This window comes from Lampris incognitus, chromosome 5 (assembly GCF_029633865.1).
Source record: "Lampris incognitus isolate fLamInc1 chromosome 5, fLamInc1.hap2, whole genome shotgun sequence".
Classification (NCBI taxonomy): Eukaryota; Metazoa; Chordata; class Actinopteri; order Lampriformes; family Lampridae; genus Lampris; species Lampris incognitus.
Window position 1 is genome coordinate 33,179,072 of NC_079215.1, and position 121,815 is coordinate 33,300,886.

Genomic DNA, 121,815 nt, shown 5'->3' on the forward strand with positions numbered 1-121,815 from the left:
TAGCAACGTTGTTAGCTAGCTTTGTGGTCTAACTACAACCATAACAGTTAACATGTTGCTGACAGTAACGTCAGATATCATTTGTCATTATAGATCACAGACAACGCCAGGGTCATAGGCGGAGTTTGACATTCCAGCCGGGGGGGGGGGGCAAAAAAACAACAACATTGTAACAGCTGAGACCTGGCCTACCACCCTGGGACCACAGCACGAGCAGATATGGACAAAACAAACATGTTAAATAAACATATATGTTTATTTTTAAAGCAGATTTGAAATTACATCGTAACAATTTAACAATTCGCCTTTATGAAATCCAATCACGGCACGGCTGTCTTGGAACGCAATAGACACAAGGTGGCAGAATGCCCCGACACTTCAAAATTAAACTAAACGCAACAGCCCCAACGTAAATAAAGTCCTAAATCAAAGGGGCATCTCCAGGAATTAAGGAAACATTTTGAGGGGAATTGGGGCAGAGTAGGTTGCTTAGGACAGCCGTGTTTTTCTCCAAGATCATCTGTGTTACCTAGTTCGGCTTGTGCATCTGTGGGGCGACTGTCAGGACTGCTAGCAGTTGCTGCTAATCCAGAGCTGCTCGAAGTTTCCTCCAAGTTCACAACAGTATCGTCTTGCCTATCGTCATCATCGGTTATTGATGTTTGTGTTGTATCCTTGTTAGATCCCGATGGCTGACCATTTGTGTCATCTGGAGCTCGACGTTTTAAAAATCTCCTTATGTCCATATTTTCGTGCCGACTAGATAACTACAACGTTATTACCCATGTATGCTAGCTGAGAATCGCTGGTTCGATTTACGTTAGCGTACGTGTCACTCGTCACATGACCCAGAGCCCTGAACATTTTTTTTTACTAAAGCAGTATATGAACTCAGATGTATTACCTTACCATGAGGATATGTCATACATGTGGGAAGCAATATAAATCCACACATTTTCCTGTTATCAAGATGTGTCAGAACAGAGCTATCCACTATTGAAAGATTAGTGAATATATATATATAGTATAGTCGGATCTGACGGGACCGCTACACCACCGCGGACCATAGAAATTGTATTCTAATATTAGTTTATTATAGTCAGATAACATAATTATCCACTGTCTTCACTATAGGGAATATAATGAGTGAATTTGGTCCCATTTTTAACTTAAACAATATGTGGTGTAATGTGTCTTGGGGCCATGAAATGAAATTACAACAGGATTGTATGGTTATTATATGGTTATGGTTATTATGAATGCTTAATAAGTTAGTTATGATGTAGTAAAAACAATATTGGATGATAGTCATGGTTTTTGAGTGTTTTGGGTTGAGGGTTCAAAATTTACCCATGAACACACGGGACAGAAACAGCTTTCGGACACAACACAAGGGCTAAGAGCTTTCGGAGCTAAATGTGAGGAACATATTAGGGACCTTTTTAGTGGGTTTTTTTCGGTTCTAAGTTCTCTTTTGTTTCACTTAATGCTTGGGGGCTAAGAGATTCTATTAAAAGAAAATCAACCTTCCTATTTTGCAAAAATTAAAAAGCACAATGCTTCCTCCTGCAAGAAACATTCGAATGACATGGATGAAAAATTTTGGTCAATTCAATGGGGCGATAAAATTCTTTTCAGTCACGGCACAAATCGATCTGCAGGTGTTGCAGTACTCTTAAACAACTTCCCTGGAGAATTTTTGACCGCAAATAGGGATCCTTCGGGTCACTGGATAATATGTGTCTTTGAAGCAAATGATGACTTTCTGATCCTAGGAAATATTTATGGATACAATAACTCTAACCAAACCAAAAATATGTTTTACGAAATCACAACGACAGTTAGTGTCACAGCCCCTCTCCCTTGACACCTGCTGACCCCCCCCCCTTCACCCCGGCACACCAGCTGGCCATCAAAGCAATCGCCCTCTCTCCCTTGACACCTGCTGACCCATCCTTCGCCCCGGCACAACAGCTGACACCTGCTGACCCCCCCCTTCACCCCGGCACACCAGCTGGCCATCAAAGCAATCGCCCTTGACACCTGCTGACCCCCCCCCTTCACCCCGGCACACCAGCTGGCCATCAAAGCAATCGCCCTCACCCTTAAAAAGCCTCCACTGTGGACCAGTCTTCGCTGGAACGTAGCCATTCATGGACTTCTGCCTGCCAGTCTACCTGCCACTGAGCCAACTCCTGCTCTACCCCTGGGATCGGCCACTTCAATAAAGACTTGATTTCTTCCTTTACCTGGTTGTCCCGTCTGCTTTTGGGTTCTTTCCAGATACGTGACAGTTAGGGATCTATATGTCAAAGGATCCCACTGAAAGCTTTATATTTGGAGGTGATTATGATATGGTGATGGATGAATGGCTTGATAGATCTCCTTCAAAATACCAGACACTTTTACAATCCTATATTGCTTGACTTTTGTAGTGTGTTTAATCTGGAAGATACATGACGAATTGATACTCCAGATACCCGAATCTACACGTGGTTCAAACCTGATGGCTCAATCAAATCCAGAATTGACTTTGGTTAGCGTCAGATAATAGGCCTGGGCTGGAGTCAACTTCTACAATGTCTGCTGCACCTCTAACTGATCACCGTATGGTTGGTTAAACTTAATTTTATGTCCACAAATGCATGCTTTAAAAAAGTTTATAGGAAATTTAATTCAAACCTCCTGAAAAGTGAACTCTTTTGCCAAGAAATTATTTCAACGATCAACAAAATAACTGCAGATTCAAACTTTACAACTTATGGAGATAAATGGGAGTATCTGAAATATAAAGTACGCCAGATTTCTATTTCAAATAGCAAAATTTTAAGCAGGGATAATAAGAAGAAAGAGCTGGAAATCATTAAAGAGATAGACTGTATATATGTAATAAACCCTCTCTAAGTGAGAATAGCCAACAAAAACATATACTCTTGCAATCTTCGTTAGATAACATTTACATTTCTAAAGTTAAAGGAGCATATATTAGCTCAAGGGCAAAGTGGATAGAAGAAGAGAGGAGCTCAGCATAATTTTGTGGAATGGAAAAAAAGAGACAAGAGCGGAATGCTATAAGAGCACTACTGACCCAGATGCAATTCCTAACGAAATCTTCAGATTTTACAGCGAACTGTACTCTACCTCTTATTCATCCTCAGATGCTGATGCTTTCCTTGAGCATGTTAAGGAATTGATCCCCCAAGCAGATAATGTTTTAAAAACATATGCGAGGCAGAAATCAGTATGGATGAAGTGGAAAAATCCATGAAATCCTTAGCGTTGTGGAGGATTCAAAGCCTCTTTAACATGGATTTTAGAGCAATGTGTCGTTAATGGAAAAGTCAAAACACAAACTAATTCTTTTCAAAGTATTTACTGAACATTGTACAATTACAAACTAAACGGTTACCAGCTGGAAGGACCGTCTTACAGAGATTCAACGATGCCTTCTAAAACCTCTTCAGGGTTCAGACGGTCTAAATAGCAATTTCTAGACATTTATGGAAATATCTTAAAGACTTCATTTTCCATATGTTAAAGGAAATATCCGAATTCCACACTCTTCCACTACTATGAAGCAGGGGATAATAACACTCATCCCTAAGCCTGGTAAAGATCTCAAATTAAATGACAATCTTAGACTTATAAGCTTGCTCAATAACGACTATGAAATTTTAACTCATATTTATGCAAACAGACTGAAATCGGGTATCACACAAATTATCTCAGGTACACAATCTGGTTTTATTAAAGGATGATCAATTCATAACAATATACGGCTTGTGCTTGACTTACTGGAATATAACCATTTAATTGAAGGAGAAGGTTTTATTTATTTATTTATTTTTAGTGTTCGACACAATTGAACACAATTTTATTTTTAGTACCTTAGAACTATTTGCTTTTGGAGAAAACTTCATTAATGTGGTTAAACTACTTTATAAGGATACTAATGTGGCGACCCCTAACGGGAGCAGCCAAACGTAGTAGTAGTAGATAAGGATACAAATAGTACAGTCTTATTACCACAAGGTACATGTCCAACATTCTCAATTAATAAAGGAATTAAATAGGGGTGCTGTTATGTCTGCACACATCGACAGCGCTGCATTTGATTTGGTGCTGTTCTATTGTGCTGGGATCGATTGGTGATGCCTGCGGGCTCTGGGTTGTTTTATCGGGTCTGCCTGTGATGCTGTGTCAGTCTAAATGAATAATGCAACGTAGCGGTTGTGTCGAGCGACAGCGCTGTGTCCTGACGTGATTTCTAAATACAATATTGGCGACAAGGATGGCTGATATTTATCTCCAACCACCTGCCCCCTTCCTGGCATTACCTGGCGAGCCTCCGGTACCATGGACTCGCTGGCTACATAGTTTTGAAAATTACATCATCGCCTCAGGGCTCGACGACGTGAGCCAGGCTAGGAAGAGGGCTCTGTTGCTATACTGCTTGGGAGCAGAGGGTCATCGTGTGCTCGGGACTCTGGGGAACTTCACAAACTTTGACGAAGCTGTGGGACTTAGAGCACCCATTTCGCTGCTCCACAGAGTGCCCTCCTTCGGCGATTTATATTCCGTCAGCGACACCAACTGCCTGGTGAGTCTGTGCAGCAGTATGTAGCTAATTTGCGAGGGCTAGCTAGCTCGTGCAAGTTTGGCGCGCTTCAGGACGAGATGGTTCGCGACCAGCTAATCGAACACACCACCAACGCAAAGGTGCGTGAGACTCTCCTGCTGGAAAAAGACGATCTGCTGCTGTCCAGAGCAATTACCATCGCACTACAGGTTGAGGGAGCAGCTGAGTGTGCTGCTATGCTAAATACACAGCAAGTGGCCACCTCCAGTCAAGCTGCCAACGACTCCTCCCTCTACTCACGGCTGCCCCTCGGGACGCAACCCAGCCAGAGAGAGGCGAGCGCCGACTCCACTGGGGACGTCTTGCAACTGCAACGACGGCGTTCTCGGCCCCGCCCTCAACAGTCCTGTGGTAACTGTGGATCTCGGTCTCATGTTTCAAGGGCTCAGAACTGCCCTGCCCGTGGCCAGACATGCCGTAGCTGCGGTAAGCAAAATCACTTTGCCAACGTCTGTCAATCTTCCCCGGCTGGGTCAGAGGGCCACACCCCCCAGTCTTCAACCGCCGTCATTCGCAAGGTGAGCTCTGGGCCAGTGTCATTCAAATCATGCACAGTCAACATTAATGATGTGTGCATCCCCCTGCTGTTGGACACCGGTGCAGGTGTGTCTCTCCTGAATGTTGATACCTACAGTCAATTTTTCAGTTCACTGCCACTGTCCGCACCCTCAGCTGTCCTCTGTGGGTATGGTGACTCCAAAATCGATCTGGTTGGCTCTCTCCAAGTGACTGTCCGCTATGGAACCAAGCTGGTGCCCAATGCAGTTTTTCATGTGGCACGCCGTGGGGCCAACCTGATGGGCCTGGACCTGTTCTCCGCTCTGGGGTTCTCCCTCTTAGACACAAGGGGGGCAGCAATCCTGACTTGCCACACCTTGGCAGCAGAAGTGGCCATCGCTGTTTATGGGGCTGGGCTGCCTCTCCGCCTTCGCCCATCAACCTCTCCTCAACCCTGCTGTGAAATCTGTCATCCAACCACTGCGCCGCATCCCGTTGGCTCTCCGTGATGGGGTCTCCGCCGAGCTGCAACAACTGCTGGAAGCTGGCATCATTGAACCGGTGGACGCGTCACCTTGGGTCTCAAACCTCGTGGTGGCTAAGAAGAAGTCGGGGGGCCTGCGTGTCTGCGTCGATCTACGTGCAGTAAATAAGGCAGTGGTCCCTGATAAGTATCCACTGCCCACCTCAGAAGAACTCACCACTTCCGGCACTGTAACCTCACAGATCATCATCGACTTCCTGGACTCTCTTTTCTCTCGCTGGGGCCTCCCAAAGACCATCACCACTGACAACGGCCCTCAGCTGGTCTCTGCTGAGTTCGCTGCTTATCTCGAAACCAAGGGCATCCGTCATATACGCACTGCGTACTACCACCCCCAGGCCAATGGCGGCGTTGAACGTTTTCACCAGTCACTGAAGAACGGCCTCAGAGCACACATGGCCCAAGGGTGCTCTTTCACGCAGGCCATCCGTCACACTCTGCTGCACTATCGGGCCACACAGCACTCGACCACAGGCGTCTCCCCAGCCTCTCTCATGCTAGGCCGGGAACTGTGCATGCCCCTTGACAGGCTCCGCCCCTCCACACCCTAGGCACCTCCCTCTGGGGTCAGAGCCTCAGTCACTCGTCAGCAGACGCGGATGAAGCAACGGATTGACCAGTCAAAACAAACCAGGGTGCCAGACATCAATGTGTCAGACTGGGTCAGGGTCCGCAGGCCCCACAGGGACAATAAAATAGCTTCATACTGGTCCTCTCCTCTCCAAGTCACCCGTCAGCTGGGCCCAGCCACTTACCTCCTCAGCGATGGCACTCGGTGGCACTCCAGTCGTCTACGGAAGGTGTCAGCTCCGCCACACACAGCTGGTGACACAACCTTAGCCATTCCCTCAGCATGGCGAGACGCCCCGGGGCTTCATGCAGCTCCTACACGGGCCCCAGACATTCCTGGGCCTCAGCTTCCCCTGCCTTCTCCCTCCCCACCTCGGCCTGCCCAGCCTCAGGCCGCCCCACTACCTGTTCACACACGTTTACGCCCTGGCCACCTAGAGGACTTTGTGTCAACCTTTCATGTTTGTAATCCTGCCGGGGGGGGGGGGGATGTTATGTCTGCACACATCGACAGCGCTGCATTTGATTTGGTGCTGTTCTATTGTGCTGGGATCGATTGGTGATGCCTGCGGGCTCTGGGTTGTTTTATCGGGTCTGCCTGTGATGCTGTGTCAGTCTAAATGAATAATGCAACGTAGCGGTTGTGTCGAGCGACAGCGCTGTGTCCTGACGTGATTTCTAAATACAATAGGTGCCCCATTTCTCCTTTGTTATTCATCATGGCAGTGGAAATGCTCTCTATTCTTATAAAAAAAAATACAGATTTTGGGAAGTTGACAGTGTTAGGCAAACAGGTGGCAATTAGCCAACTGGCAGACGACACGACCATATTCATGGAAAATAGTGACCAAATTCCAAAAGTCCTCAAAACAATTGATTTTTTTTCCCCTAAGGCATCTGGCTTAAAATTGAACCTTAAAAAATGTGAATTGTTGCCAATTCATTATTCACCGCTAGCTACATTTGATAATATCACCATTAAATCAACTGTTAAATACCAAGGCATGCACATTTCTAAGGATAATAACACTCTAGATAATCTCAACATTTGGAATACTTTAGATAAATCCATCCATCCAGTATCCGAACTGCTTATCCTGCTTTCAGGGTCACGGGGCTGCTGGAGCCTATTTCAGCAGTTATTGGGCAGCAGGCGGGGCGACACCTTGGACGGGCCGCCAGGCCATCACAAGGTGATAAATGTAAATCATATTTACATAAATCTCTAGTCTCAAAGGGACATCTCTACTATTGGCCGAATTTTCCTCGCAAAAATGGAATGCCTTTCAAGATTCATGTACCCAGCCTATTCATTGTCACTCTCCAAAAAAATGTCAATAAAGTCCATAAACCAGGCTAACTTTAATTATATTTGGAATAGGAAAATACACTACATCAGGAAAGGAATGCACCCTTAACTAAGGCCCGCCCCCCTTAGTTACTGTTGCTAAGTCTGTCAAGCTTTAACATTATTTTACGGTTAATAAAAGTAATTACTTACCTTGGAGCAGACAAAGCTGTGCTTATTGATCTTTGAGGGGCTCAGCTAGATTTGAGGACATCCACATAGCTTTAACCAAAGCCTACACTTTTCAAGGTTTGATTTTGGTTTTGGAAAGGGAAAAAAACGTACATCTCCTTCCAACCTCTCCGGGTAACAAGTGTCACTGTTACAAGTGCCTCAGGCAAAACGTTTAACCATAACTAGCTAAAAGTCCACAAAACCAGCTGGAAAATGAAGAGAATCTGAAACTTTTGCATCGGAGTCAACGAAGCGCCGCCATGAAAGTGTCGGACCTCTGTCGGAGCCTGTCCTATGCTGCGCTGTGACTGGCCAGTCTGCGTTTCGGGGGCGTGGCTTAGCAAAAAGTCAATACGCCCATTTCACGCCGCGGCCATCTTGGATTTTAAAAAACCAAGCGGTGGGAACTTAGCCACGCCCCCTTCTTCATTGAAAACACTGCTGGAAGCAACATGTCGTACTGCTGTGTACCATCCTAAATTCAACTGACACATTAAGATGCCATATGGCTAAATGTTTACTCCTCCTGCTATTATTGCAACAGACATTATGTAAATGTAGGCCTACTGTATGCATTGAGCTGCAGAGGTTGCATCTACATTTAACGTTACTGTATGCATTGAGCTGCAGAGGTTGCACCATGTACAGCCAGTTAAATAATATTGGGGTGACCAGTTTCACTGTGACTAAAACATTAGACGGGAGACAGAAGTTTGACGTTGAAAAATGTTTGCTCCTGTTTGTAGTCGCGTTGGTGACTTAATAGCGGAAGAAGATGAAGAGGAACATGAAGAGGAACATGAGGGAGATAGGTGAGTTGTTACTGTCAGTACAATACAGTTTTTCAAACATGTAGATTACTGCATTGTATAATATGTATATATATATATATATATATATATATATATATATAATTCACTAATCTTTCAATAGTGGATAGCTCTGTTCTGACACATCATCTTGATAACAGGAAAATGTGTGGCTTTATATTGCTTCCCACATGTATGACATGTCCTCATGTGTCCAGTGAGGTTTGGGCGACTCTACCTGATCATGACTACGACGTGAAGCCCCTTTCTGCGAAAGACCAGCTTGACGCAGTAAAGAAACGCATCACTTTCCTGGAGGACAAAAATAAAAAGCTGAAAAGTGAGCGTTTTGGTCTAGAACGCTTCCAGTGTGTGCCCAATCTGATCAGGTTTTACACTGGTTTTAAGGATTACCACACCCTCAAAGCACTCTTCCTAGCTTTACAGCCTACTGCAGAGTCTATGGTGTGATGGACTCAAATGCAAAGGAACAGCCATAACCTAGAACACATTTCTGTGTCTGGCTTCCATGCAGAGCATTTATCGCTGATTGATCAGTTTTTCCTGTTCTTGTGCCGTGTGAGGCAGGGCTTTTTTGCTCTGGATTTATCTGTACGAGTCAATGTGTCGCCGGCCACAGTCAGCAGGAACTGTACAACGTGGGCCAACTATTTGCTCTTTATGTTAGGGACCCTCCCAATATGGCCTAGTAGAGCAGCAGTAGATGAGCTAATGCCACCAGTATTCAGGGAATTCTACCCAAACACAAGAGTGATACTAGACTGCACAGAGATCCGCATCGAGACAGATAGTTCGAAGGTTTTGAACACCATAACATACTCCCATTATAAAAGTAACACTACACTGAAATCCCTAATTGGGATCACTCCCTCAGGGTCAGTTAGCCTGGTAAGTAATCTATACACAGGATGTATTTCTGATAAGGAGATAACTAAGAGGGCAGGTGTTCTGGACCTCTTAGAGTCAGGTGATGAGGTCATGGCTGATAAGGGCTTCCTTATCAAAGACCTGCTCGATGAAATAGATGTAAAACTTGTCATCCCTGCATTTTTAGGCCCAAGTGGACAGTTCAGTTGTGATGAGCTCACAGACACACAGAGTATTGCTGGCTTGAGAATACATGTCGAACGGTCAATAAGACGCATAAAGGAGTACCACATTTTTGATGGAGTCATACCCCTTTCACTAAGTGGAACAGTCAACCAACTGTGGACTGTGTGTGCTCTCCTAACAAATTTTTAGGGACCACTGTTTTAAACCTTTGTTAAATTCAGCTGACAAGAAAATAGTGCACACAAACCTTAGATAGATTGAAACATATTTAACTTCATTTCAGTACAGTCCCATTTTTTAGCCCACATCTTGAGATGAGCAATCACTATCTTAGTTTAGTAAACAATTGATGATTTGAGTTGGTAGCGAACTCCAGTTTATTGCTACAACAGAATGACAGTTGACCGAACATATTTTAGTTTAAAATGAACCAACAGTTTTGTTAAAGTTAAAGGACAAAGAATGAAAATATTGTAGATGGGACAATCTAATTTATAAATATTGAATGTACAGCATAAAAATGAAATCTATCTTATTTTTTACTTTATTGTGAATAGACAGCTTCTTTGAATACAGCTCTGTGTGTATGTCTCTCCTCACTGGCACAGGAGAGGCAGAAAGTACCCGAAAAAGAAAAGATCCAGCTTAGTTTTCATATTGTGGTAAATGACGGTAGGTGCTCGAGGTTGGTAGTCCAAACCATGTTTGCTGCTGGCCCCGGCTGCATTGATTTCCGATTGAGTAAGAAGGGGTCGTGGCTAAGTTCCCACCACTTGGTTTTTTTAAAATCCAAGATGGCCGCGGCGTGAAATGGGCGTATTATCGTTAAAGGATATGGGGAAGGAGGTCTTAAAGCCATTGATACAGATTGTATCAATTGAGAAATGAAAACACCCTGTGGTTCCACATGCCAAACCACATTTTTAGGAATTTAAGAGGCATTGATCTCCTCCTTAGATGTGACTATGACCTAAATAAGCTACCTGTGGGAGTGCAGGAATGAGGAGACGGAGAGATCGAGTCAAGTCAATTCTGTTTACTCGCCACACAAAACAACACCAATACAGCACAATCTCTCGTGGCAACCTGCTAACCGCTACGCTGCTGCAAAACATGGCTCCCCCCAGAAACCCTAAGCAGTGCCTACGTCAGCACTCCGAATGTCCGCTTTAAAGGAGCAGCAGCCCCTGGTGAATCTACCCTCATTGGTCTACCACCACATACCCGTCAAATTATCTGCCTTCCATCAGCAGGTATTACAGTATTAGGAACTAATCTACAAGCACAATTTTAGTCCCCATAACACCCCATTATGGAATTGCAGGTGTGTTTTACTTAAAAATAAATTCACATTTTTACAAAAATTAGCTACAGAAAGGAATGTGGTCTGTGATACATCTGTTGGATAATACCAGAAACATTCTGCCGTATTTTTTTGAGCCAGAGTATATGACAAAAGAAATGCTGCAGAGAGAGGCTGGGGCTGCTGCTGCATTAGCTGATCAAGAAGATATAGCCAGCGGGGACCATCCACATCCTGAGCTGCTGAGAGTTTAAACAATGCATGTCCTGTCTTGGCAATGTTTGGACAAGAAAATATGGAGAACTCAAATGCGGTATAAGTTAATACAAGCAGGGAGGCAATACACAAAAAGTGCTGTATTACAATGTGGATTCATGCAGCATGGATTGTATTTGAAAGAATCTGCTGGTGAAAGTCCTGCAGGAACATCATGCCATGAAATAGTGAGACACGTGGAAATGCATGGGATAACACAGGAAGAATGGATTAGTTCCTGATGCTAAAGCAGTAGAATCAGCAAAGGCCTTTGCATGCATTAAAGTAGCGCACAATGGGTAGAATGGGATGCCTTGTAAGATTAGTGGGGTAACTGTCACCTGACTGAAAGGCCCCAGAGATTGCTTTTGACGTTGGCTTTGGAGTCCAATAGGGGCTGTTCAAGTTGAATGACAAATCCCTTGCAAAGTTCTGTTGAGATGACAAGTAGTCTTTGTCTCATTATGAAAAAACGAAAACGTGTTTAACATCATTGGTCGGTCATGTGGTCTTATGAACTATGCCATCCCTTAAGAGGTGATTTGAAGGTAAATCATGTCCTTCTTCTAAGACATTTCTTTACCTGTGGTGATGGGCTCAACATGTGATGTTGATTTTCAGTCAAGCCCGTTTATGAGATGCTTGTGAAAGTGGATTCTTTTTTTTTTTTATGCTATTCAGATTTTCTTTAATGAATTGTTTTTGAATACTTTTGATTTTGGCCTGGAAGTTTATATCACATGTAATCTTTCTCAATGTCTTGAACACATTCATATCTAGAAGCTGTCCTGTGTAGCCGGATTTCAGCTGTTACCTACTGAGTAGCTTCACAGAGGTAACTTATAGGTTATTTGCTCAATACCACCTTGATGGTGAGTGTTCAGGAAAGGATTGTATGGATTGTTTTCAAAAACTGTTTTTTTCCCATGCTACCCATCAATAAGAAGTGACAAACTTTTATGTTGCTTTTTTTCTTACGTTAATATCACCACTTTTCGCTTGGCACTGCTATGTCTTAGTTGCAGTTATGTGGGAGCCATCAGGGATGAGAGTCTTACCACTTTCATGTGGTGTCATGATGCATGTGGCAGATATCAGCTGACATTTACCATATTATTCAAGTGAGTTTTGAATAAAAAAAAATTTCTAAGTGTTGCATTTATTACAGTCTGCTTTTTTCTGGTTGAATGAGCATGTGATGTCTTTTTAAGCGACACCTCATAAGGTATTCAAGCACATGTTTCCTGATAGGTAATTATTCGCTAGTATCCCTTTGGACTTTAAAAAGTTAGAGGCTCACTTTCAATCAAGCACGATATTAACATAAGTGTACAACATGTGTTAGATAAATTCTGCTGATTCTGAAAACTTGACACCAGGACCTTTTCTGAATGACATTTTCCCTTTTCGTCAAACATTTTCAAGATGAAGTTTGAGAATATACTAGCAGAGCTGAACGGCTTTGGGACATTCCAACTTAGAAATATTCTCCTTTTGGTGATCCCTCGTGTTACTTTGCCCTTTCATTTTCTACTTAATAATTTTATTGCAGCTGTACCTCTTCACCACTGCAGTCTGGGTCCTCTGGGTGATGAAGGCGTCTTTGGGAATTTAACTCTGGAGCAGAGACTCACTGTCAGTATCCCACTGGAGGAAGATGGCACACCGAGTTCTTGTCAAATGTTTGCAGAGCCTCAGTATCATCTGCTCATCAACTCATCCCATATCACCAACCCACCTACGGTGCCATGCCAAAATGGATGGGTGTATGCCAACACCACTTTCAAGTCTACTCTGGCTACACAGGTGAGTTATATTTATTTGTAAACCATTAAAACAGACAAAACCAGTAAACCAAACTGTTCCCCTTCCCTCGCTCAGGCAAAATCTTATGTCATCAGCATAACCATTGACTAGACATGTTTGAATAAGCTTTATTTTAAGCACAGGTGCATAAGTATACATTATATAAATATAACTCATAGGTGAGTTATATATATTTACAGCTTCAAAATCATTACAAGTGAAACAAATAGACCATACCAATCCCCTATTTTTCCTGTTTTCTACCATAGTGGGATCTGGTGTGTGACAAGAAGAGCATAAACAGAACCACAGTCACCATCTTCTTCATGGGCGTCATGTTCGGAGCAATCATATTTGGCAGTCTTAGTGACAGGTCTTCATACCATCCAGTGACTGTATCTTGGGACAAATCAGACCTCTACCCCCTCCCCAAACCCCAACATTTGATTACATTCGCTATCTTTTTACTTTTTGTTTCAAACTTAACACTAAACTGTTACTTAGAATAACATAACATAGTCTTGTGATCCAGTATAGGCTATCTCCTTTCATAACAGAAAAGTGTCCATGTTAGTTACAACACACATATTGCCTAAAGTGGTGTGACATTTATTAATTTTCTCATTCCCAGATCAGAAAAGGATGCACTCAAAAAATTATACATTAGGTTTAAGGATTATGATGTGAGGTATCATTTTTGTTCTTATAGCATTAGGAAAAAAAATGACAGAGCAGGAGGCTAACTTCTCATCCATATGTTTCACAGATTTGGCAGAAGAAAAATGATTCTGGTGTCCTATTTGTCAACCATCTTCTTTGGATTTGCAAGCGCTTTCTCATATTCCTTTGCCATGTTTGCTGTCATGAGGTTCTTTACGGGATTTGCAATTTCTGGAATCAGCATCATCTCCATCGTCCTCTGTGAGTTATATCCGAGACTGGTTTGTCAAATTATAAAGTGGTTTGGAAAACGATAAAGATTTGGAAATCTTTTGGAAATTATAAAATAGTTGGCATGAATGTAACATACTTTAAAGTGTCTTCTATTTTGCCTCCAGTCTAAAGAAAACACCACAGAGGAAAGGGGGGCAGGGTTCACAATGTGAAAGTCTTCATGCACATCTTAATTTGCTGATGTAGCCTTTGGTTGGCAATAATTACCATGAGCTGTAAAACCAAGGGGCATTGCCCAAAACAGGACTTCCGTTTTTCCCATTCATGCTTGAATTCACTTGGATGATGAGTATAGTTGAAATCAAAACTTGTTTCAAACCACTTCTTACTGTGTCTGTGGACAATTTACTTGTATTAGTGTACATGCAATCCTTTTCATTTTAGTCAAATAATGATGTTTTTTCTCTTCCGTTTTTAACAGTGGGTGTCACATTTTTAACACTTTTCAGTTGTTTTTATATCAATGACATATAATTCAAACCATGCTATACTGACACAGATAGATTAAATAATAAATTATATCTGGGAATGTTGATTTATTAAGGTTTTCCTCATTTTAGGTATAGAATGGGTGGATGTTAAGCATCGAACAGCTGTGGGTGTTTTGATGAGCATAGACTGGAGCATTTCTACTGCTCTGCTACCTGTTGTGGCCTACTTTGTGAATGACTGGAGGTACCTGACCGCTACAGTAACCACCCCACTGTTTTTGGCAGTGATCACTTGGCGGTAAGGAAAATTGCACATTTGGAACATGAATTGTTAAAACATTTAAAAAGATTCAAGAGGGTGTCCAGGTGGCGTGGCGATCTATTCCATTGCTTACCAACAGCGGGATTGGTGGTTCGAATCCCTGTGTTATCTCCGGCTTGGTCAGGCATCCCTACAGACACAATTGGCCGTGTTTGTGGGTGGGAAGCCGGATGTGGGTATATGTCCTGGTCGCTACACTAGCGCCTCTTCTGGTCGGTTGAGGCACCTGTTCAGGGGGGAAGGGGAACTGGGGGGAATAGCGTTATCCTCCCATGTGCTACGTCCCCCTGGTGAAACTCCTTACTGTCAGGTAAAAAGAAGCGGCTGGCGGCTCCACATGTACCAGTGGAGGCATGTAGTAGTCTGCAGCCCTCCCCAGATCTGCAGAGGGGTGGAGCAGCGACCGGGATGGCTCGGAGGAGTGGGGTAATTGGCCGGATACAATTGGAAGAAAAAAGGGGGGAAAATCCAACAAAAAAAAAGAAGATTCAAACATTTTTGTTTAAGCCATAGAAGTACTTGTCCTTATGAATGGTACTCTGTTAAGATCTATGAAAGCTGATTACACATGTGGTTGCACTAGATGTGTGACACCTCACTGTGTACTTAATCGGCTGTTTCCTTGTCATAGATGGATTCCTGAGTCTGCTAGATGGCTGATAAGCAATGGAAAGATGAACGATGCTCATTTTTACCTCAGTAGATGTGCCAAGGTCAACCACAGAGAAGAGTTCCTAGCTGACCTCAAGCCCGAGGTATAAAATTCTGCATAAACTCATACCTGGAGCTTGATCCCTTCTGTGACAATGTCTTCTGATCCATGTCTTTCTTTTTACCTTGCAGACCCTTTCCCAAGTTTTACTTGTAGAGGGGGGAAACAAAAAGTACTCCTATTTCGATCTTTTAAGGACCCCCAGACTGCGACGACTAGCTCTCCTTACCGGCTGTGTGTGGTAAAGACTTGTTTCTTTTTGTCATAAACAGGCAACTGAAGAATATATAGTCTTCTCCCACATTCTAACAAAATATCAAACAATCACATTCACGTTTCTCTCAAGAAAGATTTCTGTCTTGTTTACCCAAAAGCTTTAAGTTTATCTCAGACTTCAAAATCTGCCTCTGGTTTTTAGGATGGGGGTGGCCTGTACGTACTATGGAATCAGCTTGAACGTGACTGGATTTGGTGTCAACATCTATCTTACTCAGTTCATCTATGGTGCCATAGAAATTCCAGCAAAGGCATTTGTCTATATCTCTTTGAACAAAATTGGCCGCAGGATGACTCAAGCTGGAACGCTTGTTTTGACTGGACTCTGTATTTTCTCCAACATATTTATTCCTCATGGTAAGTTGACAATACACACTTATGTTGTATTTACATATAGCACTAACGGTGATACTAACAATTATACAAAGACTGACATTACTAATCTTAATTTAAATTTTCTTGGCAATAAAATTATACTATGAATGAGCAGGGGGGAAGAAGCGGAGGAAGATGATGATAATGAAGACGGTGGAGATGCTTAAAATGGGAATGAGAAATATACATTTGATAAAGAGTTTAACATTCAGTTCTTTAATATTCAGCAAACAGAATGAGAAACTATATCTGACGATAAATTTCACATTAAAATTATGATCTGATTTCTCACATTATCCTTAATTACTGTGGGAAGTATTCCAGACTACTAAATATTGGAGGAGTAACCATTTGTTATACGCTTTCAAATAAATAAGTAATCTCGTAAAAAAAATAATTCTAATATGATAATGTGTGAATTTGAGCCTTACTTTAGCAAATGTTGTGTAATTATTTCAGACCTGTGGCTTTTTCGAACAGCTGTGGGAACTTTGGGTAAAGGGTTCTCAGAGGCCTCTTTCACAACGGTTTATCTCTATACAGCAGAGCTGTACCCCACGGTACTGAGGTCAGTAAACTGTCAGATATATCAAGTATCAAGGTAGGTATGTCCTATTACCTCATAGTAGTAGGATGGGTCAAATGCCGCAAATGAATTTCCTCACATGGAATTTTTTTTTAATCTATTCTTCTTTTTTCTTTTTTTTGCATTCTTTCTATTCTATGTTACAATAACCATATCTATTGTTTTATTTTCTTCTCTGTTGAATTGTTTCAGACACTGGCCAAGCTAGAAATCCCAGTGTTCATTAGTGGACCATTGCCGACATTCAACAGAGGGATCAATAAGTTCAATAGATTAATGGCATTAAATTCATGGCTTTCAACAACATGCAGTTTAAAAAATCTGAACTTCATTGATAACTTCAATGTGTTCTGGGGACAGAAACATCTTTTCTGAGTGGGTGGTGTGCCAGGACTATTCAACCTTTACATGTTCCCATTAGGTCAAGTTAGGTGACACAACAAAGTCTCTTACTACAACTATGCACATGATACTCAAATATACATAGCTCTCTTAGCGAGTGATTATGGTCCATTAGACACTTTGTCGGTACTTGGAACAAATAATGACTGGATGTCATGGAATTTTTCCCAATACACAAAGATAAAATGGAGACTATTGTCTTAAGGAACGAGAGGTTGAAATATATTACTCACCTTGAGTCCATGTCAGTCAAGCCAGAAATCTGAGAGTGATTATAGACTCAGAACTAAGTTTTGATAGCCACGTAAAGACAGTAACAAAGTCAGCTTATTTCCATATTAAAAACATAGCAAGATTAAAACGATTCATGTCTACAGAAGACTTAGAGGAACTTATCTATGCCTTTATTTCCAGCAGATCAGACTATTGTAATGGTCTTTTTTTGTCTCCACAAAAAAAGCTACCAAATGGGTACAATTCATACAGAACGCTGCTGCCAGAGTTCTAACAAAGACTAAAAAGATTGAACATACAACTCCAGTTCTCAGATCCCTTCACCGGCTTCCAGTGAATCACAGAATCAGTTTTAAAACAGTGCTCCTTGTTTATAAGTCTCTAAAAGGTTGAAATCAGTTATGCACAATATTGGATTTTTGCTATTATTCGATATACTGATATTTTCAAACTCATTTTGGCCAATTACCGATGCCAATACCAATATATACACATGAAGTCCTCATCAATCCACTTGGCAGCGAGGCTCAACATACTTACAGGGCTTACACTCGATGTCCAGATATCCGTGGTAAAGCTAATATGAGTGGCATCAGTGAGGAGCTTCTCTATGTGATTGGAGACAACACTTTGCAGTTCAGGTAAGGCCCCATCTGAAAAGTAATGATGGCTCGGCTTAGCGTACCTTGGCTCTAAGTACATCATCAGCCTGCAGAAGCCCACGTCTTCCACCACACTGAAAGGCTGGTTATCAAGAGTAATGAATTCAGTGATTTTGTAGTTGAGGGCTTTCATCTTTGGGTGGTTGCTACTATATTTCTTAGCTTTGTCGAATGAAGTAGAGGCTGCTGACAGGTTTTTGCTGGCACTGTTTTTTCTTGCCTGGTGTTCAGGATGACTGACTTGCTTTTTTAATATAACTATTCCAGACCTCTCAGGTCATCTGAGGCAACTCTGCTAGTAGCTCCCAGGGTAAAAACCAAACTTGGTGAGGCAGCTTTCAGTCATTATGCAGTTTACAAATGGAAAAAAACTACCTGAAGAGATTAGATTTGTCCCAAGTGTGAGCTCATTTAAATCCACGTTAAAAACGTTCATGTTCACCACTGCATTTCACTAAATAATCACTTTTGATTATCGTATTTTTATTATCCTTTAATTTTTTTCTTAAATTCTTTATCTTATTTTTTTTAATCAGTATCTCTTTTATGCCCTTATGTAAATCAATTTTAAGTACCTTTGTAGTGAAATGTGCTGTATAAATAAACTTGCCTTGCCTTCTCTGCTCTGTAAAAGTACTTGTTTTTTGTTTTTGTTTTTGTTTTTGTTATACAGGCAAAATGGACTGGGTTACAGCTCTTTTCTTGCCCGTATGGGGGTGTCTATATCCCCACTAATCATCCTGCTTGAAGATGTGTGGTACCCTCTGTCGGGTGCTGTTTTCAGCACAATGGCAATAGCTGCAGGACTGTGTGCTTCTTTACTTCCAGAGACGCAAAATGCTCGCCTGCCAGAAACAATTGAAGACATTGAGCAAACAAGGTATAAGCGCTTATCCGGAAATGTACTGAAATGTTACAGTGAGAGTTATGTGTGATAAACTGAAAATGGTTCACCAATTGTATCATTTTTATGTTTCAGAAGACAATCAAGCAATGACTGATCTACCGCCCAGATGTTGAATCTCATGTTCACAGGGAAACCCATAAACTAAATTCCACAGATTGTGATTATTCCTAACTGCCTGAGCATTTCCTATAAAAGATTTAATCAGCCAACTTAATTACATTGATATACTGTATAAAAGGAGATACCTCATGACCTGATAAATTAGGAGTGTTTTGAGTTTTGCCAAATTTTGGTGTTGATAAAATATAGAAATAGAAATAAAAAATCCTTCTTTTGACAAACAAACGGTGATTCATTGTGACATGCTTTGATGGAGCCTGCTAATGAATCACTCATTTAAAGATGAGACATTCCTTCAAACAAAAGCTATTTCAGTGGCTTAAGACAGTTAAATATTGACCGATTTAAACATAAATCCAACAACCTCTGGACAAGTCAGATATTTATGTTTGATGTGTTTGGTCACAAAGTCATTCTGGAGCTTCTAAAAATCAGAAAGTGAGAGTGCTTTTCATGGGAGTTAGTGTTCTACCATTTTAACAGATTACATTGGTACAGATGAAGTACGCAATGAAATTTGAGAGCTTACTCTCAGATGTCAATGGGTTCGGAAGATTTCAGGTAATGATTATTGTAATCAATTTCATTGGCCGATTCACACTACCATGCCACTTCATGCTAAACAACTTCATAGCTGTTGTTCCTTCTCATCATTGTGCCTTGAACGATGAGGACATCTTTGGGAATTTAACTCTGGAGCAAAGACTTGCCGTCAGTATCCCGCTGGAGGAAGATGGGACTCTGAGCTCCTGCCAAATTTTTGCAGAGCCTCAGTATCATCTGCTCATCAACTCATCCAATATCACCAATCCACCTACGGTGTCATGCCAAAATGGATGGGTGTATGACTACACCACTTTCAAGTCTACTCTGGCCACGCAGGTGACTTAAATTTGTTTGCAAACTAAAATTAATTTTAAAAAAGCTGTGGGTTTTTTTCCTGCTGGCAAAATCTTTTCTTTTATGCCTCTATAGAATACATAAGAGAATTGACATCAAATAAAGATTGTATGTTTGAATGTGTGTGTGTATATATATATATATATATATATATACATATAGTTTATAATAAATGAGTGGCAGTGTTTGTATTAGCTCTATTTTAAGCTTTATACAGGTAAGATAAGCTATGCTATGGAGATGTGATAGTAGGACTTCTTGAATGATTTGAACGCTTTTAAGGGCACCTATTTATGTCTATGAACCTTTTTGTGGATGGAGGTGTTACTGTTCTTTTTAAAGAAAATGAAGTTTAACTTATACCTTACCTTCACAGTTGCATTATTTTCATTTACACTTGCAATAAATCACTACAAATGAAACATACCACACCATCCTTTTTTCCTATGTGGTTTGTACAATGGTGGGATCTTGTGTGTGACAAGAACAGCAAAGCTCATCGTCGAACAAACTGTTTTTGGAGAAGTTGCTGTTCTCTGTACAAAGTATTAAGAAAACCTATTTTCTCTCATGACATGTTTTTACAAGTGGGACCTGGTATGTGATAGAAGAGGGGAAAACAAAGCAACGGCCACCATATTCTTCGTTGGCGTGATGTTTGGAGCCATTTTCTTTGGAAGTCTAAGCGACAGGTACTGGAATATAGAAGACATACCATACCATTAGCATATTCCCATAGCTTATGCATCATTTCCACACTCACCTCCTTATATTTTGCAAGGGTACAACTGAATTTTATGATTTAGAATGAACTAAATGACATTAATGCATTTCTCACTATTAGAGCTTTGCTATCTAAATGAAGAAGACTTAGCCACACTTGCATAACTTCCTGTCATTCTCTAGGTTTGGCCGAAGGATCATGCTGCTGGTGTCATATATATCTGGATTGGTGTTTGGTGTTGCCAGTGCCTTGTCTACATCCTTCACGATGTTTATGGTGCTGCGGTTTCTCACTGGGTTTAGCATCACGGGCATCGTCATTGTCTCAACAGTCCTCAGTGATTATACGCTCTGTTAACCCCCCCACCATCAGCCATATAGGAGTTATGAGTCTATCTTACATGCCACACATACACCAGAAAGGACAGGCTGCAAAATATTGATGATCTACATTATGTCATTTTGACTTTAAAGTGAAAAAAGATTTCTAATCATCCACTCTAGGCATAATTTCTAACTGACTGTTTGTTCTTTGCAGATGTGGAGTGGGTGGACATTGAGCATCGGAAGCTGGTGGGAGTGATTGACAGCTTGTCTTGGACATTTGGGTCAACAGTCTTGCCATCTATTGCTTACTTTGTGACCGACTGGCGTTGGTTAACTATTAGTATCACCTCACCCCTTGCCTTGGCCATCATCACCTGGAGGTACAACCTGATATCTAAACTTACGATGTCTAATAAATCCCTCTTGTTTGAGAGAGCAAGTTTTTCCCTGGCTTTCTGCTTGAGCTCCCAACTATCAGAGTGTGTTTGAATAGGATCTGTTTCGACACGGACGATATTAAGAATATGGTGTTTTGTGTTCCTTCAATATTAGGTGGGTGCCAGAGTCAGCCAGGTGGCTCATTGCCAACAGAAAGCTGGACCAAGCTCAGATTTATTTGCAAAAATGTGCCAAGATGAACCAAAGAGAGGACTGTGCGCATGCATTGAAAATAGAGGTCAGCACATTCCGGATGAAGTCAAAAGTATTCAAAACTGATGTTTTTTTTCAAAGGGCAAGATCACAACTTTGTCATCTATATTCTATTTGTAGAATTTCTTTGACCACACAAATACTGAATTAACTCATGTTATCTCCAGACATTATCCAGTGTTATTTTGTCGGAGAGTAAAAACAGGGTCTACTCCTACCCAGACCTGGTTCGGACACCCAAGATAAGGAAACTGGCCTTACGAACTGGCTTATTGTGGTAGGCCTTCTTCAATCTCAACGCAAACTTTACAAATCAAAAACATACTGCAGTGATCGGGCTGAACGCTTGAATACTATTTGATTAAAAAAAAGATGTCATAATCATAGCCCAACAAACAAATCAAGAAGTTTGAATATCATGAATTTCATTGCTGTAAGTGTTTTTTAAAAAATAAAATAAATACTATTTCCGTTGTATTCAATCAAGGTGCTCTCTCTTCCCCTAGGTTTTGTGTGGCCTCTGCGTTCTATGGCATCAGCTTTAACATCACAGGCTTTGGCCTCAATATCTATCTAACTCAATTTACATATGGCTTCATTGAGATACCATCTAAAGTTACTGTTTACTACTTGCTGGATAAGATAGGCAGGAGGTCCACTGAAGTGGGAGCACTGCTGTTGGTCGGGCTGTGCCTCGCAATCAACATTTTAATACCTAAAGGTAGAGAGATTCATCATTTATCATCACAGACTTAGATCTGATCATAGTTTGTTTACTGTCAGCAGGTAGCAGCTAATCTGCCATGTTTAGAAAATCAACATGTTCCTATTTTGACCCAAAGAGACAATTTTTTAATTGTTTGTATACCGGACTATCTGTACATGCAGAACTGGAAACAAAAGGATGCCCCCCCCATCCATCCTGCGTGTAATTTTGCTTATGACAGTCATGTTTTTGCTCTCTTCATTCTGCTCCCAGACATGTCCGTGATCAGAACAGTGGTAGCAGTCGTCGGAAAAGGATTTTCAGCCGCGTCCTTTGCAACTGTCGTACTGTATAGCTCTGAGCTATATCCTACCGTAGTAAGGTAAGCCCTCCTGCAATGCCCCTGTATCTTTGTCATTATGATTTCCAGCGACACATTTGTGGAAAAAAAAGAAAAAGAAAATTCAAGGGGGATGGCAGGTTATGGTGGTGGCGGTGGTGGTGGTGGTTAGGGGAAGGGAGTGCTAAAAAAAAAAAACTAGCGCCTGTGTGGCATGGCGGTCTAGTCTGCTGACTACCAACACAGGGACCGCTGGTTCGAATTCCCGTGTTATATCTGGCTTAGTCGGGCGTCCCTACAGACACAGTTGGCCATGTGTGCGGGTGAGGTATGTGGCATGTGTTCTGGTCGCTGCACTAGCACCTCCTCTGGTCGGTTGGAGCGCCTGTTCGGGGGGGGGCTAGCATGATCCTCCCATATGCTATGTCCTCCTGGCAACACTCTTCACTGTCAGGTGAAAAGAAGTGGCTGGCAACGCCACATGTAAGCATGTGGTAGACTGCAGCCCTCAGAAGAGCGGGGTAGTCGCCAGATACAATTGGAGAGAAAGTGGGGGAACATAAGCATAATTTAAACTGTAGCCACTACACATTCTTACCTATGAAAGATTTTCTCACATCAAGTGTATGTAAGGACTATTTGAGACCTCAGTCAAAGAAGGTTGAATCAGTTCATCTGGATATGTTTATTGACAGATACATTTCATCACTCAACTAAGTGACATGACGAAACATATCTGTCAATAAATGTTGTGTCCAGATTCACTGATTCAACCTTCTTTGATTTTCTTACCTGGATTATTGAGCATGCATCAAGACATATTTGAGACCTCAGAAACAACCTATCTGTATCTGTGATCTCTTGGTTTAGTTTTTGTGGTTAGACTCCCATTTTGTTTATAACACATAGCGCCATTAACCCAGAGGGGACTGAAGATGGGGGAGGCAGTCTCTAGCGCGCGCACACACGCACGCACACACGCGCACACACACACACACTAGATTAGATTGCTTTATTAGCCACACAACCAAGGCGGTAGAATTTGTTTTGGTACGCATTAAACTCTGCAGCACAATACGTACAACAGCAGACACTCCACATATTATCACCAACAATATATGGAGTATCTGCTGTTGTCCTTGTATGTATTGCTGTATTATGTATTATTGACCCCTATAGATTTTCTCGTTATAAGCAGATCCATCTATATTTATAGATCAGTACAACACGTGGACAGCAGCATGAACTTTGCCTTTTATCTGCAAAACATTTTCTTAAGTACAGCAGAAAGTTGCTCACTGAAGGCTATTTACGTGTGCAATATAACATGCAATAACCTCTCCATTTTAAGGCAAAATGCTATGGGCTACAACTCCTTCATGGCTCGTATCGGGGTGGCTGTGGCTCCACTGATACTCTTGCTTGATGAAGTCTGGCTGAACCTGCCCCAGGTCATCATATGCTCTCTGGCTGTGCTGGGGGGAATAGTGGCAAGGACGTTACCAGAAACACGCAACAGGTGCTTGCCGGAAACCATAGAAGACATCGAACAGCAGGGGTAACATACGGCACGGCACCATCTCTTCAGCCTCCATATGCCTTAAAGTAAAAAGTAATGAGTGCATGTACGGACGGGCTCCATTTGATGTAAATTATTGGGCAATATATCCCTACATGTATTTTTAACTGTACCTTAAATCACTTGATTTGCGGGGGGATGTGTGCTTGATTGCGTTTTAAAAAGAACGTTACATTTTTTAGAGAAGCATGGATGTGTGCTTTAAATCAGTCGAGAATACCATTTAAGTTGTTTAAATTTGAATTAAAGTTGTTTGTTAAATCCATTGATTGTTAAGCGAAATATGAAAACTAAATACTGAGGTATATACTGTATGAATATATAAAGATGTTTCTGCTGCAATTGCAATAAAGGGTTCTCAATAAAAGGTCAAGTCAAGTCAATTTTATTTGTATAGACCAGTATCACAAATTACTAATTTGCCTCAGTGGGCTTTACAGCAACACAACATCCTGTCCTTAGACCCTCACATCGGATAAGGATAACTCCCCCAAAAAAAACCTTTAACAGGGAGAAAAAAATAGGAAGAAACCTCAGGGAGCACAACAGAGGAGGGATCTCTCTCCCAAGACAGACAATGTGCAATGGATGTTGTGTTTACACAATTTACACAATACAACGTCATGGAAAGAGGATAAACAGAATTATAATGGACTTATAAAATTTATGAAGGATATGATGCACAGGATGCCAAGCAGTGTCCAGACACCACCGGAACAGCCCAGGACCCAAGCCACGCGACCAGCATCATCATGTTAAAAAAAAAAAGTGTTCTGGATTTGTATTGGTTCAATAACAAAAGGCCCTATAGCAAAGTTTATCACAAGTATATCCATAATGAGAAGTGTGGCAACCAAACCCTAGTCACATAAAGAACAAAGAAACACATTTTTGACAATAGCTCATGAACTGAAATACTTATTTGTTCTAAACTAATTTGGGGAATTGTAATGGGCTCTCTCTAGTGGGTGGGAATCATATCAGCCTCCTCCATCATGCCACTTGCACACTTTTTGTTTGTGCCCCACAGATATTGCACCAAGCCCTGGCCTTGATACCTCCAACTAGCTCATCTTAACCCCTTCAGGGGAGATAGCCAAACTTAACCGCTTCGCACCTGTTCCATTGGCAGACTGCCTAGCACAGGAGGTGGGCTATGTCAGGATATGGTTGGGGGGGAAAAAATAAATTGTCTGGCATACATGCAACCATGCCCCCTAGTGATTTATATCAAAATAACTGTTTAACGTAATGAAGCAACATTGATTGAAAATAACCTCTATAAATAAGAAATCAGGAGTCAGCAAACCTAATCTAGGATGCTGATTTAAATTTCCTCTTTTCATGATGCAACCGTATTTCAGCCAAACGGCAACAGATTAAGACACTTAAGTCAACAAAGTGAGAAACGTGGATGAAACTGCACTGATCAGCATCAGCTGCTAATTTTATCCTATCGAGTTTGCTGACTTGTCTGCAATAGCTAACCTGACCATGACTGTATTTCACTACAGACAAGAGAGCAAACTAAATGAGATGGGTCTGTCTGGGCAACATGCTATATATTGTTGCCATTTTTTTGTTTCTTTTACTTTTTAAATGGCATTTACATTGTCACCATGAACAGATTTGAACAAAACAAAACGTCTCTATTGACATTCATTTAACATTAAGTGTCAGGTTAAAAACCACAACTAACAATCTCTGTTGCAGCACCCCTTTCCTCAATGGCATAACATTTTTAATGCATTAAAAAACAGATTTTCCCTTTTAAAGATGATTTAGGAAAAATGTCCGAAGTAATTTTTTTTTCATTTGTTCAGCCAAACACATTTTTACAATAACCTGTAATACTTTTCTTATGAGAGGTACAAACGGGGGAAAAGCAACATCCCGCTGCTCTTGATATCGATAGACCATACAGCAATCGGGACATGTCTTTTTGCACATCAGTATGTATGAAACGATTGCCAAAATACATATTGTGCCTGATAAAGCAGGTTACTGTAAGCCGCTTCAAATTTGTCTTCAACTATGCTGTTGAATGTTGGTGATGAGCTCGAGTGGAGTAAACCGAGCTAGCCACACTTCTTACAAGTGACCTCTGACAAGAGATGTTTAGGAAAACCACAAGTCTTTGTATCTCTGGAATTCTCCACCAGAGTCATGGGCAATTTCTTGTTCTGCATGATGTAATTCACCATCCCTTCAACACCTTTGTCACTGGGTGGGTAATTATCATCAACAAGAGGATTCAGCTGGGCCATATTCAGTGGAGACTTTTTTCCACATACCTCTGTCTTTGTCTCAAGAGATGTCATTTGGCTGCAGCATTGTGAATGCATGATTTTCTGTACCAATGCAGTAACTACTAACGAGATGCAGTAACTACTCTCAAGGCTGCAAAAACAACAGATATTTAGCTTGTAGATGCATGCATGTTTGTGGACAACCAACAGAACCGACAGGGCCGTCCTGCTGTGGCCTCAGAATCACTTTATTTTTTTCTTGGACCCCCCCCCCCTTTTTTTTCTCCCCAATTGTATCCGGCCATTGACCTTTCGCAAAGTCCCGCCCCCCTTAGTTACTGTTGCTATGCCCTTCAAGCATTTCAGAGCCATCCAGGAAGTAGCCGGAAAACACCAAAACATGAAGGAAGAAATCAGCGCTTTCCCAGAGAAAATAAGTGATTTATTTTGGAGTAATTCATCCTTAATATCATCCCGTGAAAGGCAGAAGAGGTTACAGTATGCGGTGGCGGGATACGTTCAGAATATTAAAAGTAAAACTGACTTGCGTGGACTCCGGGCTGCCGGGTGCGACTGTAATTGAGGGTAAAGCTTACCGTTCGCAATCAAAGAATGAGAAACCCCATCAACTAATTCTGAAACACATTGTGGACCAATTGTGCTCTTGCACTGTAGGTTAAGTTACATATTTCAGCTATTATTGGTATATTTTTGATAATCCATTGTCAACATCACCATATTGTAGTGTTGATTTTGGCCAAGGTTCCCCATAGCGTTATTTTATCCAGGCTTTTTCGGGGGTACTGTATGGGCTCCTTGGGGTCGCAGGGCGGCAAGGGACATGCCCCGGGGCCGGGGGGACCGCCCCATGATTTAAAAAAAAAGTTTTACCTTCGGACCAGAACCAGTATTTTCAACAAAATAAAGCAAACGAGATGCCTCCGCGGGCGGGATGACTTTTCCAAATGACCGGTCCCCACCTGGAGCTCACAGAGGGGGAAAAACGTTTAAAATAGGCCAGATATGAGGAGGTCAGACTGGCCAGAGACCATCCCAGCCGACCCTCCCCGCGGATCTTTATGCTCTGCAATGAAAGGCGGAACCTGGCTAACCTGTGACTAACATAACAAAGTTAACAAAGTTATGTTAGTGGGCTAGCTATCATTAGCTATCATTAAATTAGGTATCTCCGGACACAGACTAAGCTGGTTACGTTCATCAGGTACATTAATAATGTTATTTTGTTAGTCAGTAACACGTTATGTTAATAATGGTAATAATCATTGTGTGGGTAAAAGTAACAGTAATAATACGTTAGCTGTATTAGCTATCAATAATAGCTAGTAGCAAGCTTAGCTTGGAGCAGGCAGGTATTTTTGTTGATTTTGGATGGATTAAGCTAGCCATGGGGTCTGCTATACTGCGAAATCCATTGCCGACATTGGGCTTCTTGCGTTCTGGGTTTCGGGAAGGGAAAGAAAATAACATCCCTCCAAACTTTTCAGATATCTAGTATCCGATTTGCAGATCCCATAGGCACACCGTTTCAGCATTTTGCTGTGTTTGAAAGCTTGACGGACCTCCCTCACATAGAAACCGTTGCTAAGGTAGGATTGGACAAGCACCGTTCTGGGGCGGTACTTTGCGAAAGGTCAATTACGCCATTCTTCCGAGTCGTCCCAGTCGCTGCTCCACCCCCTCTGCCGATCCGGGGAGGGCTGCAGACTACCACATGCCTCCTCCAATACATGTGGAGTTGCCAGCCACTTCTTTTCACCTGACAGTGAGGAGTTTCACCAGGGGGGTGTAGCGCATGGGAGGATTACGGATTTCCCCCCAGTCCCCCCCCCCCCCGAAAAGACGCCCCGGCCGAGCAGAGGAGGCGCTAGTGCAGCAACCTGGACACATCCTCACATCCGGCTTCCCACCCGCAGACACAGTGTCTGTAGGGACGCCCGACCAAGCCGTTAGTAACACGGGGATTAGAAGCGGCGATCTCTGTGTTGGTAGGCAAGTGACCGCTACACTACCCGGTCAGAACATCTTTCTTTGGTTTTCAACCCCCCCCCCCCAACTCTTTTTCTGTCAATGTAATACTGACATACGTAATTGCCTCAAAGCAATGATGTGGTAACATTCAAATGGTAGGCGGCCAAACCCAAATACGAAGTCTGCATTCACATGACTGTGATCATCCTCACACTAACTGCTGTGCTTCAGCCCAAATATTCTCCATCACAGGGGAAGGAGATGCTGGACCATAAATCCTAACTCTAGCAGAGTGCAGCTCATGTCAGTTTTCCACTGACGCTAATGTTACCCAAAAAGGATACTCACACGATGTAGAGTAGCAACCGAATTTTTAAAAAAAGAAAAAAGTTTATCAACAGGGCTTAATACACATTGTGAACTGACCCACCATGAAGTCCAAGACTACTCACTGCTTCCATCACAGAAGCACCCGGACAATTAAATCTAGTGTAACAATATTGGACATGATGAGTGCTGGATTGAATTAATTAAAGTGCCTTTTCCCTCGGCAGTTTTTGTTGCTAAAATTCACACCCATGTTGGTCAGAATTTGCAAGATTGTGGGAAACCCGTTATTCCTTTCAACGTTGTTTCTAAAAAAAAATTGTGCCAATGCTTTCACACCTCGAGTCCCATCAAATTCGTCAATAAGATGTTAGCAAAAGGCCAAGTACAAACTTTCTTGAAAGATAAATTCTTTCATTACGGACTTTTTGAATGGAGGCATTTTTTTTGGTTGCCATTCATCAAATGGGGAAATTATTCCTCTAGTTCCATAAGAATTATCAGCTGAATTCAAAAAGCAAGGGTTGCCCAATTTCTTTTGATTTTTTTCTTTTTTCTCATACTGGTAAGCTAAATCTACGTCCCTAAAATGGGTTACCATGGGACATCAATCAGGCATAACTTATATTTTGCTGTTAATATTTTTCTATTCTGGGGCGTCCGGGTGCCATGGCGATCTATTCCGTTGCCTACCAACATGGTAATCAGCAGTTCGAATCCCCGTGTTACCTCCGGCTTGGTCGGGCGTCCCTACAGACACAATTGGCTGTGTCTGCGGGTGGGAAGCCGGATGTAGGCGTGTCCTGGTCGCTGCACTGGCGCTTCCTCTGGCCGGTCAGGACGCCTGCTTCGGGGGGGAAACAGCGTGTCCTCCCACGTGCTACGTCCCCCTGGCGAAACTCCTTACTGTCAGATAAAAAGAAACGGCTGGCGACTCCACGTGTATCGGAGGAAGCATGTGGTAGTCTGCACTCCTGCCCGGATTGGCAGAGGGGGTGGAGCAGCGACCAGGACGGCTCGGAAGAGTGGGATAATTGGCTGGATACAATTGGGGAGAAAAAGAAGGGGGGAAAATTCTGTTCCTTCCGTCCTAGTGGGAGTACCAAGACTTGAACAGAGGACAGGGGGGAAACAAAACTACATTCAATAAAAATATAAACTTTCACAATGACAGATGTGACAGTTTGCAAAGTGATTGCAATGTTGTCCAACAATGTTAAGTCAAAGCTCCTTTATTAAGGAAACAAGGCAAATACATATCCTTACAGGTTTTAAAAATGTCCCTACAGGAAAGTTATCCACATCTACGAGACATGTTCATAATATTCCTTTTGACAATCTTCATCAGCTGAGTCTAATATTTACCACAGATTTTCTGACAGAACACAGAGTGAATAATGAAGTGAAAAACAGCAAACTTCTGAATTTTTCTATAAAATTCTTCTTTTTTCTTCAAAATTTGAAACATTAACATAAAATATTACAGACTGAAAGATCCTACACAATACACAATTATCCTCTAAAAAAAAGTCTCTCTTTGCCATTGTTCAGTATTGGGAATACTCCTTGGTCTCTAGTTTGGCAACAATTCGCTCCAGCTGTCTTTTAGCCTCACATTGTGGGAAGTTACTCATTTCATAGTACTGGGGGGCAATCTTCACCAGCCTAAAACAAGAAGGGATTTAAAAAGAAAGGCAATTTAATTTACAATTCATACCGAAACTGTATGTCAAATAATTTAAACCATTACATTATCACAGTTAATCTGTGCCATGATGAAAATCACCATGTATTATAAAGAACTGCAAGAATTAAAAACTCGACATACCACTCTGGTTTGATATCTGTGCATGTGCGAATGTAATTCTTGGTGGTGAGGACAAACTCGTTATAGAGCACCCACTCAGGCTTGTGGTCCAGGACTGTGGAGGGGTGCAATTGGACGACTTGGTTGTCTTTGACTGTGAGGTAGTGACCCGTACGCTCCAAATGAGCCACCTAAAGGACAACAAAAAAGAGACGAGATCAAACTAAGTACCGAATGAAAGGACTAGAGTCAAAGAAGACATGCTAATTCATATAAATCTTTCCGTTTACATATAGTAGAGACAAGTCTTGAAACTAGGGATGGGTATCGTTAAGATTTTAACGGTACTACTACTCTTACCAATACTGCTTATTGATCTAGTACTTGAACGGTACTCATATCAGTTCTTTAAGAGAAAAAGCAAAACAAATTAAGAACAAAATTAACATTGCTTTATTTTCTCATGTCTGGACAGAGTGTTACTTTTAATCACTAACCCATGTTTATATAATTTAGTTAACTGTGTGGCTCTAGGTTTCTAGCATACATAACATACATGAGGTGGACTGGCCAATGAGAGATGAACTATGAGTTAGGCAGTCAAAAACTGCATTTCTCTGCCTGTATTTGATGCACTTTCGCTAGTTGTTTCAAAATATTGTTTGTGTTGCAAAACACTTGTTGCACTTTTGGTAATGAGAATTGTCAGCACTGACTCTAGTGAAGTATAACCAGACGTTCGACCATTTAGTTCTCTCTCCGCCATTGTCACTAAGAGCAGGCACTGCGTGTGTCACAGACAGACACAGAGAGACAGACAGAGAGCGAGCGAGAGAGGGGGCTGGCCCTGCCCCTTAGCTCACGACAGGCTCCAAGAGAGATCTCTCTTCCGGATTGGGAATAGCAAAAATGCATCATAGACAAATGTCTTCATCTCACTGCAAATTAGAAACGGAGTTGGTGAGATAGTAGGTGCAAGGTAACACTTATGTAGCCTGAATAAATAGGAAATTTTCTTCATTTTTCCCAATACTGATAGCAGAACCATTAACGTCAGAGCTTAATCAACACTATGGTCTTAAATGATTTAGTACCGGTGCTCGTTTAATACCGGGTTTCGGTACCCATCCCTACTGAAACGTAATTGCTCTATGAATTGATCATACAGTGCAGCATCCTTCTCAAACACTGCTAGCTCTATGAATTGATCATACATGCAACATCCCTCTCAAACACTGCTAAGAATAAAGCAAACTTGTTGACAAAGCAGATACAGTCACAGATTTTGGGACTGATCCAAGGGGGCAAGTTGCGCTCAGTCACCACTTTATTGGATACATCTGCTCACTGGCAACAACGGGACATGGCAGCAGATGTTGCATCCGATAAACTATACTTACTGGCATATCATTACTGGAGAGTAAAAAAATGAATAAAAAGATGAGTGCAGGGTTTCATCAGAAAGAATGATGTCAATCTTTTTTCAACCCACCAAAGCGTTGATAAAGGATCTAGCAAATTGGTGGTTTTGAAAATGCTATGGAGGAGAAACCAAGACATACATCTTAACTAAGCATAACTAGGAAACACAAGCTTGGTTTTATTAATTCAGTCATCCTCCATGGATGTTGCGGTTGGTTGCTGCAGTTTATCAAGTTTAATTTCAAATACTTTCCTCAGTCCTGAGGATTGCACGTTTGATTATATTTTACACCAAATTTCAGCATCATATTTGTCAATCCCTTTATAAACTACCCTTAGCCCTAAAAGGAATCAGAAAAAAAAAACAGTCGACAAACGTGTCTTCTCATGCGCAACACATTCATTATTCCAATCTTACTGTAGAGGCCGGCCAAATATGGGAATATGGATATGTGAAATATATTTTCTAGTCTGCACAGTTATGCATGTTTCAATATGGGTAATGCAAGTAGAGTAGTGCATTTGCCATAATTCTTTGATTCTGTTGTGAGCTTTGATATTCTGCTTCACTAAGCCAGTGTAATTTCAGTTTAATAGTGATTTACTCTAAGCCAATCAGAGACCACTTTGGGGGAGTGAAAAAAAAAGAGAGAGGGGAAAGTGTTCCAGAACATGGCAGAGGAGTTTGCTGAGTTATCGTTTTGTCAGTAGAAATTTAGTTTAGTGTCGAAGCAAGTAATATTTTGTGGACTGAAATACTTCTAAGGGTTTGCACAAGATTGTATTGAATTGTATTGTAACAGCTTCAAGTCCTGTGCATCTCGACGTTTCGCAACTCATTCTTCCCCGGTTTGCCGTGGAAGTTGGCTAGCCTACCGCCAGTTAGATTAACGCTATCTATTTTGCTTACCGTTTTGTTATTATACCCCTTTCACACTGGCTAAAAAACCCGCTAATGTCCGCCTTTGGTCAATGTAAAAAGGCGGCTGTGAGAGAGTTTTTTTGGCCAATGTGAAATTTACTTAGCTAGCTTTGTGAAAGTGTATAGTCTAACTATCAAGTGTGGACATTTTGCCAGAACTGTCGTGGGGACAGTCATCTATAAACACCAGCCGTAGTTTGTGCAGGGAAACCAGAGACAAGAGGATTTCGCCAAAACTAATTAGCTAGTTAGCACTGCCTGGGAAGAAGGATTCATTCAGTGCGCGCTGGACCTTCATGATCAGCACGGACCTTGTGGCATTCATCAATGCTACCCTGTCGCATCATCTACCCGCCCCGTGGACCACCCGTGAATCGTTTGCGTGGTCACGTGAGTAAGAGCAGATTATTCAAACACTGACTATCAATGTGTTCCTATTGGGAGTTCGTTCCATTGTTTTTTGTGCACCAACGTATGGTCCCCATCGATTAGAAAACCAAGCACTTGGTGTTATAGTTCACCACTGCTCTGAGTTGAACGGTTTATTTGGAGACTTTTATTCAGAACTTTGTCTGATATTACAAATTCAGTATTGGGTCAAGGTTATTTAGTAAGGTGTTCCCTTCATATATTTGATAGCTTTTCAGTTCTGTATTCTAGTATTTGGTTTGCAATTCCAAAGGGTTATTCCTTTTTGATAGTACATTGACGTGATAACATAAGAGGTTGTTTGCTAAGTAAATACTATTCTGATACATAGAGAGAACGAAAGATATAAGAACAACAATAGTCTACCAGATAATAAATGTTATTTCTCTGTTATTGTTGTCCTGAACGTTCTATTATTCAAGGTTTATCATTTATATTCAGCCAAGTCAACATCAACCACTGAGAACTCAGGATCCTGTTTAAAGAAAATTGAAATCGTAGCCATAGCTGTCAACAAGGGGTTACATTTTTGGACACCAACACTTGCAGGATCTCCAATACCATGGCATCATCTCTGAATCGCAAAGTCCCTATGCATCGCCAATCGTAGTCGTACGCAAGAAATCAGGGACAGTACGAATGTGCGTAGACTACCGAACCCTTAACCTTCGAACAGTACCAAACCAGTCCACCGTCCCAAGAATAGAAGATGCTCTTCACTGTTTGTCTGGGGGTAAATGGTTCACTGTCCTTGATCTGAGGAGCGGGTACTGTCAGATACCCATGAGCAAGTCAGATAAAGAAAAGACCGCTTTTATTTGTCCATTGGGCTTTTACCAATTCGAGTGCATGCCCCAATGAATTTCAGGAGCACCTGCCAGTTCGCAGAGTCATGGAACGTGAAGTCGGTGACATGAACTTTCTGGAAATGTTAGTGTATCTGGATGACTTAATTGGGTTTGGACAAACCCTCGAAGAACATGAGCAGCGGCTGCTGAAAATTCTTGACTGGTTGAGAGAAGAAGGTTTGAACTATCGCTTGACAAGTGTCAGTTTGGCAGGACTTGACTGTCACCTATGTTGGACACGTTGTGTCACAGGATGGAATAGCAACAGACCCATCCAAGATTGAGGGTGTACTCTCTTGGCCAAGACCCCAAACTGTGACAGCACTCAGATCCTTCCTAGGATTCTGCGGTTATGATCGCTGTTTTGTCAAGGATTTCTCCAAACTCTGCTGTCTTCTCAATGAACTTCTTCAAGGGTATCCTCCTTGCTCCTGCCCCAAAGGGTGTCAGACTGCAACTCCACCTGACAAGACTTACTAAAAGCCTTCTGAACCCTTTGGGTCTCGACGGAGTGAGCATTGTGAACATGCTTTTCAAGATCTCAAGAACAGGCTTACCAAGGCACCTGTGTTAGCGTTTGCAGATCCACAGATGCCTTATGTTTTACATGTGGATGCTAGCCTGGATGGACTAGGTGGTGTGTTATACCAAGAACATGGCCATGGACTATGCCCAGTTGCATTCATCAGCAGGAGTCTCTTGGCATCTGAGTGTAACGTGCATGGATAAGTAGACACATTGGTCCTTGCTAACGGGTCGGACCCTTTAGTCGACTGGTTAACGTTGTCGCTTGTGCCGAATTCACTACATGAGAAAAACTATCCAGCACACAAACTGGAGTTGTTAGCTCTCAAATGGGCTATTGTGGATAAACTCCATGACTACCTCTATGGAGCTACCCTATAGGTCAGAACAGATAACAATCCACTGACCTACATTTTGACGTCAGCTCAACTGGATGCCACTGGTCATCGTTGGCTCTCAGCATTGTCCACCTACACTTTCAGCCTGAAGTATAGGGCAGATCGACAGAACATTCATGCAGGCTCGTTATCCTGATGTTTGCATGAAAGCATGTCACCAGATGACGAATGGCAAGAAATTTCACTTCCTGGAGTTAAGAGCTCTGTCAGGCCGTGTCAAGTGGCAAGCAAGCAGGACACTCCTATCCATGTGTGGCTGAGCAAATAGGAGCTCATGTATCTGCAATTCCCAAGGCCTTCTGTCACACTGCTGCAGTAGTAGCTGATCAGCTGCCCAATTTCAGCCCAGCTAAGCTTCAGGATGCTCAGAAATGTGACCCGTTTATAGGAGAAGCATGGCTAGCTGTCAGTCAGAAGGCTCCCGCAAGTCACATACAGACAGAGCATCCAGATCTTACACTCCTGAAAAGAGAATGGGAGAAACTGTCCATTGAGAAGGGTCTGCTAACAGACAGTAGGGTCAGAATTTACGGCGACAGCTTATGCTTCCCAAGCAATTTCACAGTATTGTTCTGAAAGTCACTGCATGATAGCAATGGACATTTAGGGTTTGACAAGACATATGCACTATAGTTTGTGACAGATTTTTCTGGCCCCGTATGAAGCTAGATGTAGAAACATACTGTAAGACGTGTGAACGCTACAGTAAGAGGAAGACTGCCACAGAGAACAGCACCACTTTCACATATCCACAGTTCAGGACCCATGGATCTCATGAGCATTGATTTCCTTTCCATTGAACCAGATTCCCACAACGTTTGCAACGTTTTGGTGATAACTGACCACTCCACACGTTATGTGCAGGTGTTCCCTACCAAGGATCAGAAAGCCATAACAGTTGCAAGAACTCTGTGGGAGAAATACTTCATTCATTATGGCTTACCAACACGCATACATTCAGATCAAGGTAGGGACTTTGAGAGCCAGCTGGTGAAAGAGTTGTTGACCATGTTGGGAGTGAGGAAATCAAGGACTCCCCCCTACCACCAACAAGGTGATCCTCAACCTGAGAGATTCAACAGAACACATTTAAAAATGCTAGGAATTCTTGAGCCCAGTCAAAAGTCCAAATGGAGTCAACACATTGCACATCTTGTACAACTGTACTCCACATGAGGCTACCGAGTATTCACCATACTTCCTTATATTCGGAAGGGAAGCCCGTTTACCAGTAAACGTTTGCTTTGGGGTGTCGGGCGATGTAACATCAACAACCTCCCACCTGAAATACGTAGCAAGGATGAAGAAAAAAATGCGAGCAGCCTATCAATTGGCTCGATCCACTTCCGCAAAAATGAACCAGGGTAACAAAGAAAGATATGACCAGAAAGTATGTTACCATTGCTTGAACCCTGGGGATAGAATCCTAATTCGAAACCTCGGCCTGAGAGGGAAACAAAAGTTTGCTGACCGCTGAAGTGCAAGTCCTTATGTAGTTGAGAGTCAAATGTCTGGTCTTCCCGTCTATCGTCTTAAGCCTATGGCTGGTTCGGGGCCCGTCAAGGTCATGCACCGTAATCATATTCTGCCATAGGGACAAGAAGTCTGATTGAGTACTGAGGTTGACTCCAAGCTTGCTCCTTCTCCAAGAGCCTTCAGGCGAAGAAAAGTGAAAGAGAGGAATCAAACTCCTGAAGTTCAGAGATGACTCCACCGCTGAACTGCTCCTGGGAGACCAATGTTCTTCAGATTCAGACTCCGATTATGGGAATTATCCAGAGGACTTGATCATGGACACTCCTGAGGAAATCTGTAAACAGCCGGAACAAGCTGTAATGCCCACAGGGTCCAATACACCTACACCTGCTACGAAAGTATCAGAAGTTGTTGCCAGTTCAGAATCTTCAGAAGATCCATCTGCTCTAATGGAAGAGAGTGCAGAGATAGTACATGATGAAAAGGAAGGAGAATGGGAATGTCCTGTTGACAGCATTTGCACTACAGAAGAATCTGATATAGTGAATCCAGAAACAGAAGTACGGATATCAGACAGAGAGAAAACCAGTAGAACGCTTCTCTTATGCCAAGAGAGTGGTGGTGAAAGTGGTGAGTGGTATAGTGGTGAAACCTACTAGTGTTCATTCAGTTACGCCACACACAATGCATTTCCCTGAACACTACAATAGTTATCATTCATGGTGTCGTATCTCTTTTCCTCAATGCACGTCATGTGTTAATAAGGTATCATTCTTTCCACCTACTATTATACCAGTCATCACCATTTGAGTGTCCAGTTAAGGTACCTGGGGTAATAGGTTAAATTGGTTCTGTGTCATGTAGCCCAGCATGGGGCATGCTGGATATTTGGGGGGGGGGGGGGGGGGCAAATACGGGAATATGAATATGTGAAATATATTTTCTAGTCTGCACGGTTATGCATGTTTCAATATGGGTAAAGCAAGTGGAGTAGTGCATTTGCCATAATTCTTCGATTCTGTTGAGAGCTTTGATATCCTGCTTGGCTAAGCCAGTGTAATTTCGGTTTAATAGAGTGATGTACTCCAAGCCAATCAGAGACCACTTTGGGGGAGTGAAAAAAAAGAAAAAAGAGGGAGAGAGTGTTCCAGAACATGGCAGAGTTTGCCGAGTTATCATTTTGTTGGTAGAAATTGAGTTTAGTGTCGAAGCGAGTAATATTTTGTGGACTGAAATACTTCTAAGGATTTGCACAAGTATTGTATTCAAGTCCTGTGCATCAACGTGTTCCTATTGGGAGTTCGTTCCATTGTTTTTTGTGCACCAACGTATGCGCCCCATTCCATTATTCAAGCCTGTTATCCCAATTGGGGTCACGTGATGTTGGAGCCTATCTCAGCAGGTATTGGGCAGCAGGTGGGGAGACACCCTGGACAGGCTGCCAGTCCCATCATTTAGAAATCCAAGCACTTGGTAATATAGTTCACCATTGCTCTGAGTTGAACTGTTTATTTGGAGACTTTTATTCAGGACTTTGTCTGATATTACAAGTTCATTATTGGGTCAAGGTTATTTAGTAAGGTGTTCACTTCATATACTTGATAGCTTTTCAATTCTGTACTCTAGTATTTGGTTTGCAATTCCAGAGGGTTATTCCTTTTTGATAGTATGTTGATGTGATAACATAAGAGGGATTTGGTTGTTTGATAAGTAAATACTGTTCTGATACAGAGAGAGAAGGAAAGATATAAGAACAACGATAGCCTACCAGAGAATAAATGTTATTTCTTTATTATTGTTGTCCTGAACGTTCTGTTATTCTAAAGGTGTATCATTTATTCAGCCAACTCAACACCAACCGTTGAGAACTCAGGAACCTGTTTAAGGAAAACTGAAATAGTAGCCATAGCTGTCAACAAGGGGTTACATTATTATATCGCGCCTGATTACCTGCATGAAGAAGCCAGTGCAGAGTGCTCGACGAATGTTGATATAGTAATCTCTGCTGGTGAATTCTGTGCTTCGTCGGGGCAGGTTGAAGCGGTCCATGATCCTGGACAGCTGCTGACGGACATTGTCAGCTGACATCAGCGAACGATAGTTGACAAAGTTGTCATAGCACCACTGGTTTGACTCGTGGTCTGGGAAAGAAAGTGCAGGGACTCAAAGTAATTACATTTAGGGCATAAGTCATTATGCTACATAGTGGTATAAGAAAACCCTCACTACTCCTATTTTGACAACAACTAAACTTTGTAAGGGGTTATGGTGGAAAAAGGTCAGCTCTAATAGGTGAGTGACCAAACTATTAAAACACAAATATGGTATAATCAAACAAATCAACATCTCAACCAAAGCGTTGATATTTTTGTATAGATTTATCAGTGTGCTCACTTTGTTTGAAGGCGTGGTAGACATTGAGCAGGGTCAAGTGATCCCCATCGATGTGAGCAAACCTCATCTTGGACTCATCCGCTGCCTTCTTAGCTTCCGTGGGCCGGACAAAACACTGTGGGACTAAACAAGGTTGGTATGGGCCCCAACAAAGCCGCCCATACGGGTGAGTCAGATATTCATAAACAGTGGAGCAAAGCCTATGATGCTAGGACACTCGACTGAGTGTTGGGACAGGGCAGGACCACAAGGTCTATCAAAGAGGGTGGGGGCTCTGCAGGCTTTCTCATGGTCATTCCCAACTGTGAAGTATTGGCTAAAAGCTCGTAGAGGGGGGTCATTTAACCACATCTGTAAAAAGAAGAGGTTTCACACACTATAGAGTATTAGGTTGAGCAACAATGTCTAACATCTCAAAGATTCAGAAATAATTGATAGACCACCAGGAGAACATAAAAATCCATTTCGAGTATCTAGTAATGACTTGGCCATTATAAACCAGTGAACAGCTGCTCCTTGAGTTCAAAGCATATCTCGCCCAATGCATTAATCAATACAACAATTTTCTTAAAAGATTCAGGTGACTATGATGATGACGCAAATTTAAGTGGTACCTGCCCAATCCACTTTTGATAAAGCACTCAAAATGACAAAAGCGAGGTTTTGTGATAAAACAGAACACTGCACATCAAAAGATGTCTTCATTTTCCATAAGCAATTAAGTTTCAGTGTCAAGCTTTCATCAGTTGAAAGCTTTCATTAGGTTCACACCAATGAAAGCTGAATGAAAAAGGTATTGCTAAGGGCATATTTTGGTGGGCAGAGCCTTTCTTTTAATGTTTTATGTTTCCTTTGTTGATATGCACACACTCAAGGTATTGCTAATGTAAGGTCATATTTTGGTGGGCAGCGCCTTTTAATGTTTTATGTTTCATTTGGTGAGATGCAAAAACCCAAGTTTCTGTTTTCTTGTTTGTTTTTTGTTTTTTTTAACTGAGTTTCTTGGTTCAAACACGGAATTATGAAGTTGACAAACAATGGTAACTGTCCGAAAATATTTCCACATGTTATCTATCTCGCAGAATTAAGATTATTCTTACAAAACTGTGAAAATGAAGATCATTGAAACACCACTTCAAAAATAAATTTTCAAATAATGAAAAAATATAGGCAAATGTTCCGCAATGTCACATTAGCACTAGAGTTTCTTTTTTCACTTTTAAAAGTTCTAGCCTACTGTAGGCAAAGCACACATCAGCCCAGTCCTGGGCATTACCTGACAGCATGGCAGTAATGGAAAGAATCTCGTTAGAGCAGTTAAACTCGCAACTAGCGATGACCATCTTGGCCAGCTGGGGGTCCAGAGGAAACTCTGCCATCATGGAGCCCAGCTCAGTCAGGTCTCCATCATCATTTAGTGCTGCCAAGTAATTTAACAGCTCAAGGGCCCGCATCAGTGTCTCAGGAGCTACAACAGTATCAAAGGGGAGATATGTCAGGTAAATGTCTTGTCAGAAAACGAAAAAAATAAAATGCCCTTTCTTTCGATACTACCAAACTGGAAAGAGTTACTCACCTGGTGGGTCCATGAAATCAAAGTGCACAAGGTCATCAATGCCCAATTTTTTTAACTGTAGTACCACGGATCCCAAGTTGGAACGCAGAATCTCAGGGTATGTGTTATCCTTGGAAGGGAAAGTTTAACATGTTACGTGTACCAGACAATGTGACATTTCTCAAGCAAAAACAAAAGGACTCCCCCTTTAAAATAAAATTTAAAAAAAATTCAAACGGTAACAATTCAACAATCAGCTAAAAATCTTAATCACAAGTTGTGATTCCAAAACGTTCGCCTCCCTCTAAAAGTTATGAGGTTAAATAGTTCCTATATTGGTCACTGTAGTAACTTACCTGCATCTCTGTTTTATAGGCCTTCTCTGTGTATAGTCGGAAACATTTTCCCGGACGTGTTCTACCGGCTCGCCCTGCCCTCTGTTGCGCAGAGGCTTTACTGATGGCTGTGACAAGCAACGACTCCACTCTAATTCGGGGATTGTACACCTGAACAGATTTAAAAGGATATCAAAGTAACTGACCGGAAATGCACTCATTTTTGGTACCAGGACCAGCAGAAAAAAGTAGACCACTAACTACAAGTAATTGTATATAAAAGATATTCAGTAAAGGATAAAGCACATTGACAGCCAAGCATTATAACCCTGCAGATTATAAAATTGGATTTAAAGCAAAAAAATGTTGTAGAAATTTTTGTCTAGCCTACCTTCTGTTTGGCAAATCCAGGATCGATGACAAAAACCACTCCATCGATTGTCAGCGAGGTCTCAGCAATGTTTGTTGATACCACAACCTAGGGATTATGTAATGAGAAGTAGTATATTTAAAAGCAGAATCTTTGATGTTGAGAACTGGCAACCACTCTATTTAATTTTGCATTGACTGTTCCGAGTCATACCTCTCCTACCACCAATTCACTTCCTACGGATACCTCTCACAACACTTGTTGAAAGTAACAAAAGGCACAGTAAAAATGTTTCAATGCCAGCATTATGACTAAATCCCTTTTCCAATTTCTTTATTAGTTTTACAAGAAACCCAACCTCTCTCCTTAGCAGAGGCTAAACAAGCAAACAAGCCATTGCAAATCTCTTGGGTTAGTCGCTCTATCGCAGTGACCCTCATTTCATCCAATGTCTCACATTCTGCTCCACCTATTTGCTTTCTTTGAAATGTGGAATGAGAGACGTAATGCTGAAAATGGTGTTTCATTACCATTTTAGGCCACCAAGCGCAATGAGATGTCATTTAATTTTCTTACTATTCTTATCTGGATTTTGGCTAAAATCTGAATGATGTAGTACATCCAGAGTTAGAAATGTACCTTTCTTCCTATTGCACCATTGGGCTTCTTTGGAGGAGGGGGCTCAAAGATTCTTTGTTGCTGCTGTGGGGGCAGTGTGGAGTATAGTGGAATGATTTTGATGTCTCCAACTTCAGGGCCAAGGTCATCCACTTCACGCTTAATCCGCTTGCAGGCCTCATCAATTTCCTTTGAGAAAATTCAATTCAATTTAGCTGTTGAGGACAACAAGACGACTACTGCCACATGAAATTAGAGATTGGACTACTCAAGAAAGTACGATTAGTCCTACCTCTTGACCAGTGAGGAAGAGAAGACAGTCACCTTCCTCTTCTTCACACATATGAATCTGGATAACTGTGCGGATAGCCGCTTCAAGGTAGTCTCTCTCTGGCTCAGGGGTGTAGAAGATCTCTACAGGGTGGGTACGCCCGGGGATAGTGAGCAGCGGACAGTTGTCAAAGTAAATCTGGAACTTCCCAGCATCTAGCGTTGCACTCATCACTATTACCTGTGCATAAACAAAATGGTTATTTAACATGTTGAGAGCTGTGTCAAAGATTTTGAGCAGGGATGATGTAAAATCATTGTCAACACTTATTTAAAAAAACATTTTTTTACATTCCAGTATAGCGGTATAGAATCTTTTCATCTATCACTTGTATTTTTTGTCACGACTCGTTACACAATTTAAGTGTCCTATTAAATATTAACATATACTGTGAACCATTTTAGGTGATGAAAACAGTAATTTCTAGATATAGAATGAATGCAGTGCATAAAAAATACTGATTTTTTCTAAATGACATTTTATAAATATTTATAAGTATTAAACAAATACCTTCAGATCAGATCTCTGACGAACCACCTCCTTGAGGACTCCCATAAGGATGTCTGTGGCCAGAGTTCGCTCGTGGGCCTCATCTAGAATGATCACACCATAGCGCTCCAGCAACGGGTCATTCATAGCTTCTCTCAGCAACATACCATCTGTCATATATCTGCATGAAGAGAAAAACAAATCTGACTGAGAGGAGAGTAACAAGTGCATGACTATAAAACTGTAGGTCTGTGAATGTTCTCATTCATCCAGGTCATGGTTATCCAAAGGAGTTGAATCTAGTGCAACTGGACTTGGTATATATCCTAGAAGACGTTTCGCCTCTCATCCAAGAGGCTTCCTCAGTTCATGCCTTTCTGACTAGATGAAGCTAGTCTGACTGACTGGTGATGAGACTCAGAATTTATCCTCTTGGAGTCGTTGTCAGAGCTATAGATGTCCATGGCTCTTTGTGTCGCGATGTTTACCAACGCCCGTCGATAACAGAGCCATAGATATGAGTGGCTCTTTTGTGTACCGATATTTGGCCGCGTCCGTCGTTATCGGAGCTATTGATATGCGTGGCTCTCCTGTGCTCCGATGTCCAGCCGCGCCCGTCGCCATCGGAGCTGTTGACGACTCCTCCAAGAGGATAAATTCTGAGTCTCATCACCAGCCAGTCAGACAAGCTTCGTCTAGTCAGAAAGGCACCAACTGAGAAAGCCTCTTGGACGAGAGGCGAAACGTCTTCACGGATATACACCAAGTCCAGTTACACTTGATTCAACTCCTTTGGATATAAAACTGTAGTAACTAAGGCCTGAAAACTTCCCTAGGTGCACACTGTATGCAAGATGGGTGCACATTAGATGATCTTTTAAGCTGGACTCAAATCGACTGTGGCCTTGTCCAGCTAACTTGTAATTTGAACCCCCTTACTATTACCGCCATCCTCTATTAATATTGTGCCCTTCGACTTCCTAAAGTTGATATGACATGCATTCTTATCTATGATCCATCTGTGATACTGATATGTGGCATTGTCCAGCTATTTTGCGATTTCAATATCCCATTATTTACTATTGATGATCTCAGGTGTATTATTCTAATGGAACTTGATATGACATACACTCTTAGCTATGATTAGCCTACTATTTAGTGTTCAAGGGTGCCTGTTGGTAACACACAAGTTTATCTGCCAATTGCCGACGCTCTTGTAAGTCACTTTGCATAAAATGGTTACTAAGTGAGGAAGTGTAAATTGAGAAATATTAACCGTTTGCTTGTTGACATTGGACTACGTACTTCAATATAGTCTTGGCAGAACTACAGTCCTCAAATCGGATTGAGTAGCCAACTTCCTGTCCAAGCATGACGTCCATCTCATCTGCCACCCTTTGAGCCACACTCATAGCTGCCACTCTCCTGGGCTGAGTACAAGCTACAGCCCGCTTAGGACCAGGCAAGCCTTTCACCATGTCCACACACCACTGTGGAATCTGGAGAAGAGAGAAAGGTTATATTAGATTCAGAGTGGATTCATTTAAACAATTAGGGAGAGGATAAACATGTATCAGGAATGTTGAAAAATGGAAGAAAAAGCTGTCCTTTCTCAAGTGTCAACATAGCAAAGATGTTGAAATCTTGGTGTACAACAAACCTGTGTTGTCTTTCCAGAGCCCGTCTCTCCAACTAACACGAAGCTCTGTTGCCGTGTGATAATATCATTGAAGCTTTCTTTATATTCCCACACTGGAAGCTGCAACCTCTTTTTAAGAATCTCATAGTAGCGTGGAGTATGTGGCAAGTTGGTGAACGGGTTGATTTGCTGATGCACAGCAGTCTGCTTGATGGGTGGCATAGGTGCCACAACTGCCGTACTGTTGGATGGAACACTTGGAGGTTTTACGTCCCTGCTGTCCCTGTCTCTATCCCTGTCTCGGTCCCTGTCCCTGGAGCGATCCTCGCGGTCCCTGTCACGGTCTCTGTCACGGTCTCTGTCTCTCCTGCCAAAGTCAAAATATCACGTCATGTAGGAAGAAATGGGTTGTGAAAAGAAAACAAAGCAGATATCCGGTAGCTGTCTATTGTGTCATTCAAGCACAATCAATCCTGACAACGGTGAACCTACCCGGGTTGTCATCATATTGTAAATATAGCTTTACGAGGAACAAAAACAGCGACATCAGTTAACTAAAACCCTATTAGGAGACTAACCTTCGTAAAAACCCGGGCAATGATAAAGTCAGTGAGATAGCTAATAATTTAAGCGATGCTGCAAATGAAATTAAAGTCATCATCGGTAACTTGGCAGCGGGTGTTAAATCTCCCAGCTGTGTGAACTAGTTGGTGCCCACAGCGATCAGCCGATCTCAGAAACACGTGCTGCTTCAGTTGATACAGCTAGCGACGGCAGCTGCAGAGGCTTCAACTGGCCAGCATACCGTTAGCTTAATTTAGCAAAATACAAGGACCTAAGTTACAACCGCTTGCGTTAGCGTTACATACACAAGGACTTTCGGTCCTACGATGCATAGGCTAGCTTCAGTTATGCTCTGGTCTAGGCTCAATTAAACGAGTTAGATTCTAAATTTAGGTTACTCGAATCTTTAATATTAGCTCAGTAGCTAATACTGGCCAAGTCTGCTAGCGTTAGCTAACCGAGATACTACCTCACTTGGCTAAAGCAATCACGAGAAGTACTTACCCATCAGACCTTTTCTTGCTAGAAGAGTAGTCATCACCCAGATCTAGGCGATGTCTTTTGGACATATCTCGTTTAAAAAAGCAACTTCTTTCTATACAGAAGAAACCCCAAAATACAAAGACCTTGCCGGTTCGGTTAGCCGTCTATGTAGCTTACAGTTAGCAGTCTAAGTAGAAAAAGAAAAGGAACTTCCTGTAACTACAAGTCGCCGCTGGCCGGCCTACGGGCCTGCTGCCGAACATCTGCTTCTCTTATATGACGAGCGCTTGCGATGGACGGCTTCTTCTTCCTCCTCTTTTACCATTTCCGGCAGACTAAATGCCTCCCAGCGTGTTGCTGCCATCCACCGTTCCGTTGGCGCATGTCCAAGATCGCGCCATTTTTTTTAGTTCTTCAGCTTTCTACTCTTCTTCTTCTTCTTCTTCTTCTTCTTATCTTCTGCGTCTTCTTCTTCTTCTTCTTCTTCTTCTTCTTCTTCTTCTTCTTCTTCAGTGGTTGGCATCCAGCTTATTAGCACATTACCGCTACCTTCTGCTATGGAGTGTACAATTAAAATATTAAATTTCCTTTATTACAGTTTTTCTCAGTCGCTTTGGCGCATTTCTCACATCACTATTTACATTTGCACAACAGTTAATGCATTTCTCAAAACAATTAGTACAAACTGCAAAACCTAGTTGATAACCTGCAAAAGCGTGTCACTTGCTCAAAATGGATAGTTCATTCCTCAAAAGCAAGTATTCATGTCAATGAAAGTGTCAGTGTCATCAAAATGAAAAGTCCTGACACCATTGTTTATGAACAAGATAGTCAAATGGCTTTGTCATGTTTTCATTATGACAGTTTACTCTGTAAATGTTTTCCAATGCAAAAAAGTCAGATCTTGGTGACACTACCTGAAAATGCTCAAGACAGCACTATATACTATTTACACAGCCATTTGAAAGCTACAGTAAAGTTACACATTACTGTATTTAGTGAGGTAACTGAGTACAAGACACTGAATATGTATGTTTCACATTTTTACTGCATATGCTCTTTGCAATTCTAATTTGTTCACAGCATTGTGCAAAAGAAAAAATACACCCTTATTTACAACAAACATAAACTCCCTTTGGGTAGAGCTGTGCACAACTGTAAACAATATTGCAGTACATATTGGAACTGAACATATATCATACACAGACAGTACTGTAAATCATTCATGCACATCCAGACGTTCCTCTCTGTCTGTCCACATAGTTTCATCTACATCACAGCCAATATCATCTCTTGCAATGCAGCGAGGAAAGTATCTCCTCGAGTGGTGAATCCACCCTCTGCAGGACTCTGCTGTGATGTCATCACATGCTGCATCCATAGCCGCTAGCAGGGCCATTTGGATATGTGGATTCCGGTCATATACCTTCCACCTCCAGGAAGAGAAAAACTCCTCTATTGGATTTAGGAATGGTGAGTAGGGAGGGAGATATTCCACCAGCATCCTATCATGTGCTGCAAACCACTGTCTGACCACATCGGAGTGGTAAAAATGCACATTATCCCAAACAACAACATACTTGTTCAGATTTTGACAAATAGTTCAACATTTTTGTATGTAATGACTCAAGCAATGAAACGAGGACTGTTAGTTTTATAGGGAATGACTATTCAGCATTCACAAGTATAGTTCATTTTGACTGACATGACATAAGGAAATGATAATGTTATAAAACAGCAGAGAGTGGTATGAAAGCAATTGATGCATGTCCAAAAGCATTTGCAATTTGTTGGAAGGAATGAGAAACTGCTACTATGATGTGCACAAATGACTAAATGTTGTGGAGGTTGAACTAACTGTTGTGCAAATGTTAATAGTGATGTGAGAAATGCACCAAAGCGACTGAGAAAAACTGTAATCCTCTTGGGGAAACTAATTTACTGCAAATTAACCCATCCAAGCTGTGATCTGTGTAGATAGGAGCAATAGGCTGCCGCCTTCATGCTGCGCCCGGGGACCAACTCCAGTTTTTTCCCATTGCCTTGGTCAGGGGCACAGACAGGAGAATAAACCCCAACATGGGTGTTTCTTTTGATGGTGGTGGAAACCGGACCACCCAGAGAAAACTCACTACAGACACGGGGAGAACATGCAAACGCTACACAGCCAGTCCCACTAATTCTACAGGATTCACTGCTGCTTTGACAACCTGCTGAATTTTATCTTTTTTTCTTTTTTTTTTACTTTACTTCAGCCGTACTGTTACTCACTCCTGGCATGAATGTTACTAAAGCCCGTTTGTCTACATAAATCCTGTCATTTGTTCTTTGTTGTAGTTCTTGAACTTCCATTGCTCCTTGTTCATTAATAGCATTATTCTGTTCTACAGAAACTCTTACAGCTTCTGCATAAGTGACCCTTCTTTCAACTCTCACTTTTTGGATCTTATTCTCCTGTCTCATAACCTCACACCTACCATACGCCACATTATGGGCTCCTCCACAGTCACAGCATTTTGGTTGCACCCCTGTTCCACACTTTCCATAATCATGGTCATTAGCACGTCTCCTCTGCTCTTTACAGTTTTTGGCTGTGTCCAAACCTTTGACAATAGAAGCATCTCAATGGCTTAGGCACGTACATTCTCACTGGGTCACTCATAAAACCCAGGAACACCTTCTTTGGCACACCGTCTCCTTCAGATTCAATCAATATTATTTCACTGTCATTCTTCACTTCTTCTTTTGTTGTCTTGATGCATGCTCAGTAATTCAGGTAAGAAAATCAAAGAAGGTTGAATCAGTTCATCTGGACACAATGTTTATTGACAGATATACATTTCATCGCTCAACTATATGTGACATCTTCAGAAGATGTCACTTAGTTGAGTGATGAAACATATCTGTGATAGATAGATAGATAGATAGATAGATAGATAGATAGATAGATAGATAGATAGATAGATAGATAGATAGATTAGATAGATAGATAGATGTGACTGACCTCTAAGGTGCCATGTTATTTTGATGCCTAGATTGGGCTTCAACATGTCAGTAAAGCCAGTTACTTATGAAACACACACACACACACACACACACACACACACACACACACACACACACACACAATCCTTTCCAGGGACTGTATGTTGTTTAACTCTTTTCGTTGTAGGCTTTTATTTATGGTTTTTATTTATAATTTTTTTAGCACAACACCACACATGCAACGTAGTCACACAAACCATTTGTGCAAGTTTTCAAGAATAGGCCACCTTTAAAAGAAAGTTATTGCATGATACTTGCAGTTGTTATAAAGCTGTTTAAATGTAACAGGTTTTACAAGAAGGGGCTATGTAGAGAAGTCCCTGCTCTACGCACGAGTACTGCAGCGTAGTTCCACCGTTTTAAAAAAATCAGAGTATTTGTTTGTTAAAGACGAGTTAAAGACGAAAGGCTGAGCAGGACCCGTCCGTTTTTCAACTCGATGGAAAAATGCACGAGATCGCCTGTAATTATACGAGGGAGGTGGCGCCTCTCTAAAGGGCGTGGGGATTCGGTTTTGTAGTCTTTTTTATACACGTCTGTCCACCCACACCACTACTAGATAGAAATCTACTTTTGCAGAACTTAACGCAAATAGAATTTTACGGCATATTGTATGTGTGTGTGTGGAGGGGGGCACTCTTTTCATACTCGCATCAGTCACGTCGGATGAAGAATTCCGCTCCACCCTAAACACCATGTACTCCCACGGATAGGCTTACGTAACAGCGGTTACATAGCATCCTCAATTTGGACCAAAATCATGTGGTGAAACTGACAGACCAGTTGTGAGAACTGACTGCAAGGATCGGGACTTCGCCACGGCAGACTGGTTCGATATTGTAGGCGAACTTGATCTACTCAAACAGAAGTACGCATTACTACTCCGTTTCTGTATTTGGGGTGGACGCAGCTTGAATCTGCGACGTCAGATGAAAGAAATTTGGAAATATTGGCAGAAGATTTGTCTGTTAACGCGGAAGAACCTCTTTATTTTAGTTATTATGCAGCACAGACCAACCAGGTCTGACTTGCACAGTACTTTAAGGGGGTACTCTTACAACAAACAGACAGACAGACAGACAGACAGACAGACAGACAGACAGACCGATAGATAGACAGATAGATAGATAGATAGATAGATAGATAGATAGATATAGGCAGACAGACAGAACACTAGACTGATTCTCTTTTATAGCCAATGTTAACAAATATTGTTCTAACTACGTTCATTTTTTTAGGTCAGTGAATATGAAGACCATTTTCTCCATGTATCTCATGCTATTGATGGTCATGGTTGGATTTCAAGAATGTGTCTCAACTCAAAGTGAAATGGTTGCTCCACCAGAGGTTACACAGCACAACGATACTCTGTACGCAGCATGCAGAATGAGACCAAGCACAACACTCGCTGAGGATCTGCCTAAGGTGTATGGGCATGTGCTTTTCAAGCAGGAATACCCTCAGGGAATCCTGAAAGTCCTTCTCCATCTCAAAGGATTCCCAAAAGAGGGCGTCCCAAAGCTCAGAGCAGTGCACATCCACCAGTATGGAGACATCAGCCAGGGATGTGACTCTACTGGTGGCCACTACAATCCACTCAATGTACATCACCCCAACCACCCAGGAGACTTCGGTAACTTTGCGAACGCTCATGGAAGAATCAATATCGATTCTAACGCAACTCTGTTTGGGAAACTGTCAGTGATGGGAAGAGCGGTCGTCGTCCATGAAAAGATGGATGACTTAGGACTTGGCGGTGATGCTGGGAGCCTGCTCCATGGAAATGCTGGTCGGAGGCTTGGGTGTTGTGTTATTGGGATTTCTTCTCCCAAACTCTGGAATAAGTATACTATAACGCATAGCAGCAGAGTTTGATCCAGCTGTAATAGGCAAGGCTTGAGAAAAGCTTTAGATGATGTTAGTTTGTATTACCCACTATTTCCTACCCACTTAAATAAAACTCACATTCAAACAAAACTGTAATTCGTGGCAAACAGGTCAACTTACAATACTCGTAGATCTAAATGTATCTGAGGCAAATATAAATCAGTAGCTCTTGAGTTTTCATTCTTCACAGTTTCAATGGCAAACTATTACAATGTGCAGCAATATAAAATGCTTTAAGCATTATCCAGATCATATACGGTGTAACTGTACTGCTACTCAATTTTACACTTCCGGATCCCACCGCTGCCACCAATGTAACCGGTTAATTTCTTGCCCGGTGCGGGATTCGATACGGGTGTATTTCACCACAAGGTGACATCCCTAACCGCTCGGCTAAAGAGTCAGACTCGTTAGCTAGGGGCTCACGTGTCTTATTAGTAGTTTACATTATTATATTTCATAAGTTTTTGTCAGCATTTTTTTAAAACGTCCTTGTGTTGTGTTCTACAAACAAAGGGGAGAATGGTTGGCTTAACGTTACAGTTTTCACAGTTGTAACTTAATAAAATAAAATAAATATTTTTACAAACCTGTCCATATACAACCAGAATGTCCATCGGTGTCCTCGTCACTTTAATGTCGCCAACAAATCCCACCTTGAAGTACAACCAAGCGTCAAGACTTCTGTATGCATTCAGGCTTTGCTTTGTGTGTTTCCCTGGCGTAGAATTCAAATACATATTGTAGCGAATTCGGGGGGGGGGGCACTCGTGAGCACCGCCACAGACAGGACGCGAACCCGTGTTTCCCACACCACACGCGACAAAGTTAACCAGTCGACTAAAAGGTCCGACCCGTTAGTCAAGGACCAACGTGTCTACTTATCCATGCACGTTACACTACCCCCCCCTCTTCGGGAAGCGCGTCCCCGCGCTTCAGCAATTGTTGTCTATTACTAGCAGGACCACTGACCAGCATCTCATGTTTATCTAAATTTAAAAGCAGGAAACTTAGAGACATCCAATATTTCACAGCAGCCAAGCAGGCCTCTAAATTAGTCATTTGAGTACCATCATCAGCCCTTATAGGCACATACAGCTGAGTATCATCCTCATAGCAATGGACATTTTTTCATGACTGTATATAATTTGGCCGAGGTGAAATATAAAGAGAGAAAAGTAGAGGACCAAGAACAGAGTCCTGAGGTACACCGTATCTAACATCAGAGAAATTGTTATAGCAGGCACACTGTGTTCTTCCAGATAAGTAGGACTTAAGCCAAGAGAGAGTTAGGCCAGAGACACCAAAATTACAATTTATTCTGTCTGATAGTATACAGTGATCAATGGTGTCAAAAGCTGCACTGAGGTCCAGTAGTAGAAGCGCAGAGGTGGAATCAGAGTCCATAGCCAGTTAAAGATAATTTACCACTCTGGTTAGAGTAGTTTCAGTGTAGTGACAGGCCCTGGAAGCCAATTGGAAAGTTTCATATAGTTTTCTTCTATATGGGTTGAAAGTTGTTGATGTACAGCTCTTTCTAGTACTTTAGAAAAGAATGGAAAATTAGAGACTGGTCGATAGTTAAAAAGAGATTCTGGATCAAGGTGTGGTTTCTTAAGTGGAGGATTGTCCACAGCTGTCTTAAAACTGCTGGGAGCAATGTCAGTAGTAAGTGATAAATTAACAATGTCTAGCATTGTAGGTCCAAGAAAAGGCCAGAGGTCTTTAAAAAGTTTTGCTGGTAAAGGATCAAGTAGGCAAATACTTGGTTTAGAAGCTGACATGAGCTTAGTCATAGTATCAAGAGAGAAAGTCTCAAAAACTGTAATAACAGGGACTATCAAAGACCTCTGGCCTTTTCTGGAACCTAAAGTTCTTCCTTGGTACATTATTTCTGTTTTTCCTTTTTGATTTAGTTTTTTTTTCATCTCACACCCTTTTCACATAGTATACTTATACATTATTAATGCTCATCACCAAAAAAGTCAATGTTTTCTTCAGTATTGAGAAACTTACCACTTCACCGAACCTTCTCACTGTCCCTCAATACAGTCCAATGGGGCAAATATAAGCCACCAGAAACCATGACATATCTCTTTCCATTATTTAAGATAAAGTGACATATTGACATATGTTTAAAAAACATTGTAATGGCTTGAGGCTATAGTTGATCATCCAGTATTGACATTTGGTATTGTCATCACAGTAATGCATGAAAATCTACTTGCCGGTTTAGAAGCTGACATGTGCTTAGTCAAAATATCAAGAGAGATAGTCTCAAAAGCTGTAATAAAAGGGATTATCAGTGACTCATTGTATAAATATGAATTCGGTAAAACGATCTGCAGGAATCATCAAATATTTCAATTGGTCATTGTGACAACAGCTGTATATGACAGAGTACCAAGTGCGGCCCAATTTCATTAGAATTTAATATTTTGCTATCCATACGAAACTAATAAGGAAAATCAAATATTTGTCCAAAGGAGTCCACCATTGTAATATTTATATATCATTATCACTATCTTCTGTCATCACTACTACCACTTCAAATAACTCCTCTGTTAATTTGCCTTTCACCTTGTGCTCTACATCATGTAAGTGAATCTAAGTCATCTTGATCGCTCTCTGTCTATCTCTCTCTCACTTACACACACACACACACACACACACACACACACTGTAAACATGTTGCTCATCTCTATCAGCTCACCTGTTATCTGGGAAACAAACTGTACTCTTAACATAATTGAATCTGAATTTGCAGTTGCTTTTTTGTTCAATAAATCACAAACAGGTGGACTGAGTGACTGTCAGATTAGCTGATCAGGCTGGGAATTGATGGATATCTCCTGATTCGATATTACAATGAAATTTCATTGCTGATTCAGTACATATGGCAATAATTCATATATCATAATGTTATAAATATAGCATTTCAGCATGCAAAAACACCAGTAATCCAAAGAAAATGCACAGGAAAATGTGTTAATTTTAAGCCTCACGTTACCAAATCTTCACTGACTAAACATTCAAACAGTTCAACATCAAATATTCAGAGATGTAGAAATCATTCAAACTTCTTAATAGCATCTGTTCATTGTGCTACAACATTGAGATTCAGGAGAAATTCTGTGATATCAAAATGTCATGACTTAGTGTCGTAATTTTGCACTGAATCAATTTTCTTCCATTTTTAACAACTAGCTTAGTATGTTAGGATGATTGTGAGCTACTGGTCTACAGATCTCATCCATTTGATCGGAAATAACTTTCACTTCCCCAGGCCTGAACTAAATCTTGAAAATCCTTGAAAATGGAGCCGAGACTGCACAGAAGAACCAGGCGAGAACAGAGATGTTTGCAATGGTAGATCAAAATTGTTGAAATAAAAAAGTCAACATGTACCCACAGATTATTTTGAAATTTGCATCATTGGTTTTGGCTGATGAATTTTGCTCCACCCTGAATGATGTCTATTTACCTATTGGCCTATATAAGATTTTGTTGCGCTGAATCCTACATCCTTGCTAGGCAGGAGGTAAACGCTGAAGCTGAACAACAAAGTGTAAAAATTGAATCTTAAACTCTCTTGCGGCCAAATTAATTTTGGGTCTATTCAGGTAAGTGCACATTGTGAAGTACACGCAGCTGTATGGATTATTCAATTATTTACTTTGCAGAGGAACCAATTTGAAATTGTGGCATCAAATTTAGAGAGCCATCAAAATAAGGCTAGATTTGACTGTAAAATTCGATTTGATCAGATAAATTTTAAAATATGTTTAATTCATGAGCATACATACATACAAACATACATACATATAGTGCACTGGGTATCGATTCTCTTTTGTCAAATATTCTGTCATGATGTGTTATTTTCACGCTTTAGGTCAGTGAAGATGACCATTTTCTTCATGTATCTCATGCTATTGATGGTCATGGTTGGATTTCAAGAATGTGTCTCAACTCAAAGTGAAATGGTTGCTCCACCAGAGGTTACACAGCACAACGATACTCTGTACGCAGCATGCAGAATGAGACCAAGCACAACACTCGCTGAGGATCTGCCTAAGGTGTATGGGCATGTGCTTTTCAAGCAGGAATACCCTCAGGGAATCCTAAAAGTTCTTCTCCATCTCAAAGGATTCCCAAGAGGGAGAATCCCAAAGCCCAGATCAGTGCACATCCACCAGTATGGAGACATCAGCCAGGGATGTGACTCTACTGGTGGCCACTACAATCCACTCAATGTACATCACCCCAACCACCCAGGAGACTTCGGTAACTTTGCAAACCCTCATGGAAGAATCAATGTAGTAATTGATTCTAACGCAACTCTGTTTGGGGAACTGTCACTGATGGGAAGAGCAGTGATTGTCCATGAAAAGATGGATGACTTAGGGCGTGGTGGTGATGCTGGGAGCCTGCTTTATGGAAATGCTGGCCGGAGGCTTGGGTGTTGTGTTATTGGGATTTCTTCTCCCAAACTCTGGAATATGTACTATAATGCATAGCAGCAGAGTTTGATCCAGGTGTAATAGGCAAGGCTTGAAAATAGCCTTCGATAATGTTAAGATCTATTACCTCTAAATAAAATCTAAATTAACTGAAACTCAAATCAATCAGCTGTTGTGGCTCACATGTCAACTTAAAGTATGGATAGAGCTATCACAGCTTGGGGCAACAGTACATGCTTTAAGTATTGTCCAGTGCCTTAGATTGAAGGCTATCATTCTAAAACACTATTAATATAATTTGTTAAATGTTATCAATGAATTTAAAGATAATTACACATAAATGATTCAGTCATCAGCTGTTTTACTTTAAGCATTTTCTCCATGCCAGCTGTTATTTTACCAAAGTAGATATTGTCGAATTATAGATCTATCTCCTCATAGAAATGACTATAATGCCCAAAACATAGAATTAAAACCACTACAGCAAAGTAGTCCATAAAAATTCATTTATTCAGCAAAAAAAAAAAAAAAAAAATTGTGTAGCTTTAACATATACACAGGTGGTAATCGCACCATGTAACTGCTGTCATGCATTACGAGTATAGGTATAAAATAATGATGCACGTAATCTTGACAATGTAATTCCATATTACGAAAGTTTGAGTCATTATATCTATCTATCTATCTATATATATATAGATCTATCTATCTATATATACTCAATAAACTTGCATGGCTAAACTTTGTTGTGTCAATTGCCTAGCAAAATATTTCTTTTGTAAGTTTTTATCTACAAATCCTATATTCCATACTGTAACTAAATGAAATTACACAAATATGAAGACAGTGAATTCTACACTTTTCATATATCCTAAATAAAATACAGTCATGCAGCATTTGTATAGTTTTCTCTGAATTACATTCATGAATGCATAATATACATACACACACGTTTGTTATTCTATACTTCTGAGGACCCTCATTGGCTGCACTCCCTAGCCTCTGACCAAACCTTAATTATCAGCACAATATGCCTAACCTAATCCTGTTCCCTAACCCTAAACCCACGTTCCCGTCCTTAAAATAACTCCTTAAGTCAGAATTTGCCAAAATATCTTCTTTGCAAAAATGCCCTCACTCAAATTGGTCCTCACATATATTGCTGAACAAGAACAAAGAGAGACGAGAGAGAGCGAGACACACACACACACACACACACACACACACACACACACACACACACACACACACACACACACACACACACACACACACACACACACACACACACACACACACAGAGCATAGTGTTACATGTGTGGTGACAGATTGATATAGGAGATTTCTTAAAAACAGGGTGAGGGATTAAGTGCCAAGTATATCTAATCTAACACTATTGCAGCCATTTGGGCAGTATGTTATCACAACACATACTGAACATTATATCACTGTTGTCTGACCTATCACTGACAAGTCAGTCCATTGGCCAATACAGACCTGGCAACAAGAGAAAGTCAATATATTACACTGACAGACAAAAAATTAGCAGTGCTATTTTCTGTATTGTACAATCTGAGTTGCTTTAAAAAAAAAACTTTTTATCATTTCCTCTCACTGCTCCTTAAAAGACATTTTTTTTAATTATTATTATTATTATTTTATTTAATATCACCAGACACCAAGCCACGGAAAAGCTGGAATAGATCAAATGTAAACAAAGATCAGATTTTCAGGGCATCTGTATTTATTGATGAAAGTCAGAATATTTTGTTTTTCCAGGGAGGAGGCATCCTGACTTAAGTTTACAACAATATATCAATAAGAGCATTTCAATGTAGGGTTTAAGGATTTGTTTTAATGGTGTTTGCAATGACTGAGCAATTTCGAAAAATGCTGTGAAATGAAATTATAACTTGAGGCTTTGAGTTATCATGCAATGGTCATTGAAAATATTGCCTTATTATTGTTCAAGAGCACCACAATATCTACCGTATTTATTATCCATAAAAAATATAATATGAATGAAACACTTGTTTAGACAAATGTGTTTATATGATAATCCACACTTGTCATCATTACTAAAATCCCAAGCTATGACAATGTGCATTTCTCCAGGTTTAGAAGATTTCAGACTTCCTGATAAACACACCCATCTGATACATCTGAAAGTACCATCTTTTGGCTTGACATTACCTCCTGTCCATCAGCAGACCTTAAATTGGCCTCAGGTGTAGAGGTGGATGATGCTGTAATGTTTCCCACCATGGAGGTGCTCTCAGTCCTCATGTCATCCAACTCATCCTCCCCTTCCATGGACATACAGTCTTGTGAAGGTCCCTGAAATTGGCAGCCATCTGCCAGATGGGGCACCTTTCCATCTGGTGTTGTGGGAGGTGATAAATATCCAGTCTCTTTCAACTGTTGACTTGGGAAAGCCACTGACTCTTTTGTGATTTGTGGTTGGCTACTGTTCTGACATTCATCATTTTTTGGCCTTTCTTCATGAGGACTGACTGGAAGTGACTCAGCAGATGGGCAAGCGGTATTTTGGTGCAATGTCTCTTCAAAGATTTGTGGGGGTGGCTCTCCATGAAACGCTTTCAGACTTGCTGGTGTGGTTGCTGGTTTGTCCACTTTGCTGGGAGTTTCATGGGAGCTCTGCTCAGTCACAGACATTTCTTCTGATCGATCATCCCCTGTAACAATGAAGCAATTTTTTTTGTGTATTTTTTCTCCCCGTTTTTCCCCCCAATTGTACCCGGCCAATTACCCCACTTTTTCTGAGCTCTCCCGGTTGCTGCTCCACCCCCTCTGCCGATCCGGGGAGGGCTGCAGACTACCACATGCCTCCTCCGATACATGTGGAGTCGCCAGCCGCTTCTTTTCACCTGACAGTGAGGAGTTTCACCAGGGAGACATAGCGCATGAGAGAATCACACTATTCCCTCCCAGTTCCCCCTCCCCCCCGAACAGGTGCCCCGACCGACTAGAGGAGGCACTAGTGCAGCAACCGGGACACATAACCACATCCAGATTCCCACCCACAGACAAGGCCAATTGTGTCTGTAGGGACGCCCGACCAAGCTGGAGGTAACACGGGGATTCGAACCAGTGATCCCCGTGTTGGTAGGCAAAGGAATAGACCGCTACGCTACCTGGACGCCCTACAATGAGGCAATTTTATGCATTATGAAAGAACTGTAAAATACTCATCAATAAATGGTGAAACTGAATTGTGGTAGAAGATGCTGTATTCACTCATTTACCTTGCTGGTCATTTGGATCTAGGGACGATGTCTGCTTTTTATCATTAAGGATGATGGTGTCTCTTCCTCCTGTTACAGAACAAATTTTATCATGAACAAGGCACTTGCAAAACTAACAAATAATCTAGTTATGTTCATGAAATTACTTCAGATTGTTGAAATGGATACAAACAATCCCAATGCTTCTGCAGATTGAAGCACAGAGAAAATACAATTCACAGGTTGACATAAAGTGATTTCCAACATAGAAACATACTTCCGTTTAGTCCAAGAGACACATTATAAGAGAGGCCTCCATGAAGCAAAAATAAGTGACAAGGAGAAGAAACAAAAAATATTGTAAATTTTATGCAGAATGCATTTTTACGACAATTCATAAGGAAATGAAGCAAAAACCAAAGTCCCAAATAACCACAAAGCTTTTGCCTACCTGGTAGTCGCCATAGTCCAGACGCCTCTAGTATTTTAAGTTTCTTTTCCAGATCTGCCACTCGATTTCCAAGAATCCTAATGACAGATGACAGATTTAATAAGACAGATGGCCAGTGTACTTTAGGAGTCCTGCGTTATTTATTACACAACCAGCAACACTCATACGCATCCCTTTTATATTTATAACATAACGGCAGATTGGAGTGGATTATCTACTTAAAGAGATTGTAAAATACTCAGTTGCTGTACTTGTTGGTTTGGCGTTGGTGCTGAATAACCATATTTTTTTCATGGATAGTTTCCAAAAGGGCTGTGGCAAGGGACTTGAGGTCTGAAATGCTCTGAGGAGTCACAGGTAAACTGCAGCCATTTTCTTCAGAGATTAACAGCTCTTGCACTGTAACAAACAAAAGAGTAATGGGTTCAGTCGTTTTTTTTTCGTTTTTTTTCTCCCGTTTTCTCCCCAGTTATACTTGGCCAATAACCCCACTCTTCCGAGTCATCCCAGTCGCTGCTCCACCCCCTCTGCTGATCTGGGGAGGGCTGCAGACTACCACATGCCTCAGATCCATGTGGAGTCACCAGCCGCTTCTTTTCAGCTGACAGTGAGGAGTTTCCCCAGGGGTACGTAGCGCGTGGGAGGATCACGCTATTCCCCCCAGTTCCCCCTCCCCCCTGAACAGGCGCCCTGACCAAACAGAGAATCAGCTAGTGCAGCAACCAGGACACATACCCACATCCAGCTTCTAACCCACAACAGACATGGCCTGTGTCTGTAGGGACGCCCGACCAAGCCGGATGTAACCCAGGGATTCGAACCGGCGATCCCCATGTTGGTAGGCAATGGAAGAGACTGCTATGCTACCTGGACGTCCTTTGTTTAGTCGGGTTTTATACTAACGGCAAACATAAAACACATTACAAAGGCTGCATATTGTCTTTCAGTAATTAAATTTTATCATTGAGCTTGTTTTATCACGTGTTCTGCTTGTTCAGCACATGTGTGAGAGTTTGTTAAGTAATTTGGCACCACGCATCACATATAACGAGTCTGTTAAATTTTGAACAAATGGCAAAAGGATGTTTACTGTACTTCTCAAACAACTTTAAAGTGTGGGTTTAATGTACTCGTGTCACATGTCCTCATCATTCAGCACATGCATGAGTTAAAATGGGGCACTGTTAATACAGCATACTGTAGTTTCAGGCCTTTACCGCATTCATCTGACCTTGTTTTGCAGAGAGAACACCGGTGAGTGCACTGCTGTTGGGCTTTCCAATGAATTTGCAGTTCTTCCTGCTCTCAAGTGCACTCTGAAGTCACGGAAAAAAAGAAAACATAATAGTATTAAGCAAGGAAAGTTTTTTTCCCATGCAAATGGGAAAACTTTGTTTAATTTCCAGATGCATATCCATTAAGCATTTTTTTTCCTTCAAATTATACTGTAGCTATCATGACATTCAACGGATATCTACAGACTGTTTTAAAATCATGTTTACAAAATAGATGTTTAATAAAAAAAAACGCTAAAACAGAATGAATAACATAAAAAAAAATTTAAGTAAAAGATATTTGCAGTATAGCCCAAAGTACCTTGTACTTCATTAGGTTTGCTTTGAGCATGTTGATCTCCTCCTGTAGTTGACTGAATCGCTCCTGTAAATACCTGAAAGGAAATATTTGCTCTTATCATGTGTGTGTGGGAACATCTTATGTTAAAGCAGCAGTTCAGAATTCATTTGGCTGTAATCTTGCAGGTAGGTTCAGATAACTTTCAAACGAGCTTGATCTGTCAGCTACATGATAAAGCATTATAACTCTATAGCTTCTATAAGTTTAACATTCAACTCTCATGGCTCAACTTTTGTAACTTTTAATTTAAGTTTCAAGCCACTTCATTACAACTTTGAATCAAAACTGTACTGAATTTTGAATCGAAATTGTAGCCAATAATTTTGAAAATACAAAAAGGATGTCCACCTAATATATCGAAACAAAATCAGCAGTGGGTTTAAAGTGCTCAGCAGAGGGAGCCAGGTTGCAGCTGCAGGATATACGTTTGACTAAATACACCAATAGTCATGCATCATTTTTAATGGCCCAGTTAGTCATCTACTGCGGGGGTTCCCAAACTTTTCCATGCCAAGGCCCCCCAAATAGCATTAGCTTTTGGCCGGGGCCCCCCTTTTTGCAAGATGTCTTTAAAAACCCATTGACAATACTACGGCAAATGCTAAAAAGAGAAAAAAAACTCCTGAATATATTTCCTTACTTTTGTTAATGCAATAATAATGACATTTATAGTTCAAATTTTAATCCTTCCATTATATTGAATATTTATGTTTTCCATTATAAGCATTTTTTGTTATAAAATATATTTGATCATAATATACATAATAATTCAATTTATTTTTCAAAAAAAACTTTTTTTTAGCATTTTCCCTCATCTCCTCTCCAATTTGCTGAAGCCCCCTTGGCAGCCCCTGATGGCTCCCTACGGGGCCGCGGCCCCCATTTGGAAAACCACTGGTCTAGCAGGAGGGACCAACAGATTTTGAGGTACCCCTACCCAAGGTAGAACAAAACACAACAATTTTTTTTTAAATCTTCAGGGTCTCCCATTAATGAAATGGATTGTTGTAAACTTTTATTTGGGGGGAATCTTGTTTTTTTGAATATTCTCTACTGCGTTACTGTAGAAAAAAGCAGAACCACTGGGGTCCGCGGTGGTGTAGCGGTCTAAGCATCGGCTTTGTGTCGATGCAGTTGCCCACTGGGGACCGGGGTTCACGCCTCGGTCTCGTCAGATCCGACTATAGCCGGACTCTATGAAGCAGCAATAATTGGCAACGCTGTCTTCGGGAGGGAGGCGGAGTCGGCTTGTGTTCGTCACATGAATGTGTCTCTGGGTGTGTCAGAAAAAGCAGTGGTTCGGCCTGGAGTCGCCTTGTCACGAAAGTGGCGAGGCGTCTCCTTCCAGACTGCCGGCCGGAGAGATGCGGTTGGCGAACGCATGCAATACAAGGGTGGGTGTTTGAACTAAAATAGGGATCGATTGGCCACTAAATTGGGAGAAATCAGAAATAAATGTAAAAAAAAAAAAGAAGCAAAACCACAGACCTGTTCTCCACGCAGAGTGCATCTATATCTAAAATTCGTATGTCGTCATTCCCCAACACTTGGTTCATTTCCAGATTAAGACGGTGAGCCTTCTCCTGGAAAACATTGCGCTCGGCCCTTACATCCTGAAGCTCATCAGTTAGCGACTTCACATTGTGCTCCAGCAACTCGGTCTAAAGCAACACAGAGCACACGGACCCTGTTTAAGTACATTATCCACATATGAGTCCATCTGTCTCAAAAGTGTTTCAGATTGTCGTTTCTTGTTCGCGGGAACAATATTTAATTTTGTCGTTTCTCTACATTCTGACATTTGCTACAGGAAGCTACCAGGTAATGGATTCTATATCATTCTGGCTTTAGGAATTTTCTACAAAAGTATTTGTTTGGTATTGTTTTACTAAATGTTGTGCAGATTCATCAGTGTCTTACACTTCATAAATATAGAAACCATTAAAGTTACCAACCCACCATCCACAAAAAATGTCATATCACTTTTTTCTGAGGGTGCACCATAATGTGTCTAAGTAACTGTTTCCTCTACAGGCATAAGGGAATATCTAGTCTTGAGACAATATATTGACATTGTCACGGTCATGGTTCACATTAGGTTGTTGACAGACAAGACAGATAAGACAGACATTAGGCAACAAAAACAATACACCTCGGGTGGGGTAGCAAGAGTTCCCATTGTGAGCCAATATACAATGCATCCGGAAAGTATTCAAACCCCTTCACTTTCCCCACATTTTGTTATGTTACGGCCTTATTCCAAAATGGATTAAATTCCTTTTTTTTCTCATCAATCTACACACAATACCCCACAATAACAAAGTGAAAAAGATTTTGTAGAAATTTTTGCAAATTTATTAAAAATAAAAAACTGAAATATTGCATGTACATAGTATTCACACCCTTTACTCAGTACTTGGTTGAGGCACCCTTGGCAGCGATTACAGCCTCAAGTCTTCTTGGGTATGAAGCTACAAGCTTGGCACACCTATATTTGGGGTATTCCGCCCATTCTTCTCTGCAGATCCTCTTGGGCTCTGTAAGGTTAGATGGAGAGTGTCGCTGAGCAGCTATTTTCAGGTCTTTCCAGAGATGTTCAATGGGGTTCAAGTCTGGGCTCTGGCTGGGCCACTCAAGGACATTCACAGACTTGTCCCGAAGCCACTCCTTTGTTGTCTTGGCTGTGTGCTTAGGTTCGTTGTCGTGTTGAAAGGTAAACCTTCGCCCCAGTCTGAGGTCCTGAGCGCTCTGGAGCAGATTTTCATCAAGGATCTCTCTGTACTTTGCTCCATTCATCTTTCCCTCAATCCTGACTAGTCTCCCAGTTCCTGCCGCTGAAGAACATCCCCACAGCATGATGCTGCCACCACCATGCTTCACTGTAGGGATGGTATTAGCAAGGTGATGAGAGGTGCCTGGTTTCCTCCAGACGTGACGTTTGGCATTCAGGCCAAAGAGTTCAATCTTGGTTTCATCAGACCAGAGAATGTTGTTTCTCATGGTCTGAGAGTCCTTTAGGTGCTTTCTGGCAAACTCCAAGCGGGCTGTCATGTGCCTTTTACTGAGCAGAGGCTTCCGTCTGGCCACTCTACCATAAAGGCCTGATTGGTGGAGTGCTGCAGAGATGGTTGCCCTTCTGGAAGGTTCTCCCATCTCCACATAGGAACGCTGGAGCTCTGTCAGAGTGACCATCGGGTTCTTGGTCACCTCCCTGACCAAGGCCCTTCTCCCCCAATTGCTCAGTTTGGCTGGGCAGCCGGCTCAAGGAAGAGTCCTGGTAGATCCAAACTTCTTCCATTTACGAATGATAGAGACCACTGTGCTCTTCGGGACCTTCAAAGCTGTAGAAAATTTTTTGTACCCTTCCCCAGATCTGTGCCTCGATACAATCCTGTCTCGGAGGTCCACAGATAATTCCTTTGACTTCATGGCTTGGTTTCTGCTCTGACGTGCACTGTCAACAGTGGGACCTTATATAAACAGGTGTGTGCCTTTCCAAATCATGTCCAATCAATTGAATTTACTACAGGTGGACTCCAATCAAGACGTAGAAACATCTCAAGGATGATCAGTGCATGATCATAGCAAAAGGTGTGAATATTTATGTACATGCAATATTTCAGTTTTTCATTTTTAATAAATTTGCAAAAATTTCTACAAAACCTTTTTCACTTTGTCATTATGGGGTATTGTATGTAGATTGATGAGAAAAAAAGGAATTTAATCCATTTTGGAATAAGGCTGTAACATAACAAAATGTGGGGAAAGTGAAGGGGTTTGAATACTTTCCGGATGCACTGTAGATAAAGAGCATCTTCAAGCTTCTAGTTTATCCTCCCAAGATACAACACTGAGCACCTGATGCTCTGTCATGGGCCCAATGAGGAGGATGCAACTTGACTGACTGATTGATTGATTGACTGATGCTAAAGCAAAGAATTTGAGCTAAACGAAACAGAAATTAATTGTTTCTGGATAACACGTGTCTTTCACTTCTTCCCATGACTTGGGGCCAAATCATACATCAAGAGTTTGAACATTTTTTCTGCCCTGACACTACAATGTCGCTTTTTCTGTGCATATTAATACAAATATGGTGGACAAATGTTCATTACATATGCTGTTCGATATGATAATCAAATTTGTTCATGCTGTCATTTCATACTTTACAGTCTCTACTATTGTGATAATGGTGGAACTTCATTCTGCACCTTTCCACATTTGCATTTAATCCTGCAATATATTTCCATACTTTTCCTACATATCTTTTTGTATCATGTTTCCGCAACAGCATATCTCATATACAATATGAAACAGTATGATATCTGTATTAATATTATTTTTTTTTACAATTCATTGCAGCATGTTTATTTTAGCTATGTTCTAACTAGAATAAATGTGGCTAGCTATTTACAAGTGTTTTATTGTTGTGATGATAGGATCTATTGCTGTGTTTGCCATGCAAGTGTATATTTTCACTTTCAATAATTACATTTCTCATGTTTTTGTACTGATTGTGTTCAAGAAAAACCAAGACAAATTACTGATGTACAAGGACCAATTAGCCAAATAAAACAGACTGAGAAAATGTTATTTCTGAGTGGCACTGCTGGCACCATTAAAAGCCATAGCTCTTAAAATCCATTAAGTAAAATTCAAATCATATGTAAAACAATACCAACATATCACAAACACTTGTTTTGTTTTATCCTGGTAGCACATTTTTATGAACCAGAACTTGACTATTTAAAAAAAAAAATCTAGTATCTAGTCACAGGCATGATAACTGCTCATAGCTGTCTGACAGAAATGTTATCCACCGAGTCAATGGGGGACAAAGTCTCAGTTACAGTAAACTATAAGCCGGTAGAAATGTAAAATGCAGACAGTCAGCACGGCCTGCTGATATCCCATCTCCCACCTGTTCTCTTGCTCTTTCTAACTGCTTGACAAGGTCCTCTCGTTCATGGGCAGGGAAGTGTCGAGCACCAACCTCTTCATCGCCCAGCCTCTGTCTTGTGATGGTCATTCGTAGGAGCTGTGGAACCAAAGGCCAGGGTTTGTTTCTTTTATCATCCATACATTTGAAACAGTGTCAATTCAGTGTTAGATTTTGTATTATTTAATATATATACGTATATCTCACCCCGTGGACCCACCACACACGGGGATGAGCATTGGGGTAGGGTGCAATGTAGGCTGGGTGGCAAGCAAAAGAGAGGACGGGGGCATGCCAACTTCTGGCATCGCAGATTGGTCCTCGGGACGTGGAATGTCACCTCTCTGGCAGGGAAGGAGCCTGAGCTGGTGCGGAAGGTGGAGCGGTACGGTCAGGCCAAATTGTGTCCAAACTGCAAAAATGTGTCTGGGTGACGTCATTGCAATGCATGAAAAGTCCAGTTGTTTAAAATAAGATTTCATGACCCGTTTTTGGCTTGCTAGCTACCTAGCTAACTTGTCATTGATGTCAAAAAATATGTAATAGCAAATACTGGACATTTCATTTTAATGGAAAATAGGTTTATAGAACATGTTTATTGAAAATCTCGTCCACGCTACATAACGCTAGCTAGCTAACAAGGTGATCAACCAGTAGATGAACTTTCGCCTAAAAGTATGCTTTTTTGTGCTTTTCGAAAAACATATGCTAATATAAACAATTGCAAGTCAAACATAAATGGTGACCCTGCGCATGTATTGTACTATAGAGTACACCATTAAACCTGCTTTTGCCTGCAATGTTACGACTCTACGAACTACAGTGAGAGAGGAATGTCAGAAATGCGAGCCATCACGGTTGCATTGCGCTGACGTCACCCAGACACATTTTGGCAGCCTGGACACAATTTGGCCTGACAGCATCAACTAGATATAGTTGGGCTCACCTCCACACATAGCATGGGCTGTGGTACCAAATTCTTTTGGTACCAGAGTTGGCCAAGGTGACAGGTGCTGGGCGGGTGTGGGAATACTCACAAGTCCCCGGTTGAGCGCTGCTGTGTTGGAGTTCTCCACGGGGAATGAGAGGGTCGCCTCTATACGACTGAGTCGCTGGGGGGAGGTTCTGACTGTTGTGTGTGCTTATGCACCAAATAGCAGTTTGGAGTATCTGGCCTTCTTGGAGTCTATGGGAGGTGTCCTGGATAGGGCTCCGCCTCGGGACTCTACAGTTGTGCTGGGGGACTTCAATGCTCACGTGGGCAATGATGGAGAAACCTGGAGGGGCGTGGTTGGGAGGAACGGCCTCCCCGATCTATACCTCAGCGGTGACTTGTTATTGGACTTCTGTGCGAGTCATGGATTGGCCATAACAAACACCATGTTCAATCATAAGGTAGTTCATAAGTGTACTTGGTACAAGAACACCTTAGGCCGAAGATCGAAGATAGACTTTGTGGTTGTATCATCAGATCTGCGGCCATATGTTTTGGACACTCAGGTGAAGAGAGGAGCAGAGCCGTCAACTGATTACCACCTGGTGGTGAATTTTCAGGGCATCACATTGCTCAGCTTCCCTGGGAAAGTCTACTCTAGGGTGCTGAAAAGGAGGCTCCAACCGACTGTCAAACTTCAGATCCAGAAGGAACAATGCGGATTCTGTCCTGGCTGTGGAACAAGGGCCAACTCTTTACCCTTGTGGAAGTGCTGAGGGGGGCATGGGAGTTTGACCAGCCAGTCCACATGTGTTTTGTGGACTTGGAGAAGGCTTACAACCGTGTACCCCAGGGCACTCTGTGGGGGGGGGGGGGGGGTACTGGGGCAGTTACAAGCCATCCGGTCCTTGTATAACGAAAGTGAGAGCTGTGTGCACATTCTCGGCACAAAATCAAACACCTTTTCAGTGGGTGTCAGCCTCCGCCAAGGTTGTCCCTTGTCTCCGATTCTGTTTGTGATATTCATGGACAGATCTCAAGGTGCAGCCAAGGTGAGTAGTGTGTTCATTTTGAGAACCTCAGAATTGCATCTCTGCTCTTTGCAGATGATGTGGTTTGTTTGGCTTCATCAGAACGTGACCTCCAGTGTGCACTGGGGTGGTTTGCAGCTGAGTGTGAAATGGCCGGGATGAGAGTCAGCACCTCCAAGTCTGAGACCATGGTTCTCTACCGGAAAATGGTGGATTACTCCCTCCGGGTTGGGGATGAGTTGTTGCCTCAAGTGAAGGAGTTCAAGTATCTCAGGGTCTTGTTCACGAATGAGAGTAGGATGGAACGGGAGAGCGACAGGCGGATTGGTGCAGCATCAGCAGTAATGCAGACGTTGTACCAGACCGTTGTGGTGAACAGGGAGCTGAGCCAGAAGGCAAAGCTCTCAATTTACCAGTCAATTTTTGTTCCAACCCTCACCTATGGTCATGAGCTTTGGGTAGTGACCGAAAGGGTGAGATCGCGGCTACAAGCGGCTGAAATTAGTTTCCTCCGTAGGGTGTCTGGGCTCAGCCTTAGAGCTAGGGTGAGGAGCTCCGACATCTGGAGGGAGCTCGGAGTAGAGTGACTTCTTCGCATCGAAAGGAGCCAGTTAAGGTGGTTCGGGCATCTGATTAGGATGCCTCCTGGGTGCCTTCCTTTGGAGGTTTACCGGGTACGACCAACTGGGAGGAGACCCTGGGGTAGACCCAGAACTCACTGGAGGGACTACATGTCCAGTCTGTCCTGGGGGCACCTTGGGGCCCCCCAGGAGGAGCTGGAGGGCATTGCTGGGGAGAGGGACATCTGGAGTGCCCTACTTAGTTTGCTGCCACTGTGACCTGACCCCAGAGAAGCGGCTGAAGATGAATGAATGAATGAATATATATATGCATCCATCCATTATCCAAGCCGCGTATCCCAACCGGGTTTGCAGGGATGCTGGAACCTATCCCAGTGGTCATTGGGCAGCAGGCGGGGAAACATCCTGGACAGGCCGCCAGGCCATCACAGGGCTCTCTCTCACACACACACACACACACACACACACACACACACACACACACCTAGGGACAATTTAGTACGGCCGATTCACCTGACCTACATGTCTTTGGACTGTGGGAGGAAACCGGAGGCTTCCCTATTCGCCACAAAGGCTAGCCAGCGGCAGCAAGCTAAGGGCAGGAGGGACACAAGCGGGTTGGAAGAACACATGCACCTTCCCTCCAACTACACACTGCTGCACTAGACGCATCACAACACCCTGTGTGTATGTACACACACACACACACACACACTGTTACGGCCACGGGTGTGTCCGTATAGTTTTGTGTTGCCTCCTGTATGACTCTGACTCTACATTCAGGTGCTCCTCATCACCTAATCAACCGGTCAACGAATCCAATCTTCATCAGCTGTTCAGTCTCCCATTTAAACCCCCACATGTCTTCAGTTCACCGGCCAGCTAGTTTAGTTTGTGTGATGTAGTTACTTTGTGTTTGTAACGTCTGGCCCGTTTTTGGTTTAGTTTGCATTGTGACTATTTTGAGTTATGTTTAGTTGTTTAGCTCTTTTGGGCGAGGGGATCAAGGTAAGATGCCCATGGGCAAACACCCCATCACGTAGCTTACCTTTGTTAGACACACTAGGTTAGCAGCGGTTGCCACCTTTTTGTCTTTAGGTTTGGTGCTTTTCAGCACTGTCAAGGGTGGGTTACTTTTGTTAATAGTTTGTTTTGGCAACCGTTCGGTTCCCTTGTCCTGTCATTGTTAATAAATATATTTATTTTATTATATCTATACGTTTATGTCTCACTGTGTTGCACCCTCACCTCACTGTTACTCAGTACACTAATAGTTGCACCCTCTCCAGACCGAGGGTCGTAACACACACACACACACACACAGTCCAGTGAGTCAAGTAATTTCTTTACGAGACAGTACAAGCCTGTTTCACGCCATAAGCAATCAGGATTATTTTGCTCCTTATTTGTTGAGCACTTTCCCTACCATTGAGTGTTTCTATTAACAAAGTTTTATACATATATATATATATATATATATATATATATATATATATATAGATGAGATATTCATTGAATTAACTTGGCAAATCTTGCTCTTGGACATGGCAAAGAGTGAAAAGACATACTCAGGAGAATAGTTAATCTAATTTGATACAGTGTAAAATTGGAGAATGACGTAAAATGCGGACATCATACCTTGTTATCACCCTGGGCTTCCACCAGCCGTTGCTTCAGTTCTTTCACCTCCTCAGAGAGTTGCTTGTTTTTGTCTTTGGAGTCTCTCAATAACTGACCAAAATTCACCTGATTAATAGAAGAACATTGCCATCACCATTGTTTCCCATATCTTGAGCATATTTTGAGGGTGCCATGCAGACAAGATTAGTGTTGTCCAAGGGACCTGCTGAACTATACTATCACTTTGTAGTAACCCTGAGCACCCTCATGTGGTTCTGCTAGCAGAAGAAAAATCCCACTAATTTAGTTCACTGGTTGCCTACATTTCGGACAGGATATTTATGGGCTTTGTACCATTGGTTGAATTTTTTTGGACACAAATGGAAGAAAGCTAATAAAAATAACTTACCTGATTCCTTTTTTCAGGAGGCAAAGTAGAATCTCCGTCCTAGAAGTCAAAAAACAAAAACATAGCGTATAATCAACAATAAAAATGGGGGAACGTTGCCATCTATATTGATTGATAGATTGTGAAACACTCTAGTCTAGTATGTGTGCAGGACTGCACCAAGAGTACCACAGTGTTTTGTCTTACAATGAGTTCTCTATACTTTTTCTTGAGTCCTTGGTGCCGCTCACGAAGCTGGTTGGCCATCAGTTTGTATTGGTCCCTCTCCTGTTGACAGGTGTCCAGCTCTTTGGACAAAATCAAAAGAGCTTCTTTTTTGCTCTCCAACTTGCGCTTGCAAACTAGGAACTGTAATTAAACATTTTAAAAAAGGGGGTTTGCAGAAGAACATAATCATGCAATTATTCAAATCCTGATGACTAATCATGGACAAAAGCAAATTTATTCCACGAATCCTTCAAATTTTAAAGATGTTCTCAGAGATTAAATTGTACTGACTTTGATGCATATCTTGGGTGGCAGTTGTGGGAATCAAACCCCAGACTCTGGTTCAGTTAGTGCCATGCTCCAGCTGAGAACTGGGCAATTATTCAATATTATTCTTTATCATCTTTAAATCTTAATGGGTCAGGATGAAATTGTGTTGCCTAAATTAATGATGAGCAGCAGGGCTGTATGTGGGATTCCAAGGGCCCCTGTCAAAAAATATTAGCGCATAAGGCTAATACATTTTAATTCACTAGGATAATATATTTTCATCGGGCCCTAAATCTTTGGCAGCGCACCTGATAACAAAAATCTATTACCTAAAATTTCTCACAAAATTAGTTCTGATATATTTAAGGGAGCATGACTGTAAAACCACTGGTTTGATATTATGCTTTACATTACCAAACATTTCAATGTGACTTCAGTTGGGACTTCAGTTTAAACAAGGCATTTTTGCACAAGCAAGCCGCTAATATATTGTAACGTGCATGGATAACAAGACACGTTGGTCCTTGACTAACGGGTCTGACCCTTTAGTCTAGCGGTTAGCGATGTCTCCTGCGGTGCGGGCGATACGGGTTCGCTTCCCGGCCGCGGCAGTTCCTGTGGTTGCGTGGTCCCCCGAATTCGCTACAATTTACAGCATAAAATGACATGTGATCACTGTGATAATAATATTGTAACGTGCATGGATAAGTAGACACGTTGGTCCTTGACTAACGGGTCGGACCCTTTAGTCGACTGGTTAACGTTGTCGCTTTCGGTGCAGAAGATACGGGTTCGCGTCCCGGCTGTGGCGACGGTATCTTGGACTGCCCCACGAATTCGCTACAATATGTAACATATAGCTCAGCACTACTCCAGCTACAGGACTACACGTAACCACTCTGAAATGTTAACTAAATCGATAGATGCAAGATAAATTGCTGAGAATACTAAATAAAAAGTATTTCAAGCTTCCTACACTACCATGCACATTAGTTGAGATAGCAGCATTATGTCAGGCAGTCCTGCGAGCAAAAGGAGTTATCTGCGTGGATTGTTTTTTGGAGGTAATAGTCCATGGGCCAGACGATATTTCGGTACACTCAAGGTGGCAAAACTTACTTATAATTTTTGAAAGGATCCATGTCTGTAGATGATATTTTGGTATGATAACCATTCCTGAGTGGCAGCTGTATCACAGTTATCAGCTCATGAAGTTAACCACCCGCTAAACTAAATTGCATTTTAGACGCTGGTGCATATCCTGGTTTAGCCTCATGGTCAGGACATTTTTCAATGTTCTATAATATTGTCTTTGGTATCATTTTAAAGGGGACCTTCTTAGCTTTCATTCAAGCCCTGTTGTGGATATTTCTCACAAATATAGAGGTCACTTGAGCTCTTCAACCCGTCAATAACACACATCTTTCTGCAATTTTCACCTAAACTATATACTTTCTTTTAGCCCTGTGGCATCTAGGAATATCAGGGACACAAAACACAAAAACTGGAATACTCACAGGACTGTAAAGATTCAGAAAATGTATAATATACCCATACTATTTCATTGTGTGAGGTGATTGTGAGCCTTAAATGAGAACTAGACCAAAGCCAGTTAGGTCACAAACTGGTCTCTATACATTTGTTTAAATACACAATCAAAATACATGATAAAAAGGAATACCATAGTGAGGTAATGAACTATTTTAATATTTTAAACAACATTGACATTTACATATACTTAGTCAATGATACATGTAATCCCATATCATTAGTGGGTATATGTAATGGTAATGGGTAGGGTAATGGGTATATGTGAATATGGTTACATTATTGTTATCAAGCTCTGGGTAACCAAGTCCAGAATCAACATCCTGTGCATCAATAGACTACTACCACAGTAATACCATCAGAATCATCACACTGTCATTCATCAAACTGCTCGTTTCTTTCATCATCTGACTCCCCAAGTTCAAAGTCCAGTTCTGGACCATCCTGCTGTTTTTGGTTACTGCAGGTCTGTAACCTGCACATGTCTGTGCATGGAAGTCCACTTGACAGGCACACGCAGCTTGGCATTTTGCATGAATGCACACACTTGCATGTTAGCATTTCCAAGACCACATCTGGTGCAGGTGGGGAGCGCATCCAGTAAATGGCCAGCTTGCCTTCATCGTCTGTCAATCCATACTCAGTAGGGCTTGGCACCACAGGGTTAGCCTGCAGACAGCACTTCCATATTGCTGCCTGATAGCTGGCTCGTTGAACATGCATAAAGAGACAGTCTCTACATCAGCGGTCGGGAACCTATGGCTCGCGAGCCATATATGGCTCTTCCGGTGACGGCATATGGCTCCCAGACAATTTTGAGTTGAAAATTATTTTTTTTTCAAAAAAATCAGTTTGGAACTGATTTTAAAATACTTGTGATATTTCTTAATAATACTGTGTCATTTTAAAGTAAACAGAAATTAGTTTTGAAGATAAATTTCACGGGTCACGGGTCACCCGTGGGTCGGGAACCAATGGCTCGCGAGCATGTCCGGGTCATTGTAAAGGTGAAGAAATCAATTTTATCAGATAGCCAACTAGTTTATCCGCTTCAACCCTTGTAACGGAAAAGATGGCGAAAAGAAAAAAAGACGATGATTACCGTGCATTCCAGGCTGCGTGGACAGAGGAATTTGCATTTGTGGAGAGAGCAGGATCTGCGGTATGTCTAATATGCAATGATAAAATTGCATCGATGAAACGGTCAAATATAAAGCGGCACTTCGATACGCACCATGCTTCATTTGCATCGAAATATCCAGCGGGGGACAGCAGGAAAAGGGCATGCGAGGAGCTACAGCGGAGAGTGCAGACGAGTCAGCAGCAACTACGTGTGTGGACCAAGCAAGGTGACGGGAATTCCGCTAGCTTTGCGGGGGCTTTGGCAATAGTAAGGAATGGAAAGTCATTCACAGATGGCGAGTATGCCAAAACATTCATGCTTGATGTGGCCAATGAACTGTTTGATGACTTCCCAAATAAAGACAAGATAATCAAACGAATAAAAGACATGCCCCTGTCAGCAAGAACTGTGCACGATCGTAGCATCATGATGGCAAATCAAGTCGAGGAAACACAAATGAAGGACATAAACGCCGGGACATACTTTTCTCTCGCGTTAGATGAGTCAACAGAAGTCAGCCATCTATCTCAGTGCAGTATCATTGCCAGGGATGCTGCAGGTGACACACTGCGTGAGGAAAGCTTGGCTGTTTTGCCAATGAAAGGGACAACAAGAGGAGAGGATTTATTCATGTCTTTCATGGAGTTTGCTAAAGAAAAAAAACTACCGATGGATAAACTTATTTCTGTCTGTACTGATGGTGCACCCTGTATGTTGGGGAAGAACAAAGGATTTGTAGCGCTTCTCCGTGAACATGAAAAGAGAGCCATCCTAAGTTTTCATTGCATCCTGCACCAGGAGGCGCTTTGCGCTCAGACGTGTGGCCAGGAGCTTGGCGAGGTGATGTCTCTGGTCATTCGAGTGGTCAACTTTATTGTTGCCCGAGCTTTAAATGATCGCCAGTTTAAAGCTCTGTTAGAAGAAGTTGGGAATCATTATCCCGGTCTGCTTTTACACAGCAACGTGCGTTGGTTGTCAAGGGGGAAGGTGCTCAGCCGTTTTGCAGCTTGCCTGAGTGAAATCCGGACTTTTCTTGAAATGAAAGGCGTCAAGCATCCTGAGCTAGACAACACTGACTGGCTCCTGCAGTTTCACTATCTCGTGGACATAGCTGGCCATCTGAACCAGCTCAATGTGAAAATGCAAGGTATTGGAAATACAATCTCATCCCTTCAACAAGCAGTGTTTGCATTTGAAAGCAAGCTGGAAGTCTTTCTCAGGGACATTGAAACAGGTCGTCTTCTGCACTTTGAAAGACTGCAACAATTTAGAGATGCATGCTTAGCAAGTGACTCCACTCAACATCTGGATCTCCAGCAGCTAGCTGGCTTTACGTTCAATCTCCTGCAGTCATTCAAAGCACGTTTTGGAGAATTTCGTGCGCGCACTGGTCTTTTCAAGTTCATCACTCATCCACATGAGTGTGCAGTGGACAAAATCGACCTGACATGCATCCCCGGGGTCTCTATCGGAGACTTTGAGCTGGAAGTTGCTGACCTGAAGGCATCAGACATGTGGATGAGTAAGTTCAAGTCACTTAATGGAGAGTTGGAAAGTCTTGCGCGACAGCGAGCAGAGCTGGCGAGGGAACACAAGTGGACAGAAATTAAAAATCTTCAACCTGAAGACCAGCTGATTCTTAAAACTTGGAACGAGCTTCCTGTGACATACCACACAATGCAGCGTGTGAGTATTGCCGTATTGACCATGTTTGGCTCTACATATGCATGTGAACAGTCTTTCTCGCATATGAGGAACATTAAGACCAACCTACGCTCACGTTTAACTGATGGAAGCCTCAACGCCTGCATGAAGCTCAACCTCACCACGTATGAACCAGACTACAAGGCCATCAGCAAAACCATGCAGCACCAGAAGTCGCATTAAAAGTAAGACATATTCAATTTATTATACGTTAAAAATACTATATGGCTCTCAATGCAATATATTTAGAAATATTTGGCTTTTATGGCTCTCCCAGTCAAAAAGGTTCCCGACCCCTGCTCTACATGGTGGCAGCTGGCTGGACTCAACCTCTCCCCTTTTGGTGCAGAAGAGCTGGTAACGCAGTTTGTTCACCTCAGCAGTGCTGCTATTAGCAACATACATCCGACAGGTGAACTGCTCAATTTTCTGGAACAGCTCATCACTCACATTCCATGTCTGTCCCAGTTGACTAAAAGTCTCTTGGCAGGAAGTGTGCTTTCTCACTATCTTCAGGGCATTCAGCTTCCCTCGACCAGCGAATGCACTGACAGTGTCGCAGCCTGTGAAGGCATGTAAGCCAATTAGGCTGTCACAGATGCTGTCTCCAAGTGAACTTGCCAGTTTGGTGATGTCGACAAACCGTGTGCGGTTCCGAGTCCCACACTTCTGGTAGATGGGACAGGTTTTGTCCTTCTGGAAGCCAAGACAAAGCACCATGACATCAGTGTCCACAGCTGTGATAACTGACTTTGAGCCCGCATTTGCTGCATGCAATGCATGCAGGAGCAGACGGGTGTCAGCTTCTTCATGTGTGGAGTGCAGTTCTGCTGCTTCCTCACACCCATCTTCTGTCAACTTGTAGCAGGTTTCCTCACAGGTCATGTACAACACCTTGCCATGCAGCATAGCTCTGTATCGTGGGAGTTTCCACTCTTCCACCAGAAACTTGATGAGACTGGTCTTGTTGGAGGAACTGCACAGAAATTTTCTCCACTGCTGGACGTGGTGTCCCCCTGCAAGATTCTTGTACTGGAGAGTGATGTCTCCACCCCGGTTCAGTCGTTCAGCATCTTTGATCGAAGTCTGGTGATAGACATCAAAAACAACATCAATCCTCCCACTCTGTGCTCCATCATGGAGGACCTGGGTCAAGGCTGACTCTGCCACCTGTGCAAAGGTTTTGTTGTTGCCATTCATTTTTTGGACCAGGCTCATCCCATCAATGATGGAAGTAGATGGGATTGGGATGTCTTCTGCAGGAGATACATTCTTTGGCAAGTGCAGCCTTGTTTGTTTTTCGTAAGGACCCATCAGCATTTGCCAGTGCCCATGGTAGTGGGCCCAATGGGTAGGCAAGGACATCCTTCAGATTCACCTTCCTGCTTTCAGCCACCAGGATCATGTGACTGAAAAGGTTTCTATCTGCCTTCAGAACCACATCCTGTGCTTTCTTTCCATGAGCTTGTTTTGTGCTGACATTGGAGAACGTTTTCAGACTTTGCTTGGTCATCTTGTCGTGGAATTTCACAGGTGGTGGGTCTGCATCTAACCTTGTTTGCTGGAATGCTTGGTAGGCCTCTTCTCCTTTCTCAAGAGATCTATGGTAGCACCAGGTGGAGCCATGTTGCCAGTGGAGAGGCTAACCAAATCAATCTCATCAGGGGACATAGGATTGAGCCAGTTATTCTCCATAAGGTCCATGAGAGACTGGACATCTGCTTCATCTCTCTTGATCCTTGGACTCTGTAGATTTGGATGAGACCATTTGCACCTGCCTTGACCTGTCAGGTCTCTCAGCTGTCTGAGGTACATGCTTCTATACTCAGCTGTGAGATAATATTTGGTCACAGCTCCTTGCTTCAAGCTGAATCCCTTTGTCCCTCCAGCTGTTTGGGTGTCTTTGTTCACCGTTTCTTCTATAGCTTGGTCAACAGGGATTCGGCCAAAGGGATTGGTGGAGCCCAGTTGGACTGAGAAGCCTCCTTCCATGAATTCTGTGTACACATCTGGGTGTGTGATGGGCAGCTCAGACATCTGGGCGTAGTAGTAGGGGAGGTAGCGTGCATAATTCATCCTGTCATAAGCAAAGCACCATGGGATCATTGCTCGAATGCTAGCCAAGTGTAGCATCCAGTCTCCCTCTCTGGATGCTCGGATGAGCCCCAACAAGATTTCAACCATGTCCAAATAGGACATCCAGAAGTTCGAGAGGCTGCCGTTTCCACCTCTAAGGAACTCACGGTAGACTTCAAATAGATCCATGATGCGTGTACAAGAGCTGTTCTCGAGGACCTCCTTCAAAGCATGTTGTGAGACTTCTTTCCCAAGGCTGTCAATGGTCTTCAGTGTCTCATTCAGGTGAACCATGTCATTCCTGTGAGTTTCTTCCAACCAGGACAGGAAACCATTCAAGGTCAGTCGCATGAGAGCCTCATACAGGAGCTTGTGTAGTCGCACTGCCCTGTTGTACTTGCGGCCATCCATAACACCAGCAATTGAGCCTTCTGCAATCATGCCAGACTCAATGCAGAGGTCTTTGAGTCCAGCATCTTGGAAACGCTTTCCTATTATTGCCAGCAGTGTGCAGATGGTGTGGAATACCCCAAGCCTAACGATGATATCATGGAACTTGTCATGGTGTTTCCATGTGATCTCGACAGCCTTCGCATACAGGGCTTGGTCAAAGACACAGACAATCTTCCTCAGGCCTAAGCACTGCATGATGCTCAGTGACTGGTTAAGCACCTCGTTGACAGTAGACATTTGTGTCGCTGGAGCATTGATGGTAGGCAGATAGCCTATATTGTCGGGGATGACCGTCATCTCTCCTCGAGTCAGGATGTTGAAGCCTGTCCAGCTGCTGACTGACTGTTCTTCTTGTTGTGACATGCGTGCTAGGACCCAAAGAAGGTTTTTCTCTCTGGCAAGCTTAGTATTGGCTGCAGTATCGGCATCTGACTTTTTGCTTTGTGGTGGCCCTACCCGTTGTCCAGCATTGGAAGTTGGTAACATTGGTGGGGGTCCATCAATGCTTCTCTTCTTTGTTTTGGGAACAGTGGGCATGGGTTGGACAGGAAGTGGGTTGACTGGCTTTGCTTGCACAGCAATCCCATTGACTCTGTGAGATGTTCCCTCACCACTGACAGTTTCTTCGAGACGGTCGATATTGTCCCAGGCTAAAGTTGTGAATATGCCAGGATAGATGTTAGCTGGAAGGGCAATGCCACTCCCTGATGATGAGAGTTTCTGGAGACACAGGACAGTGTTGATCTCTTCCATCTGTGAATAGGACACACTGTGACCAAGTCGGTTGAGGATGTTTATCAACTCTACATTTCCTGTCAACGATTTGACACTGAATGGCAGAACAATGTGCTTGGAAGGCTTGGCATTTCCACATGTCACTGCATATACTATGTCATGGCCAAATGACTGCAGAAGGCACTGCACTCTCTGGGATGCATGATCAGGATCATTTGAGCCTGTGAGTAGAGAGTACAGGAAGATAATGAGCGACTCTGGAATGGTAGGACATTCTACTTCTGGTTTGACTTCAGGCGGCCAGGTTTGAGGAACATCTTGACTTTTAATGTCTGCTCTCAATTTGATGGCTGCTTTGGCTATAACATCTTGTGCACTGACACTTTTCAGGGTCTGCAACTCCCTTTTGAGAGACTGATTTTCTTTGGCAAGTTCCCTCATGGACAAGTTATCGGGATAGAGGAGGAATTTTCCTTTCTCATCAGGGAATATCTGCAAGGCTCCAGCAAACTCACTCTCCAGGTTTCGCCTTATGTGCTTCTTGGTTGATTCCTTGACTTGGGCAATGCCTTGGGAGTTCATTGAAGCTACCAGTCTAGAAGAGAGATCAGTCATTGTCATCACTTGAGGATTGCCAAAAAGCTCCATCCTGATGAAGAGGAACAGCTCACTGTATGCCTTATTAACAGCAGCTTCATACTGGGCTGCAGCATCATCATCTTCATTGCTGGCAACCTCTCCTTTGGAAACCTCTTCTTTGGTGTAAAGTCTATAGCATGACCTGTGGTAGTGCCCTTCAGCTGCTACAAGGTCTCTACTCACAATGGCAAGGATTCTGCTGTCCCTTTTCTTTGTGGCTGCACTCCTGATCTTTGCATCAGCTCGCAGTTCTCGACACTGCACCAGTACTTCTCTCGTATTCTCTCTCTTGGAATATTTGCTGTTTTTCTGACAAAATATGCACTCTACATCATAAGTCCTAGATGTACTTGGAGCATGTCGAGCTACTCTCTTAGATTGTTTCTCTTCAGCAGAGACACAACTTTTCTTTTGCAAGGAGGCCATCAAGAATTTGCTTCATAGTAAAGATACTGCGACACTTTCTGTGGTAGTAGATTGCTGGAATCTGTCCCTCAGGAATGTCTTTTGCCAGTTTCAAAACTGGTGCATGATTTCGTATCTGAGCTGCCCTGAGCAGAGTTCTCCATGAGTCGACACTTTGTAGTGAAACCAGCTTATCTGTATCATCAGAACAGTGGATAATGCACTCCACCCGTGGGCGCTTTGGTATTGGGTAAAAACTTGCTTGTTCACCAGTGGCCATATTCAGTCAGTTTTCACCTGCCACATACAAACAAATACATGTAACTTAGGTGTATGAACACTACTAAAACAAAGTTTACTTTGCTTCACCAGCGTCATATTACCATTATTTATCTTACATAGCCACAAATAGATACATTACCTAGTTGCTATGCAACAGCTGTATTTTGTCCACATGAGGCCGCTAAAATCAACACAAGATGAAAGTTCCTCATAGCCACTTTAACTAATCATATTAACATATACATTAAAAGAACATGCTAACATTATGGGGAAATTAGCTTACAATATTCTCCAGAGTGAGACATGAAGATAGATACCAGTTTCCTCTATATGCGTTTAGTAGAAAGCTATCTGGCTGCACGTTAGCCTAGCACAATGAATGGAAGTACGCAGTACTGGTTATCCTTGGTTGTTGGCCAACTAAGAACTGTCCCAGAGTTTAAGCTAGGCTAATCAGTACCAGGGGTGTTGAAATGCTATATTTGTAAAAATCTGGGCAAATACACAATCGTGAGAGGCACAGAAACAGGTTTCCTGAAAGAAAAATGAAAAAGCTGCTCATTTGGAAAGGTTATCATGTATTATTTTACTTCTGTTAGTGTACCAAATAAAATGGCACCAGTGAAGTTGGGTCACCTTGGGTGATATTGATATCTGGTCTGACCCATGGACTAACTGGCTTTGGTCTAGTTAGTTTCTTAGTAATAATGCCCTTCTAATTTAAGGTTCACAATCACCTCACACAATGAAATAGTATGGGTATATTATACATTTCCTGAATCTTTACAGTCCTGTGAGTATTCCAGTTTTTGTGTTTTGTGTCCCTGATATTCCTAGATGCCACAGGGCTAAAAGAAAGTATATAGTTTAGGCGAACATTGCAGAAAGATGTGTGTTATTGACGGGTTGAAGAGCTCAAGTGACCTCTATATTTGTGAGAAATATCCACAACAGGGCTTGAATGAAAGCTAAGAAGGTCCCCTTTAAAATGATACCAAAGACAATATTATAGAACATTGAAAAATGTCCTGACCATGAGGCTAAACCAGGATATGCACCAGCGTCTAAAATGCAATTTACTTTAGGGGGTGGTTAACTTCATGAGCTGATAACTGTGATACAGCTGCCACTCAGGAATGGTTATCATACCAAAATATCATCTACAGACATGGATCCTTTCAAAAATTATAAGTAAGTTTTGCCACCTTGAGTGTACCGAAATAGGAAATTTTGGGCTCTGGCCCATAACAGTAAAGCTTTGTTGGAAAGACTGAAATAATTTCAAAGCCTATATTTAAACCCTGCGCAAATCCCAAACGCTCCCAACCGCTAATCGTATTACCTCTCGTAATCCACACGTTGGCTATTATTTTTTACGCATCTAAATCGACGGCAACCATTTGGGGCACACAAAAAACAAAACAAACAAACATAAATTCAATACAAACGTATGGTTGGATTTATGATGTCAAAGACTGCTAACATGACAGCAGTACCACAACACGGCGGCTGACAGAATCACTCATGTCTGCACTGCGTCTTTAACGTCTCACCTCATTGACCAACCCCTGCCAGTCAGTCTCGCTCCTCCTGGAAACATTCATCTCTCCGGCTTCACCTTCTGAGAATACAAGGCGAATTTCAAACAAGCGCCATTTTATTTAATTTAGCGATCTCTGGCAAACAAATTACGAGAAATGTTTTTCCATCCAAACAGATTAGAACGGGACACTTTTACCTCACTTCCGTCTTTTGACGTCAGCGAAACGTCATGCCGTGTTCAATGACCATCGTAAACTAGTTTTTTCTGGGCTCTAGTAGCTCATCGCTGATCCTGCCGGTTTGGACAAAACAATAAATAAAAAAATTACCGCTCTGAGACATATTACATTTGAAAAGAAAATGAAGCCTAATTTTGGTGCTCAATACACGGCGTGAAAACAATTGAACAGCTGGAAATGTTTGCTGGTGTTTTGACAATGGGCCCTGTTTTGTGGAAATCTGCTACTGTAGCGCAATAATAAAATCCATAACCGCTAAGCCCTAACCACTTACATTTGGTAGGATTGCTCAACAGGTAGGATGGAATATTAGAACAAGGATCTTAATTCTAACATGCAATTTCAGACAAAAACTGAAACACCATGAAAAATAAAGTCTTTCACACCAAAAGCTTGGTATTGTCATGAGTTTCATATTCTGGGATTGTAGATAAAATCTCTCATACTGTCATTTCAATTTCACAATTTTCTGGGAAGCCCTTTTTTTCATGGGCATCAAACGAATACCTGTTATGCTCGCGCACCAGAACCTGACCCGTGTGGCGAAACCCAAGACAGACAGACACGAGATGACTTCTAAGTCTACAAAGGGGGGTTTTATTGTGGGAGGGAAATGTATGGTGAAAAAAGGCGTTCTGTTAGTGGGATGTGTGAATAAACTATGTGTGGGGTCCCGTGGTTTGCGTGTATAACTATGTGTGAGTGTTTTTAGCCAATGTGTGGTGCGGTATGTAAATGACCAGGAGGTGTTGAAGAAATGTGCGTGCACCTGGCGAGAAAGTCCAGTCCGTGATCCAAGAGGGGTTGTCCGAGAAAGTCCAGGTCCGAGATCCGGGAAGTCGAGTCCGAAAGGAGGGGTCCAGGTAGAGGGACAAGGGGGGAGATCGCAGGAGAGGTCCGGGGAGAAACGTGAAGGTCGCTGGGGACGAGGGAGACGCGGGGAGCCGTGGAAATCGCGGAGGGAGAGTCTTGGGAGGAAACAGAGACACGAAGATAAGACACTGGGGCATAAACAGAAAGCAAGGAACGCTGGAGGGCTTATCAGAACTTCACCGCAGGGTTCAGTACGTCGAAGCACCGAGAGACGTTCTGGGAGGCTTCTTGTAGAAGGCTGCCTGATTGCCACAGGTGTGCCTGATGGATGATGGCAAACACCTGGTGCAGTGCAGCGCTCGTCTCCTCAGAGCGCGAGCCGAGCGCTCGGATGTTTCCGGCACGTCCGAGCTGGGGGAGTGGCTTGAACGTGCCGGGGAGGCAGCTCGGGGCGGTGTAAGCACAACAATACCTGCATTTTAGTTACATCAGACCTTGTCCTGTACTATGATCTTCTCCTGGACTGGACAGTTCTGATGTTGCTTTTTTTATTATTATTATTGTCTGTATTTGCATGACATGCAGTTGCCTTTTTTCGTTGTCATTTCATCAGCTGCTCAAAACTGTACATATAGTACAGTGGAAAACGCCATAATTCTTCAATGCATCACTCACACTTGTCACCTTTGGGTGTTTAATGCATCTTTACTGTGATGTGTCAAAAATAACACGTCAGACATAGAAATGCTGGGATTTTGTGGGACTCCTCCAAACTAAGCCATACCAGGTAAATGCTGTGCCAATGTCTAAGAGGTTGTGCTATCTATACCTTGGACCAATCTCATGGAATATTAAGCCTGGACCCCTTAACACCAAAGGCAACTCCGGTAAAAATTCAGGATTTCAAGTGTTTGAAAGGGGTAAAGTCACATTTCCAAAAGGATTTATTGTGGCTATAAAACTTTGACAGGGTACATGATGGTTTGAACACAGCTTCTTAATTTTGGAGTATGGTTTCTTGTTTTACATTATAGACAGCAAATAAGTAATAGATAAGATGATAAAGTCATTACTTAAACAGCTAAAAAAAGAGAGAGAAAGAAATTCAATCATTTGTAATAACCGTGTAGCTTCTTTGTATAGTTCTTCTCAAATTGGCTGATAGAAATGTCCATGTTCCGAGTTTAACCGAATGCAACTAAAATAAGCGTCTGCTGTAGCTAGGCTACCCGCGTCATAACGAGGGGGGGGGGAGTTCTGTTCCTGCATTTTAGACAACGTTGGACAGCAAATCTCCAAATCTAACATTTACTCACGTCTACATTAAAACTTGAATGAAAACATATGCTTTCCTTATCATTGCTTGAAACGAAGGATCGTGCAGATTTGTGCACGCTTTAGTGCTCACATAATATAATGTGGCATTATCAAAATTGTCCTTCAAAGCTTTTTAGTAGTGCTCCCAACAAGCAAAAAGCCTCTGAAACATTCTGTCAAGCGCGTTTTACCTTTAATTTACAGCATTTGTATAAAGAATAACTAACTAAATAAATAAACAAATAAATTAAACTACAAATTAAAAAAGAACAAATACTTCACCATTGCACATTATTATGCGTTCTTAAATGAAGTTCAACAAATTTATATCATAAGATATTGCATGTCATATTCAATTTGCATTTTGCTTTTATAAAGACCTATCAGAGGTGCAAGAAGGGCAGATGAAAATTAATGGTCTAAACGAATTGTGGTAACCATTTTAAAAGTCCACATTAGTCATGAAAACATCAGAAAACCAACACAGAAGGGCACAGATAGATAGATAGATAGATAGATAGATAGATAGATAGATAGATAGATAGATAGATAGATAGATAGATAGATAGATAGATAGATAGATAGATAGATAGATAGATAGATAGATAGATAGATAGATAGATAGATAGATAGTACATTCAAACAAATAGAAATGGAAAAGAATATTTATAGTTTATTGCAACATAACATTGTGTTCTCACATGGCATTTCAAGTTATATAGCAGCATACAAAACCTCGTGGTTATAGTTGCAATTCAGAGTAATACTTATTAGAATATACGTATCTTGCATAGAGACCAGTAACACATTATTTATGAGATTCTTGATTTGTATTAATCAGGCACTCTGTTCAGCAAATAGCTTAACAAAAAAATCCTTGCTATTCATTATTAGTATTTAATATAATTTAAGCTTAGGAAACGTAGCAAAAGGAATTCAAACTGTACTTCCCAGGAACTGCACCAATCGTCTAGTGTGCTTCACATCAGTAATTTACAGTAATTAGTGATGTGGCTAATGACATGTAATAGCTTCAAAAGTGCTATTCTAATTGGCTGGGATGTTTTTATTTGGAAACTAGATAAAGAAAAAATATTCTGTATAACCTCTTGTAGTCACAAAATAATCATCGTGCAGATTACATTTCAAACATGCCTTTTGTTTTGTTTTTCCAACTGTCCTTTGGTTTCATGTTATTTTGTCTACTCCTGTTTTGCCATTTTTCATATCATGATAAAAGTTGTTAAAAATGCATAGCTTGCTAGAATATTTGCTCTCTCATATAGTAGGCCATTTTGTATTGCATACTAGGAACATACCATAGTTTGACCTCCTTTTTCAGTAACACAGATAGTGCTAATATGATATAGTATAGCTAGTCTAACTGAGGTTGCAAATTATTTGGATTGGCATTATAAACTCAAGTCTACAATCATATGCTCAAAAACCATGGATTTGCCCTTGAAGCTTGAGGAGAAGATGAAATTCCTTCGGTCAGTTGTCACCACTGTGAAGGATCGTGGAGACTGCACATAAATGTCTTTGAACTTGGCGAAGGTTTTGGTTTCTTCATCCCAGAGGTAGATTTGTGTGAAAGAATAATCACTACCCAGTGCAAGGTAGTACCTGTCTGAGAAGGTGAAAGGCTGCAGGATCATTGCCCCGCGCGAAGGCAGCGCTTGTACCTCAGAGAACTGCTTGTTGGTCCACTTGATGACTTTGGAGTCACCAATATAGCAGGTCATGGCCAGATAAAGTTCATTTTCCACCCGAAATGCTTTGACAGCCACCACGTCATCAACGTTTGGGATTTCGCCATGGAGCATGAACTTGAGTGTGCTCTTGTTCCACAGGTAGATAACGGGGGACTGGGGGCGGCTGGCCAGGATAAGGTGGGACTTGCCATCTATGTTGACAAACTCTGCATCTGTATCACGAAACCACTCGTGGAGGAACTGGTAAGAGTAGAAACCAGTCTCATTGCGGTTTGGTTGGTCCATCCACTTGTACAATGTAGTGAGGCCTGCCTTGGAGCTGTCCACAATCACAAAGTACCACTCACTATCTATTTGGAAAACCTCAATGTCGTTTGGCTTAGAAATGTTGAAGACCTCTATAGTTTGAAACTTTGTGAACTTGTTCTGTTGATCATCAAATTTATAGATGTGAGAGCCACCAAAGAGCTGGGTGATGATTATCAATACATGGTCATCAATTAGCACCGACTTGCACCCTACGACAGACTTTCCTGTTGAGAAAAAGTACAAGTTAATATGGTAAAACCGAGATGGCAAAACATTACTTAGGGGATTTACTGCAAAAAGGGTTAGTAATTTCATGACTTTAACCGAATGATTAATTGAGACATGCGAGACATTTTCTGAAACATTGAGGCGCAGTCAGAGTAAGTTGCAAAAACAAAAACAAAAAACAAAAACAAACAAAAAACAACTGTCTAAAAATAATATCCATGTGTTTGTCAAACCTGTTATATTGTCAAATCGTCTGAAATTCATTTCAATGTGATCCCACTCCATTACCACACAGCTGTTGGAGTTGGGGGCAGACATGGCCACGTAGATGTCCTCTTTAAAAGAGAAGATGTCTGCTGACATGGACTGAATGGGGATTGACTGATGACGCACAAAGTCTGGGAAGCAAGCAGACAAAGAAAAAACTTCTTTTAGGCAAGAATAGGTAAACAAAAAGAAGGTAAAGAATCTTTCGTACTTTTCTTTTTGTAAAAAACCGTCTTGTTGGCATTGCCATAAGAATGCTAGCAAACTATGGAGCACCATTAACACAAAACAAGTATAGCATGCTATTTTGTTATTTAAAACCATTATGAATATTTTAAAAGCTAAGAATTCATCTCACACATAAAAACACTTAATATTTCACAATGATAAGTTATTGTATCTTTTTATTTGTTTTTTTGGGGGGGGTTCAAAGAAATTACATGACATTTGTTACATTCATGACTGGTTAACTAAAACAATAAAAGTGTACGTATGTACATAAATATATGTATGTATGTGTGTGTATGCATGTATGTATGTATGTATGTATGTATGTATGTATGTATGTATGTATGTATGTATGTATGTACATAAATAACATAAGTAGCAATAAATAACATAAGTAACAATGTGTTCTACATGTTGAATGATGTGTGTCCTTTCAATGGTAAAAAAAATGAAATGGAAAAATAAACTCAATATTCAAATTCTTGATGTGACTTTTGTGAAAATCCCACTGACAAAATCCATCCATTATCCAAGCTGCTTATCCCAATCGGGGTCGCGGGATACTGGAGCCTATCCCACCAGTCATTGGGCGGCAGGTGGGGAAACACCCTGAACAGGCCACTAGGCCATCACAGGGCCGACATATTCACTCCTAGGGACAATTTAGTATGGCCGATTCACCTGACCTACATGTCTTTGGACTGTGGGAGGAAACCGGAGCACCCGGAGGAAACCCACGCAGACACGGGGAGAACATGCAAACTTCACACAGAGGACGACCTGGGATGATCCCCAAGGTTGGACAACCCTGGGATTTGAACCCAGGACCTTCTTGCTATGCGGCGACCGTGCTAACCACTGTGCCACCCTACCGGCCCACTGACAAAATATACTGTGCAATTAATTTGAGCTTTTTCACCATAGTTGACCAAATCTAAAGATAAAGTTTGAACAAGATTTGACAACCTTCTTGTATTTCTGTATCACAGAGGAGGCGATGTTCTTGTCCTTTTTCATTAGATACTGAATGAAATGGTGGCCAGTGCTGTACCGTGATGTGAACGGTTAAGTGGAGTGAATTTAACATAGTTTTATCAAAAATAGTTTTTTAGAAATATGTCATATTAAAGCTGAACAAAATGACAAGTTTCAGCCATTTATTTTTTTTTGTCAGTTGTTTCAAGTTTTTACCTTTTCTGTGTTTCGGATGTGATTGTTTGTGTGTCTGTGTGAGAGTGCATGTGCATGTGTGATTGTGTGGCTATTTGAACAAGAGCATGGCGAGAGTGCAGAATGGTGCACAGTAGGGGCTCCTTATGCTTCTTAATGCTGTATGTAGGTGATACATTTAATATCACAGCCTTTATTGTCCCAATGGTCAAAGTCTGCACAGCTGATGAGTACACTTTTTGTTAACATGAGGTGGTATACTGTATTCATGGACTAAGGCAAACCTCAAGGATAAAAGGCCATGTTTTCAGAAATCTGACAGTCACTGCACCAGATCTTCCATAACAGTATCATAAGCAAAGATGTATACCAAATTATATATATATATATACACTCACCGACCACTTTATTAGGCACACCTGTCCAACTGCTCGTTAACGCAAATTTCTAATCAGCCAATCACATGGCAGCAACTCAATGCATTTAGGCATGTAGACATGGTCAAGACGATCTGCTGCAGTTCAAAGCGAGCATCAGAATGGGGAAGAAAGGTGATTTAAGTGACTTTGAACGTGGCATGGTTGTTGGTGCCAGACGGGCTGGTCTGAGTATTTCAGAAACTGCTGATCTACAGGGATTTTCACGCAAAACCATCTCTAGGGTTTACAGAGAATGGTCCGAAAAAGAGAAAATATCCAGTGAGCGGCAGTTCTGTGGGCGAAAATGCCTTGTTGATGCCAGAGGTCAGAGGAGAATGGCCAGACTGGTTCGAGCTGATAGAAAGGCAACAGTAACTCAAATAATCACTCATTACAACCGAGGTATGCAGAAGAGCATCTCTGAACGCACAACACGTCGAACCTTGAGGCAGATGGGCTACAGCAGCAGAAGACCACACCGGGTGCCACTCCTGTCAGCTAAGAACAGGAAACTGAGACTACAATTCGCACAGGCTCACCAAAATTGGACAATAGAAGATTGGAAAAACGTTGCCTGGTCTGATGAGTCTCGATTTCTGCTGCGACATTCGGATAGTAGGGTCAGAATTTGGCGTCAACAACATGAAAGCATGGATCCATCCTACCTTGTATCAACGGTTCAGGCTGGTGGTGGTGGTGTAATGGTGTGGAGGATATTTTCTTGGCACACTTTGGGCCCCTTAGTACCAATTGAGCATCGTGTCAACGCCACAGCCTACCTGAGTATTGTTGCTGACCATGTCCATCCCTTTATGACCACAGTGTTCCCATCTTCTGATGGCTACTTCCAGCAGGATAACGCGCCATGTCATAAAGCTCAAATCATCTCAGACTGGTTTCTTGAACATGACAATGAGTTCACTGTACTCAAATGGGCTCCACAGTCACCAGATCTCAATCCAATAGAGCACCTTTGGGATGTGGTGGACCGGGAGATTCGCATCATGGATGTGCAGCTGACAAATCTGCAGCAACTGCGTGATGCTGTCGTGTCAATATGGACCAAACTCTCTGAGGAATGTTTCCAGTACCTTGTTGAATCTATGCCACGAAGGATTAAGGCAGTTCTGAAGGCAAAAGGGGGTCCAACCCGGTACTAGCAAGGTGTACCTAATAAAGTGGCCAGTGAGTGTATATATATATATATATATATATATATATATATATATATATATATATATATATATATATATATATATATATGTATGTATAGTCCTAATTACTTTACCTGTGGAGATACACTCGCCCGGTGGAATGGGAAGGTCATTGAGACGCTTGCCCTTCATGTCATTGGGGCCTGCACACAGGACATCTGATGCCGTGGCGTTTGTGTTTTTCAGCCATGTCATCAGCCACTTATTCTCACAGTTGCACGGGAAAGCGTTGCCTCGCAGATCCCTAACATGTGGATCAGGAGAGATCATCAAAACGTACACAGAGACATCACAGCTTGGTGAGAGAGAGAATCGTAATCGCTGTAACATAACACTTTCTGAAAGGCAATATGTACTTCCAGCAACACTTTGTGTTTCTGCTATCCATAACAGAATCAAGGACTATTTTGTGGGGTTGCAAAACTGTCAAACAAGCACAGGCTGAGTCAGGATGACTTCACAAATGTGATGGAAAACCCTGGTGCTGCTGACACCGTAACTGCTTACTCACAGCTCCAGGAGGGAATCCAGGTCAGAGAAGAGATCCCTGGGCAGAAACCTCATCTTGTTATTAGAAAGTGATCTAGAAGAAAAAAAAAACAATGTTGGAAACAAGAAAAACGGACAGAATTTGTTGATTTTGTTAATTCTTGGTGTAGCTGTAGTTCCTCTCAAAGCAAAAGGGGAGCAGACTTACAGATGGGTCAAATCCCGCAGACCACGGAAGGCATTTTTGGTGATTGTCTCAATCTGGTTTCCCTCAATGAACCTGTCAGAGGAAGATCACAAGGCTGAGATGAGTGGTATCATCATAGGCTAAGCATAGACATGCTGACAACGATTTGATATGACGCATGATGACGTCAGCTGAGTTGTCAAGCAATACTCACAAATACTCGAGGTGTGGCAGCCCGGAGAATGCATCGTCTTTGATAGTGGTCAGAGAATTTGAATTTAAAAGCCTGTGAAGAAACAGCTCATCAGATGGAAGGCCAGTAAAGGATGAAATGGGCTACACATTTGTAACATCTGATAAGTTTTGAAATTCCTCAGACAATATTGTGATGGATTGATGCCGTTATCAGTGTGCATGGAAACACCTCTGCTCTGTGTGTCTGTGTGCGTGTTTTTACTTTATCTAAGCTAAATTCTTGAGAATAAATGACTCGTCATCACCATCATTCAATAAATGGGTTTGCAGTTTAGCTTACAGCAGCTGAAGAGATGGCATGAGTGCAAACATTCCCTCTGTGATTTCTGCAATGGAGCCATTTACAACGCTCCTGTCGAACAAACAAACAAATGAACAAACAAACAACATGTCTATAAAGTGCTGCATGGTGTCGCTCAGGGAAGCACAGGACACACACGGAATGGTCACCTTGAGCACAAAACCAGCTTTCTTGTTAGTTATTCACTCAAAATGGCCGCTCGGGCTTGTTGTCTCTGTAATTGTCTACTCACAGTGAATGTATGTCACTGGGCACAGTCCGGGGAATCTGTGAGGTGCCGACGCAGATGACAGTCTCCTTGGAGCAGGAACATCCTGAAGGACATTTGAAATTCCTTTTGGCTGCTACTGTGAGACAAACACACAGCAATGCAAAGCAGATGGCGACCCGCGACTTGTTAGTAAATGACATGCCGGTAGCTGAGCATTAATGCACAATATCAGTGAGAGACCCGAGTGAGCAGCAGCAGCCGCCTTTGTGTCCTGCTTTGGGCAAAACGAACTGCAGCACAGGAAACCCTGACACAAGCACTTACTACCGCAGCCACGTCCCAGAAGACTGCAGGTAGTACTGAGCCCATTGCTATGTCAATCATATATCAACGATATCATAAGGGGGGGCGGGCGGGGGGGGGGTTTGTTGTAACAAATCCTCGGCAAGTGCGCGATGAGTCGTTCAGGACCATGGATAGCGTAATAACACGATTACCCATCTCTTTATTTTGCGTTGGAGCAAAGGACGGCCCAGCCAACGCGAATACTACGTGTGTCCAACATCTCGCGCTTCATCCCCACATGTCGACACCCGCAGTTAAACTTTAATAACGCGTGCGTTGTGCAGCACTGGGGGGACACAATGTGTTGGACTCGTGACGTTTGATTAAACGATCAGGAAACGAGAGGAGCAGGCGAAGTATTTTCACCGATTTAAAGGTTTTTTGTTAAACAGTTTTACCAATTTTCAACTCATAGTATGCCAACACAATCGTAAATCAGGTGGACTATGAGCATATTTTAGGAAAATACATTGTCATCCATGCTGTTGTGTTGACCCAGTGTGGATTACTATGTGTGGACCTATGACTAAGTAAATGCCGCGGTAGGGAAATTAAATCACATTTTCTTAACCCCGCTGGAACGAATCGTCCTTCACGAAGTCCTTACAGTCCTTACCGCTGTGATCGTACCACATTTTCACGGCTAATGGCTTTTTGAGAAAACGTGGGTTTCAAAGGCGCTATTAGAAACATCGACCACTAGATGGCAGTAGAGGATACATTAAAACAACCAAACGGAAGTCCCATTAATTTCAAGAAAAACTAAGGGACGTTTACCTTATCAGAAAAAAATCATAAATTTCTTGGTTTCAACGGCTTTGATGTGATATGTGTACCTTTATATACTTTACATCACATCGAGATCGTTTTCGCTCTGTATTCATAGCCCTCATAATATCTTACAATGTGGTCTATGAAACAAGGTAAACAAAGTTTAGAAAGGTGAACAATCACACCTTTTGTCACACTTGTATTTGTAAAACGTATCCATGGTATCACTACTCCTACTATTTCATTTGCAACGAGACCAACTCAGTTAAAAACAGGGGTTTCATAAGTGATGCGTTACAGGGGGGCAGATGACCGCCTCAGCAAACAATAGGGTCTTTCTAACACTCTAACAAGGTGCTGACCTTTGCTTGAGAGCCATCAGTCTATGAAGATAAGTGAAACTGTATAGGCCTTGGCCAAATGGGTGCAAGCAAACATGTCTGCCATTGTTGGCATAATTCATAACAGTTCTGCTTCTCACACAGCTGCTTTTAAGGCCGGCGTATCAGTGAAACTCATAACGCATGCAAAATGAAACCAGATGATGCAGCAGTAAATATCGCTTTGATGTGCCTTTGTAGGGGTGTCTCAATGTGCCATTACAACTGAAACATTTGGCTCTATATTTCACATATCCACAAGTCAAGTCAAGTCAAGTCAAGCCAAGCCAGGAGCATTTGCTCATCATGCAAACCTGACGTGATGCCACAAAACAGAAAACAGGATTATGTTCAGAATCAGAATATTTATTGATTGATTTATGTGGTAACCTTTCCTTCAAATCAAATCAAATCAAATCAATTTTATTTGTATAGCCCAATATCACAAATTACAAATTTGCCTCAGTGGGCTTAATAGCAACACAACATCCTGTCCTTCACACTCCAATAGTCACATTGTACAATTGAATGCAAGTGTTTCACAAAGTCCTTTGCAGATGCTGGTGCAACAAAAGCAACGTGTCTTATTGTAGACATGAAAAATTACACAGTTATGTATGTAGTTATCCTACTAGGGCACAAGTCAATTACTTTTAAAACGCTCGACTTGTATGTTTGCCAGCGTTCATTTGACTGAACTTTGTGTACATTAGCTGTGTTGGAGCTGACACAACACAAGTGAAAAATGTAAAGAATATTAAAATGCCAGATGGAGTAGTCTTTGACTTGGTGATAGGTTAACATCAACCTAAAGCACGTGGTGCTGTGCAGAGATATGAGCGAGGACTCGCTATGTACTTTTGTTCAAAACTGTACAGTCGTATCTTTTATTTGTATATATATATATGTGTGTTCTTAGCTAAAATGAGTCCAGTCTCAGGCTGTTCCTCCCTCTTTTTTCTTTCTCTCTAATCGAATTCATTCTCCATTGATGCTGTCACGGATCTCCAAAACTCTTGATAAGAGTCACCAAGAATCAATAATGCTAAAAAAAAAGTGCAGCTATTTGGCAAACCACACCCCAGAAGAGGAACAGTTATCCATGCATGTTGATGAAACATTATTTGCTCGTCCACCGGATAATCCTTTTTTATGTTTTGTGCAGTGTAGAACTCCATCTAAAGACACTAGCACAGTGGAAAGAGCCACCCACTGCTCAGACACCCTCGGCTGTAAGTTCACATTGGCACAGTATGCAGGCCAAATTAACAGGGGCTTCTCCATCTCTCAAGTTACTTATGTGTTGACCTGTTCCTGTGGATGAGTCTGGGGTCCGGTTTAATGTCTGGATTTCTGGACGCTTTGAAATATACACTATTCCATTGCCAGAAAATATAAAGAAGCAACGACCCTTAAATTCCCCTTGCACAAGTTGTCCTCAGTTAAGATTAAAACCTTACCATTTGGTCTCATGTTCCATGTATCGCCTTCTTCCTTTTCCCCACCACAGAGAACCATCAGCCAACATGGACTCAAATGCCTATAACTTTCTTTTTAGACACGGGCAAACGGGCACCAGCTTCATGACCATCTGCAAAGCTGATTGACTAAATGATGAGCAATGACAGGATAATGCCTAAGATTAAATTCTGTGGCAAATTCCCTTTGAAAGAGGCCAAGCTCTCTAAAAATAACATTAACAAAAATCAAAGCAGCACCATAGATTGAAAATGAGGAGCAACAGTTTGCATTTTGTCTGCAAATTGTCATTATCTGCCTGGTATTTTGATTTGAATCATGAATTTATCATAAATAATCAACTGACACGACAATGATAACTATAAAACAAATTATCCTTTATAAAGCAGTGCGGTGGCAGTCGATGAGGTTGATATACTCTGCATGTAATACTGGTGTTCATACCCCACCTCCCAATATGAGCCAGTGATAATTGGCCTGATGAGTAGGTATACTGTACCATGCCCATAGAAAGAGGTGCACATTCCCTATACACTTCTGTTTAACTTCATTTGCACAAAATGACTTTATATTCAATGACACACACACACACAGTCAAGTGAAAAATAAATAGTTTTTCTTGAAAAGCACAAGTTACGAATCAGTACGTTCATGCAGACTACACGAGTTTACCCAATGCTCTTTTTGTATTTAGTTGTCTCTTACAGCTCTCTCAGGCCAGTCATGTGTATGTGGGTCCAGTCCCAGCTCACATGCATGACACAAGCTGATCTTTTACACTTTACACTATCAACCACTTCTCTCGTACAACGATATTCTGTTTTGTGAAGCATTCGGGGAGACGAATGAACCGCATACCTTGGAGAAATACAGACATACTCATAAACAGGAACAACTTGACTATGCCTGCATTGGGAGGGCAGTATGAGAGTACTGTGCAAACTGTTTGTTTACAGGCAACATCTTTCCTGCTTAAGTCAGTTGTTCAATTGTCAATATAATGTGGCGTGGGATGACTCTCGAATCCCTCACAACCACCAAACTAGCCCATGTAGGACACTTTCAAATGCAAAGGCGGCCTCTTGCACCACGAACTATGGGACCCGGGGGGGGGGGTAACCCCAGAGAAGTGCAGCCTTGCCCGCTGCTGACTGCTTCACAGCAGGTGTTCAAGGTCTCAGGCTTCTCTGCTTCCCGTCCACTGACTACAGAATACACAGCAGTCAGTATTAGAAACCCTCAGGTACCTCTGGACTGGGAAGGTCTCGCTAGAAACAAATGTACCATCTCACAAAGCCACAGGTTGGTGTATTTTGCAAACCAGTCATATTCAGAAGCAATACAATGGCCCTTTGTAAAATCCAGAACAAATTCTATTATTTCATCTTCAGAGGTGTTTTCTTTTTGCTATAATTATTATGACCTAGAAATATTAATCATCAAAACCAATGAATAATGATAATAATAATAATAATAATAATAATAATAATGATAAAAATATATAACAATGGAAGAATGGATCAGTTATTTAAAAAAAAATACTTCACATCCATTTTATATGTCAATTGAATATACATACACACACACACACACACACACACACACACACACACACACACACACACACACACACACACACACACACACACACACACATATATATAGTATTTTCAGTCCCGTACTCTGGGATCTGCATGTCCCCTCCAAACCCTGACCCGGCTGGGTCTCAACACTCAATACATTTCAGAGGAACACACACAGCGAGGCGCAGAGAACGAGTTTTAAAGGTCTTATCGTGGGCTGCTCTTGACTTTGATTAACGGCACTCATGATTTAACATCTGCTGTTTTGATCCAGCCACTATTTAGTAACTGATCTCAACGCGCTTGCATGAGTGGTGCGCCCATTTTAAATAGCCACCTAAATTTATCATCTTTGTGGAGGTCATTTAAACCTGCAAGAGTTCACCTCTTGGCACTGAGGGAAATGGCCCGAAAATGGGCTGAACATCAATCACGGCTCAAACCTTTGGCAGAGAAAGACGAGAATGAATCCGTTTTATATTTCCTGGTGTGCTACCGTGAGCACATTTCCCCCATACAGAGCTGAGGTGTTCTGCCTTATCTACCCAATTAAGTGATGTGCTTTTCTCAACAACATGCTGACAGTATGTGAGTAACATCAGAGCTGAGGAGGAAGATGAAAATTAACATACAATTACATCATAGTCAATAGCAATACAGTTGTACATTACTTATTCAGTCACAGTGTATAAATATTGTCACTCATAAAACCTTCAGTAAGTGGCAGATGGCAATACCTTGCAAAACACAAGTGTGCAAAAATAGGGTGCGAAGTCGAAAACATGGCAGCAATATAATGGCAGCCTTGTTCCTGGTCTGATGATAATATGACTGCATCGTGCTCAATACTCAAGAGCAACTGTTACCCGGACCCGCCTTGTTGCATGCCATGAATATGGAGCCCGTTCCAGAAAGAACACTTGTGTTTTCAACACTTGGAGACACCTCTAATAACTGGATTATTATCACGCAAGATAGGCTACCCCAACACTGCTCTAAGACGACACATATGCTGACACATATGCAGCTTACATATGGCCAATTCTTTCAAACAAGCCCCAGCAGGAGAGGTGGATGGAGCTGTGAGCAGGTATGGCCGAAACATGTCACATGCAAGACTAAACGCATGAGGTGGCCGTAGTGTATTTGCATACTGCCACCAGCTGACAGTGAGTATTTTTCTCTACTGAAGGTTGCCAACTGTTTTAACGAGGGGAGGCAACATTCAATACAACATATGCCAAAAAATATTTTTAGCATCATGCATATATAAGCAGCAACACTCAGTTGTCAAAATATGTATATGGACCATATGCACGTGAGGAAATTAGATAGATAAAAGGCTGCATGTATAGAAAAGTTCACTCTCGTGCCTTTTTGATGCTGGGGAAGACTACAGCTTGCCTTTGGGGTCAGGAATAACTATTCACTATTCATCATACCAACAAAAGATGAATTCAAACTTGATTTTAACTTCTGGATATCTGAGTAAGGTGACAGGCGTTCCCAAGCAACCCTTGGCATTTGAGATAAAGTAAAAGGAAATCTCTGAATAGAAAAAAGGGAAAAGTAAAAACTTGACTACATTATCTAGAATGCGGTTGGAGCTGAAGCGTCCACCAAAAGAAGGAAATCGAGTGAATGCATGGGAGCTGTTCTCCTCAAAATGGTGCTGAACCTATACATTTCAAGTCTCCTTACTTTATTTCACGAGCGCACGTGCTTCATAGACTGGTTTTAAAACCGCGTACATCTTCTGCGAGCTTCGACAGTGCCGCTTTGCATCTGAAATTCTCTCTTGAGGAAACAACTTCCCTATTCTGAGAGGCACATCGAAGACTAATCACAGGGGATTCCTTGGGACTCCCCCTTTCTCTCTCTCTCTCTCTCTCTCTCTCTCCTCATCACCCCCCACTTCTCTCTGCCTCTCTCTCTCACACACACACTTCCCATGTGCTCTCTTTCTTCCAGTCTCTCCCTCTCTCTCTCTCATTCAGATCCTCTCTCTCTCTCTCTCTCTCACACACACACATTCACTCAGAATCTCTCTCTCTCTCTCTCTCTCTCTCTCTCTCTCTCTCTCTCTCTCTCTCTCTCTCTCTCTCTCTCTCTCTCTCTCTCTCGCTCTCTGTCTGTCTGTCTGTCTGTCCGTGTGTTTGCCCACTCTCAGTCCCCTCCCCCCTCTCCCCTCTCTCCTTCCAGCTCATAGTAGCAGGCAGAGTTTTCCGTCCTGTGTCAGGGTAACATCGTTAACAAAGACCACCTGGCGGTAAGAACAAATGGAAGCAGTGGAGAAAACTCTCACTTACCAAGATGACACTGGACTCTACAGTAAACTGCTCCCAGACAAGGACAAGTGCCATGCCGAGACGACAAGCGACGAATCCAATTATGTTGATCTGGATGACCTGCTTGACATGAAATCAGGCGGCACGAAAACTGTACAAGTGACTTTTACCGGCGAGGGCAACCAGCTCGCCGTTATCAAATGCGACAGCGGCACCTCGAAGACCACTGGCTGTCGCAAGAGCTGCGATAATGAGGACAAAATCATTTCAGAAGACTTTCCCGATCCCGGGGAACATTTAAAGGGCAAGTGGACAGTTTACAGTAGACCTGTCTCGGGTGAGATCCCTTTGGAAAACTCACTAGCGAAAATCCCTTGCGCTAATCTGGACTTCGAGCATGGGGAACTGGTCCAAAGTGATCCCGACCTCAGCGACTGCAGCGAAAACGCGTGCAGTGAAAGTGACGACCTACAATACACGGACGTGTATCTGAGCAGCAAAACGGGGTCCGATGACGGCGCGGACCTCCGGGAGGTGGACAGGGTCGAGGACGAGTCCCACTACATCACCACACATGAAATTCAGCTGACGGAGCTCGACCACGACGTGGACTACGACACCGGACGGGGGACGTATTGGGATTTCGAGGACGACAACCTCGTGTATTCATTTGTGGATTATGCCTCTTTCGAAAGTGACGAAACTCGGGAGGGGACTTTGATACTGGAGGGCAGGAGCCTGGCGAAAGGCGGCCAGGCGCAATGTACCGCTGCGCATCAACTCACCGGGGAAGCTGCCGTCGGCACGGAGCAGGACAGTGATGTCTGTGACTCGGACAAACGGGCCAGCTCGGACGAAAGCGATGGCAAAAACCAAAGCGACGGTGGGAATCCGGCGGGGAAAATTCACCTGTCAATCAAAACCTCCTCCAGGGCGGTAAACGAGTCCAACAGTGTCCGAGAGGATGACAACATTTGCGGCCGCACCAAGCACGTGGGAGACGGCGGGGGCCACTTCTTTTTCACAAGCGCCGACGGCAGAGGGCAGAGCTTGTGCGACAGGGCCCAATATTTCATCCCTGCCCCGGGACGTCAGCACCTCGCAACCAAACTTAGAGGCAAAGATATTAATGAGTATTCCAGCGGTACGTCCAGTTCAATTAGCGAACTGGACGACGCGGATAAGGAAGTGCGTAACCTGACCGCCAAGTCGTTCCGGAGTTTGGCATGCCCCTACTTTGATGCAATCAATCTTAGCACCTCCAGTGAGTCTTCGGTGTCGGAATATGGGCTGGGGTTAAACAAGTGGTCAGCTTTTGTAGATCTGAACTACGGCAAGTTGTCACAGCCAAGCGAGCGAGATGTTGTTTCACACCGGAGCTCACACGCCACGTTGGACATGAGTAAGACTGCAGAGAGAAAGAATAGACACGGCAAAGCCATGAGCAGCACGCAGACTACCCAAAACAAAATGTGCGCTATGAGCAAGAAAATGGCAGGTTCAAAAAAGGCATCCTCCTCCAGCCAAAAGATAGAGCTCAAAGCTCCGACTCAAACCAAGCAGAGTGAGGTTATCACTTTGACAGAAACATTGAATTTCCGCTGCAACGTTGACGTGGACATACCAGAAGGCGCGAGGCGTCCAAAATGTTCCAAAAATGTTCACGGATCACGTTTCAGGGATGAGGTTACCAGCGCTAGGCCAGCCAAGTCTCGGTGTGAAATGCAATATCAATACACTGACACGGGGGATGGAATGGGAGATACACACAAGAGGGCAATCTTTGCATCAAGTCTCTTGAAAAATGTCATTTCTAAAAAGATGCAGTTTGAGCAGGAGCGCAAAATGGAAAGGGGGGAAATTAGAGACACCTATCCTGCTGTCTCTCCATGCGTTCAGTGCAAAGAGCAAGAGGTGCTGAAAGAAAAGAGTGTAGAAAGAGCTTTGAATAGGCAAAGTTCAGAAACAGGGTCAGGAGTCACTGTTAATTCTGTCAGTGAACATAGTACTGAGGGCAGTAGGCCTAATTCATGTGAGCCTGCAGAGGAGCAGAAGAACAACAATACATTAGATGACTCAGTTACATCAATAAAAAGACACATCGACAAAAAGGATGTGAGTGAGCCCCCTAAAGGAGAGCTTAATCGCAGCCAAAATAGTGCATTTAAATCGTGGAAAGAAGGTGAGCCAGAGGCTCAACAGAAAGTCGAAGACTCCACAGTTGTAAGTGACCCAACATCCAAACAAGAAAGCACAACAAAGGAGGAATTAGATAGTAGTGGTATGTCGACCAAAATGTCTCAGCTTTTTGTCCCAGGCTCCAAGCTTCTTTCCAAAGAAAACAATTCTGCCAAAGAGGGGACACCTGCTTTAGACCCATCTAATGGTCGACAAATGTGTGATAAGGAGACAAACATGGACATTAATAGAGACAAAGGAATGCATGCGAAAGAAGAAAATGAGAAAGGAGCAAAAACCCCTGAAATAAAGATACGCTTGAGAAGTGTGAAAGAAAATAAAGGTTACACATTGAATATTGCCAACTTGTTAACTCCCAAAATAAGCTATAATCCTGTTCATGCATTGAAGACGACAGGTGACTCCAAGTGGCATGTTCTTCCTGCATCAGATAAGATCCCCCACTTCACAGTCAGAGACATACGAGACACCAAGTGCAAGATCCAGGCGCCAATTTATCATGTCAGAGATGTGCGCAAATTAGTAAAAAGTTCATATCGCTTTGTCTCCCTGGATAATAGCGAGCACAAATGTTCCTCTGCCATCTCTGCTGTAGCTGATGTGCACGAAGGTAAGGGCAAAAACATAGCAGTTATGCAATCAATAACCTCTCCTATTGTGATTAAGTGTCACTCTGTAAAAACAAATTGCAATGTTAAACCTCCCACAACCGCAGCCGAGGCGTCGTCACAGAAACAAGTAGAAACTGGCAGATCATCCCCTAAGGTCTCACCTGAAGCAACTAAATGCGAAACTAAATCATCTCACTGGACAGCAAGCAGAGTGGCACCCGTTTTATCCAAGCAGCTCAATCCTGACCAAACAGAACTTGCACCAGCTATTGAAACAAAATTGGCAAAACAAAGGCCGGAAATGTTGATAAGTGAGACAAGTGAAAGGAAGTCAGAGTCTAAAATCCCCAAGCAGGCTGCATTAGAGAAGTTAAAAGCCGCTGTCAGAACAATGGAACAGCTTTATGTATTTGACAGAAATGAATGGAAGCGTAAGACCCAGGCACCACAGCCCGTTGCAGACAGCCATGTCCTATCACTTATTGCAAGAGAGGAGCAAGGCGCAGAGGAGCTCGGGACAGCAGTGGGGATCAACAGACTAACCGACTCTGACATTACCACTGGCAGTATTTCTCAAACCTTTATTAATACCCCAAAGTCAGGAGTATGCAAGGCTCAAGAAGACAAAGGTTCTCTGAAAATTATACATATTCCATATAATGAGGACAAATTCAAGGTTCAATCACAGCAAGGTAGAGCTTTAAGCAACCAAAGTACGCTACACTTTGGGACTGGTGATAAAATACCTGTCAGCATAAGCTCTCTAAATAACAATATACCACAAAGCTCGCGGCTGCAAAGCCCGTCTACTATGAAAAGCCTTGGCTCCAAGACCCCCGTGTCTCCACTCTCTTTGAAAATAGCACCCCTAAAAAGTGGGCAGGTGGCCCAGGGAGAGGTCAAAAGCAGTCCCACCGACACCACCGCTGCACCGGCCAACTCAGACTCTGAGAACTATTTAGCCATACCAGGGCAAGGCTATACAAGTGAAATTAAACTGTTGAATCCAGAAGAGACACAGCTAAGCATAGTTTACAAAAAGGGTAGTTCTGGTGTTAGCCAAGCTGACACAAAGAGAGCCAAACAGTCTTTGAAAAGGACTCCTTTTGTCATGGAGACTCAGTCAATTGAGGGCCCGTCTACCACTATCTATCATCACTCACCGACAGCAATACCTGGACCTCAGCCCCAGGTGTTCTGTTTCTCTCCGTCTGTGCCTAATCTGTCACCTTCCCCCTCTGTTGGTGGGGCAGTTCCACAAACCCAGCGAAAGATGCTTTTGGATCCATCTACAGGACACTATTACCTGGTGGACACACCCATTCAGGCCACCACCAAACGGCTGTTTGACCCTGAGACAGGTCAGTATGTGGATGTACCCATGCCCCACTCACCTGTGGCTCCTGTCACCCCTGTGCCTATGTCTGTGTCCCCCCTGACACTAAGCCCGAGAGCTTATGCCCCCACCTACATGGTCTATCCAGGGTTTATCTCTTCACCCACTTTGTCTGCCCAGACAGCATATTATTCTGGGGCTGCAGACCCCAGTGGGGAACAAGGCAAACACAGCCAGAGCCCTTGGCACGTAGCTAATGCTAAAGGTGCTGAAAGCCCATACTACAGTACCACAGGTGAAGCTGCACCAGAGCCAAAGAAAGTACCCATGTCTCTGGGACATGTCACCACCAGGGGAAATGCAGCCGGCTCAGACAGGAAGCCAGTCATTAGCATCACTACACAGCAAGGTCCGAGAATCATCGCCCCTCCCTCGTTCGATGGAACCACCATGAGCTTTGTAGTAGAGCATCGATAACCAAGATGACATCCCCATCATCCCCATGTGAGTCACCACAAACGTTTCCACATCTTCATTCAGTATCTGATTATTTGATAAAATGCAGTCCCCTGATTTTCTTATAAAGTAAGGAATTTTTAAAGTATTTTTAACAACTAATTAAATATAAATAATTTTTAACAAATGTCTTACTTTCATAGTTTCTCCCATTGCACGTATCAGTTATGATATTTTACTCACTGGCTTTATTTTGGATATGAGACCACAGCTGGACACAGCTTTACAATGTTTTTTTTATCTCGCAAATGAATACAAAACTTGAACCTGTTCTTTCAACAACAGAAAACCCAAGTGCCTCAGTTATAGACCGCATACATGATTTCTCATTATCTATGATCTGTCAGTAGCACTGGCCAGATAGTTACTACTACCTATAGTAGGTAAGATGGTCATTCTTGCAAGTTGAACCAGGAAGTAGCTCAGCAATGCATTTGACCGTTGATAATATTGGACATTTAACTTTTAACTTGCACTTTGATTTTCACTACCAAATACATGGGTCAGACAAGTGGGTTATATTGGACTTGCTGATATGTGTCTGACGCTCATATTTTGCTGTGTCCAGCAGTGGCCCCATATCCAAAATCTCCATAATGAAGTCAGTAAGTAAAATGATATCATAATTGATATTCATGATGGCAAAAACTGCTAAAATCAGACCAAAGTTGTAAACAAAAATTAATTATACTTTAGCCACCCCCCCAATGTATTTCTTTCTTTGGGAAAAAAATGTATGTCATATCATTTTAAGTCTAATACTATTTGCCAATTTAAAACGGCGGCATTTCACCTTAAATGGAAAAAACGATAAAGACACAGAAAAATCTGGTTGAATCAGCTATAGTAGTTTAATGCTATCTGAAAATTCAAATGCTTTTATAGCAGCTGTTCCACGAATGCAATTTATGCAAGAAAGTGTCCTACTTATGCTAATCGGTCAATTAAAAGTCAACATTTCAGTCAGATCAAAACATATGGTTACTCAAATGACCCTTGTGTATGTCACTCGGTGTAAGGATTCACATTTAGTTTCAAGTTTAACAAATTATAAGAAGGGAAAAAATAACTCTCATCGGGAAATCCCTAAACCAGCGTGCTGAGGTCACACGATACTTCAGAGTTTGGCTCGTGACAGTTGGACAGGATTTGGCGGGACCTGGGTCCGTCTAGCGTGGGCTGAAGCATGTGGACGTGAAAGGCTCGATGTAGCATATCATGTCCATTTCTGCTGCTATATAATATATTTTTTTTAAATGGTGCTAATGTAGCAACCTGGGGGCGCCTGCTGCTGCAGTGTGTTGGTGTTAGCAGACACACAGTAGTTTCTTGACAGGAAACCTGACTCTGAAGCACTCCGGCCAGGCTACGTAGGAGATAGGATTTTCAACTATCGCCACACGCTCGTCATTTGAGTTCCTTTTTCTCTGCATTACACACTGTCGAGCTATTTTGATAGTGTGAGACATGTTTGTTTACATCCTTTTTTCTCTCTCTCGGAGCTGGACAGTATCACGGGAAACTATTCCAGCCAGAGACACCCCATATCAAGTTATTCTTAATCTGTGTCGTAAATATTAGATTACCGAGATAACATTTCAAGTTATTAATGTTTTCTTTCCTTATTTATTTAAATTCCTCCATGCCACTGCGTTTGAACGGTCGTGTTTTTATAGTAACATAACATCTTAATGTTCAAAATATGAGCAGTGGATAAATAAATGTCAGCATCACATTTAAGTTTACATACATTTAAGTTATTTAATGGCTAATACCAGTCACATATTTGCCGCTGTTAAACCAAACACTATACTTGTATTTGTCTGTTTCAAAGGATGGCAGTTTTGTTTATTCAAATCAGTGTGTTAAATGCCTTCACAGGAAACCAGTCCAAAAATGAAAAATTATGCCAGGCAACATAAAACCTAAACTGGCAAATTATCTCTTGAAATTTGCTTTAAAACAGTTTAAAACTGTCATATGCCACCCATTCCTGTATTAAGAGCTAATCCAAACTGACTTTGAGTTTAAAACATATCTCTAATTCCATGTTTTGGGATGACATGATTTGTGCTTCTCCTCATCATGATAAAATGGGTGTTAACACGTGGTTCAATGTGCTTATCTTGTCATTTCAAGGTTGTTGGTAGGCTTGTTACTGCAAAGGAATGGTTAGCCAGCACAGCCATTTCAATATTTATCCAAAACCGCTCAGTGTACATACATTTGTTCTGCCATCTTGTTCCTTTTCATTTAAAGTGAATTGCAACGTGACATATGATTAACATTAGTAGAGAATACCAGACATAGTAAATGTGACATTATAGCTACCCTTTTTCTAAGAAAGAAAGAAAGAAAGCAGTTGCCTCCCGCATTGCGGGTCACAATGGCTCTGTCTTAAATTTGCTAATATGTTAAATGAGACTAAATTCCCTGTCTGCTCCTCAAATATACACATAAAAACTCACAACTACTCCCCAACCCATTCCTGGCTAATGTGCCAGAACACTGAACAACTGCACGAGCATGAATGTCAGCTGGACGGCGGCAGGCGGGGGCCTAGCATGGGGTAGAGTAGTGGTGTGAAGAGAGAGAGAGAGAAAGAGAGAGAGAGAGAGAGAGAGAGAGAGAGAGAGAGAGAGAGAGAGAGAGAGAGAGAGAGAGAGAGAGAGAGAGAGAGAGAGAGAGAGAGAGAGTGGTGTGTGTGTGTGTGTGTGTGTGTGTGTGTGAAAGTGTGCATGTCTGTGTGTGTGTGAGTTGTGTGTGTGCGTGGGGGAGTTTGGCGAGGTGTCTGGGAGCTGAAGGACACGGGGGCATGGCTGGGATAGTGATGCAGGAGGAAAAGGTCAGGCAATGTAAAGTATTTGTTGTGCTGATGCAGGCGGAGGACAGCTGCTCGGAGAGATCAGATGCTGCTGCTACTCCAGCATGGAGGCCAGTCTGCGAGGCTGCCATGGGGGTCAACTTTTTATAGCCCCCTCCCCCCCTGCTTTTTTTTTCCCAAAAGGGGAGAAGGAGGCAGGGAGTGCTGATGACCTCCAGCACTCCTACATAAACAAATCACGCAACATGCACTAGTAGTGATTTGGCTGAACATAGATAGGATCAGCTGGTTGAGGAAGTGACAGTGAATTGGAAAGGGGTGTTGCTGGACATTCATGGCATGAAACTGGTTTACAGTGAATGTATACACAGTACTGCTCATTAAAGCTTGGATTTGTGAAAGGGTGTCATACAGTGTCCTCCCCATCTGAAACATGGGTTTGATGTACCTACGTGTTACAATACAGACAGGTGAGCCATGCAGTGATGTTTTACCAGATAAAGTCTGCTACATTATATCCTCATATGCCTAACACGCGTCTCATATTGTTCTTTTTCACTTTAGATGTGCCCTCTGGAGAGTCTGCCTTCGTTGATTTTCGAGGGATTTCTCACCACCCATCCTCTCCCACGTCCGCCACTAACGTCTTCAATGTCCAGCCCTGTTTCGCCACCTTTTTGTGTAGTTATTTTCGCAGCATTCACTGCTAAACACATTGCTGCACTTTGTAGAAGAGAAGCATTTCAAGCCTCATCCATTTGCTGATGCTCTGCCAGTTTTCTGTATGACGCCGATTTGTAATACTTTCCATTCAGCTGCTGTGGAGAAACACTGACCTCTGTTCAAGCGTTGTTTGAGCACTTGCAGCATGTTATTTCAAAAGGAAACAAGGTTGGCCCTTTATTCACACTTTATCTCTAATTGTGTCATCAGTATTAATTTAGCTTTAGCACTTAGCACAAACCATAAGTCATCAACAGATCATTACATTAGGTGCAAAGGATTTTCTCGTTACCCTCTACTTATTTTAATGAGGACAGGGACCACTTGTCTGCACTGAATTCAGTTAACTTGAGAAAATGTGGTGAAATTACCTAATTTGCTTTCAGGGAGAAGAAAATGTGTTTTGATGTGATATTCCTTTTTAGGGCTGCCCCAGTTGACTGATGTATAATGAATATTGACCCATTAACACTTCACGTGATTAAACTCTAAAATCTATATCTGTGAGACTAATTTTATGGTTTACCCTCTTGTACATAGTTTAATTTTCTTTACTCACAAAACCATTTCCATGTGTTAGTAGAGTAGAGGGCTCATACTCTACTTGAAGTAGGTGCATCCTTTGAGTCTTGTGTCACAAAATGCTGCTACTGCATGCACAACCCATGTGTGTGATGTACATTTGCTGTATATTTAACGTCGAGGGCACTCTCCTTGTATGATAATTTGTTACTGTATGAAAAAAAAAGAGAGACATACTGAGCGTGTTGCTTGGAATAAGTGTAGCTGGGACTGGTCCAACAGCGTACTCAGGGAAACGATTCCTAAGTAGCGTTGGGCAACTGAAGCCAGCGCTAGCTAAGACTTTTAGTGGATAACCTCCACTATTAGCTTTGCGTTTATTTTACACTTTTTGTGTAAGGAGACGGGAGAGTGTGCGTGTCTGTGTGAATTTGTCGGTGTTTGCGTGTGGAAGTTATGCATGGCATCTCAGCACTCTGTGCGCATACAACAAGGAGTCAGGTTACTTTACAGTAGAGAGGGGGATAACGTGAGACATGGACAGATGTACATCCGCATAGGGTTTGTCTTTCAACTCACAAACATCTCTCCTATGTTATTGCTTACTCCCATTCAAACCTATATCTTCCCTGAAAGTATCTGCAAGGTTGCTATTAGGCTTGTTGATGGCCACCTCAAGCAAAGCCACATCCATGACACTTTCGATGACCCCCCCCCCCAATTAACCAATTTGTAAAGTTGAAGCTTCAAGTTTATTTCTTAACCTTTTCACATCTTTTGTTTCCTTTTGAATTCCTTTTTTTTTTTGCGGTGCAACAGGGATTGTTGTGCTGAGTAAAGCTTTATCCAACGCTGTCTACATTTCATTTGGAAATATTGCATAGAGTAGGGTTGCTTGTTTTTAGCATGGTTCAAAATGGAAAATAAAATAAAAGGTACTTGGAGCTGCTGGTCAGTCTGCATACCTGAATCCTGTAAATTACATGTCATTATCAACATGTGACAGCTAAACTTTATATTAATTGCCTTATGGGTTGATTTCATCACAGATTAGATGAATTCATGCAGTGTTTTGGAAAATTTGCTGTCGTAGGAAGGTGGACGCAGGATCCTCCGTTTTTGAGTATATGCAATAATACAGTCAAGATTTAAAACGTCTGGAAATCAAAGCCGAATCATAAGTCATAACAATGTTTATGTTCATAACGATGGAGCTTATAATTAAGAATACCAAGCCTTGACGGTTTATTGCCCCGAGCGCTTTGACAGCAGTGCAAATGAGGCCTTTCTTTAAGCCCACATAGAGTTCAGCTTATTGAATAACATTACTCTGTGATTTATTATGATAATGTACTTAATGCACTTCAATTACCGTTATCTTGTCACCAACACTGACACTGACAATTAGCTGCAAACACTGGTGATAGCAATAACCTAATACGTGGACTAATAATGTGAAATTTGTAATTATTTTATGCACAATTTTCCCGGAACGATGTACTGTAACAAAGGGAATATTAACTTGTTTTTGTGTAGAGATTCTTAAAAAACATCCTCCGGAACACCTCCTGACTTCCAGGGTACATTTTGGAAACTGTCTCATGAACGAAATGTCAACGCTTGCTTATGAAAATATTAGGTAAGATGGTTTATTGAAAGTGAGATGGTTCAAAATGGGCATATACTAATGTCCAAAAACCAAAAGGGCATCAAATAGGGTGAACGCCATGGCAGCTGGAAGGAGGCCAAGGCAGTCCTATTTATTAAGGCATTGTAAATGTACTGTGTACAATATTTGACTGTGTTGGTTATGTGCCTCAGAGAGAAAGTGAAGGTGAAATGAAAGTGTAGCGATGCTGTGAATGGAGACAGTGCAATGGCTGCACATAAAAACCTGCAAGTAATTAAAATATGAAAGGTGGTAGACTGACAAGCCTACATGAGTTTGGAATAAAATAAAAATGCAAACTAACTTACATATTTGTGTCTGTTTGAATTTTTATAATGCTCAGGTTTCCAAAATTGAAATGTTTTGCTCTAATACTCATTCCATCTGAGGCCCAACATCCAGATAATGTATGTGTATAAGGGTATTACCAATGTGCTCCTCCATATTAAAGGTCGATGGACCTTTTGGTCATATTATTGAGACTGATTTACTGTGCAACTCTAAGGATTTTTTAAAAATGTAAAGAAATATGCTGATTTGTATTAAACAGTAGCTGCTCAATCAAATATGTTTTTTGAGTAAAAACTGAAATATAAGGCTTCATTGCAAAGAAAGACATCAATCCTGGATGAAATATCAACATCTCTGTACATGCTATGATATGATATGTTGATATATGATGTGATAAGTGCTATGATACGATATATGATATCGGAAACGTCATATGGGCTGTGCGAAGCGTGAGACCGCACAGAGCCTCATCCCTGGCCTGCAATCCTGCAGTTTTTTTAAATAATTCTTTATGACTGTTCTTGACCCAACATGCTTCTAAAATGAAATTCCTGTGCGTCAATTCCATGATGCATAGTCAAGGTCAAATGAAAAAAAAAAATCTCACAAATTATTTTGATGTTTCATTTTCGATTAAAGCATGCTCCATCTCACTGCGAGGAAGAAGAAGGGGAATAGTGAAGGGAGGTTCAACTCTTTTCACCGACTCGAGTTTGTATGAGTCACTCACTGAAGAGAGTCGGGTTTTCAGGTTACTTGAGTCACTGAGCCAGTCGCCCAGAGCCTGGGAAATCCCCCCTCGGCCCCAGTGCCTATAGAGCATGTGCACCAACATTAGCTGGCTTTGCTAACTTCCAGTTTTGCCCTCCTCCACTAACTTCCATCCATCCATCCATTATCCAAGCCATTTATCCCAATCGGGGTCACAGGATGCTGGAGCCTATCCCAGCAGTCATTGTGCGGCAGGCAGGGAGACACCCTGGACAGGCTGCCAGACCATCACAGCCCCCCCCCCCCACACACACACACACCAGACATACACACACACACACACACACACACACACACACACACACACCTGGGACAATTTAGTAAGGCCGATTCACCTGACCTACGTGTCTTTGGACTGTGGGAGGAAACCGGAGCACCCGGAGGAAACCCACGCAGACACGGGGAGAAGATGCAAACTCCACACAGAGGATGACCCGGGACAAACCCCAACATTGGACTACCCTGAGGTTTGAACCCAGGACCTTCTTGCTGTGACGCGACTGCGCTAACCACTGTCACTGTGCCGCCCTGCACTGCTTTCATCGACTCAAAAAGTATGAAAAATCAATGCTCTTGAATGTGGCACATGAATGCTCTTGAATATGGTATTCATGCGGCTCTTCTAGACTTTCCAAATGTTATTGGACCAAATCGATCAAACTCTGATAGTGAAATGAGTCATTTCATTGGGGTTGTGATGCTCAAAAAAATTTATCAACTGTTTTACAGCCGCTCCTTTTCCAGTGATTGACGATACGGCCCTGTGACGGCCCGGCGGCCTGTCCGGGGTGTCTCCCCGCCTGCCACCCAGTGACTGCTGGGATAGGCTCCAGCATCCCCGCCACCCTGACAGCAGGATAAGCGGTTTGGGTAATGGATGGATGTGTGCAGGAAAAATATTTAATTGTGAGCAGCACAGCACACGGACAGTCTAGCGCACACGTGCTACAGTTTAAACTCATCTTCAAAAAAGGCAGCAATTAAAAGTATTTAATTAGGTTTGCGAGACGAACATGAAGTATACCGTGAATACCTTCTGCACCGTCACTCAGAGACGAGTGGAGCAGCGAGCTCCAGCAGTAACAGATGAGACCAGCTGACCAACACACACTGCAGCATTAAACAACTTAAACCAACTCTGAGTTAAAGAAATAACTCTTGTACAAAATATTGGTAATAAACAATAACTGAAATAATTGCACTGATTTAAAATGATTGCTTTCTGTTTAAAAGAGGATCCATCATTCACGTGAATGGCAGTCAGTCCCATCTCAGAACAGCATCTATAGCAACAGTCTGCTAATCAGAAATTATACTGTTGAATTTCATGTTTAAACAATCAGAATTGAGTAGTAGTAAACTACTAAAACGGGACAAATTAAAATTCATGGATGGTTACTGACTGTGGCATGAGGAACTTGTGGGTGAGTGAGTGATTCGTACAGGACCTTCAGCTCTGTGCAGGAAGCGCGAGTACCGAGTTGAAACAAGCACCCAAGTGGTTGCTTTTCTCACAGGGCTAGGTTAATACAGGAATTAACTTGATACATTTTGACAAATAGTTAATTTAAGAGTTGCACAATTTGTGACACGTTGTCTTGTTTTGTCATCGCAGTTCACACTAGCTAGCGTGAGGGGCGAGTAAGTGAACGAGTTAATGGAGATGAGTTGTCACACCTGACTCAGTAAAAAGAGCCATTCGTTTCAAACGATTCACTCATGACCCGCAAATCACAAAAGAGGAAACAATGACGGCTGCAGGAGAGCGCGACCGAATTCATAAACACGATTTGAGTGCTGAGAAAGGGAAAAATGTTAAAAAGAAGGAAGAATTTCATGTGAGGATCACTGGATAAATTTGTCAACACTTCCAGAGATGTGGTGAATAGCTATATGCATGTGACTGTGACCATAGGCTACGTGTAATGACCGGTCTGAAAAAATAATCTAAAATCTAAATGAAATGGAGGCGATAGACCTGAAATGTTTAATTGTAACATATTGTGGCAAGTTTACGCACAGAATGAAAGATAGAGATCTCTTTCGATCGCAACCCCCGTGTCCCCAGCTTTCCATCCTCACAAGCCAACACCAATGGGACTGGGCCCACCACCTGTCCCTGGTTCTGTGGTCCTACTGGACTGCTATCCAGGAGTCCAGCCAGTGCATGTCTGCTGCCCTCATAATTGGGTGGGAGCCCCAGACACTGGTAGACTTGGTGTTCAGGGCCCAGCCTGAACCTAAGATTGCCGGGGGAAAAGAAATGGACTACCTCCGGAGACTGAGGGATCCCCTGCATATGATCCATGATTACGCCCGCCAGGTCCAGATCAACTCCGGAGTGTGACAGAAGAGGACCTGTGACACACAGTGCCCTGGGCAGGCCTTCGTGCAACAGGACAAGGTATGGGTGTATTGTCCCATTCGCAAGGAGGGGATTTCCCCCAAGCTTTGCAGCCACTGGCAGGGGCCTGACGAGGTTGTGGGCCAGCTGTCTAAGGTGGTTAACTGGGTGCACATGCCTGGTCAGGGGTGCATGGTGGTGCATGGTTTTAATAGTCAAGTCAATTTTATTTGTATAGCCCATAATCACAAATTACAAATTTGCCTCAGTGGCCTTTGTAGCAACACAACATCCTGTCCTTAGAACCTCGCATCGGATAAAGAACAACTCCCTAAAAAAAGTGACCTTGGGGAGGAAGCCATTGTTTTGCAGCCATTTTAGGGGCAAATAAAAAGAGCACTCCTGGGGTCGTGCAGTGTATGGGGCACGGGAGCGGCCATTAAAATGAGATCTCTGGCTCATGCCTCCTTCGTTCACACCAGCTCGCCACAATACTATCATATAGTAAAACCTGTTCTATTGATGTCAAAATATGTCGACAATGGTATTAAGTAGCTGGTTATGGTAAGCAATCTCTGAAAGTTATTTGCACAAAAGTTATTCCTCTTTTTTGTTTATATATGCAAGGAGGCTGCACTGCTGGCAATTCAATTGCCAATAAAAACACCAGTTTATCATGGTCAGACATGTTTTTTGTTTACGTTTGGCATCGTGCACCTGGAACGCTTGGAGGTCAAAAATTGGAAAGTTCAACAGGGAAATTCCGGCCTTGAACTTTGAATGGAACGCAGCATATGTGCATGATGATGCTGTATTATTCTACTCGTTAAAGCAGACAGCTTTTCAGCCCCCCCACCTCGAGCTATAACATAGGCCGTGTTATCGGTTTATAACCCCCTTGAAAGATCTAATTAATATTCATTTGCCTGTGCTACGATTGGTTGAGCGTGAATACAGTCGTCATACAGGAGACGTGTTTGAGTGAGAGTGTGTGTGTGTGTGTGTGAGAGAGAGAGAGAGAGAGAGAGAGAGAGAGAGAGAGAGAGAGAGAGAGAGAGAGAGAGAGAGAGAGAGAGAGAGAGAGAGAGAGAGAGAGAGAGAGAGAGAGACCCTAACCCATGCTGCCTTCCCTTCTGACGCCGAAGGCTAACGTTAGGTATCAATACGCTTGAGATTTTTAAATCAGCCACGATGGCTACAACGAGCAATCACCCTCCGTCTCTTCTGTATGATGACAGTATTGTGTTTAGAAATCACGTCAGGACACAGCGCTGTCGCTTGACACAACCTCTGTGTCGCATTGTTTATTCAGACTGATGCAGCGTCACAGGTAGACCCGATCAAACAACCCAGAGCCCGCAGGCATCACCAATCGATCCCAGCACAATAGAACAGCGCCAAATCAAATGCAGCACTGTCGATGTGTGCAGACATAACATCCCCCCCCCCCCGGCAGGATTTAACAATAACAGAACTACTGGGCATCACACATCAATCAAGGCGCAATAGAACGATGCTATCATTAACTAATTGCAGCACTGGTGATCCAGTGTGCAGACATAACACCCCCCCCCCCCGGCAAGATTTCAAACATGAAAGGTTGACACAAAGTCCTCTAGGTGGCCAGGGTGTAAACGTGTGCGAACAGGTCGCGAGGCAGCCTGAGGCTGGGCAGGCCGAGGTGGGGAGGGGGAAGGCAGGGGAAGCTGAGGCCCAGGAATGTCTGGGGCCCGTGTAGGAGCTGCATGAAGCCCCGGGGCGTCTCGCCATGCTGAGGGAATGGCTAAGGTTGTGTCACCAGCTGTGTGTGGCGGAGCTGACACCTTCCGTAGACGACTGGAGTGCCACCGAGTGCCATCACTGAGGAAGTAGGTGGCTGGGCCCAGCTGACAGGTGACTTGGAGAGGAGAGGACCAGTATGAAGCCATTTTATTGTACCTGTGGGGCCTGCGGACCCTGACCCAGTCTGACGCATTGATGTCTGGCACCCTGATTCGTTTTGACTGGTCAAACCGTTGCTTCATCCGCATCTGCTGACGAGTGACTGAGGCTCTGACCCCAGAGGGAGGTGCCTGGGGTGTGGAGGGGCGGAGCCTGTCAAGGGGCATGCACAGTTCCCGGCCCAGCATGAGAGAGGCTGGGGAGATGCCTGTGGTCGAGTGCTGTGTGGCCCGATAGTGCAGCAGAGTGTGACGGATGGCCTGCGTGAAAGAGCACCCTTGGGCCATGTGTGCTCTGAGGCCGTTCTTCAGCGACTGGTGAAAATGTTCAACGCCGCCATTGGCCTGGGAGTGGTAATACGCAGTGCGTATATGACGGATGCCCTTGTTTTCGAGATAAGCAGTGAACTGAGCAGAGACCAGCTGAGGACCGTTGTCAGTGGTGATGGTCTTTGGGAGGCCCCAGCGAGAGAAGAGAGTCCAGGAAGTCGATGATGACCTGTGAGGTCACAGTGCCGGAAGTGGTGAGTTCAGGCCATTTTGAGTGTAGATCGTAGGCGACCACCATGAAGCGTTGGTGGTGGGGAACTCCATGGATCTCACCACAGATGTCCAACTGCAGGTGTTCCCAGGGCTGAGAGGGCCTGGCGAGAGGTTGCAGGGGTGGGGGAGCCTGGTGGCCAGTCTTGCCACTCACAAGGCAGGCAGAACAGTCCTTCACCAGAGCCTCAATATCTCTGTCTATCCCCGGCCACCACACCAGGTCTCGGCAGCGCAGTTTCAGTTTCACAATGCCCATGTGGCCTTCATGCGCCATATTCAAAACATGCACACGGAAAGCACCTGGGACCACTGTGCAAAACCCACGTGCCATGCAGGTGTCGTTCCAGCAGGAGAGCTCCTGTCTGACTCGGGAGAATGCAGCCAGCTCCTCTGGGACCTTGTGAGGCCAGCCATTCTGGATGTAGGTGCGGAGCTGGGAGAGGACAGGGTCCTGTTCGGAGGCTGCCCTCAGCTCCTGCAGAGACAGTGGCCTGAAAGGGTGTGTGTAGCATTTGGACAATGTCCTTTTCCACACAATCAGTGTCCATCTGTGGAGCTGGGGTGGAGACAAAGCGAGAGAGCAGGTGTGCGACAACATTGTCTCTGCCTGGGGTGAACTGCAGACTGACGTTGTACTGGCGGAGGCGGTCGGACCAGCGGTGCAGCCTCAGGGGTTTGTGGCCTGTCCCAGATGTGGACAGCAGCGCTGTCAGGGCCTGGTGATCTGTCCTGAGGGTAAAGGAGCGGCCATAGAGGTAGAGGTGCCACCTTTTACAAGCCAAGATGCAGGCTAACACCTCACACTCACCCACGAAGTACCGCTGCTCGGTCAGGTTGAGGGCATGGGAGGCAAAGGCGATGGGCTTCTCCACACCGTTCTGGGTTTGAGACAGCACAGCCCCTATCACTGTGGCAGACGCGTCACAGGTCACAAAGGTGGAGCTGGAGATGTCGAAGTGAGCCAACACAGGTGGTGAAGTCAGTTGAGTATTGAGATCACGCACAGCGTCACTGCATGCCTTTGACCACACCCATGGCTCGTCCTTATGCAGCAGCTGGCGCAGGGGGGCTGTGGTCGCAGAGTACTGAGGAAGAAACCTCAGGTAGTAGCCTGTCATACCCAGGAAGGAGGCGACCTGGGCGGCCGAGCTGGGCTCAGGGATGGCCTGAATGGCGTCAACGTTGGATTGTAGTGGAGTTACACTGCTCGCTGACAACCGGAACCCCACGAACTCAATGGCTGGCACAGACAGGACACATTTCTCAGCATTGAGAGTTAGCTTGTGCTTGGACAGGGCTGTGAAGACCATGTTGAGGCGCTTGTCATGGATTTCACTGGTGGGCCCATGTACCACTATATCATCCAGATAAATGGCCACGCCCAGTATGTCAGCCAGCACGGAGACCATGATTTTCTGGAAGCAGCTAGGGGCGGAGCTGAGACCGAAAGGCATCCTGGTGGAGCGAAACCCTCCTGCATGTGTCACAAAGGCTGTGAGGTTTCAGCTGCTGGGGTGGAGGGGCACCTGTAAGTACCCCTGTCTGAGGTCGAGCTTGGAGAACACCTCAGAGCCATAGAACTGAGCAGTGAGTTCTTCTGAGGTGGGCAATGGATACTTATCAGGGACCACTGCCTTATTTACTGCACGTAGATCGACGCAGACACGCAGGCCCCCCGACTTTTTCTTAGCCACCATGAGGTTTGAGACCCAGGGTGACGCGTCCACCGGTTCAATGATGCGAGCTTTTTTTTCTCTCTTGCCGGAAGTTTCACTGTCATTTCGGTTGTCCACCATCCGCCATTTCTGCTAATGGGGATAGCTACCGACAGCTACTGAGGAAAACAAAAGCGCTACCCCCTCCCCAATTGTATTTGGCCAATTACCCTATTTTCTGAGCCGTCCCAGTCGCTGTTCCACCCCCTCTGCCGATCTGCCTCTTCCGAAACATGTGGAGCCACCAGCCGCTGTTTTTCACCCGACAGTGAGGAGTTTCGCCAGGGGGGACGTAGCGTGTGGGATCACGCTATTCCCCCCAGTTCCCCCTCCCCCCTGAACAGGCGCCCCGACTGACCAGTCAGGACACATACCCACATCCGGCTTCCCACCCGCAGACACGCCAAACTGTGTCTGTATGGACGTCCGACCAAGTCGGAGGCAACACGTCCATGGGCCAGACGATATTTCGGTACGCTCAAGGTGGCAAAACTTACTTATAATTTTTGAAAGGATCCATGTCTGTAGATGATATTTTGGTATGATAACCATTCCTGAGTGGCAGCTGTATCACAGTTATCAGCTCATGAAGTTAACCACCCGCTAAACTAAATTGCATTTTAGACGCTGGTGCATATCCTGGTTTAGCCTCATGGTCAGGACATTTTTCAATGTTCTATAATATTGTCTTTGGTATCATTTTAAAGGGGACCTTCTTAGCTTTCATTCAAGCCCTGTTGTGGATATTTCTCATAAATATAGAGGTCACTTGAGCTCTTCAACCCGTCAATAACACACATCTTTCTGCAATTTTCACCTAAACTATATACTTTCTTTTAGCCCTGTGGCATCTAGGAATATCGGGGACACAAAACACAAAAACTGGAATACTCACAGGACTGTAAAGATTCAGAAAATGTATAATATACCCATACTATTTCATTGTGTGAGGTGATTGTGAGCCTTAAATGAGAACTAGACCAAAGCCAGTTAGGTCACAAACTGGTCTCTATACATTTGTTTAAATACACAATCAAAATACATGATAAAAAGGAATACCATAGTGAGGTAATGAACTATTTTAATATTTTAAACAACATTGACATTTACATATACTTAGTCAATGATACATGTAATCCCATATCATTAGTGGGTATATGTAATGGTAATGGGTAGGGTAATGGGTATATGTGAATATGGTTACATTATTGTTATCAAGCTCTGGGTAACCAAGTCCAGAATCAACATCCTGTGCATCAACAGACTACTACCACAGTAATACCATCAGAATCATCACACTGTCATTCATCAAACTGCTCGTTTCTCTCATCATCTGACTCCCCAAGTTCAAAGTCCAGTTCTGGACCATCCTGCTGTTTTTGGTTACTGCAGGTCTGTAACCTGCACATGTCTGTGCATGGAAGTCCATTTGACAGGCACATGCAGCTTGGCATTTTGCATGAATGCACACACTTGCATGTTAGCATTTCCAAGACCACATCTGGTGCAGGTGGGGAGCGCATCCAGTAAATGGCCAGCTTGCCTTCATCGTCTGTCCATCCATACTCAGTAGGGCTTGGCACCACAGGGTTAGCCTGCAGACAGCACTTCCATATTGCTGCCTGATAGTTGGCTCGTTGAACATGCATAAAGAGACAGTCTCTACATGGTGGCAGCTGGCTGGACTCAACCTCTCCCCTTTTGGTGCAGAAGAGCTGGTAACGCAGTTTGTTCACCTCAGCAGTGCTGCTATTAGCAACATACATCCGACAGGTGAACTGCTCAATTTTCTGGAACAGCTCATCACTCACATTCCATGTCTGTCCCAGTTGACTAAAAGTCTCTTGGCAGGAAGTGTGCTTTCTCACTATCTTCAGGGCATTCAGCTTCCCTCGACCAGCGAATGCACTGACAGTGTCGCAGCCTGTGAAGGCATGTAAGCTAATTAGGCTGTCACAGATGCTGTCTCCAAGTGAACTTGCCAGTTTGGTGATGTCGACAAACCGTATGCGGTTCTGAGTCCCACACTTCTGGTAGATGGGACAGGTGATGTCCTTCTGGAAGCCAAGACAAAGCACCATGACATCAGTGTCCTCAGCTGTGATGATAACTGACTTTGAGCCCGCATTTGCTGCATGCAATGCATGCAGGAGCAGACGGGTGTCAGCTTCTTCATGTGTGGAGTGCAGTTCTGCTGCTTCCTCACACCCATCTTCTGTCAACTTGTAGCAGGTTTCCTCACAGGTCATGTACAACACCTTGCCATGCAACATAGCTCTGTATCGTGGGAGTTTCCACTCTTCCACAAGAAACTTGATGAGACTGGTCTTGTTGGAGGAACTGCACAGAAATTTTCTCCACTGCTGGACGTGGTGTCCCCCTGCAAGATTCTTGTACTGGAGAGTGATGTCTCCACCCCGGTTCAGTCGTTCAGCATCTTTGATCGAAGTCTGGTGATAGACATCAAAAACAACATCAATCCTCCCACTCTGTGCTCCCTCATGGAGGACCTGGGTCAAGGCTGACTCTGCCACCTGTGCAAAGGTTTTGTTGTTGCCATTCATTTTTTGGACCAGGCTCATCCCATCAATGATGGAAGTAGATGGGATTGGGATGTCTTCTGCAGGAGATACATTCTTTTCAAGCTCTCTGGCAAGTGCAGCCTTGTTTGTTTTTCGTAAGGACCCATCAGCATTTGCCAGTGCCCATGGTAGTGGGCCCAATGGGTAGGCAAGGACATCCTTCAGATTCACCTTCCTGCTTTCAGCCACCAGGATCATGTGACTGAAAAGGTTTCTATCTGCCTTCAGAACCACATCCTGTGCTTTCTTTCCATGAGCTTGTTTTGTGCTGACATTGGAGAATGTTTTCAGACTTTGCTTGGTCATCTTGTCGTGGAATTTCACAGGTGGTGGGTCTGCATCTAACCTTGTTTGCTGGAATGCTTGGTAGGCCTCTTCTCCTTTCTCAAGAGCTCTCAAGAGATCGATGGTCACATCAGGTGGAGCCATGTTGCCAGTGGAGAGGCTAACCAAATCAATCTCATCAGGGGACATAGGATTGAGCCAGTTATTCTCCATAAGGTCCATGAGAGACTGGACATCTGCTTCATCTCTCTTGATCCTTGGACTCTGTAGATCTGGATGAGACCATTTGCACCTGCCTTGACCTGTCAGGTCTCTCAGCTGTCTGAGGTACATGCTTCTATACTCAGCTGTGAGATAATATTTGGTCACAGCTCCTTGCTTCAAGCTGAATCCCTTTGTCCCTCCAGCTGTTTGGGTGTCTTTGTTCACCGTTTCTTCTATAGCTTGGTCAACAGGGATTCGGCCAAAGGGATTGGTGGAGCCCAGTTGGACTGAGAAGCCTCCTTCCATGAATTCTGTGTACACATCTGGGTGTGTGATGGGCAGCTCAGACATCTGGGCGTAGTAGTAGGGGAGGTAGCGTGCATAATTCATCCTGTCATAAGCAAAGCACCATGGGATCATTGCTCGAATGCTAGCCAAGTGTAGCATCCAGTCTCCCTCTCTGGATGCTCGGATGAGCCCCAACAAGATTTCAACCATGTCCAAATAGGACATCCAGAAGTTCGAGAGGCTGCCGTTTCCACCTCTAAGGAACTCACGGTAGACTTCAAATAGATCCATGATGCGTGTACAAGAGCTGTTCTCGAGGACCTCCTTCAAAGCATGTTGTGAGACTTCTTTCCCAAGGCTGTCAATGGTCTTCAGTGTCTCATTCAGGTGAACCATGTCATTCCTGTGAGTTTCTTCCAACCAGGACAGGAAACCATTCAAGGTCAGTCGCATGAGAGCCTCATACAGGAGCTTGTGTAGTCGCACTGCCCTGTTGTACTTGCGGCCATCCATAACACCAGCAATTGAGCCTTCTGCAATCATGCCAGACTCAATGCAGAGGTCTTTGAGTCCAGCATCTTGGAAACGCTTTCCTATTATTGCCAGCAGTGTGCAGATGGTGTGGAATACCCCAAGCCTAACGATGATATCATGGAACTTGTCATGGTGTTTCCATGTGATCTCGACAGCCTTCGCATACAGGGCTTGGTCAAAGACACAGACAATCTTCCTCAGGCCTAAGCACTGCATGATGCTCAGTGACTGGTTAAGCACCTCGTTGACAGTAGACATTTGTGTCGCTGGAGCATTGATGGTAGGCAGATAGCCTATATTATCGGGGATGACCGTCATCTCTCCTCGAGTCAGGATGTTGAAGCCTGTCCAGCTGCTGACTGACTGTTCTTCTTGTTGTGACATGCGTGCTAGGACCCAAAGAAGGTTTTTCTCTCTGGCAAGCTTAGTATTGGCTGCAGTATCGGCATCTGACTTTTTGCTTTGTGGTGGCCCTACCCGTTGTCCAGCATTGGAAGTTGGTAACATTGGTGGGGGTCCATCAATGCTTCTCTTCTTTGTTTTGGGAACAGTGGACATGGGATGGACAGGAAGTGGGTTGACTGGCTTTGCTTGCACAGCAATCTCATTGACTCTGTGAGATGTTCCCTCACCACTGACAGTTTCTTCAAGACGGTTGATATTGTCCCAGGCTAAAGTTGTGAATATGCCAGGATGGATGCTAGCTGGAAGGGCAATGCCACTCCCTGATGATGAGAGTTTCTGGAGACACAGGGCAGTGTTGATCTCTTCCATCTGTGAATAGGACACACTGTGACCAAGTCGGTTGAGGATGTTTATCAACTCTACATTTCCTGTCAACGATTTGACACTGAATGGCAGAACAATGTGCTTGGAAAGCTTGGTATTTCCACATGTCACTGCATATACTATGTCATGGCCAAATGACTGCAGAAGGCACTGCAATCTCTGGGATGCATGATCAGGATCATTTGAGCCTGTGAGTAGAGAGTACAGGAAGATAATGAGCGACTCTAGAATGGTAGGACATTCTGCTTCTGGTTTGACTTCAGGCGGCCAGGTTTGAGGAACATCTTGACTTTTAATGTCTGCTCTCAATTTGATGGCTGCTTTGGCTATAACATCTTGTGCACTGACACTTTTCAGGGTCTGCAGCTCCCTTTTGAGAGACTGATTTTCTTTGGCAAGTTCCCTCATGGACAAGTTATCGGGATAGAGGAGGAATTTTCCTTTCTCATCAGGGAATATCTGCAAGGCTCCAGCAAACTCACTCTCCAGGTTTCGCCTTATGTGCTTCTTGGTTGATTCCTTGACTTGGGCAATGCCTTGGGAGTTCATTGAAGCTACCAGTCTAGAAGAGAGATCAGTCATTGTCATCACTTGAGGATTGCCAAAAAGCTCCATCCTGATGAAGAGGAACAGCTCACTGTATGCCTTATTAACAGCAGCTTCATACTGGGCTGCAGCACCATCATCTTCATCGCTGGCAACCTCTCCTTTGGAAACCTCTTCTTTGGTGTAAAGTCTATAGCATGACCTGTGGTAGTGCCCTTCAGCTGCTACAAGGTCTCTACTCACAATGGCAAGGATTCTGCTGTCCCTTTTCTTTGTGGCTGCACTCCTGATCTTTGCATCAGCTCGCAGTTCTCGACACTGCACCAGTACTTCTCTCGTATTCTGTCTCTTGGAATATTTGCTGTTTTTCTGACAAAATATGCACTCTGCATCATAAGTCCTAGATGTACTTGGAGCATGTCGAGCTACTCTCTTAGATTGTTTCTCTTCAGCAGAGACACAACTTTTCTTTTCTTTTGCAAGGAGGCCATCAAGAATTTGCTTCATAGTGAAGATACTGCGACACTTTCTGTGGTAGTAGATTGCTGGAATCTGTCCCTCAGGAATGTCTTTTGCCAGTTTCAAAACTGGTGCATGATTTCGTATCTGAGCTGCCCTGAGCAGAGTTCTCCATGAGTCGACACTTTGTAGTGAAACCAGCTTATCTGTATCATCAGAACAGTGGATAATGCACTCCACCCGTGGGCGCTTTGGTATTGGGTAAAAACTTGCTTGTTCACCAGTGGCCATATTCAGTCAGTTTTCACCTGCCACATACAAACAAATACATGTAACTTAGGTGTATGAACACTACTAAAACAAAGTTTACTTTGCTTCACCAGCGTCATATTACCATTATTTATCTTACATAGCCACAAATAGATACATTACCTAGTTGCTATGCAACAGCTGTATTTTGTCCACATGAGGCCGCTAAAATCAACACAAGATGAAAGTTCCTCGTAGCCACTTTAACTAATCATATTAACATATACATTAAAAGAACATGCTAACATTATGGGAAATTAGCTTACAATCTTCTCCAGAGTGAGACAAGAAGATAGATACCAGTTTCCTCTATATGTGTTTAGTAGAAAGCTATCTGGCTGCACGTTAGCCTAGCTTAGCACAATGAATGGAAGTACGCAGTACTGGTTATCCTTGGTTGTTGGCCAACTAAGAACTGTCCCAGAGTTTAAGCTAGGCTAATCAGTACCAGGGGTGTTGAAATGCTATATTTGTAAAAATCTGGGCAAATACACAATCGTGAGAGGCACAGAAACAGGTTTCCTGAAAGAAAAATGAAATAGCTGCTCATTTGGAAAGGTTATCATGTATTATTTTACTTCTGTTAGTGTACCAAATAAAATGGCACCAGTGAAGTTGTGTCACCTTGGGTGATATCGATATCTGGTCTGACCCATGGACTAACTGGCTTTGGTCTAGTTAGTTTCTTAGTAATAATGCCCTTCTAATTTAAGGTTCACAATCACCTCACACAATGAAATAGTATGGGTATATTATACATTTCCTGAATCTTTACAGTCCTGTGAGTATTCCAGTTTTTGTGTTTTGTGTCCCTGATATTCCTAGATACCACAGGGCTAAAAGAAAGTATATAGTTTAGGCGAACATTGCAGAAAGATGTGTGTTATTGACGGGTTGAAGAGCTCAAGTGACCTCTATATTTGTGAGAAATATCCACAACAGGGCTTGAATGAAAGCTAAGAAGGTCCCCTTTAAAATGATACCAAAGA

The 121,815-nt window shown here is 42.7% G+C and overlaps 8 protein-coding genes across 8 annotated transcripts; 5 read left to right on the plus strand and 3 right to left on the minus strand.

Moving 5' to 3' along the window:
- The first annotated feature begins 12,636 nt into the window (after positions 1-12,636).
- Positions 12,637-18,909, plus strand: LOC130112960 (solute carrier family 22 member 7-like). Its single transcript, XM_056280479.1, has 9 exons — positions 12,637-13,020; positions 13,290-13,393; positions 13,787-13,941; positions 14,535-14,703; positions 15,359-15,482; positions 15,571-15,680; positions 15,858-16,072; positions 16,550-16,658; positions 18,648-18,909. The coding sequence occupies exons 1-9, from the start codon at positions 12,640-12,642 to the stop codon at positions 18,907-18,909; spliced, it is 1,629 nt and encodes a 542-aa protein (XP_056136454.1). The 5' UTR covers positions 12,637-12,639.
- Positions 18,910-19,499: 590 nt separating this feature from the next.
- LOC130112961 (solute carrier family 22 member 7-like) lies at positions 19,500-24,210 on the plus strand. Its single transcript, XM_056280481.1, has 9 exons — positions 19,500-19,883; positions 20,490-20,593; positions 20,808-20,962; positions 21,163-21,331; positions 21,504-21,627; positions 21,770-21,879; positions 22,109-22,323; positions 22,582-22,690; positions 24,000-24,210. Exons 1-9 carry the CDS (start codon positions 19,500-19,502, stop codon positions 24,208-24,210), a joined length of 1,581 nt encoding a protein of 526 aa, XP_056136456.1.
- Positions 24,211-30,014: 5,804 nt separating this feature from the next.
- Positions 30,015-45,680, minus strand: LOC130112219 (ATP-dependent RNA helicase DHX15). Its single transcript, XM_056279493.1, has 14 exons — positions 45,419-45,680; positions 44,372-44,717; positions 44,017-44,210; positions 42,733-42,892; positions 42,184-42,402; positions 41,913-42,080; positions 41,295-41,381; positions 40,925-41,074; positions 40,590-40,698; positions 40,290-40,481; positions 39,014-39,136; positions 38,570-38,760; positions 30,621-30,790; positions 30,015-30,457 (listed from the first exon to the last, which is right to left on the minus strand). Exons 1-14 carry the CDS (start codon positions 45,481-45,483, stop codon positions 30,340-30,342), a joined length of 2,292 nt encoding a protein of 763 aa, XP_056135468.1. The 5' UTR covers positions 45,484-45,680; the 3' UTR covers positions 30,015-30,339.
- A 3,317-nt stretch (positions 45,681-48,997) lies between these two features.
- LOC130112680 (extracellular superoxide dismutase [Cu-Zn]-like) lies at positions 48,998-50,943 on the plus strand. The gene is made up of 2 exons (XM_056280141.1): positions 48,998-49,310; positions 49,681-50,943. Exon 2 carries the CDS (start codon positions 49,691-49,693, stop codon positions 50,315-50,317), a length of 627 nt encoding a protein of 208 aa, XP_056136116.1. The 5' UTR covers positions 48,998-49,310; positions 49,681-49,690; the 3' UTR covers positions 50,318-50,943.
- A 3,288-nt stretch (positions 50,944-54,231) lies between these two features.
- Positions 54,232-54,846, plus strand: LOC130112962 (extracellular superoxide dismutase [Cu-Zn]-like). The gene has a single exon (XM_056280482.1). It carries the CDS (start codon positions 54,232-54,234, stop codon positions 54,844-54,846), a length of 615 nt encoding a protein of 204 aa, XP_056136457.1.
- Positions 54,847-56,916: 2,070 nt separating this feature from the next.
- Positions 56,917-80,757, minus strand: LOC130112963 (coiled-coil domain-containing protein 149-like). The gene is made up of 12 exons (XM_056280483.1): positions 80,630-80,757; positions 69,821-69,982; positions 69,635-69,673; positions 69,244-69,351; positions 65,042-65,158; positions 61,609-61,781; positions 60,082-60,154; positions 59,717-59,801; positions 58,737-58,884; positions 58,486-58,562; positions 58,056-58,124; positions 56,917-57,485 (listed from the first exon to the last, which is right to left on the minus strand). Exons 1-12 carry the CDS (start codon positions 80,678-80,680, stop codon positions 56,917-56,919), a joined length of 1,671 nt encoding a protein of 556 aa, XP_056136458.1. The 5' UTR covers positions 80,681-80,757.
- Positions 80,758-84,399: 3,642 nt separating this feature from the next.
- On the minus strand, positions 84,400-90,180 carry LOC130112964 (leucine-rich repeat LGI family member 2-like). Its single transcript, XM_056280484.1, has 8 exons — positions 90,002-90,180; positions 89,749-89,820; positions 89,428-89,499; positions 89,235-89,306; positions 89,049-89,120; positions 88,612-88,781; positions 85,473-85,637; positions 84,400-85,235 (listed from the first exon to the last, which is right to left on the minus strand). The coding sequence occupies exons 1-8, from the start codon at positions 90,178-90,180 to the stop codon at positions 84,400-84,402; spliced, it is 1,638 nt and encodes a 545-aa protein (XP_056136459.1).
- Positions 90,181-96,817: 6,637 nt separating this feature from the next.
- Positions 96,818-101,449, plus strand: LOC130112965 (uncharacterized protein C4orf54-like). The gene has a single exon (XM_056280485.1). The coding sequence runs from the start codon at positions 96,818-96,820 to the stop codon at positions 101,447-101,449; it is 4,632 nt and encodes a 1,543-aa protein (XP_056136460.1).
- The last annotated feature ends 20,366 nt before the right edge of the window (positions 101,450-121,815 follow it).

Excerpts from the sequence above, each read along its gene's own strand:
- LOC130112960 (XM_056280479.1), top strand. The coding sequence starts at position 12,640 with ATGAAGTTTGAGAATATACTAGCAGAGCTGAACGGCTTTGGGACATTC. Across the intron at positions 15,681-15,857 it reads CTCCTTACCGGCTGTGTGTG|GATGGGGGTGGCCTGTACGT; the intron begins GTAAAGACTTGT and ends TCTGGTTTTTAG. Across the intron at positions 16,073-16,549 it reads CAACATATTTATTCCTCATG|ACCTGTGGCTTTTTCGAACA; the intron begins GTAAGTTGACAA and ends TAATTATTTCAG.
- LOC130112961 (XM_056280481.1), top strand. The coding sequence starts at position 19,500 with ATGAAGTACGCAATGAAATTTGAGAGCTTACTCTCAGATGTCAATGGG. Across the intron at positions 19,884-20,489 it reads AGTCTACTCTGGCCACGCAG|TGGGACCTGGTATGTGATAG; the intron begins GTGACTTAAATT and ends TGTTTTTACAAG. Across the intron at positions 21,628-21,769 it reads CGCATGCATTGAAAATAGAG|ACATTATCCAGTGTTATTTT; the intron begins GTCAGCACATTC and ends TGTTATCTCCAG.
- LOC130112219 (XM_056279493.1), bottom strand. The coding sequence starts at position 45,483 with ATGTCCAAAAGACATCGCCTAGATCTGGGTGATGACTACTCTTCTAGC. Across the intron at positions 44,718-45,418 it reads AGCAAGAAAAGGTCTGATGG|GAGAGACAGAGACCGTGACA; the intron begins GTAAGTACTTCT and ends TGACTTTGGCAG. Across the intron at positions 42,403-42,732 it reads GTCAGAGATCTGATCTGAAG|GTAATAGTGATGAGTGCAAC; the intron begins GTATTTGTTTAA and ends GTTTATGCACAG.
- LOC130112680 (XM_056280141.1), top strand. The coding sequence starts at position 49,691 with ATGAAGACCATTTTCTCCATGTATCTCATGCTATTGATGGTCATGGTT.
- LOC130112962 (XM_056280482.1), top strand. The coding sequence starts at position 54,232 with ATGACCATTTTCTTCATGTATCTCATGCTATTGATGGTCATGGTTGGA.
- LOC130112963 (XM_056280483.1), bottom strand. The coding sequence starts at position 80,680 with ATGAATGTTTCCAGGAGGAGCGAGACTGACTGGCAGGGGTTGGTCAAT. Across the intron at positions 69,674-69,820 it reads AAAAGTATAGAGAACTCATT|GACGGAGATTCTACTTTGCC; the intron begins GTAAGACAAAAC and ends TTTGACTTCTAG. Across the intron at positions 58,563-58,736 it reads CACCAACGCCAAACCAACAA|GATTCTTGGAAATCGAGTGG; the intron begins GTACAGCAACTG and ends ATCTGTCATTAG.
- LOC130112964 (XM_056280484.1), bottom strand. The coding sequence starts at position 90,180 with ATGTCATTTACTAACAAGTCGCGGGTCGCCATCTGCTTTGCATTGCTG. Across the intron at positions 85,638-88,611 it reads GGGCGAGTGTATCTCCACAG|ACTTTGTGCGTCATCAGTCA; the intron begins GTAAAGTAATTA and ends CTTGCTTCCCAG. Across the intron at positions 85,236-85,472 it reads ACGATTTGACAATATAACAG|GAAAGTCTGTCGTAGGGTGC; the intron begins GTTTGACAAACA and ends TTTTCTCAACAG.
- LOC130112965 (XM_056280485.1), top strand. The coding sequence starts at position 96,818 with ATGGAAGCAGTGGAGAAAACTCTCACTTACCAAGATGACACTGGACTC.